The sequence below is a fragment of the Perca fluviatilis genome, chromosome 10 (assembly GCF_010015445.1).
Source record: "Perca fluviatilis chromosome 10, GENO_Pfluv_1.0, whole genome shotgun sequence".
Classification (NCBI taxonomy): Eukaryota; Metazoa; Chordata; class Actinopteri; order Perciformes; family Percidae; genus Perca; species Perca fluviatilis.
In genome coordinates this window covers 18,288,442-18,429,205 of record NC_053121.1, presented here as the reverse complement: position 1 = coordinate 18,429,205, position 140,764 = coordinate 18,288,442, and the positions used below count along the sequence as shown (strand labels likewise).

Below are 140,764 nucleotides of genomic sequence, written 5' to 3'. Positions count from 1 at the left end.
AGCGTGGAAGTCATCAGAAAGAGACATGTCCCCACTTAGATGTAAATCCAGTGATGAAAGGTTCTTTAACAGGAGGTGACAGTCCTTCTGAAGCTTAACCAGAAAAGAAACTTCTCATTCAACAGATGATGATGTTCTCAATTAACAATGTCTCGTGTGTGAGAGTGCATTTGTCAAAATGGGTGTGTTTTACATGTGTGTGACTAAATATCAGTCTGACTCACCGGATGAGGGCAGCAGCTATTGGCCAACTCCACTCTCCCCTCCAGTCTCCCTTTGTTGTCACTTCTTAAGTCTCCATCTGTTATATGAGCTGGGATGACTAGCACATTAAGCTAATAAGCTACATGTTAATGGTGGAAAGGTTTAATTTGAATTTTTGAATTATGCAAAAAGGCCTTCTGTGGATTGTATTAAAAATATTTAAAGCCTGTAATCAGTATTTTTTTATATTGACAATGAATCAGATGGTTACTTGTAAGTGAAAGAAGTCACTCATTGGGATGCACCCACAGACTAATGTCAACCGACTCCTCGGTTCTCCTCAGCTCATCTTTTAGCTCATTGTTGTAGGCTACTGATGAAGATAAACATAGACTAAAGGCAGTCCAAGACTAACTAACGGTTAAAAAATAATGTTTTGCCTTTTCATGGCTATAAAAACATATTTTCTGTTGTATTTCTTGCCGTAATTCTTCTATTTGATTTGGGGTTTTTTTTCATCAGGGTGACCAAGGCGAGGGTGGACCCGCTGGTCCTCCCGGTCCTCCAGGTCCCCCCGGTCCCAGAGGGCCCCCTGGGAACACAGGCAAGGACGGGCCCCGTGGCCCTGCTGGCGAGTCGGTAAGAGCTTTTTCTCATGCATTTGCAAGTGCCAAATGTACACCCACTACACAAAGCTATGCACCCATGCACACCCACACACTCCACTTAGTTGCTGTTTTTCTTGTCCTCCATCATTCTGCCCCTTTTCCTCACCCTTTAACTAAGGGTACACCACAAAGAATGCACTCACGTAAAACACCTTAGTCATCACAGGCTGCTGTGACCCCAATCTTGTTGACCTGGTAGGGTTCAACCACAGGGTGTTACAGTTGCAAAGTGTGCAAATGTATAAAGGGGGAAAGGGTCTATGCAGTAAATTGCAGTGAACCCATATTCTCATTCTTCCGGGTTTGCCAGTGAGCTGTGGCTTACCTAAAAGCTCCCAGAATAGCAACTCTACTCCTAGCCTCATCTGTTTTGTGTAAGACAGCAGCCACAAAGTTCTCCAGCACGCCCCCCATTCTCCAACCCTCCTACCACGGCTGTATCGCTGTGCACCCCTGAAACAGATATGGCACTGTGGCGAGTTCATGGGCAGTTTGCCGGCCTCACCAAACAATAGCTGTGCTCCTCGCCTAAGGCAGTTTATGTTTCTCAAAAATTAACTTTCTGCTTACCAGAGTTTAGTTCATATGCAGCGGTCGCTTAAAGCTGTGGTTGTAGAGTGGAAGAGAGAAAGAGGCTATGAAGGTTATTGTTGTTTAACCAAGGGAAGGAGTCAATGCTCTCTTACCCTCAACTGGCATAGGACAGCAAAAGGATTCAAGTGAAAAATGTTAGTTTTAATGTGGGTCAGTTAAGAGCTTACGCAGAACCGACAAAAGAGAAACCCAGCGTAGTCATGAAAATGACTGAAAGCAGACGGGTCTAAGAGAGGGGCCCCATCCTGTAACCCAGTCAATTTCATGTATTCACCAAGTTGATTAAAGGCGTTGCAAAACCCAAAACAGCAAAACAAAGCAGAGTGGCGCTAGGAGCCGCTCCATGTTGTGGGCAGATGTCTAAGTGGGCTGAGCAGGAGAAAGTGAGCAAGCCTGCCAGTGTGGGTGTCCTTAAACTCTGTGTATCTGCTAAGTGGAAAGTACAGGAATGACAGCTCAAACTAAGTGGCAGCTCTAGTTTTTGTCTGATGTGTGGCTACGTGAAACTCCCGTGGTGGATGTGTCCGTAAATAACATCTGCTTTATTTCAACATATCTAAGTTCAGGAAATAATTCTAAGTAAATTTAGTGTTGATCATAATTTTGAAATGTATCAGACATCTGAACTGGTGTTCACCCATTCTTTTCTGCGCTAAGGATAAAAGAAGTGCTAAAAAACTATTTGCAGCAGCAATTTGTTTCCCACTGCTGTCGAGGAAAGATCAATAGAGGAGGAGGTAAGAAGGGTGATAAAAGAGGTTAAAAAGCTGCTGGAGCAACTTAGGATGAGGACCACAGTAGTAGTCGGGGATCAGGATGACAGTTTGTATGTGCAGGCAGAGAACAAGAGGAAAAAAACCAGCTGGGACGCGTCTAAGTAGCTTTTGCACATTATTGTAAAATATGAGGACAGAGCGGAAGGCTAATAACCTCCAATTAATTTCATGTGTGTGTGTGTGTGTGTGTGTGTGTGTGTGTGTGTGTGTGTGTGTGTGTGTGTGTGTGTGTGTGTGTGTGTGTGTGTGTGTGTGTGGAGAGAGAGATAGAGGGCTCTTGCACAAGATCCTACTTAACTGTCTCTGGTCATGGATGACTTCATAGCAGATGTTGCTCCAAGCATACGTCCACCTGGCCCTCACAAACAACCATGATAGGTCTGCTTACCTAAATAAGACAAATCAATGATGGACATTATGCCAGAAAGTGGACATGGAATACTCTCAGTGTTTGTGTTGTGGCGGAGTCCTGGCCAGGCCTCGAGTCCTCAATAGCAAGAAAGGCTTTTTGAATATAAATGGGTGTCACATTAAAGGAAAAACAAGCTTAACCTAACTTAACATAAGTGGCTATTGTTATTGTTATTGTAGTTGTTGTTGTTGGTATCCTCATTGGGCTTTTGATGATGGTGGTGGAGAGCGCTGTGTAAAATACACCTTAAACCCAAAATCTCCCATAAGTGTTGATTGGGATTGAGATCTGGGGACTGGGACAGCCATAGCATATGAAACCATTTCAGTGGGCGCAAGCATCTCAATCTTGTTTTTCCTTTGTCACCGGTCTGTATGTACTGCGGCTCAGAGTAAGTGCTTGCTAAACTCAAGTCCATGGACGGGTCATGCCTTGTTAAACACTGACATCTAGTGGCTAAAGGGGTTTGACTCTTCGATGAAGATTTACCTGAAGTCAAGACCTGAAATTTCTCCTCTGTCCTCTTCAGGGTTTTCCAGGTCGTGATGGCATTGAGGTGAGTGTAGTTCAAATCCAGTTCAAGCTATCTGTTTGTTGTTCATGAATTACTATTATAAGTCTTGCAGTGACGATTTGTCTTTCTCTGGATAATTATGGTAACCAACTATATTTCTGCCTCAGGGGTCACAAGGATTGCCTGGGAAGCCGGTACGATCATTAATAAGTTACTGACCTTGACTCAACTTAATTGCCTTACTTTTTGTTAGATTCTGCTGTTTGCTACAGAAATATTGTGTAACCAAAATGTGTACTTTTTACATTAATTGACTGTTGCGAACCGACAGGGAGAAGATGGCGAGCCTGGCTATCCAGGACCCCAGGGTCCTCCGGGAGCGAAGGTACAGATAAGCGTTATTCATCAGATAGCTTGTATGCTGAGTATTTTAATGTATCTGCCTTTTCATGCGTTGACCTCGAATGTTTTCTGTGTGTGAAAACAGGGCGAGTCAGGAATGGGAGAAAAAGGAGAGAGAGGCATGGATGGACTCCCAGGTTTAAAGGTAGAAGACCGATATGAAATAGCATTCAAACAATACACACATCAATAACTAATACTTTTCTTAGCTATAACATTATTTCTACACTATAAAAAAAACATGTTATAATATAGCCATTGTCTGACAGAGTTTTACCATAATGTGTTATATGTGTGATGAAACAGGGAGACAAAGGGGAAATAGGAGAGCAAGGACCACAGGGACCCATGGTATGTGTATTAACCTATTAACCTCTGAAATCATTCTGTTTTAATCACGTTGTATTGTGATTATCTTCAGTTGTTTATTTAGGCTATGTCTCATTCACTTGTTTTTGTTTTTACCTCAGGGTAATCCTGGTGAAAAAGGAGCTATGGGCTCTTCAGACATCATCGACTTCAATGGGAAGCTTCTAGATGCTTTCCAGGTGAGTGACATTTAAGTGTCAATGAGACCAAATTTATGGTTGTATCATATTTTTCATCAGACACTTATTACTGCATCTCAAGTTGGGCATCAGACAAAAAACTTAAACAAGACCAGAAATTGTTGTGTGGTAAGAAAATCTTTTCCAAACCCGCAAAACTGAACATGTCGCCATTTCTTCTTGACAGGCCATCAACACCATCAGTGTTTCGGTAATCTGCTGTTGTTTCTGCATGGTTTTGGTGGCGTGATCAGTAACTAACACCTATAATAATCCATATGCATACACAGACTTGAGTAAGCACACTCCCTGTGTGTACCAGCACCTTATCCCACCTGCTTTGGCCAGTGGATCGGTATGTTTTTGTAGTGCCCTCCACCCACAGCTCCATATTTCTGATGTATTGGATGTCCCTCTAGAGGCCACATCTAAAGAATATTACTGAATGTCCCTGGTTTACTAGTCTACCAGGCTCTCTTGTGTATTCAGTTGGAATTAAATGCACAGCCCCAGCAAATATAGTACAGCTGTGCTCTTCTATCACATAACGTGTAGCCTACAAAGAAGTATGCTTAATCATGCAGAAAAATCAACAGCCTTTGTTACATTGTTGTGTTACGAGTGTGTTTTCATGCTATGCTATTCAACGTGCCTCACAAGATACGTAACTTGTAACTTGCTATAGTGCAGCATGGTGTTTTTTTAATCTATGCATTGTGTTCTTCATAACTGAGTGCACAAGGGGAATGCATTAGAAAGGATGGGAGGGGAACCCCTCATAGTCACCACAGTCTAAGTTTCACATCCCTCTCAAACACAAGACCCTTTGATTCTACCATGTACCGTGCTACATGCTAATAACAGATGCATATCTCTGTAGTGGAGTGTGTATTTGATTAAAAACCACTATGAACCAGATCCCCTCGGACCGGATCTGAAATGGGCTCCTGCATGCAACGCTGTAGACAGCAGCGTGAGCTAGTTACAAAGGAGTTGGTGAAAACATGAACCTGAGATCTTATCAGAAGCCTCGTGCCAACGTGGATCATTTGGCACCAAATCACACGCAAGGTCTCAGCTAGAGTTATATCCATTGGGCGGGGAGTGCTCATTGGCCACCCAGCTTGTGTTATGATTTATTCTCTTGTTTGTGTGAAAAGCCAAATTGGTTTCATTGGTGGGATTTTGGTGATGATGAATTTTATTTAAAAGCAATGTTGAAATTGGTGGCTTGTTACTGCCATTTATTTTATAGCTTTTTGTATAATTATTTGCATGATTAGCCTTCACTTTCCAATGATGGAATATCTCAGATCAAACAGTTTTGTAAACATCTATTGGTTTCCATGGCGGAAGACAAATGAAAAGTTAGGAATTGGAAGAGAGAGAATCAGCATGTAGCTACACCTCTGAGAGGCAACAGGGGTTCTTTTTTTTAATGACTTCAAGATGGCCGGAGGACTTCAGAGCGAGAAGTCACAAGTGTAACATTGTGGATGTAGATGTCCGTGATTTTAAGAGGCTACCACTAATCAACCAGCATAGAAGATGGCATGGGATGGATATAGGTTATTCTTCATCTATCATTAGTGTTAATTAAAGTCAAATAAAGTAAAAAGATTAGTTCCCCCTCCTTTTGTGCAACGGTCTCATCCTGCATCAAAACAATCAACAGAATGGAAAATGATGCCAGGTTATTGTGGACCACAAACCACATTCAGCACACTCTTTATGAGATAAAATTGCTTCAAGTTGGTTGTGATCAGTGAACACATTGAACAAAATCAATCATCAGCTTTGTTTACTGTTAGGCTTGTGTTGTGAAATCCATCAGCCTGGTTGTATTATTCTGTGTTGGCCCATGTTCAAGCCTTATGATGGAGTTCTGTGAGTTCCAAGTTTTTTTCACCATTGTAATGAGTAAACAGCCCTGGCCCTCCTATACACACATATATATGTATGTATGTATGTATATATATATATATACACATACATACATACATACATACATACATACATACATACATATATATATATATATATATATATATATATATATATATATATATATATATATATATATATATATATATATATATTATACAAGCAGCTATAATCAGCTATAATCAGTATGTTAATGGTTCATGATGTTAATGGTTCACATGACTACGTTTTTGTGAAAGGGTTTATCCATAGGGACGAACCCACATAGAATCGTCTCTGCAGTTCCCCTCAACTCTCTGGAGTTTTATAGCAAGTTTCAGGTCTTTGTTTTTGCTTTTATCTTTGCTGTTACTGCTCACTCTCACAGCTCTCATCAGCAGCGTTTTTGGACACAACACAGCAACAGCCATTTTCTGCACAAAAAGCTTTGAAAACCCCACTGTATGCTACCAGCCCAGCACAAAAGCTAAGCTAAAGAGACAAATACTTTTCTCTTTTTCTTGAAGAGCAAAAGATAACTAAAAGATTATTGGACAACCATTTCTCAGGACTAGGGCTGGGTATCGCCAATGATTTCCCAAATCGATTAGATTCCGATTCACAAGGTCCCGATTCGATTACATTTTCGATTCAATATCAGTTAGGTTAGGGACATTTCGGTTACAATACCAATTTTGCTTGGATATAAAAGAGATTCTCAGAGAACTCATGCTGTAAATTGTACAAGCAAGAAGCAACCCTCAAATATTTTTTAAATAGTGCACCAGGTTGTGGCCAGGTTGGCTCAGTGGGTAGAGCAGGCGCACATATACTGAGAGGTTTATGCCTCAACACAAAGGGCCAGGGTTTGAGTCTGACCTGTCACGATTTCCTGCATGTCTTCCCCCTCTCTCTCCCCTTTCTCACCTAGCTGTCCTATCAAAATAAAGGCAGAAAAGCCCAAAAATAATCTTTTAATAAAATAAAATAATGCACCAGGTTAATGTTTGCATTAAGAATTGAACCCCAAACATTTTGTTCAAAGTACTTTTTAGTTATACATCCATGGTGAAAAGGCATATATTAAAATCAAATTTCTGGAATCGATATTAAAAAAAAATTATTGGAGAATTGATTATTTTAACCCAGCCCTAATCAGGACACAAACACTACTCCAAACGAATGCTAATGCTGCACCGTATCTGCCGGATGTGCAAATAATTTCACAAACTAGGTTGCCATATCAACTTAAAAGGGCATGATGTTGCATTTACAGCTTGTTTCCACTGCCCCCAAGTGGCCACAACATTATTGCAGGTTCAGGAAGAATACATTGTAATTCAGTGACAAATTAGACCTATCATAAAGTTTATCAGGGCGTATATAACACTCTTTCAATTTCTGTCTTTCTGCAGGGCCCACCTGGACCACCTGGACAACCTGGACCTTCAGGGGAAAAGGTAATGGGCCCTGTCATCCTACCAGTGCACTGCCACCAGCTAGTTATGGGGGTTTAATAAAAGTCAAATTAGATTTTGCGTTAAAACCTGAGCCAGTCATATTCACCGAGTGAATCTTTCCTCTCTTTGTCGTCTCCCAGGGTGAGCTTGGTTTACCTGGGCCAGCAGGAGTCGATGGGGAGAAGGTATGGTTGTGACAATGACACACAGGCTGATTAAATGCCTTATATTGTTTATGCTTTCTTATGGAACTGAACGCGACATCTCTTCGTGATTCTTTGCCTCCAGGGACCTAAGGGTGGCATGGGTGAGACAGGACCACCTGGCGAGAGAGGAGAGAAGGGAGAGATGGGGCTCTCTGGGCCTTCTGTAAGTAGTGACAGTAAACATGTTTCTGGGATTCATAAACAGTGAAAATTACATAAACAGCTGGAAGTTAATCTTGCTCTTTGTGGGTCAGGGTATGGACGGACACAAAGGAGAGAAAGGCAACTGCAGAATGGAAGACAACCTGGTTAGTGGAACGCAAACATTCAACATTCATTCATATTCACTCATATATGTGTATCATAGCAGTAATTGTGCATGCCCATTTATTCCAACACTTCAGATTTTTTAATACATTTGTTATTTCTTACTCTTCTAATTTCAATGGTGCTCAGGTTCAGATGATTTCCCAGCCAGGCCCACCCGGGCCACCCGGGCCCCCTGGATCCATGGTGAGTATCATCACTATCGAAATCCAAAACTATTGAAGTAAGTTTGTTGTTTGCACCTGTACAGTAGCTGTCACACTCACAGTGCACAATTTTTTTTCAGGGGCTGCATGGTATGCCCGGTCCGAAGGTAAGACTGCAAGACCATGCATGTGTTATGTGGTGGAGGCTATGGCATGTTGTTTGGTACTCAGTGTTTCTGTCTTTCGATGCAGGGTGAGCCTGGATTCGGGATGAAGGGAGAGAAGGGGGACTTTGGTGCTCCTGGACCCAGAGTAAGTGACCTGTTATTATTGTAATAAATCTTGATATACCTGGACATAAGTAAGACCGGTGGAGCTGGCCGTTCTGGGAACGCCAGGGATTGCGGGAGAATTACGTGTATAGAGCAACGTCCCATACTAGCGTCCTAAAATCTCGTATTTTATCTGTTTTTATTTTTTTTATTGTTTTCAACTGCTCTTTAATGTTTTATTTAAAGGACTTTGAATTGCCCTGTTGCTGAAATGTGCTATACAAATAAAGCTGCCTTGCCTTGGACATGATACAGTGATGATAATGTACTTTAATTGCAGGGATTAGACGGTATCCAGGGCCCAACTGGGGCTGCAGGGTTAGTGGGTCTTCCAGGTGCAAAGGGAGAAAAGGTAAGCACCCATTCACCTCCATAAATGTGTTTACAATTTTGTATTGTCTTAAATAAAACATACATTATGATAATTATGTGTGTTCGCAGGGCAGAACAGGGGAGCCGGGACTAGATGTGAGTTTTTCACTTGGATCGTGATCTTGACAGTTTCAATTGAATTGAACTTTAATCTTTGTCCAGTGATCATCTGCCTTCTGACCCGTTTGTGCTTTATGTTCAGGGTTTCCCGGGTCTGATGGGAGAGAAAGGTGAACGAGGGGATAGAGGAGACAAGGTTAGTACAGAATACAGAAAGAAATATTTGTCCTCATTCAAATAAAACCCATTCATTTATTCATTCACATTTTTTTCTCAACGCTTTTCTCTGTCCTACTTGTGTCCAGGGTGACAGGGGAGCAGTGGGAAAGAGAGGTCTAAAGGGCCAGAAAGGAGAGCAGGGTCCTCCAGGCCTGGACCAGCCTTGTCCTGTGGTATGTCCCCTACACACACACACACACACACACACTGTAATACTGCAAATTGAACTGATTCATTTACTAGCACTTTCCTCTCACATTATACAGTATTTCTCTGATTTCTTCTCTCAGCACTGTTTCTGTCATTTTCTGTGTTTCTCTGAGTTTCCTTCTCAATGCTGTGAATGTGTAACTGGCTCTTGCTGACAGGGTTGTGATGAGAGTAAAGGTTTGTCTGAGGAGGCAGGGCTTTCTTCCTCTCCACCTCGTCCTCTTCCTCCTTCTGGCCCTGAGGCCCCCTGTCCTGTGGTACAGTATCTCTGCTTCCTTCCTCCTACTCTCGCATCACTATTTATGCTATCTATCGTTGCTATTTTCTATTCAAACACTCTTGTTTTGATCTTTCAAACTCTGTTATACATGTGCTCTTAGTCACTAACCCATACTTCATGTAGTTCTAGTTTAGTATCCACTGTAAAGAGAGACATTCACGGTAAAAGAAAAAAGTGTCAACATTAACTGTCTATGGGAAAAGACTATCTCTATGCCTCTGAGACGGAAGATGCCAGGTTACTATATATTATTCTAACCAGCAAAAAAAACTATAAAATGTAGATGTATTCCCACAAATAGGAGTATACAGAAATAGACACATACATAGAGAACAATCTATCGCCACCTAGAAGGAACAGCTCTTTTTGTTTTTTATGTATACTTATTCACCAACTGGTGTTGAGATTTAAATGAGAGCATCGATACCACTCTCATATCTGTCTGTTAGATATACGTCTGTCCCAAAGTGAAAAAAAATCTGCCTACCAGCACCTCTAATCACTAACTAACACATTATATCAGGTTTGTATCCATTTTTACAGTTTGTTTTTTTATAGGATTAAACATATTAGATATTGTTTATGAATCAGGCCAGCTGTTTTGCCCTGTTTCCAGTCTTTATGCCAAGCTAAGCTAACTAGCTGCTGGTTGTAGTCTAATTTAAACAGACAGATATAAGAATGGTATCAATCTTGTTAATCTAAATCTATCTAAATGTCAGAAAGTAAATAAGAGTATTTCCCCAAATGATCCCCAAAATGTAAACTATTACTTTAAATAAAGAGGACTGAGAATGTACTCATCTGGACTGTGTTAGAGTAATGAGAAGATTTCTCATTTAGAAAACTTTATATAAAATTACAGAAAAATACATCCAACGTTTCTCTTTTGATTTTTTATTTCTTTATAGCTTAGCCTCTACCTTTGCTTCATTTTATAACATCAGTTTGCTGATAGGGAGTGCACACCTTAGACATTATTACAGTCGGACTGTGTGAGGACATTGCTGCTCTCTCTTTGCAGGGACATGATGGGCTGCCCATACCAGGCTGCTGGCACAAGGTGAGTGGAGAGGCCTAACGTTTTTTAAAGCATATTGTTAACTAATGAAATGATTAGCATTTTTTAAATATGAAACAGCAGCTGGCATAGTCAGGGAAAAAGCTAACACCATGTGCAACCAAAGCATACATGTACATTATTACTCTTGGTGATTGTCACCGTTGAATTCATTGCTCGACTCTGATTTGATACAGGGGCATTTTGTAAGTATATTACAGTGTGAGAGCTTGTAAATGTAAAGCATGAGTATATGAGATGAATAATTATTTATGTTAAAATGTAATTGTATATGCTACTAATCAATCCCCACTATTCTTCTTTTGCAGTGATGACTAACCAGCAGCATGGAATCTGTACATATTGATATGGTATATATTGCAATTGTATACTACAACAACCCACTCCCTTTTTTCCTTTCTTTCATAAAACATTTTATATAATATATTGAGATTTTTTTTTTAACAAGGACATCTTTGAGTATGCAGTATTATGAAAACTTTTTTAAAACTCTAGAGATCCAGTGTTGTTGAGAATGCAGCTGTGGTTTTGAAGAGAAGAAACTGAACTGGCAGTTGGACTCCTACTTTAAAGGATAGTCCAGGTGACAGTGTTGGAGTGCCTTGACAGTCTAGCAGCCTTACTAAACAAAGCCTGACTTGCTGCCTGATTGTAATCATGAACGCTGTATGGATATAACAGTGTGCACTCACCCAGTCTCACGGATGCTTGGATGGATGGACAGATCTCTTTGGGAGTGGCAGATGGAGGAATGTGGGTCAGTACTCTCTTCTCCTCTCTCTGTTTTCTAAAAGGAGGAAAAGGTGAGACAGAAGCTCAAACGCAAGCGTCTCTCTCAGCCCTGAAGGGGTGCAGGAGCCTGGTGGAGAAAGGACACATAGACAGGCAGAGAGCACGACGGGCAGATGGGCCTTTATGAAGCAGAGCGAGCCATGTAATGCCTCAGTGTCATACCGAACACTCAGATCCTCTTTTATGGAAACTCTCCAGGAGGGGGCGACAGAGAAACCTGCATTTCCACATTCACCTGAGAAGAAATGATAGACCTGTGGCTGATTATGTTGCGCAATAGCTCGATAACCAGTCAAAGTTTTCTGGGAGTCATTGACGTCACTGACACATAAGGAAGGGTTTTCTGCACAGATACATTGAACAAGTTGTGGTTATCTCTTGTATGGCTCTTTGGTAAAGGTTTTCACTAATTCAATGCATGATCATAATGCACTGTGTTGTTAAGCATCCTGACAGCTTGTATGACTTGTGGTCCCTCATTGAAACCTCAAACAACATTAGATACATTTTCATTTGCCAATAAGCAGTCTGTAATAGTCTTTACATTTGTACAAGCCACTCCGAAAAGTCAGTAAGTCTACCTTTTAATGGCTTACACTTGTGACTTGTGTTGTTTTGTTTTCTTTTGTTATATTCTTACCTATTTTTGTCCAGTTACATGTTCCATTCCTGTGCATTACCATGTTTGTGGAATATATAGATAGCTAAACTTTGCCAGATTTGAAGGAACCCTTTACAGTATTCGTAATAAACCAGTGTTCCAGTTGCCCTGACAAATAATGATTACCTATCAAATTATTTTTCTTAGTATGTTTTCAGTGTAACTGAATCACTGATGAAGACATGTTTAATTACTGTTGCTAGTTTGCTCTGGACAACAGTGAGTTCTTGCTGCTGACTTAAATATGTGTTGTTTGTTTGATATTTTTAAATCAATATTAGGCATTTGGCCTGAAGGACTAACAGACTCAAGTATAAAATTTGAATCAAATGTATACAGAACCATTGTCTTTTCATAATTATTCATTTTTATTCAGCAGTACACCTTAGGATAATGGTTTATAAGTCACTTATTTTGCATTTTGTGTGTGCTTTTTTCAATTATCACACAATGTTTTAATCTTTACTTTAATTTTTATTTTACTATCAGATTACTTTTATTGGTGTGTTTTGGTCTTTGTAATACATTTTTCTCAGATGGAATAATTTCTTGGTGCTTAAATACTTTTATGTTTGAAACCTCTACTCTGCATATCCATATGCAAAACCCCACACATGCCCACAGTTACGCATGGATCATTGTTTAAAGGAATGTTGAACATAGAAAAAAAAAAATTGTACTTGGGTTTATTGATGTACTATGTTTAAATATTGGGCTACATGTATTTGATTACATTACATGGAATCGTCATTTGGTTCTGGATAGAAATACATACACATGAATGAAGTTTCTTAGTGGACATCTGTGTATTCTACATTGATATTAGTTGCACTTTTTGATCCAATATTAATAGCATTCAGTAATATATATTCTGGTTAATCACGAGGCACGACTGACTAGCAATCATTCACAACCTTTTCATTGTTAGAAATGAATATGAACCATCAGAATGTTTTATTGATTGATTATCTTTAGTCACCATCAACATACATTCTGCGAAACATTGCTAATTCCAATTCACTACAACACAAACATTGCAACACTTGCAAATGTACAGCAGGGTCAGTATTAGCGTAGTTTGAAGTACTTTTTAGTAAGTATGATTTTATAACAACTCATCAAATGAATACAAATGGATATGTGAAGGGTAAAAAAGTGAATATGGAATTTGCTTTCCCAATTGGGTAAATTGTTAGAGGGCAGTGAAGTACAAGGATAGGAGACACACAGTACATTGGTCATTCCTCTTTAAAATTAAACCTATCCACCAGCAGGCTGTTCCATAGTCATGATGTAGGCCACATATCCATGCAGTGGTAGTCCCTGTTAATTCTGAAATGACAGCTTTTATTTTTTAGAGTACACCTGCAAAGTGTAAAGTTTAATAACTGACATCACACAAAGGCGTTTCCATATCAGTGGGATTAATATGTTTTAACTTTTAGAAGGGTTCTGTAAGAAAGATCAGTACATTAGATACTGTAGTAAACCTATACTACACCACAATTTATGAAGTAATATTCTAGTAACATTTTCTATAAAACAAAAATCTGTAAATGAGAGTTGTATATCATTAAGCTAAAATAGAATAGCTGACATACAAACTTTATTTAAGAATCATAAAAAAAATGTATGTTGACTGAGAAGTTATATTGAAAGCAGAATGTTTTTAACTGTAGACCACACACTTCTGAGCAGTATTTCACTGGAAGCCGATGGATATCAGTCACTTAACATTATCAAATGTGTTTATTTCTTTTGCAGATTCCATCACTTTCAGTTTCAAGGCTTAATGGAGTCAGAAAATGGCACAGTGTCTGAATACAGATGGTGTTTTAGCAAGTCCTATATCACAGTATTAGCTTGACTTTGTGAGAATGTTTTGGTTGTGTATTTGGTTGTAAAAGAATTAAGCTATTTTTGTAATTGTTTAAAAATGTATAACGTGAAATCTGGTCAACTAAACGTAGACTGAAGTAACCTTTCCAGTTTCATGTTTTTTTTTGTCCATTAAATCATAATCATGTAAAATATTCAGTTTCATGCATTTAACATTATTATAACATCAAGGTGTTCTACCAACCCTACCTCATACTGAATGTATAAAAAAAATGCAATGACATAACGCATAGGCATGTAATTATTCAGAAAAGAAAAACGCATTTTATTATCCAATAAAGGAAATTAATTTGGTCAGAGAGAAGAAAAGAACACAGAAGCTGTACAAAACATGCACAAAGTAACACAATAGAGCCATACCATAAAAAGATCAGAACATATGATCCTGTAAGTTAAAGTAATTTAATACATATTTACACGAAGGTGCAAACAGTACAATCAGAGCCCAACACCATAATGGAAGGCTGCCCCAGGATTGTATGAACTCTAAATCCAGTGGACATGTTAGAGGCAGCAGCTTTCCTCACATCCTCAGACTTTTGAAAGACTGAAAGCAATCAGTGTTTCAATTGACAGTGAAAAATGAAGAGCCTTCCTACATTTCTAAAGTTAAACAATATCTCCAAATATGTGACACTTGCTACTCTAACCTAGCAGATTGAGCCTTTGGTCAAATAGTCTACAGCCGTAGCAGCTCTGTGAGGCACTCAGGGACAGCAGTGCTTTGAGCTAATGCTATAATGCTCACAATGATATCAACAATGATACTATGCTGATGTTTAGCAGGTAATATTTACCAGGCTCACCATTTTAGCATGTTAGCATGGTGACATTTATAATTAGCACTAAACATACTAGGCCTATAGGTAAAGTCATGGGATCACCAAAGTTATTTTATTTCATCCTTAGGGGAACATAGACCTGCTGTGTCCATACCAAATTGCATGGCAATCCATATAGCTGTTGAGCTATTTCATTAAAAAACAATATGTCAGTATCAGTAAATACTGAACTCAGAACTAACCAATGCAATGTTCAAATAAATCCAGAGAAAGTTGCCATGAAGTTTATCTGATGCATTATGCTGAATGTGTTGATGGATCCCAGCCACTTCCAGGTTGCTGTTGACCTCTGACACAACGCGGAAAGCTCCAAATCAAAAGAGCATTTTAACTAACTCTGCACAACACAGCACCAGTGGAAAGTTTCTTCTCATCCAAATGGAGTTGCCGGTGGTCTCAGTGTTTTTTTGGACCATCTGGCTCAAATATGCTTAAAGGACAGATAATGGTGTGTTACCCATTAGGCCAATGAAGTGTGCTCTTAATTTGACAGCTTTTATCAAACAAATACATAAACATTTTCACAAATAATTCTCAAATGTCCTCCATTTTTACAGATGAATGATCTCATTGTTTCTAAACAACACAAGTGGTTGCAGTTAATGGGGAAGGGAAAATTGGAACAAAGGCATACACCATTAACATCTGGCCCTTTTAGTTGCTTACAGCAACACTAAATTTCATGTTTTTAATTGTAAATAATAGCTAGTTTTTACAACATATGGCCTTATGTTTGGGGTGCAATGTTTGTGACTATTAAATTGATGCCACATATCTTAAAGTCATGCTTCATAATATGTTGAAACTGGAAGTTTTCTCCTCCCCAAGACAGTTCAAATAAAATGCTATGATTAATATTATTTACTGGCCAATTAATATTATTTTTGCCACATGAAAATTGTACCTTTGTAATGTAGAAATATATATAAATATTCTATCTATGAATTAATAACAAGACGTTCAGAATTTGGTATAAACGGTTTTATGTAAAAGATAGGCAAATTTGTTTTTAAACTTATTTTTTCAAGCACAACCTAAGTGCATATTGTTCCAAAAAGCCAATGAAAGTCTACAACTATATTTAAAAGTTTCCTAAAGATTCCATATCAGCACTAGCATCAGCAATCCATAACAAAGGAATCCTTAAACTAACTTATTATAAAAATCAAGTTAAAGAATGAATCAAATTTTCCATTTAGCCTACATGAAATGTGACATTTTCCCATAATGATGGTTCCTGATCTAAGTAAGGCAAGGCAAGGCATCTTTATTTATATAGCACATTTCAGCAACAGGGCAACTCAAAGTGCTTTATATAAAACATTAAAGAGCAGTTAATTGAAAACACAGCTAAAATAGAACAAGACAGGTATAAATAGACCTACAAAAATAAAAGTTACAGTGTAAGAAATCAACAATTACTTGATTGAAAAAATAAACCAGAACTTCTAGCCAACATGTGGGATATTGATAATCGTGAGACTCATTATTTGGACTTTTGTGGCTCTCATAAAATCTTGTGATGACCAGTCTAAAGCTGTAAGTGCTATAATGTAGGCCGGCTACATTAACATTTTTAATGAATGAGCATCCAGATTAAATGTGTAAAATGCAGTCATGGTTATCCATCAGATAACTCACTAATATATTTTCTTATATATTATTTTTTCTTTTTATATATTTTTCTTGTACCATACTTGAATAACGTTTTGTTAATATTGTTCGGTAAAAGCAGTATGAAGTCCACATTTCCCAGAATCCTTTGCGGGCTGTTCACCCCTCATAGTTTTTGCATCCGGGTCTATGCTTCCTTTTCCTCTGTGCACAGATGCGATGAGGACCTAGGTTTTTCTGGACCTCAGAAAAATCCGAATCCATCCTTGTAAAAGGCACCACCCAACCTCGCCAAAATGACCGAGCAGATGACAGTGAGGGGGACCCTTAAGGGGCACAGTGGATGGGTCACCCAGATCGCCACGACGCCCCAGTATCCCGACATGATTCTGTCCGCGTCCCGAGGTGAGGCTTCCTCCGCCGGCTTCGCCAACATGGCTAGGTTAGCATTAGCCAGCTAGTTGGTTTGCGGGTGTAACGTACCATAAATGGCAATACTGGTGTGAGTGACTCACAAAATATACAAAAGCAGCCACTAATGCATGTAATGTTTGTATACCGTTTTTTATGTCGACAGAATATGCTCAAACTTACGAGAAAGACGCCGGTTATCCAAGCTAGCTAACACTCAAGCGTAAACTGTAAATCAGCCTCAGAAACCCACAGTGAAAATGCGACACGTTTAATAACGTACGTGTAGTGTAAGTGTAGTTCTACGCTCAAATGTGTGGATCTGGCAACAGTCCGGTCATGAATAGAGTAGATTGAGCCTGCTGTTACTAACGTTAACTGCCTAAATGTTTGACAGCTTTCCTTGGAAATGCACTTGCACAACGAATCCCTGCATGGCCTTGTTAATATCGGCGGTTTACAAAATGAAATATGGACACTTGAATTAAACAATATCCTGGATGTTTGTTTTCCAGACAAGTCTATCATCATGTGGAAGCTGACCCGTGATGAAACCAACTATGGCATTCCCCAGCGCTCCTTGATGGGTCACTCTCACTTTGTTAGTGATGTGGTCATCTCCTCAGATGGACAGTTTGCCCTGTCCGGTGCCTGGGATGGGTGCCTCCGCCTGTGGGACCTCACCACGTAAGTGCAAGGAGTGGAAATCTCTTCAGTACTGGTCAGATCTTTGGGGTTTAAGGTGATAAGCTGTTTCCTCTACGTTTACTGTAGATTTGTTTGTGTCAATATAAAAGTTTGACAGGAAAGTTGGCTGCAAGGAATTCTGGATGCATGAAATTAGATCTGATGTTGGGTCTATAACTGGTGCATGAAACGAAGATCTCCATTTCTAGTACTAGTTTCTAAATTCAATAATTCAATGCCATCACAAACTTTATGTAATCAAGCCAGGTGACAAGTATGTTGTGAAACTTGAAACTCTTGACCTAGGCCTGGTTTAGCTTAGCCACAGGAATCACAAAAAATGATGACGAGTTACATTCAGTCAGCTTGGCTTCAATTAATTGTGAATCTCATAGCTAAGCTACATCAGGTCTTCGTCAAAGCTTTCTCCATACCATCAATGGGTCAAATCACTTTGGTTAACTTTTCAGCAAATTGATGGATCTCATAAGGACAGAGCAACTTAATTACAGTACATGTGACCTGCATGTGGGTTGGGCAATATTGCTAATTTTCTCTATTTAAAGTCAATCTTGCACCTTAACAATTATGCATTTATCCTTAAATGTTTTTACAAAAAGTTTGACACATAGATATCATCTACATGCCAGATTTATGGATTGAGAATGGTGCCAGTGACGCCATCTTTGAATAGTTTTTAACCCAAAAGATAATCATTACACTTGTACATTCTCCAGGATTACATTTTGTAATGTAAACACAGAAAACTGATTTTAAGAAAAGTTGGCTTGATTCTTAAATGTGTGTAGCTTTTGGACAAGTTCTTAATGGGTGTAGCGATATTAGACAAGCTTCCTCCTACTTAGGTGTCTTAAGATGTGCAACCATTTTGAGTTCTGAAGTGTTTGGTGTGGTGTTTCCCTAGTGGCCTCACCACCCGCCAATTTGTTGGACACACCAAGGATGTTCTGAGCGTGGCTTTTTCTGCTGATAATCGCCAGATTGTGTCTGGCTCCCGGGACAAGACCATCAAGCTATGGAACACTCTTGGAGTCTGCAAGTACACCATCCAGGTGAGTTGCCAACTCATGTTGATGTGTTGTGAGTAGCAGTCTCTTTGTGTTATTGGAACTAGAATTTAGTGGATTCAAGTACTGGTTAATGGCCTTGCACTTCTTTAAATTAGATTAAATCAAACACTACTTAAAACATCAGTGTTTTCCCCAAGTTGCTTGGATTTCATCTGGCTATTTAAAAAAACAAACAAACAAATCCCTAATGTTGGTTAACCAGAGACTCTTTGATTGAGAATATATTTATATGTACCTTCTAATTTGCAGGATGAAGGCCATTCTGAGTGGACATCTTGCGTGCGCTTCTCCCCCAACAGCAGCAACCCCATCATTGTCTCCTGCGGCTGGGACAAGATGGTCAAGGTACGTTGCTTTTCTGATACTCCTTAGCTTTTTGCCTTTGAGGTCTCTTGTTCTCTGTGGCTTAAAAATGGCCCTGAATGAAACTTTAGTAGTTTGTTTCCCCAGTGATATGGGAAAAATTTATGAATTTTGACCACCTCAGGCCGAGAGCACAACCCATATAGATTTATATGATCTTTATACTACAATAGTGGTGATATAGTCTTTGTCCTTTGCTCCTAGGTGTGGAACCTGGCCAACTGCAAGCTGAAGACCAACCACATTGGCCACACTGGCTTCCTGAACACAGTGACTGTCTCACCTGATGGCTCCCTGTGTGCATCTGGTGGAAGGGTATACAATACTTTATTATATATATATATATATATATATATATATATATATATATATATATATATATATGACTGCCACAGACTGTTTTTTGATCTTTCTCCACCATTCTGAACTTAATTAAAGTACCGATTTAAGTCAAGCTGCAGGTTTTAGCAGTGATGAAAACTTTCAATGCATCTGTTTAACATTGATGATAAAGAGGCTGTTTCTGAGTGTGACCTGCACTTGAAGGACTGTTTATTTGCCACCAACACAATGTTGGTGCTAAATAATTATAAACATTATGCAACAAACTCCCTAGTTAGCTGTTGAGCATCATGCAATTATCCTAAATTGACTATTTATAAATGTGGTTATTGAAGAGTATTTTCTCTTTCGATCTAGGATGGCCAGGCCATGCTGTGGGACCTGAATGAGGGCAAGCACCTCTACACCCTGGACAGTGGTGACACCATCAATGCCCTCTGCTTCAGCCCCAACCGTTACTGGCTGTGTGCCGCTACTGGCCCCAGTATCAAGATTTGGGTAAACTTCATCCTAAAAATCTCATGACCAGTATATGGTCCATTAAAGCTACAGTGCAAAGGGCAGTGATGAAACTTCAAATGCCAACTGTATTCTTTGATGATAAAGAGGCTGTTTCTGAGCTCTAACCTTGACCAATCTTTACTTTGTGTAATTAATTTTGGATGCATTTTCTTTCATTGATGTGATGCTACTTCTGAGCAGTTACTCAATGCACTGCCTCTGGTCTTTTCTTCTCTTCATGTAGGATCTGGAGGGCAAGATCATTGTGGATGAGCTGAGACAGGAAGTGATCAGCACAAACAGCAAGGCTGAACCCCCACAGTGTACTTCTCTGGCATGGTCTGCTGATGGACAGGTACAGCACACTCAGCTCTGTAGGACCTTTCCAGTACAGATGTCTGGCTTTCCCACTTATTGGTGGTTTAAGTGTTTACCCCCAGTGATTATACCCATTCACTTTTAACTCTGATGTCAAATGATGACAGTCCTGCAAATATGAGGGGAATTAAAAACAATCTATTTTTATATTAATTTGCCAATTATAGGTCTATAAAATTACAGAATGTGAGTAATCAATGTTCCTCTATCCCACTTTGTTTCTTTCCAGACCCTGTTTGCTGGCTACACTGACAACCTGATCAGAGTGTGGCAGGTCACTATTGGAACTCGATAAGAACTTTTCGTCGAAGCTACTTTGAATAAAAGACTGTTTGAAAATAATGTGTTCCGTCTTGGTTTCAACACAGTTTATCAGTGATTATAATACATAAAATAAGATGTTTATTACAGTGTAAAAAAAAATAAGTTTTACTTTATTTCACAAAACTTGTGTAACTGCAACAAGGACAATAATGCATTCCAAACCTCAACGCAATAATGACAAAAGTTTATTGAGGACACAGTACTTTTTTTGTCACTTGCTTTGCTCCAGCAATTAAATATTTAAAAGTTAGTGTAAAGAATGTACCCTCAATTATACACGCAAACTGGTATGTGAATAAATTTTGACTAAATGAACGTGTCATGCAAATAGTGAGAGATTTACCCATCAGTTGACCTGTTTGAATTGCCGTAGATTTGTAATGGTATCCTAGCAACCCAAACAGACATCAGAGTGGGTTAAACGGCAGCAGAGCAGCTCTAGCTACGTTTTTATATTTGTACTAACGTTACTTATTAAATTTACCGGCTAATGCTACACATAACGTTTAGTGTAACCCACTGTTAGTAATGTAACGTTAGAGCTAATTACTGTCGAACGTGAAGTTTAGTTGAAGAGACTCAAAACTATCGTAACATTATTAGCTAGCTAGCTAAATGCTACAAACGCTTGTGTTGCATGCCAGGGAAGATGGACCAAGCTTCTTATCCTCGCATCTATGTGGAAAGAACTCTGGCCCTTATTAAACCAGATGCCATCCACAAAGCTGAGGAGATTGAGGACGTTGTCCTCAAATCGGGCTTCATTATCCTGCAGGTTGGTTCAAATGTCCCAGAAAATAACAGCCGTGACATTTGGCGTATTAACATGAACGATGTGCGATCTTTAGGGTGTGTTGGATCGTGTTAGGAAGAGTTTGATCCAACTAATTATTTTTGAGGCAATAGTTTGTGTAATTATCTATTAGAAGTTGCCGTAAACAAGTAACGTTACGGCGGGTTTTTTCAATTGTGTGTAAATCCTGAATGATGGATGGCTGATTTGTCACGACGCTGAAGTTGGCTTCCGATTCACAGCTTGCGATCCGGCGGTTAAGGGGGAATTTAAGGACAACTTAAAGCTGAACTTAGCTTCCGATTCAGCAGGGCAACATCATTTACATTGCTGAGTGACTGATCCTCCGTTTTATGAACCTCGTACTGTATTGAAAGCGTGTAAGTCATTAAGGTAAATTATTAATTATGTCTAAAACAGACTTTTAGATTTGTGAAAGCTTTATTGTGTTTATGAGAACGCAATAAAGAGAGATTTTACTTTTTTTTTTTTCATATGTAGCTAGACCACATTAGACCAGATCCAAAACCACTAGCTATACCTAGACTTGTCAAATCTGGACCAAAATATCCCAGACAGGCTAAAGATTCTTAACAAAACAGTTTCAGATTTGTGAAAGCTTTATTCTATTTGTGAAATTGCAACGAAGGGAGAATTCACAGGTTGTTTTTTTTCATATGATGACAACTTTTGAACAAGGTTCACATTGAAAACCACTATACCTAGATTTATCAAATCTGGACTAAATGATAAATAGTGGTTTTGGATCTGGACCTGGTCCAATTTGGTCTACATATGAAGAAAAAAAATCGTGTTCTAAAAGTGTGTTTTAGACATAATTAATAATTTACCTTAATGACTTACAATACAGTAAGAGGTTCAAAAAACGGAGAATCAGTCACTCACCAATGTAAATTATGTTTTCAGCTTTAAGTTTACCTTAAATTTCCCCTTAACCGCCGAATCGGAAGCCAACTTCAGCGTCGTTGATTTGTCTCAGATGTCAGCACATACGTTGGCTTACGTGTGACAAGAAATTGCAGTCATTTACAGAAATGCAAAAGCTTTTTGATGCACTCATTATATAGTTTGTCCACCAGAGAGCGCTAACAATGTCCTGCTCAGCACATATGGTCACACTTTCTTAATAACCAAATGTAAGGGATCTTCTTTTTATATATATATATATATATATATATATTTCAAAAATCCAGAATCAGTTCACATTTCACAGAAGTGTCCAATACTTCATTCTTGTGGCAGAGGCGGAAGCTGCAGCTAAGTCCAGAGCAGTGCAGTGACTTCTACGCAGACCAATATGGAAAGCTTTTCTTTCCCAGCTTGACTGCCTTCATGAGCTCTGGCCCCATCATTGCCATGACTCTGGCCCGCGACAACGCCATCGCCCACTGGAAGTCCATCATAGGGCCTGTCAACAGCACCAAGGCCAGAGAAACTCATCCAGGGTGGTCAGTCTGTTAACTTTTAAGGTGTTGATTCAGTCTTTTGTTTTGTTGTCTGTTCCTTCTATGGCATTTTTTTTTTTTTTATATATATATAATGTATGTATTACAATTGTGGGCATTTTGACTAAATCACTGCCAAAAGGGCTAATGGAAAGTGGGGTGTATACACAAACCTGGCCTGTGATCTATCCCATGAAATCATACAACAGTAGATATGTCTTACTTACAAAACAGTCTGGCACTAATAAACAGACCTTCAGTATATAAAAAAAATATATATTATATATTATATATTATATATATATATATATAAATAACTACTATTCCTCTAACACAATTTAAGTTCTGTATGTGTCCCATATTTATTATTGTTTGAGCACATCCACATTAGGGTGTTACAATACTTGAATAGTTCTGTGATATTATGGCACCAATCCTTTGGTCAGACAGAGTCAGACAGGGAGTGCTGTGTGATGGACACATACTAAAGCGCTCATATTATGCTGTTTGGCTTTTTCCCTTTCCTTTATTGTGTTATATATCTTTTTTGTGCACGTTATAGGTTTACAAAGTGAAAAAGCCCAAAGTCCACCCCAAAGGGACTTACCATCTCCAACAGAAAACACTGTTCACAAACTGCTCCAAACAGCTCTATTGTAGTCCAGCCTTTACTTCCATTATAACGTGTGTCACTTTGTAACACACATTATAATGGCCGCCTAGCTGCTAGTGTGGCACGCCCTCATACTCTACTTCTGAATGGCTAGTAGTCCTTACCTAGGTACTGTGCATGTGCGACTCCCAACAGAGATTGAATAGAAGTGTGATGCCCACTCTGTAGTTAAAGTGATGGTTCGGAGTAATTTCACCCTAGGGTCCTTTGCACCATGATCTCGAGCCAAACACCCCCCCAGAAGCTTTTTTCACCTGGGTCGAACATTGGGAGCGTTAGCGTAGCGTAGCGTTAGCGTAGCGTTATCAGCTGAATAGCTTAGCGCAGAGGCTAATGGATCCGAAGTGTCTCTTAACATTACCCCACTAATAATGCCCGAAATGATACCAAACGTCTACAGTAGTACATATAGGTTATGCACTCATAAAACGATGGATTGTAAAATTTGTAAGTACACCAGAAGTTTATGTAAATAACACTTGCCTGCTCTTCAGCTCTATGCTGCTGCTGCTGCTGCTGTTACTACCGGGCAGTAAGAGTGCTTAGGGACATCTACAAATTACAACACCGAAAAGAGATGCAACAAAAATATTTATTAATTGAATGATTAAATAAGGTAATGTCTCCAAACTTACCTCAATTATTACTTGTCTCCTGCTAGTTATACTACAGCACTTACTTTAAAAAATTAGTTAAATTAAAAAATATTTTTGTTGCATCTCTTTTCGGTGTTGTAATTTGTAGATGTCCCTAAGCACTCGTCTTACAGCAGCAACAACAACAGCAGAGAGCAGAAGCCAGCAGGCAAGTGTTATTTACATAAACTTCTGGTGTACTTACAAACTTTACAATCCATCGCGTTTATGAGTGCATAACCTATATATACTAGTGTAGACCTTGTGGAATCATTTCGAGGATCATGTTAAGAATACTTCAGCGGCTAACGTATACTCTAGCTCCTAACTAACTCCCAGTGTTAGACCCAGGTGAAAAGGTAGCTCTGGGGGTGTTTGGCTCGAGAGGTCATGGCGAAAGGACCTAGGGAGGGGAAATAATCTCAATCACTTTAAAACAGAGAGCTCAACACACAGGGTGAAAAGAGGAGCTGCAGCAATGTGCAGTACGACAAAAAGATGGTGTTTTTTTGAAAATGAAACCATGTAAACCTTTTCTGATATAACCTCTAAATACAATCATGAACCTGAAAGTGAGCATAATATGAGCACTTTAAACAAAATAATAATGTTAGGTCAAACATATTCTTGACAGTAGATCCTCTATATGGTTTTGAAAAGGTACTCATAATATTCTCTGCGGTCTTGCTACTATGTATTAATTAAGCTTACAATGCAAAAGTTTGATCAAGCAGTAGTTTAGATATTTGCACATACATGTATAATTGATTGTAATTCTGGGCCCCAGCTTCGGCTTATCAGTACATAGGTCACCATGCCTTGTGAGTGCGATTCATCCTGCTTGGTATCATGATTGATTGTTTTTACCTAATATAGAGGGGTAAAGGTTTGCAGTCATGACAACCCTGGCAGAGATATTTATATGAATGTGTGATATGATGTATTTTCCCCCCAGCCTTAGAGCAAAATATGGCACTTCTGACCTTAAAAACGCACTCCATGGCAGCGAGTCGTTTCATGCGGCTGAAAGGGAGATCAAATTCATGTTCCCAAACTGTAAGTAATACACACAACCACACATACTGTTGTTCGTATAGAAATGTAGTATTGAACACTTATGATTGTGTACCCCACATGGTTTCTCTCTGCAGCTGTAATCGAGCCTTTTCCCTCAAGAGAAGCAACGGCAGAATACCTGAGCAGGTATGTAAACCCAACTTTGCTACGTGGACTCACTGAGCTCTGCAAGTACAAGCCACACAATCCCTGTGTAAGTATTTGATGCTCAATATTTGAAGATATACAGTTATTTATTAGCCAGGTATTTATTGCTGTTACTATATTATCCTGCACTTTTGTCTTCAATAGATTTGGCTTGCTGACTGGCTGATCAACAACAATCCAAACCAGCCTCAAATATGTGATGGAAGCATTCTGGAAGAAGCACAATAACAACAGACACAAAATGGGGCCCAATACATAATTTCAGACGTTATTTTTTAGACAAATGTATGCGTTCCGTACTATGATTAAACAAAATGTCTTTTCAGCACTAATCATCTGTTTTGTTTGCTTTCTGGTAAGTTTGGCCTATTTGTAAACCACTTGTTCTTCCTTTAACGCTTGTTCAAATGGCGGGACTTGATTCATAACCTAAAATGTATGCAATAAATCAAATATCTCAGATTTGTTTATTGTTAACGATGCGATCCCACCAGGTCTAACAAATCAATGTAGTAAATCAGCCATTGGGTTTAAAAGTGTTGATTTAGTGAGTATGATTGCACCAAATTAATTGGATGAGTTGCATGACCTGTGTTAAGTTGATAAAGTTGGACCAAACACTCATATGATAAGATGTTCTGGTGTACCATGCTTCGACCAGCTTCATCTCTTGGTGCTCCTCTGGAACTAGTTCGCAAACACAGAATCAGTTTGTAAAGGAATTACATAGACATGGCTGTCTAACAAATATGTTACTGAATGAACAAAGGGACTTCACTCGGTCAAATGAGCATTAAGGTATTTTATTCAGGGGGCTTTAGAGCAATTTGCATGTTAATTTACAGATTATGTAGGAAAATAATCTCAATGACCATTGCAAGACTAGTATTGTGTATTTTGATAGTTCTCCAGCAATCAAAGATTAAATTATATATATACATATATATATATATATATATATAATATAAATAATTATTTTAATGATTATGTGGCTTTAATCAGTATCTAAATGCATTTTGACTATAGGTTACTTGGTCTGTATGTAGCCTATGATGACTATGACTGTAGCTTTGTGTGTACAGTATGTGGTTCCTAACTCATTGTGTAGACAGAGGGCTTCTGGTAATTGGTTGTATATAAACTTAATAAAATAGTGTCCATTGTGAATGTGAATATAGTCCCAGGCAAAAAAAGCATCTTTATATGTGTACACACATAAAAGGCTTGGTGACAGCTTTCTATGAGTTAATCTATCATTAATGTTCATACAGAGATACTAAGATCTACATTTTGGACATTTTTCACATACCGTCCTTTTCACAAACCTGGACTGGACTTGACTACAGTTGCATTGCCTTCATTTTTTGTCAGATTCAGAGTGAATATCAGTACAAGTCGGTCCAATTCTAAGAGTAACGCTTTGAAACATTATTCAATACTAGCAATTTTTTTTTAAATATGCCGTGAAAAAAATCTTTCTCATTAGACGCAGAAAGGCTAATCGGAGTTCCTTCCTGTGTGTTAAGGGCGTGAACAACTTCTGTAAAAAGAAATGGACGTGTATGTAATTGGTCGGTGCAATGAATGGCAGCAGTGACCATCCAATCAGATGGCTTCTCGGCAGAAATTGCGTTTTTTTCTGCCGGTTCTAGAAAACCAACCACGAGTTGTCGTCGTGTGGGAGAATCCATCTTGAAGAGAGCTCTCCGGTTGTGTGACCAGTAAGCAGGTTTTCCGTACTTCTTTAGCTTTGTTTTTTTCTCCATTATATTGTCACGTAAGTACTGTGGTTGTTGTAGTATTTTTTTGGTTGCTATTTTGGTAGATGTAATAGCTGTAATTGCTAGAAAATATAGGCCTATAGTGCGGCTAGCACGGCCTTTGCATTACGTAACTGCGAATTTTAGTTGTAACGTTAGTCCGGGCTTGGTTTATCAGTGTGATGCAGATGGTTACAGTGTTTCTAATCGTTAGCTCTACCAGAAGTGTACTTTAGATGCTGGGTGGTTATTGTGTTGTTTAAGTAAACGCTACTCAGTTGCCATTTGCTGGCGCTGTGCAACAAAAACGGCTCTAAGAATGTATGGGACACGATCGTGCCGGGCAAAATGGTGGGAAATGCATGCATTGCCACCATGTAAATGGCGAAGCATGTAGGGCATGAGGGATTATAAACCCACCGTGATTTAGTTTAACTCGATGCATATTTTTTTCTTTTTGGGTTTAGGTATAATAGTGCAAAATGTCCGAGACAGAGCAACAGTATATGGAAACATCAGAAAACGGCCACGAAGTCGACGATGATTTTAACGGAGCCGAACACACCGAGGAGGGGAACGAGGAGAGCGCCGTGAATGACTGCGGAGAGGGAGAGGGCGCAGGCCCCGACGCCGACGGGAATTCGCAAAACGGTGGCTCAGAGGGCGGCCAGATCGACGCCAGCAAAGGCGAGGAGGATGCGGGGTGAGTTAAAAATGGTGTAATATCGACTTTTTAAAACAAGCACTCGTGGTTTGACATGTTTCTTTGTTCAACCGGCCTTTGTTGGCGCCATATGCAGAGCGGAGGGGGGGGATGGGCGCTTGTGCAGGGATCAAATCTAACATTTATTTGCTCACCACAGACTACTGATATGTCTGACGTATCGTTGCGATTATTAGTATATTGAATTAATGTTGTAAAATAGCATTTAGCTATAGCAACTGTAGCCTGCCTCCCTACGTCATTGGTACAACAGATGTTCTGGAACAGTGTGTACATTTACACCCCCCACTCCTGACCAACACCACCCCCACTGGGCCATATATGAAGTTGGAGACGCTGGCTGCCTGTAATGCTAAACATGTCCCCTTCCGTCTCTCTGTGCTCAGGAAAATGTTTGTTGGTGGTCTCAGCTGGGAGACGAGCAAGAAGGATCTTAAAGATTACTTCACTAAATTTGGCGAGGTGACGGATTGCACCATAAAGATGGACCAGCAGACAGGCCGGTCAAGAGGCTTCGGCTTCATTCTCTTTAAAGACGCAGCCAGTGTAGAAAAGGTGAGTGGGGAAGCAATTATGTTGAAGCCAAACTAACTGTGTTTTACAAGACTGGCAATTTTCAATGTTTTCCTGTTTTTTTTTGTTGGGTTTTTTTTTAGGTTCTTGAACAGAAGGAGCACAGGCTAGATGGCAGAGTGATTGACCCAAAGAAAGCCATGGCCATGAAGAAGGATCCAGTCAAGAAAATCTTTGTGGGAGGCCTTAACCCGGACACCTCAAAGGAAGTCATTCAAGAGTACTTTGGAACCTTTGGAGAGGTACGGGTATTCAACAGGGATTTCACGTTTATTTAGGAATTAAATGCTTAAGATGTTGGCTACTTCAAATTTTGTTTACCTCTTGTGTAGGTTGAGACCATTGAGCTTCCACAAGATCCAAAGACGGAAAAGAGGAGGGGATTTGTATTTATCACATATAAAGAAGAGACTCCTGTCAAGAAGGTTATGGAGAAGAAATACCACAATGTCGGTGGAAGCAAGGTATTGGCACATTCTGCATGCAGATGAAATTGGGTATGATATACTGTTTCGTAAAAAGTCATGTCACACTGCAATGTAATGTGCTCTTGTGTGGTGTTCCAGTGTGAAATTAAAATAGCCCAGCCCAAAGAGGTCTACCAGCAGCAGCAGTATGGCGCCCGTGGATACGGAGGACGCGGCAGGGGCCGTGGAGGTAAGCACCCTGTGTGTGTGTGTGTGTGTACCAGCAAGATCTTTATTTTAAACTATACTCAACTCTAGACTTTAAATTTGTGCCGAGTAACTGCCTGGGTCCTGTGTGCTGGAGAGTTGTGACAAAGGCCTCACCTGTTGTTTCTAGGCCAGGGCCAGAACTGGAATCAAGGTTACAACAACTACTGGAACCAACCTGGATACAACCAGAACTATGGCTACGGACAGCAAGGCTACGGATATGGCGGCTACGGCAACTATGACTACTCTGCTGGTTATTACGGCTATGGGGGTGGCTACGATTACAGTAAGCGATAAGTGCCCCCAGGGAACGAAAAAAGAATGAGAGAAACTTTATTTTCTTGGTCCTCCTTGTTGTACAGAAGAACTCAGTCCCTTTTTCTCTTGTCCTCCAGACCAGGGCAATACAAGCTATGGGAAAACTCCAAGACGTGGAGGCCACCAGAGTAGCTACAAGCCATACTGATCACACGTAGTGCAGGTATGCATTTTTGCATCATCCGTGGTAGTATGAGAACATAGCTGTAACCATTGGTGCCTTTTTGACCCCAAAGATCTCCATCTACTCTAAATCCATTCAAGCATTGTGGTGGGGTTAGGGTAGGCCGTGTTGTGGGGTCTGTGATCATTAAAGATGGATTCATTCCACCTGTCAGCCATCTTAAGATGCATCTCTACTACTTGATCAATAAGGGTTGAGTTGGTGGTGGTTGAGAACAGGAATAAGGACCGTTTCACCTTTCACCAGGTGCTAGGTGTAATAGTTAGCGGTTGTGCCCCCCCCCCCAAAGTGTGTCTGTCATTCACTGACCTGTCAAACTCATTCATGCACCTGTCTGTCTTTGTGTAATTGCATGCCATATTTGGTTTATTCTCAGTAACGTTAAGCACCGTGTTTTTCTCTTAAGGTCTAAAGTAAATAAGAAAAAGAGATCCATGGTCTGACCACAACCAACATGGGCTCTGGCTTTTCCTTTGGAGTTGGCAGAAATTTGGACTCATGCTCCATTTGTACAGATCAAGTGAGGAACTGGGGAAGCAAATGTCACTTTTCCACTTTTTATTTTATATTGTTTTGTGTCCATTTACATTTCCAGTGATGGAAGTGTTATTTTTACTGTACTTTTTGGTACCTTTTGAATCTAATGTATTGTATGGTTGTATTTTTACATGTCTACTGGATTTACAGATGAGCAGGAGCAAGAGCTTTTAAAGCTCACAAATAAAACAATTTCATTTTTTTCTTTTTCTTTTGGTGTTTGTAGATCTTTAGTTATTATTCTCCCGTGCTGAATGTTGGATGCGAGATGCATGGCTTCAGATGTGGGGTGAGGCAAAATAAGGGATTTAAACTAATCAATGGGTTCATTGTAAGCGTGTCAAGTGAATGTTTGCAGATGGCCTAGTAGACGAAGACAACCAGCATCTTTTTTTTTTTTTGGCTTTTAAGGAGATTCTTCCCCCATCATGTCTGCAATTTTAAGTGGCTTTACTAGTGTTATTCAACTGAACGCAAGCCTGTTAATGTAAGAGGGTACTCCCTCTCTCACTGGAAACTCATTCCTCTAGTGTCTTGGGCAAATTGGTAGAAATAAACTTTTGGATTATATTACACATGGATCCTTTTGTTATTATTTTGTAAAGTTAATGTTAAATGTTTTGTACTGTTAAATGGCTTGCTTGTTTTCGTCTCGAGTAATGTTAACATCCCTACGAATGCCTCTTGCTGCGGGAGAGGGCTTCACTACCTGCAGGATAAGTGGCTGAGTGTTAAGACCCATTCAACTAGATGTGAAACTGCGGTACTTGAGAGTATTTTTTATGAATGTGACCAGGAGTTAAAGATAGTGGTCTGGTAAGTGCTTATCTCAACCATACTGTGTATTGGAAACATGTTGCTGATCAGTGTTACAAGTTGGGACTAATTATTTCAAATATTGCTACTGTGGGTAAAAGAAAGCAAGAGTCATTTAAAAAAAAAAAACCTACTGTTTATTAGTTTCTTGATAAGTTTATTTTTGGGAGTCATTAGTGTCACATTAGCACCTTGTCATCTTTCAGGTGGTTTTGGTAACAATGTGCTGTAGCTGGCATCATTTAAATTTGTTGACCTCCAATAGGCTAGGTTTCATCAGTGAGGCGACTGCACTGAACACCTGGGGAACAAAAAAAAAAGTATGATAGACTTTAAGGTTGCATGGCTCTAGACTGACTGCCATTTAAATTGTACTGCCACTGATTGGATATTTCATGATTTAAGCTTTGATATAAAATGTACTAATGCAGATCAAGGCAGTTATTACGAGGCAGACTGATCAGTCCATTTCAAAAACGAGTCCCCACAGTGGTCAGTGTTGAGTGGAAGACGGCAACATGTTCTAAGTGAAATGAATGAACTTGTTTGATCTTTTGGAACCTCGAGTATAGACATTCCCATCTCTACCTCTGAACTTTATGAATGTGACCATGTCTGATGCAATTAAAAAGTTTTTCTACAGGTTTAACAAACCTTAGATGTCTTCCTTTTCCAGTTTAAATGTCACTGGCTTCCTTCTCGTCTGAGAACAAGACAATTGAATACGTTATTCTACACTTATAAATGTGTGGTATTAAGTCTTTATAGGCATCTGTCACAGTGTTCAGACTCTTATTACATTAAGTGTTTCGTGTTTGATAAGTAGATTCATATCTACAAACAATCCAAACAGCTGTAGACTAAATGTTTGTGTAACAAACCTGTGAGGATGCGGTCAATACATTGTACTGCCAGTTCTGCGTCCTCCATACTGAAACACATAGGAGGTTTAAACTTGACGACGTTTTCCCAGGGGCCATCTGTACTGACGCAGATTTGATCCTCCTCTTTTAACCTAATGTAAAAGGGACATTAGGTTGATTAAATCACAGACCACCCCTCAGGAGAGACGGTGTATACAAACTGTTAAATTATAACCATTAACTGCTATATTGCGCTCTACTCCGGTACCTCTTCACTACCCGTGCTGCTGTTTCTGTGGCTGGAGTCTTCTGATCCCTGTCTGAAACCAGCTCAAGACCCACAAACAGCCCTACACCTCTATAAACAAGAGAAAAACATATATGAACCCATGATTTAAGTTCATAGTGACCCATCTCAACATTGAATCAAGTAGTATGGAAGGTTGAAAAATGTCCCAATATTTTAAATAAATTCATTAGTATACAAGCTCTATCTCCCATGTAATGGCACTTTCTCTCAGAGGCCCTGCATGTCCACATACTTCTTAAGCCTGAGCACCCACTGTGAAAAAGAGTGCAGACCATTCTAATAGCATGAGTTATGAGTTGTTCCATTGCAATATTTGTAAGTCAGAAAGATGTCGGTCAAACACTTTCTCAGCTAAGAAGTGAAAACACCTCTGTGGATGTACCAAGAGGTCGTAAGAGCTTTAATTAGTGTTGACAGTAAAATGGTAGTATTAGGTGAAAACTTAATGTCAGACTCCTTGTCCATTAATGCTTTTCATCCTTTTAAAAATCTGATTTAATGCCATGGACTCTTGAGAATAGGATATAACTTGCCTTTATGAGTACGATAGCCTGAGTGCACTAGTCACTGAATCCTTACCTGACATCGCCAATTATTTGATGTTGTGTCTGTAGCTTTGTGAGCAAATCCTTAAGATGTGCTCCCACCCTTGTGGCGTTTCCTCTTAGGTCCTCTTTCTCTATCACATCAAGTACTGCCAGGCCAATTGCACAGGACACTGGATTCCCTCCAAACTGCATGAAGTTAAGAGACAAAACCAATAAATACATCTTGATATATGCATTAAATTACCCCGTGCTACCTCAAATTCTTGAAGAAAGATGTTTTTTCTCACATGCCTCCACGGTGAACAAAAAAGGCATGCAAGAAAAGAAATCTTTATGAATTCAAGGTATAAAAAGGATTATTTTGAGGGTGAATTCTAATTAATAATGTATGTTTTATCCAGCAGCATAGTGGTAAATTAAGAAGTGGCTTAACAACTTACCAACAGTCATCGAAAACTACTAAGTGATCAACATAACCACCACGAGAATAGGTTAAACACGGGGGAAAAATATTTCTTACCATTTACCTTAAAAGATAATATCTTTATGTAACCGACATCAGTTACTTAGAATTTTATTATTTATGTATTCCTTATTACAAAAAGTCAAAAGCTATAGATACCAACTTGAAGGAACATGCATTCATATTGTGTTGAGGCTACTGTATAGTCACCGTGTTGAAGTACTCCACTCCGTTGGCTGTGAAAGCTCCAGCTATCTCTACGGTGGTTGCCACACATGCCAGGGGATGCCCATTGCCCATCGGTTTACCCATGGTCACTATGTCGGGACAGAAACCCTCCCCCTGCAGCTGAAAAGCCCAGAAATGACTTCCCACACGACCAAAGCCTGTCTGCACCTCGTCTGCCACAAACACTCCACCAGCTGAGCGCACATATCTGTGCAGAATATAAGAGAGATGCCCCATGTCACCACTTCGTGTACATGTGGATGAGCAAAAACAGAACCTGAAAAATGAGTCCCCACTCACTCTGCAACTTTACTTGAGTATCCTTCGGGCAAGATTATTTGTCCTCCAACACTTGGCAATGATTCAGCAAAGAAGGCAGAGATCTAGGGGGAAAAGGTAGTAAGTAAGTTATATAAGTAAGGTTAAGTAAACTTTATTATCCCTGTGGGGGGGCAATTTGTTTTACAGCCAGCAGAGAATAAAAGACAACAGTTCATACACAGGACACACAACATAACATACAGTAAGTATAAATGGCATGCATTGGTCATGTTTATTACAGAATTATACATTCTCTGTATAACAAAACCTGTTATGAGTGTTACGGATTTTATTCAGGCTGCATGAAACTGATGTAGTGTACTGTACCTTACGACCTTTCCTGTGCACCTCCTCTATTAGGTCTTTCACAGTGTCAGCGTATGCTTGGCCAGGGTTGGGGTGATGCTCTCTGTATATGCCTCTGTAGGTGTCTGGTATGGGTGCCTAAGAGGATGAATCACATTCTTTCAGATAGGCAAAGTCCACTGTTGGTCAGCCATTTGTGTGATGATGGTAAATGTACCAACCACATGAACCCATTCTTTCTGTCCTGCCAGTTTCCGGAACTTGTAAGGACTAATGTCGATGAGGGACATTAGATGCCCATGGTACGCACTAGTATAAAAGGAGAGTTCGTTGTAATTCATAACCACGTGTTGTCAGAAGGGAATGTGTTGCAATAGAACAGAATGCTTACTGGTCAAGCACAATGACGTCCTGATGTTGGGTGTACTGCTGTGCCAAGCGTAGGGCAAGATCATTGGCCTCTGAACTATCAGAAGAACAGATGTAAAAATCACTGGAATGTTACTTAAGGAATACATTCTGTGTGTGTGTGTGTGTGTGGGGGTGTATGATTTACCCAGAGTTAACAAAGTAGAAGACACACAGTTTCTCAGGCAGGGTGGCAGCCAGGCGGTCTGCATACATGACTATGTTGTCGTGCAGGAATCGTGCATTTGTGTTCAGGAGGTCCATTTGTTCTGCTGCAGCTTTTGTAATGCTGGGGTGACAGTGGCCCACTACAAAAGAAAGTTTACTGTATGTTACTAACACATAAAACGTTCTGCCATTAGTAGACAACGAGTGTAATATACTGCGTTTTACAAGGTAATAAATGTGGACTATGCACTGGCTGTTTTACCATGATGAACGTTGCTGATGCAGTCCAGATAGCGCTTGCCATTTTCATCGAACAGGTATTGGCCTCTTGCTTTCATTATTTTCACAGGGTCGTCTGAATAAAATAGTCTACATGACTGCCTGTAATCGAAGAAATGACTAGGAGTCAAAAACGTTTTTGCACGCACTCACTGTACATATTACATAACATGTTTACCAACTAGCATCAAGAAAATCACACTGGTTCAGTTACATACCCGATTAATCTCTTCCTCATTGCGAGAGTTTCTTCTTTCCTGAGTTTTTCAAGCGCCATATTGGTTGAGACAATGAACGAAGAGCTACGACAGTCATCAAGAGTAAAATACATCCATATGGTAATTATGGGTTATGGAATTGCTTTGACAAGTCTAATACATATGGGTCTAATCATAGGGTCTAATACGTCCATGCATCCACCACGCATGCGTCCATTGTGGATTTGGGTTCTTCTTGTTTTGGTTTTACGGCGGTTGGCATCTAGCTTATTCGTGCATTACCGCCACCTTCTGCTCCGGAAGGTGGATCAGACAATTTTTTTTTATTGATCCCAAAAAAATGTGAAATAATGGTGTTGCAGCAGCAAAAATATCAGACACACAGCACACATACGGAGTATACATTAAATAATAGGAAACAATATACATTATTTAAAATATATACAATTTGGAAATAAAATGTACAACTGATTCAACAGACATAGATAAAGTTAATGTACAAGTTGGGGGTAAAAATGTACAAATGTTTCCCTAGTAAAGATAGGATGTAGATAAACCTATTGTGCAAGGTTGTGCAAGGTGCATTCAGTGCAGTTGTGATGTATATGAGTCTTATCTCACACTCAGTGATGAAGTGTTAAAAAGTTTAATTGCCTGTGGTAGGAATGATTTCCTGTAGCGGTCGGTGCGACATGGAAGCTGTCGGTGCTCCTCTGTTGGACCAGTGTGAGGTGGAGAGGGTGGTCGGGGTTATCCATGATAGATAACAGTTTGTTCAGTGACCTCCTCTCCACCACAGCTTCAAATGTGTCCTGTTTGCAGCCAATAACGGATTTAACAACCAATAGATTTACAATCTAAACCCCTTCACAAACACACACACACACAATTACATTTTATCCTCCATATTATCCATATCAGCAACATAGCACCCTATTCCTGTCTTTTCATCATATGCTTTTGAAAAATGTATGTCCTTTAGAAAAGCTAACAGTAGTCTTTTTTGGGATCGATTTTTTATTATTTTTTTAGCACCATTTATCATAAAGACATACAAAACAAATTCCACAATACGTGCCAGGTAATGTCAAGTGGTGCATAGAACAGATGAACACAAATTGAACAAGAACAAAAACCCTCTCCCACCCCCTACCCTCTGCGGTCTCGAGAAGAAAAAAAAACAGAAATCACACCTTGCCTAGTCGCGCTCCTCTAGTTCTTGTGGCGCTGAGGCCATTAGGTCTGATATTTGTGCTGCTGCGCTTTCCCATAGGCTGATAGTTGATGGTTTGGCTTTGTTAATCCTTGCTGTAGAGAGCTCAAGCATAACTATGTCTAGGAAATATGCTAACCACTGTTTTATACAAAGCGAGTGGGGGGGGGAGCCAGTTAACCAAATCTTCCTCTGTCTCTCAAGCAGGTGTAATTTAGAGTCATCATTAAGTAACAAAACAATCGGGTCAGTAGGGATTAGATATCCTATCACATCAGATATTATTGATGTTGTTTTATGCCAGATCTCATGCACCTGTTCACACTCCCAGACCATGTGCAGGAAAGTTCCAGTTTGTTTAGGATGACAGAATGTACAATAGGGAGTGGAAATGGCTTTCGAGATGTATCTCTTCTGAGGAGTCCAATATGTCCTATCTATGGCATATGTTGAAGTGGATATACTGGTGATTTGGGTTCTTGGAACAGTGGAAAATGTTGTCCCAAACTTCTCACAATTAATTGTGTTACCCTCAGGCACAGTTCCCATTTCTTTACTATTGGAAGTTCTCCTATGGATAGTTGCATCAGTTTAGCATAAATCTTGGACACTAATCCTCTCACAGGAAAATCAACAAACCATTTTATGACTGGGTGTGCCTCAAGACTGTTGCCCCATGGCACTCCATAACATTTTAGGGCTGATCTTAAGTGCAGATAAAAGTAGAAGGATGTCCTGGGGACCTCAAAACTAGCGCTCAGGTCTTCAAAACTCAACATACTAGAATAACTGGTCTAAAGTCTAAATTCCTCTGTCACTCCACTGCTTACAAGCTAAGGGTTTGTTACCAGACAGTAAGTGTGCATTGTGCTATTGGGGTATTCAAATGCCACCAAGTCTTATTGGTGTAGCATAGTTGCTCCTCCACCTGTTTAAAGTTGGTCAGTGTGTTGGTGATAATATGGGCAGCTAACAGTATTCTGACATGTGCTTTCTCACCCTGCTTAGTCATTCTTTTAATGTGAATTCCTTCACCCCTTATTCCCTCATATTATTACTCATCATCTCTCTCTGTGTCCCATATGCCCTACAACTCAGAACTACATGTTCCACTGTCTCCTCTTCCTGACATCTCTCACACAAACCTGTCTGGTGTTTCCCCACCATCTTCAACATTTTGTTTAGTCCACAGTGCCCTAACCTTAATCTTGTCAACACTGTTTCCTTTCTCCTATGTCCACCTCCTACACTATTTACTTTTATATAGGTGTCTACTTTCTACTCTCTGTCCCACCTTTCTTGCCATACTTGATTTGCTTTTTCCCAGATTAAACATTTAACCTCTGCTTTACTAATACTAATTTGCATTCTTCAAAGCCCTTTTTGCTAACTCATCCATCCTTTCATTTCCCCTCACCCCTACATGCGATGGGACTCACAGAAATTTAACATGACCTGATTCCAATTCCTTTTGCTGGTATTGCCACCCCAAATCCTGTTACTCCTGTCTCAGGTTTCTTAGCACCAACCAGATTAATCTGTATATAATGACTATACTCTTTCATTATGTGATAGTTAAAAGCACTTATCGAATAAAAGCTATATCTTTTTCTTTCCATTTTACCTCTAACAAATACCAATCTATATTAGGCCAAATAATCATCCATGGATTAATCACCAGATAAACTACTGAGGGGCTTATTCTCAGATCAAACACTCCAAATTCTTTTACCATATAATTTCATACTCAACCAAAGTTATCCCTCTGATTCCTCCCATTCTCCCAGCACTCCTGCAACACTCCTTTTGTGGAATGAGAATCATTGTGTCCCTGTAAATTAACCCAGTAGTTTGCCATCAGTTGCATCCTTCTTATTTCCAAGGGTATCTCCCCCATCTCCCTGTAGGGCAGGAACTGGCGATGTTTTAAAAGCCTCACTACACACTTATAACGCCTGTGCCTGAATCACATCCACCTTTCTTAAAGGAGAGCTGGCGGCCCGATCATAATCCAATTCCACCCCTCCTTGCACTCTCCTGATTACATGCTCCGCATTCCTTCCTCTCTTCCACAGGGCCCCTATCATCCGCAAAAAGTGACCTACCTACTGTATATCTACTGGTACCTTTGAAAAGACGTCATTAATCATAATGATGAAAAGTAGTGGGCTTATCACACTACCTTGAGGTGTGCCGTTTCCAACCGTGTACTGACTTGACAAGTCTGATAGAATCCGTACTTTGATTTTTCTTCCAAACAGAAAATCCTTTACGCAGTTAAAAACTCTTCCACCAACCCACATCTTGTGCGTCTTAATTAACAATCCTTCTTTCCACATCATGTCATATGCTTTTTGTATGTCAAAAAACACTGCATTGACTGACCTTTTATTTGCCTGGGCCTTTCTTATTTCATTCTCTAGTCCTATCACTGAATCCATACTATTCCTTCCTTTTCTAAAACCACGTTGATAATTTGCCAGCATTTCTCTCTTCTCAATCTTATACGACAACCTTTCTGTTACCATCCTTTCCATTATCTTGCATAGATTTGATGTTTGCTATAGGCCTATAACTAGAGGGTTTAGATGGATTTGTGCCAGGCTTTGTTATCGGAATCACAACTGCTTCCTTCCATGCACTTGGTAGCCTCCTCCTCCCAGACTTTATTATCAAGCTGCAGCCTGCAACTTCAATAATACTCCTTGCCCTAGATGCTTTAGCATAACATAGCATAGCCTACCTGATCCTCCCCTGGATAAGTTGGTTTTGACTTATTTAGCCTAGGCCTACTGCTCTCACCATCTCTGCCAAAGAAAATGGCTCATCAATTACATCATCTGCTGCTTCCCTCCTGTCTAAAACACCTGAATTCTCACTCATTGTTATTTCCCTTTCTTTACTCCCTTCTTCTGATAAATCTTCCAAACTATGTTTTTATTTTTATTTTTTTAACAAATGACTTGGCTGTGATCTCTGCCTTTTCTAGATTTGGGTTCAACTCATGTATTATTATGAAACACTTCACAGCGCTGTGGAGCCTCCACAGACCTACCTCCACAGTGGAGGTAAGTCTGGCAATACGAAACAAGGGTTCACCTAGTTTATAAAATTCTGCTTCTATCGCAAATATAGGTAGGCTATACATTAGATAGATATTATATTATTCCATATCAGGGAAAAATAAATTTTGATTTCATCCTGTCGCTGTATTTAGAAGGGCCCAACTGTGGGGTTGTTAACGGGATAGAGACTCCCAAAAATAAGTGCATGCATAGGTTAAACATGTAGTTTTAATTGGTAAGACGTGAATAACGGTCATAGTGAGAAAATATGTGCTATGTGAGTACTGCGGAGTTTCCTTAAATTACGATTTTTGAGGCAGTGTATTCAAAATACCTCTGTATTGGTATGGTCCAAAAGCTATAAATACTCAGCTAAAGAGCTCTCTATCCGGTGCACTGCTTCGGTTGCTAAGGAACCACTGAATGCAGGTAATACATCAGGACAGCTGTAGCTAGCATATTAGCTCGCAAACAGACTGCGTAACTAAGCTAGCTAATGCTACAACTAATTCAGTTAAACATTAACGGCCCAGCCGTTACATTTATTAAGACCCTTTTCATATTTTATTTTAACGAATCATAGCCTCAACCGGGTACAATGACAAGTCATTAACCGGTAGCAGACACAACGAATGTAAGCAAACTAACGCTAGCTAGTAACGTGTACGTTAGTAAGGACGCTTGTTATCATATTAGCTAGCTAGCTTACAGCACCGGCTAATATAGCTAGTGTTCCACGGGCTGCATCGTGTTGCTGAGCTAGCTAGCTTACTATACTTGTCTCACCAGAAGTCGGTATCCGATTTAGCAAGTACATCTAGCCCAATGTTAATAAGTCCTAACGTTATATTGTCAGTGACAAACTGTTGTCCTGCAGCTAATGTTGGAGATAACGTTAGGCTTTTTAATTGGCTAACACTAACGTAGTATTTTGTATATAAGGTCAAGCTCAGCGCAGCACGTTAGTAAAGACGAAAAGTCTATATATGCCATAACTACTTTATTAACCTAACTAATATTAAGTGTTTACTGCTAGATGTGTCTTGCTAGTTGTTGGTATTATCAGATTAATTTTTTAGTAAAGTTAACATTAAAGTTTGTAGCAAAGATTGTAAAATGATGATACAGTTTTAAATCATCAGCACTGCTCTTGGCAGTTTGTGAGCAAATGGAGTTTGTGGGGTGCAGAGTTTTTAACACTGGCTGATGCTACGGGATGCGGTTTAGCCTGTACCCCTGTGGTAGCATGTCTTCTGGCATGTGGAACTAGGCTAGCAATGTACCACCTTACCACAAGGAGGAAGGCCCTGGAGGCCACATCGGACTGCCAACAAGCAAGTGTTGAAAAAAAGTATTTTCAATTAGCTAGTAGGACTCATATTATATATAATATATAATCTGATTTATAGTCAGATTAAAGACACATAATTTAAAGTTGATCTAGTTAAATATTGTTTCCCTATGTTTTATCATGTCTGTTTTGGATATCTGCATTCCATTTGCTCTAGATGTTGGGTGCTCAAGAGCAGTGCAGAGGCTAAAAGGCCATGTTTCATTTTAATGCAGTGGATAGCATAGATGGAAAGAGAGATGGAGATAGATAGTCTTTTACTTTCAGTTTGAGGTGTATATTTTTATGATGTGCAAAGGTTTGCAGTGGTGTGCTGGTTAATCTTCAAAGATGTTTGTGGACTGAGTAACCATTAGATATTAAAAGCTAACACAGTGCTATTATTATAGTCGGAGGAATGTGTGTTTATCGGCCATGCCGACTGTCTTGTGGCCCTCTACTCTCTTGGTACGTTACACTGTTTTGGTAATATAATTTCTTCAGACCTGCTCATGGTTCTTTTTGACCCCTTTGTAAAATTACTATGGCATGCTTCCAACCCCTACCCCATTCATGTTTCACATACTTCATCCATCCGCTTAGTCTTTCCCTCCCCCCTTCCATTCACTTCACAACTCACAACTCTTGGCGTTTGTTTATTGGACCAAACTGACTTTGATTGCCATGGTATTGTCCCCAAGGTTTTTACTCTGGACATACTCAGCATTTTCTTTGAAATTGCACCAGTCTGTTAGTAGTTCCAATAAGAAATGTATATGTTCACTATACATGATGGAATGTGAAGTGTTTCTTTGTTCTGAGTTGTGCACAATGAACTTCTGCCTTGAGGCAGCATGTAGCTCCCAGCCTGGGTCTTGTATAGTAGTATGTGGTCAGTACTTGGAACACATTTATTCAAGAATTCTGTTCTTCTTTCTTTGGGCTTTTCCACAATACACAGCATGTTGAAGGAAAGTCCCCCATGAGCTGATTTTACACTCCTATCGAAGGACAGATGGATCTGTCTCGCAATTTATAAGCTACTGTTCAATGTTGTGCTTTCTCTGCAATGTGTGCGTGACCAATTTCAGTTAATCATTGACATGGTTTTATAAGCATCCCTTCTCATTTGTCCCTCCTAGGTGGCATAAAAATGACGGTGGCATAGTGAGAAAGCTGGTCAGTCTGGCTGGTTGAGGTGTGGAGGGGACGCCACAAACCACGCCAGGATTCTGACTAACCCAATTTCCACTACCCTCAGTAAATGTCCTCATCATCTCCATGTCTATCCCTGGATTGTAGCTACAAATATGGTGACACTTATCACAGAGCAGCTCCGCAAGCAGAGTTTGGAAGAGCCCTATTATAAGGCTTTCTCATTCAATGTGAATGTGGTGAGTTGAATACAAAACTAAATGCTACTTTTTAAACTTTTTTTCCTTAATGCACTTAGTTTGATGGGCTCTGGTTTTACATTTAAGTTACATTTGTGTTTCAGTCATTACCTGCAGTGGGCTCCAGTCCTACTGTCTCATGGGGTGCTTGTAGATCAACACAAGGCAAGTTCAATGAATTAAGTGCAGTATTTGAAACCTATTCGCTCGGGAAATTTGTCTCATTTGTCTATCTTTTGGCATTTTCAGAGACTCGCTCAGCTACACAGCCATCATCCAAAGCCAACCTTCTGGATGATTCCTGTGGACTAGACTCTCCATGGCCTCCTTCCCACTCAGAAGAACTTCTCCAGAGACCGGAGGTTTCTTTTACAAACGAGGCTTTCCAAAGCTCCCCTCCACCACCACCTCCAAAACGCCACTGCCGGTCCCTCTCTGTTCCAGAGGACCTATCTCGGTGTCGCTCCACCTGGCATCCTAGTGCATCAAGGGTTTGGACCCCAGTCAAACGTGGAGGAGCATCTAGTTCAAGCTCTGGAGCCAGCTCTTTGCCACTTTGTGGTCCCAGTTCCTCTTTGACCTCTTCCTCCCTCCACTCATCTTCTAGCCCTACCTTCTTTAGCTTAGCTCTGTCCTCTGACTCCCCACTACCATGGAGCTTCTCGTGGGACCCCTGTGACAAATTGAAAGGAGCCTGTTCTGCCTCTTTTGTTACTCCTTCCTCTGGCTCCTCCTCACCAGCCCCCCTGGTGTCTCACTCAGTGCTGCAGCGCCGCTTCTCCCTCTCCCCTGTGCACATTCAGGGTGCCTCCATGGTGCATCTGCCCCCCCAGCCCTCCCCTGCTTCTGCTCTGACATATGGCTGTTCTGGCATGGAACACCCAGCCCTGTCTCCATCTCCCACTTCAGCCTGCAGCACGCCATCCTCCTCTCGGCGCAACCTGCACCCAGCACTGCCGCGATGCCACTCGCAGCCCTGCGACATGCGCAAACCTCGCCTCAAGAGGCGCCATGACCCAGATGTTCTGCCCTGCCCCAGGCCAGGCCTTGACTTCAGCAAGATGACACAGGTGAGCAAGAAAGTCCAATGGGCTGTCAGGGTAGGTAGTTTCTGTCAATCTCCTCATATTGTGCAGCGATTGAGATACATAGTTAATGGTATCTGTAAGTAATTAGCAGGCCTTGGTTCACTTGTGCCCATGTTTTCTGTCCTGAATCTTAGAGGGCAATAATAGGCTTGTGGCAACAACTCAGCACAGCTAAACTTGGCCCCCACCCCATCAGCGCTCTTCATTTCAGACTGATGTTTGTTAGTAGAATTAGTGAGTGCTTCTCCAGATTTTGTTTTCATAAACCTGTCTGTCACATCAGTGCAGTCAGGATTGGGTTCTGGGCAGTGTTTTTGATGCAGGTTATTTCACCTAACTGGCAACAAAAGTTGCTACACGTGTCTTCAGCTGCAATTTTCATATTACCACTTGGCTATAATGCACTCTATTGAACACAGTTCCAGCCAGAGTTCGACCCATTCATAATTTGTCTCCTGTCACATGTTTCGCTGGTGGCAACTGCTTAGTAAAGCAAACCAATCTAACCATCACAACTTAAATTTTGGCCTCGATATGAGAATAAGTTCACAAAGGCTCTCCAGGCAAAATCCTTAAATTCAGAGTATTTCTGACCATGTGGGGACCTTTCATTAACTTCTGACTTATTTTAAGCTAACATTATATCACCAAGATAGTGTAAATTGGCCTGTTAAAGCCTCTGCACACCCACACAGGTGTATTTCAGTTATTCTGGTTGATTACTCTTTTCAGGTTGAAAGTGGGCCCGTGCTTCGTTGGGAACTTATTATAACTTATTATGGCTTTTTTCATTTGGAAAAAAATGTCTTCTGGCTGTGGAAAGACAGCCACATGTCAAGACTCAAACAACACACCTTTGACGTTCTGTGTGTGTGTTGGGTCACGGCCGTTTCCTGCGGCGTTGGGTCACGGCAGTTTCATGAGGCAATGGAGAAAGGAGTACGGGGCACCGCGGCCGAGTAGAGCTGGTACTAGCAGTGGATAAGTGCCATTGGGTCACAAATTCTTTCTATAAATAAGAATGACAAAGGTGTCATTTGTCCCACCGTAACAGGTGCAACAACACAAACAGTGGACTCAGGAAGATGTCAATCTGTTTAACCACACCCACAAAGTCCTGGAAAATGTCCAATCAGCCACATTACCTATAAACACCTGTCTGGGTGTTCAGGGCCTTTAACAATGAAATGTGTTTTGTGGCTCCAGACAGATTTCGTTGGGCCAAAAATGGCTCTTTTGATAGTAACTGTTGCTGACTACTGTTAGGTATTCTGTTTCATATTTACTGGTATTAAATACCATTATGTAAATTACATAATTTAAGTGTCTGTAGTTTCCAGAGTTGATGCTGTTCAGGTTGGTTCTTTGCTTGTGTCGGTCAGGTCGCACATGTCAGCCGAGCCCCTCAACTCTATCAGTTACTCTATACTTAACCAAAGCAACAGGCACTGCCATCCATACAGACTTCCTGGCATTGCCAGTGATGTCATCAGTCCATGCACTGCCTATATTTTATTACCTTTTTTAGGTTTGGAAGAAATTGTGACATGATAATCATGACTCTTCTTTCTCCTGTGTAGATTGGTAATCACGAGAGCCTAATGTGTGGTAAAGGTGGCTCCATAGTTCCAGCGTCTTCCCAGGCAGAGCAGCGCTCTGCCTTTTCCCCTGCAGAGTTCCTGGGACGAGCCAGCATTGGGCCACTAAGTGAAAGTGAAGAAGAAGAAGAAGAGGAGCAAGAAGATAAAAGAAAAAGGACTACAATAGATGAAGGGCAAAAGGTTATTTTTGAAAGAGACTGCACAGAACTGGACTTGAACCTTATAGAAGAAAACTGACCACTCCTTGATGCTCGAAGTGTGATTACTGCATTCATAACTATGTTAAGCACACCTGTAGGCTTTGTGCGCTCTTCTGGCAGAGTCCTTGGGAACCTGCTGCCCTCCTAAGGCACATATCCAGAGTTTATAATCAAGAACCAAGCAATTAGAAGCTAATATCAAATTACAATTTTATGATTGTAACATTTGTGCTAGTTCACTATTCAACATTTCACAAAAATGTTACAGTGCCTGCCTACTCAACACTCCATAGGGAAATGTGCATGAACAAATAAGCTAGTCTTAATGCACACAGAATTTTGGTTATTTCATATTGATAATTCTTAATTTGCGTTAACCATTGGTATGGATCTTGATATCCATATCCTTTTCAAATAACATTGTATACTGGAGTAAGCAGAATGTTTTAATATTTCTTCATAATTGAATTGATTATACATGAAAAGCCAATAGATTTAATGCAATAGAGGTTGTAATAATAGAGGTATTCCTCATTGCCCAATCAGTACTAGTGTAGTCTACTTGTATTTGGGTCCCTGAATTTGGACATGACTGTATGTGAGCTGTTAAAGGTGCACACTGGTCAAAAATAATTGAGCAGCCCAAGTAACATAAGAATACTGATCTATATATAAATACTCTCATGTATGTTTAACTGAACAAATCCCAGGATTTCACTGCTGTTGCTTAAATCCCTCACAGACCCGAAAGACAAGTCTACTTTAACTGCTGTTCTGTCATTGATTCAGCTTGTCCGTTTTTGGAATAATTCTACGTCCTCAAAGGGAAATGTTCTTGTTATGGCAGAAAGGACAGCTCCCCCTTTCTGTTTTCTTTTTTTCTAGTATTCTCAATTGCTTGAACATAAACAAACCTAGTCAACAATAATACTGATGATACTGTAAACTAACCATGCCTTAAGTTTAAAATACAGAGTTCTTGGTGCTCTGGTCTTCTTTTCACAGGCAGACATTTTTGCATTCTCCATTTGCGCTGATTCATATATTTTTGAACAGGTTGCACATGCACTATAATATTCAACTGAATAGCGGAATTGATGCTAAAACTGGACTCCTTATGGCAAAATGTAATGTACCATACTCTAGAGTGGTTAGAGTGAGTACACACTCAAACCAATGCTGAGTGTATGTGACAAAGGCGGTAGTGATGCAGATGATTTGGTGGCCTTTCAGAAATGATTTTTCATGTGTTTTCAGATGGAAATATTCCTGTTGCACAATTTATGTACAAATAAAGTTTAATAGAGAATGATATTTTATTTATTTTTTGTTTCTCCCAGAAAGTGTCTTGTCTTCCGTTCACAAATGTACCCTGCTTGTAGTCAAATAAAAGAGCATACCAGGGGTCAAGAGAACGCTATTGTGACACCTAGTGGCTGATTTCAGTATAATACTGATGTTTCATAGAATCTGACTTTACGAACAGCACTTATAGGCATAGCTTCATTTTCTGTTCTGGGGCAAAGTTTCACAAAACCTGAATATAGCTAGCTATAACAGATAGACAATGACGTATCACTTTGAGACAAATAGCGTTACGTGGTTGGATCTTTTAAAACATTCAACAACTGAAACTACACCAAAAAGTTTTTTTTTTAGTTTTATGATTGTATAAGAAGGCATGTTGCACTAAAGCGTCTAACGTTAGAGCACTAAACAATGTTTTAAATAAAGTTTGCCGTTCCGCCGTGGAAGGTGAGGGCGCTCCTTCCAGTCCACCGATGCTTTTACACAGACTGTCTGACCCCCCCACCAACAATCCACTTCCTCTTTTGTGTAATTTCATGGCGATCGGGAGAGAGGGAACACCACCGACGCACGCACACTGCCTCAGCACTCTTGAAAGAGTTTATCCGGGGTAAATAACTGTCAATTTTTGCAAGATTCAGTTACTTGGTTTCAAAGTAGTCCTGCTTGGATTCAGTCATATGGACGGCTCACATTTCCCTGTAGAAATAATCAATTGTTTAGCTTCTGGGTCAGATATTTCACATTGTAGCGCCTCTCGCTGATAACAATCCGGACGAAATGGGCTCCCCCTGCATCTCCCACACAGAGGCGGCACGCTAGTTAACGGCGCTGGCTAGCTAACGTTAGCAATGCTGCAAACGCCTCATAAACGTAACGTTAGCTATGGATTTTGTTTATTGACACGCTTCACAACTTCATTGCAGCTAAATAACACCACATGTTGTATATATTCGAGAGTTAACAGGAATTTGTAGTTTTCATTTCCATGTTAGCTAACGTTACTTAAAGTCTTTAAATGTTTGTGTTTGGGTTAGCTAGCCAACATCGGCTAGCTAGCTACCGTGCTATGTATTTAGTTAGCTTTAGCCCGGACCGCTATTCAAAAGTTTATGCAAGATCGAGCAAACTGATTGTAATAGACTTGCCACCTAGCAAAGGCTAAACAACATCGTTCTTGCATGGAACATATAGCTACATATTATCCACCATTCACTATCCCGGTTATTCTCGATAGTTGAGAAACGGGTTAGCTAGCACCACAAGCTAGCTAGTTAACGGTAACTTGGCTGCTAACGAGGGGCTCCCGAGACATTGATATTTTCACAAGTTGTCATTAAATTACCCACTCATACTGTATTGACTGTTTCTATGCACTGTGTAAGAGAGTGGTGCTGTTATTGCAAGAGAAAAGAAAGTTAACCACAAAGTTGAAGACTATGATCGATAACCTAAAATGTTAAATAGGGGGAAATAATTAACTGTAAAAGTAAAGGGATTGAATATCAGGCCATATGAGCCAGTCCTGAATGAGTTGGAGCACAAATTACCTTTACATAACACACTTGTCGCCAGGGGATGCACATAATACTACATTTTACTGACTGCTTTGTTAGAATCCTGCAATTATTGGTAACGTTGAGGTATATTACACCTGTAGTGATACTGTATGACAATGTCACAATCTAAGATCAATATGCCTTTTCTTTGTTTACAGTGTAAACTAAGTTGTCAATCTGACTGGCACAACGGACATTGTTCTCCAGGTGAGTGACAGTCTGCAGTCTGTCACTGTAGAAATAATCCACTTAAACCAATTTCTCTGGGTTGAATTTGATGAACTTAATCTTTATTAACTTGGGAGTGGTTGCTGTTCTGCCTCGATTATTTGGTATCATGTCTGTTTTATTAGTTACACATGGATATACTATTATTATTAGTTAGTAGCTGATTTGTAAAACACAATTCTTTTTTTGATAACTTTCTTAAATGTGGCAATATTAAGAAGTGATTTTTTTTCTCTTCTTTTTTCGATTTGTGCAGGTGAAACTAAGTGGACAACATTAAAGGGGCTCCATTGCACTTGGATCTGTTCTTCTCTGTCCCAGGTTCAGACTGCGTGGTCTATGGCTCTGATGGACAAACACAAACAGGTCAAGCGGCAGAGACTTGACCGCATTTGTGAGGGTGAGATTTAATAAATACTCATATACAAAGTAAAAGTAAGAGCTTGCATTAATGAGGTATATTTTGTTATTTTAATACAAAGTATTTAAATAAAACTTTATTGTATTATACACAGGCCATTCTACCCATATAGTCAGACGCTTAAAGGGATTTTTTGCAGAATTTTAAAGCAACTCTGTGTCATCTTAGTGTGGGCAATGTGTGCAGATGGAAAGGGAATCTCCACGGAGCAGAGCAGCGGGGGTCTGCCGAGATCCGCCATACCTCCGCTGCTCCATGGAGAGATCCGTTAGGGAGACCAAACACCGTTCAGCTGCACCCACTGCTCACACTAAGATGACACAGATTTGCTTTAAAATTCTGCAAAGAATCCCTTTAAGCTTTGCTCTACTAATGAAAAATAATAATACTAACATAACTATTGTTTGCTTAGCCACTCTAGCTAGTGAGACTAATCTATGACAGGAATATAGAGCCAACCAAATTATAATTCCTTTCAATATCGTGAATTGTGAATAGCAATTGCAATATCAGTCAAAAATAATCGCGATTAATTATTTTCCTTATATTGTGCAGCCCTAGAGCCAACTAACGTTAACCAAATTAAAGGAATGTAAACGTTTATCTCGTCCGTTCTGTTGCTGGGATATGTGTAGAGCTGCAAAGATTAATCGATTAGTTGTCAACTCTTAAATTAATTGCCAACTATTTTGATAATCAATTAGTCGGTTTGAGTAATTTTTTAAGCCAAAAGTAAAAATTCTTTGATTCCAGCTTGTTAAATGTGAATATTTTTTAGTTTCTTCTCTCCTCTGTGACAGTAAACTGAATATCTTTGAGTTGTGGATAAAACCAGACATTTCAGGATGTCATCTTGGGCTTTTGGGAAACACTGATCCACATTTTTCACCATTTTCTGACATTTTAGAGACCAAACAACTTATCGATTAATTGAGAAAAAAGTCAACAGATTAATCGACTATGAAAATAATGGTTAGTTGCAGCCCTAGATATGTGTGATGCTTTAGAAATGACAGTAACGTAATTTTATATATTGTTGCTGATGTACCCTAAATTAATATTAGAGCTTGCCTTAACTAACAGTCTGACTAATCCATAACAGAGATTTAGCTGCAACAACTTCAGAGCAAACTAAAACAATACTTTAGACTATAATAAAACATATTTTTGCCATGTTTAATAGTAGACGCGATCACACATTACATATAAAACTCCACGTCGCGGAACATTAACCAGGCATATACGTATGGCATAAATAATGGTTATTTATTATACACCGTAAATGGGCTAACGTTACTTTGAATGAGTAAACTGTTTATGGTATAAGCACAGTCTGTGGGCATAAGAGGTGGCTAGGCTAACAATAGCCATGTTTACTAAGACTAGCTCCAATATTAACTTTGGTTACATCTGCAAGGATATATGTAATTAGTTTACTGTTTATCACTGACTGTGGCCTACAACTTCAAATTGTGTGTTTTTTTTTTAAATTCTTTTGTTTTATGGTGATGAAAGGCTATGGGTTAACATACTTGTCTGCGGTGCCCTTTGCCTTGTAGTACTGTGAACTGAGTGGTTGCCCTGATTGTGTTTCTTATTGCATCTCAGTGTGTTTAAAGTGGGATTTATGCTGCTGCGGAGGCTCCACGCAGAGCTTTCGCCATAGCCTACGTAAGTGGCCTGAAGTTTATACTTGTGCGTTGGTGTGTGCGTCAATCTCTTTAAGAGAATAGCCACGGCCAAGCGGACCGATCACAGTTGTTGCGGTCTGCGTCGCCGCAACTTGTAGTTAAAATTTTTTGAGAGGTGCACGTCACGCTACGGCGTAGGGTCCGGTGTACTGTCAGTATCTCCACTTACCTATGTAGGTACAGACGGCGTCGATTTAACGCAGGCATAAATTGGCCTTAAGTGTGGAGGAGGTTGCCGTTTCTTTTTTTGTTAAATTGGTATGCAAGGAATGTACTGAGGGAAGTTTTAAAGATAACAGGAAGTAAGTTAACGTTTTCTGTTGCTACAAGTATATGCAGGAATGGTAAAGGGCAGATTTCTAGAAGAGACAGTATTTTGAGCTGTTGTACAGTGAAGAGTAGACGATGGAGATCAGACATAATGGTGTGCTAAAATGGAGGGAACGGTCTGGGTGAGTCTCTGGAGACGGGTTAGAGGGAGAGGACAAGGTGAAGGGTCGTGGCCGCAGCTACAGGGAAACAGGCCAGCTGTCTCTTTAAAAAAACGACAACAGCCCAAACCGCCCTCGGCCTCAGCCTCGGCTATGCTAATGAGGTTAGTGCTGGTTGGCTGGCCTTCAATGGAGCTGCCTGTGATTGGAGGCTGGCCATGGGGGAGGGGCTGGGCGTGGATGACAGCTGGGATCCAGCCAGCCAAGAGCAGGCTGACAGAGAGAGAGAGAGAGAGGGAGAAAAAAAGAGCGATAGAGGGAGAGCAAGGCGAGAGAGAGAGGAAGACAGGCTCACAGACTTCATAATGCAAGGTTAGGCCTAGTGCTCATGTGTTTTCTATTTTGGAATGTGTTTTTGAAATGTGTGAACTGTGGCGGAAGATATCTGAGGTTTGGGTGTGGAGCAGTTATGTGTGTGCAGTTTCCCTTTTATGTTCAGCGCGTATTGGTGTTGTCGCAGCCGTCAAGAAGGAACTGAATAACCGTGTTTGTGTCTAGCTGCGTCTGGGTGGAGTACCGCTGCTTGCTGCATTATCATCGTTTGCTACCCCTCCCCCTCACCTCTTACTCCTCCAACTGCGGCCAGAGGGAGAGAGAAGAGGAGGGAGTGAGGGGAAAGAAAGGGAGAGGGAGGGAGAATGAATGAATCACTGAATGAATTGTATTGTGTGTGCGACCATGCTTGTGCTTAGTAGGCCTCGGGTATGCCAGTGTCCTATACTCAAATTACTCTTTGTGTAGGCCTACTTGTATATTTCCAGAATCACTTTTTCAGAGGGGGTCTTTGTGATGAATCCCTTTTTGGGTTTTTCTACATAGTAAGCGTCTCTTTGTGCGTTCAGCGTGTAGCAGTAGCCCTGGTAGCATTCTTGAGCATTCTGCAATGAATGTGAATCCCACTGCAGTAGATGGAATGGATTCACATTCATTGCAGTAGACTAGTACATTTTTATAATGGTACCAGGCTGTATATTTCTCTTTCTTTTTTTGCCCGTGTGCGTTTCATGCATGCATTGGGAAATGCTCAGACGTCAGAGGAAGTGTTTACAAATATTTGTTTTCTACCGTCGGCTACCAGCTCCCTTCCCTCCTTTGCAGTCTCACCATAATAATGTCCTGCCCTCTGTCCAAGTAAATGTTCTAGCTAGACACACTCCCCCCACCCTGGGACACAAACACACACACACCTGTCACCCAGCAGGGGCAAGATAGTGTAGCGGTGCATGTGTGGGCTCAGTCCAAGCCAAGAATCGCTAAGAGGACAGAGAGGTGTAAAAACATTTGCAGATATAACCGTTGGTGTCAATTGGCAGAGATGTTTCATTTATTTATTGCGTTGATTTGTTTTAGACATGCAGCATTTCCCTTGTTGGCATAATGGTAAATGGCCATGGTACACGTGGGCCAAATGTGCAGATGTTTGCCAGTAAGGTGTGTGTTTATCTGTATGCGTCTGAAATGGTGGAGAACCAGAAAAATAGGAAGGGACTCTTCCAGACAGGAGAATTTAGGTCATGACTCAGACCCCCCCATGAACCCCCACCGCCTCCTCTCAGAGACCCCGCGGTTTTCTCCACCCCTCCCCCAGCCGCCACACTTCATCACCACTCCCCCTCCCGTCCCTGTTCCCTCCTCTCTGTGTGCGCACCTCGCGACTTCTGCTTCATTAACCAAAATCTAACTTTCCCCTCATGAGGGGTCTAATAGAACAGAGATGGATCAATAAAAACTGGACGTTGTATATCAGTTCCAGGCATTACTAAACAGAGGTTGAGTTCAATACCAAATAGGCCAGGATGCTGGACACTCTCCATGCCCCATCACAGATTTAGTTACACATCACTTTTGTAACCATATAACACTCACACACTTAGACACAACCTCCTTGTAGTTCCTTTAGGATGGTGGATGTGTTGGGGAAGAGTCCTAAAAGTCTGAGTTCTTATTGTCTAAGGAGTCTGGCAGTTAGCCCTTTTAACTTTAGCCATGCGTGCAGTGTTTTGAGTGTATGCTGACTTGCATAACTTTGGGTATTCCAGACATGGGGAATGCAGACCGTCACTTCTCTCTAGTTAAATCTCGCTGGTTCTGAAATGCAAGCGGCTAGTAATTGTGTACATCAAGTGTCATCAGTAAGTTCTCCCTGCAGTCAGATTTAAATGACAACAAAAAGCTCATTCATTCTTGTTCATTTGTCTTTGACGTGATTTAGGAAACTTTTTTTTGTTTTGGACCCGATTTGTACTGGTCATTGAATATTTAACCTCTTGCTCATATGCAACAACCAACATTATTTTCTTCTTGCTGGACTCAGGTATCCGACCCCCCATCCTGAACGGGCCAATGCACCCGCGGCCCCTGGTTGCCCTGCTGGACGGGCGTGACTGCACTGTGGAGATGCCCATCCTCAAAGATGTGGCCACAGTGGCCTTCTGCGATGCCCAGTCCACACAAGAGATTCACGAGAAGGTAGAACAGACACACACATGTCCGTGCTGTAATCCCAATGCATGAGGGCAAAACACTTAAATCCTTATTTCATTCTGACATAATATGAAAGTAATTAACATCTGCGCTATACCCAAAAAAAACATTGCCTTCTTCATTACATCTAACAGAACTTTCTCCACCACACAGCCTGACAATTTAGTACTAACATTTAGCCTAGTTGTGTCCTAATGTCCCTTAGTGAACTGGTTTGATGTGGTTTTAATGTGATTAAAATGATTTATGACGCGTTTGTCTTCTGTAGGTGCTAAATGAGGCAGTTGCTGCCCTGCTCTACCACACCATCACTCTGTCTAGAGATGACTTGGAAAAGTTTAAAGGCCTACGCGTAATTGTGAGGATTGGCTCCGGCTTCGACAATGTTGACATCAAAGCAGCCGCTGAGCTAGGTGAGAGAGTGAAACTTTAAACTGAGACACCGGGTCAACCACGAGCTAACGCACTGAATAACGCACAGAGTGATTCATATTTCTTTCATACTTTGAACTTGTCATCTAGGCATTGCTGTCTGTAACGTGCCAGCAGCGTCTGTGGAGGAGACAGCCGACACTTCGCTATGTCTGATCCTCAACCTGTACAGGCGAGTCACCTGGATGCACCAGACCCTCAGGGAGGGAACCCGTGCCTCTAGTGTGGAGCAGATCAGGGAGGTCGCTGGCGGTGCTGCTCGTATCCGGGGCGAGACGCTGGGCATTATCGGTCTAGGTGAGTAAAGAGTGTGGACGTCGGTGTCTAGACTTGTTAGGGGGCACCATAGCCAGGTATTCAATATTTCCTTGGACAAAGATTATTTTGTGTAGTACTTTTAGGAGATCTGTTTAATCCAAGCTTGACCGTTGATGGTCAGACAAAAAGACCTGTTTGGTATTTTTTGCTTTAATAAAAGGCTGATTGCCATTTTATTTCCAGGGCGGGTTGGCCAAGCGGTGGCTCTGCGGGCTAAGGCCTTTGGTTTTGGCGTGATCTTTTATGACCCCTACCTGCCTGATGGTGTGGAGCGCTCACTGGGACTTCAGCGCATGGCCACTCTGCAGGACCTGCTTATCCACTCTGATTGCGTATCCCTGCACTGCAGCCTCAACGAGCACAACCACCACCTCATTAATGACTTCACCATCAAACAGGTGTGTGGATACACTCTGAATTTGCAAAATACAACTTTTGTCTCATGTTTGCCATTTTTTTTCTGACCTCCTCAAATGTTTGAATTGTTTACAAAAGGCAGCATCTAATCAAGGTCATCTCAGCTGGGTTAATAATTATGAATCCATAAATGAAGTTACGTAATGTTTAATGTCTATGCATCGCTAGCGTGGTTCTGATTTGTTTATTGAAATGAAAGCTGCATTAGAGCTAACATCTGGGCCTTTCCAAAGAGGGCTTCTGTGTGATCCTAGGACTTCCAGAAGCCTGTAATCTGGCCTGGAACTGTCTTGTGTCTTTTCAGAGACTTTGCCCAATAAGTCCAGAACAATATATCCACAACTGAATGGTTATTTATTCATCTTTTCGTATGAAAAGCTATCGTTTTACTGTTAGCCCCGGCCATCTTGACTCCCATAATGCAGTGTGTCGACCAATCAGAGGCTGTCTTTCCGGCTATCTTCATTTTCTTTGGTGTTTAACGGCAGCCGGCATCCACAATGTTGCAGATACTGCCACTTTCCTGACTGTGTTACTTTGCTGCTACATATTCCAAACGTGAAACAAATTAGCCAAAATAAGGATGTAACGGTGTATAGTTGAGGTTATACGAAAACTGTTAGACAAGGGAACCAGGCAACTCAAATGTTTGGAAAAAATGGCTTAGGCCCCAGAGGGATAAGGAATGGAAAAATGTGTTCTGCAGCCTGTCATGTCTAATATGCAGAACCTTGAACCACCATAAAAGCAAAATAAAAGGAGGAAGCTCAAATAATACCGTTAAGACTCAGCATTCTGTTTTTACATGCAGCTAAAAATCTGGAGTCAAACCCTTGGCTGACAATGTTGGAGCACAATTGTGCTTGACAGTCTAGACCACTGATGTTTTGCCTTAAAGGTACACCGTGTAGTGTTTTAGGTATTTTATTAGCTAAAATCAATGTCTTCATTCATAAATACAGTATGTCCTCATTGGTGTAAAATTACCTCTGCCAATTCTTCGGTTATCCTCGTAAGCGAAGAATTTCTTATCTGTATTTACATTGGACGGGCGAGTCCAAGGAGGCTTCCATGTCGTTCCGCCATTTTGAAAAACTATAACCGCTGAGAGGGACATAAAGCACTAGCCTGCCTGTCTAGCTAATCCACAACGCGTTTTCGTTCAGAGCCAGCGCTATGTGACTGAAACCAGCTGAAACGGAGAAGGAGATCAGTGAGAGGCGCTTGTCGCTGCCCCGGCAAATTTGAAAGCCTGCACTTCAGTTCATAACGGAGGATCATACTTATGCCGAGCCACAGGGGAAGGAATCCTCGTCGCCAAAAAAGCGAAAATTGGAAGACATGTTGTCGTAGCTTCTTGGTACATAACGGCTAGCGTAGTTGCAACACGCATTTGAAAAAGCGAGGCGCTAGAGAGCACTGTTCGTTTGAATGCAAAATACAATTTCACCGCTAGATGGGAGAAATTCCTACACAGTGTACTGTACCTTTTAACCAAACATTGCTCCCATATTGTAGGACAGTCTGTATTATAGATTGGAGTCTGTGCTGATGCCGATTTCAAGTTTCAGCCTTCTCTGTCATGGTCCGCTCCCCATAGTTTAACCATACTGCTACTAACTCTGTGATACAGATGCGTCAGGGAGCCTTCCTGGTGAACACGTCAAGAGGAGGTCTGGTTGACGAGAAAGCGTTGGCTCAGGCCCTGAAAGAGGGGCGGATACGAGGGGCTGCCCTGGACGTCCATGAGACAGAACCTTTCAGGTAACCATGATACACATAAGTAGCCGCTAATAGCTGTGCACCACACACAACCTCATTATTCTTTTCTATAACAACCTTTCCCTGTCTTAACAGTTTTTCAACAGGTCCTCTGAAGGATGCCCCTAACCTGATCTGTACCCCGCACACATCCTGGTACAGTGAGCAGGCCTCTGTGGAGGCTCGTGAGGAGGCAGCCAGGGAGGTTCGCCGCGCCATCACGGGTAAGGCACTTTTTTACTAAACATGATCAAGCCTGTTGTTTAATTGAAATTAATTGATTATATAGATACTAGAGATGCACTGATTACAACTTTCTAGGCCGATTTTCATTGAGTTAGGCCAGCCGATACCGATTTTAGCCGATTCCAATTTCATTTTTTTCTAACCACTTTACAGCACACACAAATTTTCTATCTTTTCTTTAATAGAACATTTTGCATAGAACATAGAACATTTTTTGAACAGATAATGGATAACTATAAAATAGAACTATATAAATTACTCCTGGTGTGGGAAATTCACACACATCTAAAGTGCAATGTTGTTTTCACATCCAATATCCAACAAAAAAAATTAGATTTTGGTGTCGTCCCTCCACGCCCTACTTTTTCCTTGCAGGTGTTGCATATTGCAAACTTGTTATCTTCTGCACACAGGCTGAAGAATTTCCAAACAGCTGACATGTTGCAGGTTAATTCACGAGGTTCCTTACATGTGCGAGAATAGCGCGGACACGCGCTTCACACCGCGAGCGGGTACGCGCCACACACGGCGGAAAAGTTGAGAGAAAGGAAAAAGAGACGGTGCTGTCACGTCCATGTGTGCGTGCGTCCTTGAGAACTGTAACTCGTATAACTTATGTTGTCAGTTAATTGTACCATTGACCGGCATGAAATCGGCAAATGTCAGACTGACCTGCCGGTCACCGAGCACGTGAAAACCGGCCAATTCCAGTCACCGGCCGGTCTATCGGTGCATCTCTAATAGATACAGTACAGTCAGGAGCTACACAAGTCCAACTCCACTGCAAGTTGTAATGTTTTCATTTTTTGAACACTGATTCGCTGAAGGCTGTACAACATTTATGGTGACGTGGCTGATGAAGAGTTTGCCTTAGGGTTGGGTTCTGTTCTCATTTGAACCGGTACTTGGAATTCTGTACTTTTTTTTTTTTTTTTTTTGATACCTTCTCTCTCTGTAATAACAAAAAAATAATTTCAGTTGTCCAAACCTATTTATCCTTTTTATTTAGAACATTTTACGCACCACACAAAATAAAAACGCTCCCTCTCCCCTCCCAAACCCTTTCCTACAACGGCCACTCTGCCAGTCTGTCACCAGGGCATAAAGAACGCTGTTGTGCGTGTCTCAGAGAAAAGGTAACCACACCGCGACCACTTTCGGCTCGCCATTATATTATATTGCGGTGAATGTTGTCTGCGTTTTAGTCTAACCACACTTGCAACCACTTTATCAGCATTACCCTGAATCACTGTGACGTGAGCAAGCTGCAGAGGCGACGTACACAGGCTATGAAATTTTATAAACTGAATCTTGTCTCAAAATAAAGGGTAATGGAACAGTGGGCAGAGTCATGCAGCGCAGTGCAACTTGTTTCTTGTTCACTGCTCCGCTCTTAGCTCCAATGCTGAATGTTGGCAAAGTCAGACTACCAGCTACAACTTTTCCAGTGTGATCTGCAGTTTGTCTGATTGTCCCGTCAGGAGCTAAAAAAACAAATGGAAAACCTCTGAGTAATACCTCTTTCACACCAATGACCAGGGTTGGGCCCTGGTTATCTGACCAATGTTAAACTCTTCTTTTGGAAATTCAAACCAAGCCGGTTAACATGGGTATATCCCTGGTCATGATAATTCAGGTACGGCCTGGGCCACAACCCGGGAGCAATGCATAACAATTACCTTAAGTGCTAGAAATGGGTTTCATATGTCATATTCAGTGAACAGCTAACGTCACATACTCCAGTCACCAACAGAACTAATGTTTTGTAGCTACTTGAATTTGTCATTGTACAGTAGAGTGAGAAATAAAGCTTATTTTATGTTTGTTTTGCAGTAAGTACATTCTAAAGCACAAATGAATAACCATCAAACACATATCGATGACGATTCAACGAATGATTTTGTGCAGACTGATTTCTCCTCTGCTTTTCTTTGCAGCAGCTGGACAAGGGAGTAGGCTGCTCTAGTATAGATTTGACCATTTTAAGACCTGGGGAGAACACTTCTCTTTGTTTGACATCATTAAAAGTAAAGTTGGGCTTTGCTGTCGGCTTCACGACTCATTTAGCGGCAGTGCTGAAAGAATTAAACATTTATTTTTTTAGCTCATATCTCTTTACGTAAATATTTTTTTCTACTAGTACGGGCCAACAGTTAACATAGAAACGATTACACATACATGTAAATGCCCTCTGTAAATGGTGCCCTGCTGGTAGGTTTTACAACGTGACCTACTTTCACTTAAGTACGGTGCAGTAAAGTCAATCAGATGTCCGTGATCTGCGTAACGACAGTACAGTGCGACGTTTGCCTTCAACAGAGCGACAGTAATAACCTAATATACCATCATTACTGAGTTTAAACTACATTCTCGGTTATGTTTGCACTGAATGACGCATTCAATAAACAGAAACGTAACTCTTGCAGCGCACATGAACGGATGCGCAATATTAGCTCACACATAAAATAGCACCCTCGTGAATTAGCCTACTGTTGCTAACGTACATTCATAAATCCTGCACAACATCGTCCCGTACCTACAGGACCTCAGACTTACTTATTGATGCGCGCACAGAGTAGTGTCGACAAACTTAGTCCAATGAGGGGAGAAAGGAAAGTGTGATAGCGTTCCACGTTAACGCTTTTTTCTCTCTCACTCGAGACCGCTGTGTCCAACGTTCCTAGAAGGTAGAGCGAGCTACAGCTGACAGGGAGAGAGAGAGAGAGAATGTATCACTACAGCAAATCCAGTTTGCTCAAAGCGATGGTTTTTTTCACAAATAGGTTGCATGTAAAGGGGGAAAAAGTAGCTTCCACTTAAGGAGCCCTATGTCTTGTCTTTGTGTCTTTGCTAGTTTAACACCGACGCACTTGTCAATTTCCCGTCCAGCGCCCGCGACTAGGATTAGTGTGTTTGACAGGGTGGCGGGGCGTGGCATCACGATGGTGGCTCTCCATTGTGATGTCGGCCAGCCATCACGATGGACGATGATATCGTCCATCGGCACAACCCTAGATCCAACCCACCTCCCGACCTGGGTCGCAAAGCCGAGTCGATTGACTATTGTTAACCCATTCTAACACCCAGTCAACCTTGGTACAACCCTGGTTGAGCCCTGAGTGTGAAAGGGAAATCAAAGTAATGGTCTTGTTTTCCCCGCTCTAGGGCGTATCCCTGACAGTCTGAAGAACTGCGTTAATAAGGAGTATCTGATGGCAGCGTCTCAGTGGCCCAGCATTGAGGCAGCTACTGTTCACCCAGAACTTAATGGAGCCGCTTACAGGTGAGAGGAGTGGATGTAGAAGATGAGAATGGAAAGGGGTTACATATAAGGACTTTCAAAAGAGTTTTTATTTTTTTAATTTAAAGGAGCAGCTTTTATAAAGTTGTTTTTTCTTTTTTTTTTTTTCTACATCTGTGTTTCAGATTTCCTCCAGGTCTGATCAATGTTGCAGCAGCAGGGGGTCTCCCAGGAGCTGGCACAGGGGTTGAAAGCCTTGTCTCAGGAACCCTGGCGCATGGCATCACCCCTGTCTCCCACCCCCCTCACGCCCCCTCCCCTAATAAGGCCGAAGCCGACAGAGACATCCCCTCCGACCAATAGCCCCCCCTGCCGTCGCCAGCACATTCCGTCGCCTCTGGAAACCTCCTCCCACCCCCACCTCCCAGCATCAGACACAGCCCGACCCTCCAGTACATCGGCAGCGCCAGTTTGACCTGATGTGGATCTACAGTCTTGTTCCTCAGATCACATAACCAGCCCAGGAGTGACCTATCCACAGCTAGTCCCATCTCCATCCCATCCGCACCCCAAAAACACACACATCCCTCCATCCTCGTCCTCATATCAGCCACTCACCTGCCATCCCCTCCCCCCCTTCACTCCTCAACAACGTCAGCAATAACTGTGTTCTCAAGGATTCAATGATTTGATTGGTTTATATCCTTAGTTGGCTGTTGTTTTTAATGGAAAGGTGACCTGTTGTGGTTATAGGTATTAATGTTTGTTTGTAAAAAAGAAAAAGAAAAAAAAAGTTGCATTTCTGACTTGAGGCTTTACAATCTGCTGCCTCCTGCAGTCCTCCTCTGACTCTAACCATAGAGCACAGAGGCAGAAAGGTTGAAGCCCCCCTTTGTACATTAATGGCTCGTGTTACTGCTCTTTTCTTCTTTTCTTTTTTTCCTCCCCCCGCCCCCCCTCAACATTTCTTGTGATGGGGGAAAATGTGTACTAAAGTAAACCAGACAGAATCACAAACAGTACATCCTGTCCTCCCCGCCAGGCGTCTAGCTGCCCCTCAGCACAGTTTGGCCCTTAGCTCTCCCTGGCAGTGTCGTCCGCTTGCTCAGCAGAAAACAAAACCTAATGCTATCAGTGTGGAGCTCTGTCAGACTATCAAAGTGTATTGTATCTGCTCAGCTCATGCTTAGTGATACCCAACATGCTTTACTGCTGTGGTTCTAGTTTAAGGACAGTCAACCCGTTTTTTTTTTTTTTACTAATGCTTTGCCCCTCATGGATTGTTTTGTCATGAGATAACAGCGTTTTATCAGATAGCACCTAGGCATGAATTGCATCTCGTGCCAGCAGCAGGACTGCTATGTCTGAGCTCTTTACATATGGTGCCCACACGGAATCAAACGCTGCAGCTGTCTCTGGCTGGAGAACCGCAGCATGCCAGAGGCCTCGCCAGCAGAGGGCACTGTCTAACTGCTCAGAGCTGAGAGAGAGAGAGAGAGTTGCACGCAGCTAACTTCAGTCAGACAGATAGTTACACGTTAGCTGTAGTGATGAGAAAGAAGAACATGATCACACACTGCCAACGTTCAGAACACAAGATGGGTGACCAGGGATCGACTACCGCCTTATTGTTTAATAAGATCTCACTGCACCCTACCACCACCCTGCACCCACCCACCCTCCCTCCACTCCCCTCCCACTGTCATGGCCCACCCTACACATCTGCTCATGAACCAGTTTGCATCCACCAATTCCTTTTAAGCGTAAGGGGACAGTAGAGTTAAGTTTCTCTGTAGGAGCAAGGGGACAGTGTTCTTGCATGCTGGCTTTGTTAATGACAGTGGTATGCGTGCGCGCGTGTGTGCGTACATTTGTGTGTACATGGGTGTGTGTGTGGGTTTTGTATGTGCGTTTGTATGTTCCCTCACCCTCTTATAACAAGCTATGGTCTTTCCAAAGGAATAGTCCCTTAGGAGTAACTCTTTAACGCTGTTGCCCTGGTGTCAAGGGAACACCTTTCTAGTACCTCAGTAACAGATATTGAATGTACCGTGCATACCCTTTTATTTTTTGTACAGATTTTCTAGATACTTCTTTACTATTCTTTACCAAAAGGGTTGTGAAATTGTAGCAGTAATGATACAATGGAAGAACAACAAAAAAAAAGCATCGCCCCAGGAAATGAAATTAATTGACAAAATCCGTTTAGGTTCCCTATAGGTCACTGAATACTCAGGCTTCGAAACCAATGCGTATCTCTTTGCCTTTACCTTTTATTTCCTCATTGTGGAGACTTCAGCAACGCTTTCCCATTCTTAGACTTCAGACTGTAGTTGATGTGTTTCAACCTCCATCTTACTGGCTATTGAAAAAGAAGGAAAAAACAAAAGGCGGTCGTCGTGGTCTGCTTTTTTTTTTTTTTTATATATAAACTGAACAGTAGATAGATTTGTTTTGTTTTTACCCTTTCATTGTCAAGCTGCTCTATCTATAGTGCATGTGAGGTAATTTGTTAGGGGAAATACTATTGGCTTAATGAATTTGTGTCATCTTGCTGTTTCCCGCTGCTCCCTGGCCTTTCCCCCTCAGAGTGTTTTCAACCCGAGTTGCCATTTTTGTCGTGGTCAGTTTCCAGTGATGTACAGTTTTCCCTCAGAGTCTATGAGAGACATGGAGCATGTCTGTGTCCTGAGACGTTAGGCTCCTCTGTCATGTGATGAGTATATATTTTTAAAAAATAACCCCCATAGTTCGGATTATGAGCATAATAGTAATCTTAAATTTTGCTGTTGATGATTATATATATATATATATATTTTTCAGTTCAGCAGTGCACTGTTATGAAAACCATTCTGTTTTATTGTAGGATTTAATTTTTATGGATATGCTGTCTGTGTTCTACATGTTGTACTGAAACATTTCGGAGAAAAAAAAAAACAAAAGATCCCTCTCCTGGTGATTTCTTTATAAAAAAAGATATGTATTCGTCTTATCCCAACTGTCTTTTCCAGCTGATATCCTCTGGGCCTTACTTATTCTCTCCCTGTAAAATTAACTGTTATAGAAAGTCGCCATGGAACCACTCACTGCCTTAATACAGTTGACCACAGCAGGTGAAGTCAGGAGACGCATCCAGTTGAAAAGAACGGGCCACGATCGAATACGTTTGGCAAAAAGATCCTCACACCCTGGCAGGCTTAAATCTGCAGCACCTTGCATTTCTTTTTCACTGATGAACCACATTTAGCCATGTTTTGGGCTCAGACACATAAATCAAGTGTGAATTCTTACTGTGCATTAATAAGATGTTATATTTTTCTTTTCTAACTTCGAATAGTTAAGTCAGCCTGGCAGTGTGTGTGTGCGTAGGCTAACAGATAAGCACAGTGTGTATGCTCACAAAGCCACAGCTGATATTTCACTCTTGGGTGTGAGAATGCCCCCACCCACCACCACCGCCACCACCACTCTGGGGCTCCTAAAGCATCTTTCACAGTGCTGCCAGAGCCCCAGTGGGGCTGGGAGGGGGAGGGCATAGTAAACACTGATCAAAAAAATTTTGTCAAAAAAAAAAAAAAAAAAAAAAAGCTTTTTTTTCTTTCCCCCCCCCCCCCCCCCCCCCCTCTTTTTGTTTCTTTTTCCCCCTTTTTTTCCCCAATCCCCCTTTTTTTTTTTTTTTTTTTTTTTTTTTTTTTTTTCTAACCATCTAACAAGGAATGAATGAATGAATGTTTGAAAGTGACTGTGTGTAATGTTAAAATTGGGAAATGTATTTTTACAACATGTGAACATTTTTTTTCCACTCACTCATTGTGAATTGATTTTTTTTTTCTTTCTTTCACCAGACTGCAAAAACAAACAAAACAAACAAAAAAAAAAAATCTCCTGTAACTAGGCTCTTAAGCTTTATTTTTGTTTTGTTTACTTTTTTATTAGAAACAATCATGTTTGTGATGGTAACTTCCGATGGTAAACTCCACACCGTATTTTAATAAAATCTTAAAAAGTAAACATTTGCTCTCGTTATTACCTTCTGTAACAGTAAACCTTTTGTGTACTGAACCTTTAACTCTGCCTTGGGTCATCTCATTTGAAAAAGGTTCTGTGCTTGATTAGAGTGGTCAATAACTTGGTGACTATTAATACAAGCTGCCAGTATGTCATCCCACTGATTACACTCGGCAGCTTCAGGACATAGAGCTGTGTTTACAGCGATTTTTGCCATAAACAAAATGGTTAACTACCACAGTTTGTCAGCTCTTTTATATGGCAACGAGGGGTTATGCAATGCCTAAATGGGCACAGCTTTACGAGGGTGCAGATGAGGTGGGGTGTACGGGAAAGGGTGCTTCTATGTAGAACCATTGGGCAGAAGAGGGCGGGGGATTCTCAGCCACACAATTGCTACCACATGTTCATAACCAGGAGCCTACTCTTAAAATGGGAAGGGACTGAACTGCCTAGAGGCACCTTTAGGAGCCCTCTGGCTATATGCTGGCACCCTCAGATGTTAGATGGAAGGTTAGAGATGGATTATGTTATTGACTGTGATCTTAAACATCCAGTGATTATTTTCAGCCCTAACTGGCACTAATCCTGTTTGCTTTGTTAGTATCTTGGACAAATAAAGTCAGAAATGTTAAAAGAGTACTCTTCCAATTTAGCATTGCACTCCTGTAACATTGTCAGACTCACGACGGGCAATTAAAGAAAATCATCAAAACCGATGCAGCAGAACCAAAGATATCATATTTGTATTCCATGCATTCTTCTTTTTGGCAAAACCAGGCACATACATTACCCACAATGCAACTCCACAACCAGCAGTTTGTTCACAGATTCGGGTCATGATTCGGGCGTGTTATGCTAATAGTGGACAGCTAATGTAGCCAGCTCATTTTCAAACTTGTAGTCTTCATTCTTAACCAATACTGACTCAAGTGACATCACTTGAGGACATTTCTCAGACAGCTGCGCAGCTCCCTCTGGAGACACACAATGTTTGATACAACTTTTTTTCACTTGCAGTAGTACTCCCCAATACCTGTAAACCGACTTTGATATGTAAAATCGTTGGAGTTCCCCTTTAAAGTGCTCATATTATGCTTTTTGGCTTTTTCCCTTTCCTTTATTGTGTTGTATATCTTTTTTGTGCACATTATAGGTTTACAAAGTGTAAAATGCCAAAGTCCACCCCAAAGGGACCATCTCCAACAGAAAACACTGTTCAAAAACTGCTCCAAACAGCTCTATTGTAGTCCAGCCTTTGCTTCTGTGACGAATGTGTCACTTTGTAACACACGTTATAATGGCCGCCTAGCTGCTAGCGTGGCACGCCCTCATACTCTGCTTCTGACTGGCTAGTAGTCCTTACCTAGGTACTGCGCATATGCGACTCCCAACAAAGATGGAACAGAAGTTTGATGCCTCACTCTGTAGCCAAAACAGAGAGTTCAACACACAGGGTGAAAAGAGGAGCTGCAGCAATGTGCAGTATGACAAAAATATGGTGTTTTTTGAAAATTAAACCATGTAAACCTATTCTGGTACAACCTCTAAATACAATTATGAACCTGAAAATGAGCATAATATGAGCACTTGTAAATGTAACGTTAAGTAAATAAATTTGGTTTTTATAAGGACAGTATATTTTATTATGTGGTGTAATCTCCTGAGAATATTGTCAGGTTATTGCTTTTTATACCCTCTGTCCTCCTAAAAAGACTTAGGTCTACAGCCATGCTTACAGGTAAATGCTAAAAAAAATTGCTAGTTTAGCAGGTTTAATGGTAACCATAGTCACCATATTTGTTTAGCATGTTAGCATGCTAAATTTTGCTAAATAGCACTAACACAAAAACCAGCTGAGGCTGATGGGAATGTCAGTTTTGCATGTAGAGCTGCAACGATTAGTTGACTAACCGATTTGTCGATCGACAGAAAAATATTTGCAAACTATTTTGAGAATTGATTAATCGTTAAAGGAATGACATTTTGTTTTATTGGCCAAGACTCTGACCTGATGATGGTGGTGGATGAAAAGTGAATTATTACAATTCATCCTGAGGAGGACATGAGTGACACAACATTTTTAATGACAACGCATTCAATGTTTGTTAAGACATTTACTCAAAACCACAAATGTCAACCTCATGGTGGCGCTATAAGAAAAGTCACGGGATCACCAAAAGTCAGTAGGAATGTTTTTGCAAAAACGGTAATCAATCCAATAATTACCAGGACATTTCAGTCTGGACCAAAGTGGTGGGAAAAGCTGAATTAACTTATTGATTATAGTTAATCATATAAATATGATTCTTTACATCCCCCGGATTCTGGGAACCAGCAGCCAATATAGGCTACATACTATTACACATTGTGTGGGACAGGCATATTACATAACAGCATGTGTATACAAGTGTGTGTAGTTGAAGGAGGCCCAGGATGCAGGCAGTATTTTAACAGACCAGATTCACACAGACTTCAAACACACTCGTTGCTTCCTCAGTCCCGCTCGAGATTGTGTAACAAAGTGCAGCAGAGCAGCATCCACTCTCTCCCAGCACCATACATTACCCCTGTCAGCTTCCATGCTGTGCAGCCCGATCTTTTATTTGTTTGTTTAGCTCAAGAGGAGGAGGAGGGGGGGGGAGGGGGCTTGAAAACTGCTCTGTAATGGGTCATCCTGCTTAGGTAACTTCCATTGGTATTGGTGAGTGGGTCACAAAAAAGAAGAAAACAACGCAACGTGGGCCAAAGATTATGCAAGATAATTTAACTGAGATCCAAATATGAGAACATCAACAAAGCGTGCGTGCGTGTGAGAGAGAAAGTTAGTCTATGTGCATGCTTGTGCATACTTGTCTGTGTGATGAATTAGTCTCCAGACAGATGACCCATTCCACTTGGAGGGATCGTACTACCAACCCCAAAGCAGAGTGGATAAATATTTGCCTTAGGTTGTCTTTGGAATGATTGAATATTTTTCTAGCAACCGAATGACTCGGATGTTGCATTACCGTCAGACTGCAACAGCTTTGTTTTTCTTTTTAAAAGATACTGCAGTGCATCTTTTAATTTGACCAGAACTAACAACTTATTGACTTGGAATATAAGGCTGGTTATATTGTGAATAGCCTTGTAAAAAACAACAATGAATTGATCCTATAAGAAGTATTGAATGCGTATCCAAAGCCTAAAAGCTTATTTCTCTGTACCATAAAGCTACATTGTTGTCCAAAAAGTAAACAAATTAAAACCTTTGTTTTGTCAGTCCAAAACCTAAAGATATTCAGTTTTAACAGGATATAAAACGCAGAAAAGCAGGAAATCTCCATATTTGAGAGGTTAAAAAAAAAAAATTTCTGACCTTTTTGCATGAAAAATTACTGATTACTTTCCGTCAATCAGCAACTATTCGTTGCAGCTCTCCTTTGGTTTATGACCACCGAAACTAATGACATTCCCATCAGCCTCAGCCATACTTTGTGTTAAGTGCTAATAAGCAAATGGTAGCATGTTTACACGCTAAACTTAGATGTTGAACATGGTAAACATTTCAGTGGCACAGACAGGCTAGAGGCATCAGAAGGATAATGAGAGGTGCATAATGAGACAGGGACTAAATCTTTTTTGCTTTTGGTCTTTACATATTTACAATAAATAACATTATTGAATACACCAGCCTTATCCTTTGAAATATAAAGAAGACTAACTAACCAACCACATAACATTAAATTCTCTGTATTCATTTTCCCGAACCCCATAATATTGGAACACAATGAATCAATATTATCCATCTGTCTGAGGGGTCTAGAGGGTTTGCCGACCTAGTATGGCCCCGGCCCCACGCTCTGTGATTATTAGCTCATGGTTTTCCTCTCATCGCTTCACTCACTTGGCTCGTGTGACACATTGACGTGAGCACGTGGTTGACAGGAAGAAAACGTTCAGCTATCATGGAGATTTGCGTCAGCCAGGCAGGCAACCTTTCAGCCATTCTGCTGCTGTAGGTATCTGCTGTCTTAATGCTAGCCGCTGTGTGTGTGTGTGTGTGTGTGTGTGTGTGTGTGTGTGTGTGTGTGTGTGTTCGTGTGTGTGTGTGTGTGTGTGTGTGTGCGCGCTCACATATAACAGTGTGTCAATGATGTTTCACATTAACGTGAGTCAATCTGGATGCTGAGCTCACTGTCATTAATCAGCGGGCAGCAGCAGGGAAGTCTGGGTTTTTCCCTTAACCTACTTTCAACTGCAAAGACAGACATAGATAGATAAATAGATGAGGGGACTAAAGTAACTGTTATGTTGACAAAGAGGGAAGAACAAATTGGCGTAATTGTTTAGAGTAAAAAAGAATCGCCGGTGCAACACAGATGTCTTCTTTTTCACACAAACAAACGTAGCCTACATGTGTCATTAGTATGAGAAAAATGAGATTTTAACTGTGTCGGGCCGGGTCGGGCTCGGACATAAATCTCTTGATGCCTGTCGGGCTCGAGCGGGTTCGGTCACGGTTCTGTCGGACGCGGGCCGGGCTCGGACAGAAAAATTCGGCCCGATCCCACCCCTATAAGGGACCCTTTATTATATCACCTTAAGAGAATTCCCTGGAGGTTATTTAAAGGTTCTACAAAACTAACCTTTACAGAACCTTTAGGGAACGTTCAGAGAAGGTTAGTTGAAGGTAAAAAAATTAACTAAGAGAACCTTTAGGGAACGTTCCCTAAAGGTTTTTTAAAAGTTCTACAAAACCAACCTTTACAGAACCTTTAGGGAACGTTCAGAGAAGGTTAGCAGAAGGTAAAAAAAATTAACCTTAAGAGAACCTTTAGGGAACGTTCCCTAAAGGTTTTTTAAAAGTTCTACAAAACTAACCTTTACAGAACCTTTAGGGAACGTTCAGAGAAGGTTAGCAGAAGGTAAAAAAAATTAACCTTAAGAGAACCTTTAGGGAACGTTCCCTAAAGGTTATTTTAAAGTTCAACAAAAACAACTTTAAGAGAACCTTTAGGGAACGTTCCCTAAAGGTTCTTTAAAAGTTCAACAAAAACAACTTTAAGAGAACGTTCCCTAAAGGTTCCCTGAAGGTTGCAAAATATTTTACCTTTAGGGAACATTCTGGGAACATTCCCTAAAGGTATTACCTTCAGACAACCTTTAGGGAACGTTCCCTAAAGGGTATGTGGTGCTGGGTTCTTACTTTATAGTTTTATTTATTTATTTATTTTTTAAGGTGCATCGAAACGTTAGTCACTGTTACGCACCTTAAAAAATAAAAAAATAAAACTATAAAGTAAGAAGACATCTGTGTTGCACCGGCGATTCTTTTTTACTCTACACTGTTTTGTCCTGCCCTGGTTGCACCGGGTTGTTGTGGGTTGCAGAAGCGCAGAGAACCCTCTCTTTTTCACTTGGCGTAATTGTTTATTTGATTGTTTATGACTGCAGGACACAAAGTCCAAATTGTTACCTGATCCATCTTCTCCTCTTCCTCCGTCTGATCCTCTCCGTCTCCCCTCATTCCTGGAAGGCTCACAGGCGAGCCATACAGTGACGTGGCTGAGTTGATTTAAAGGTCTGCAGTTGTCCAATTGTAGAGTTGTCTTTTGGGTCTGGCTGATGTTAGCCCAGGCGAGTTGATAGTGCAGATATTAGCTGTGCCTAATCAGGCATTCGATCACAACCCTGACCAGGGTATGTGTGCGTGTGTGTATGTGAGGTAGATTGCTCAATGAAATATAGGCTGACTGCTTTGTTGCTTTATAGCCATGGATAATAAAAGGGAAAGTAACTAACAGTTCCTAGAGATTACACACACACACACACACACACACACACACACACACACACACACTAGTCTGAGCCTTGACATATTGATAAGTTAGCGGCGGCTGGTAACAGAAACCTCCCTGGTTGTCCATGTGTGCCAGCTGTGGGAACTGGTGACCAGACGTCTCTGGCACGTACACACACACATACACACACACATAACACACACATACACACACACACACACACACACAGACACACACACACACACACACACACACACACACACACACACACACACACACACACACACACACACACACACACACACACACACACACACACACACACACACACACACACACACACACACACACACAGACACACCACACACACACACACCACACACACACACACACACACACACACACACACACACACACACACACACACACACACACACACACACACACACTGATCCAAGCAAAAGGGGTTCCTCGGCTGAGATCACAGCTGGACCTGCCACAGGCCAGAAGTATTTGAAAGGGGAAAAAAGCGGCAACCATTTAAAACCTTTTGATTCCCTGCAATGTCCAATCAGTAAATGAACTGCAGAAATAAAAGCCTGCTTTGGTCCAGACTCCACTCGTCTGTTATGCAGGTTGCATGTCTGTGCGTAAGCCCTATTGCTCATTTCTCCCTCTATTTTCCTGCCATTATTCAGCAACCCACACCTCTCAAGTCTGACAGTGTGCTCAGTCGTACAGGGATAAAAAAATACACAATGCTGAGTGGTGAATGTTGAGAGAGGCCAATGTGGTGTTGATTACCTTGTCAGCAATGAGGTTGCTGAGTTTACACAGCCACTGAGAGACTAGAGAGAGAAAGATAGAGGGAGAAAAGAGAGGGACAGCGGAGGAGAGGAGTGAGGCAGTTAACTGCCTTTCCATACAAGGAGAGGTAGGGGGAGAAAAGAGGAAGGAGGGGGAGGAGAAAGCGAGAGGCAATGAGAGACAGAGAGGTAATATGAGGAGATACAATGAGAGAGGGAAGAGAAAGGAGATAAAGACAGAGTATAGAGGGATAAAGGCTGATAAGGCAGACAGCCGGTTACGGTGAAGAGAAAGAGAAAGAGGAGAAGTGAGTGAGTGTAGCTGTATCCTCTCTGAGGTCCCAACAGTGTGATTCTGCTGCAGCTTCTCCCCTTGACACTGACTGACTGACCCAACACAGGTAGGACACACGCTGAGCCTCCATTCATTCTCTGTACCAGAGTCTGAGAGTATGCATGCAAGTGGGAAAGCTTTTTTTAGCCATGTGAGATCCCATAAGCTTGTTTCTTTCCCTGGTGAAGATAATGTATTTTTTTAGTAAATGAGCAGTGGTGGAAGAAATCTTCAGATCCCTTACTTAAGTAAAAGTAGCAATACCATAATGCAAAAGTACTCCATCCCAAGAAAATAATTATCCATTCAAAATGTAAAAGTATATCATTATCATAAAAGTGTATTATAAAATAATTGCCAGCAAAATATACATAAAGTATTGAAAGTTAGTTACTATTTCTGCAGAGTGCCAACTTTCAGTGTTATATTATTATTATTATTATTATTATTATTATTATTATTATTATTATTATTATTATTATACTGTTAATACTGTGATTATGTTATTATTAAGACTGATGCATTAACATTTAAGCAGGATTTTATTGTTGCAGCAGTTTAAGGAGGAGACGATTTAAACTCCTTTGAGTGGTTTAATCTGTAACAATGCATCGTGTTTCAGAAATATATCATATGTTTTTAATGTGTAGAATCTTATTCTGCAAAGTAACCAGTAACTACAGCTGTCAGTGTTGTTTGTTAAAAGTACAGTATTTTCCTCTGGCATGTAGTGGAAAAGAAGTATAAAGTAGCATCAAGGGGAAACACTTTAGTAAAGTAAAAGTAGCAAAATTGTACCTCAAAAATGTTTTATGTATATCCCACTACTGAATTTTACGACATTTTGTTTTAGCAAGAATAATGTGCACATTTATATCTTTTTTTTTTTAGAATTGCATTCTTTGCAATGAAAGTTTTTTTTTGCTGATTGTATCCCTGAACACAAAAATATTGCCATGGAATTCACACTTCACTGATTTGTGCATGTGTTTGCACATTTGCATCGGGAGTTGCTTTGCCTTTATTAGTGCAGTTTCTATACAACATACTCTGTCCATCCACACTGGTCTCTCTGCTGAAGTTGTGGCTTCAGGCAAACCAAAATCGGCATGCCCTCCTCACTTGTCTCTGTCTGAACTACTGTCTACAATGTGATGGTTTCCCACCACAAGAAACAGTCATGTTTCTGACCCCTTGTTGTGATGCGTGCCTGGCTGAGTGTGTCTGTGTTTCTGTGTATGCATGAAGGTGAACATGATACAGAGGTGTGTAAAAAGTGTCAGAGTGATGCATCCTTTTTCTCAGCAGAAACTCCTGAATCCACTACTGGCCCCCAAAACAAAAGATTTTTGAGAAAATCTGAGGGAAAACAGCAAATTACCTCCCTGCAATCCCCTCGTTAAAAATGAACATGCCTCCCACTGTGTGCACAAATCTGTTGTGCGTGCATACCTGCATGCTTGTATATATGAGCTGAGATGGATGTGTGTATTATCTCTGCATGAGTCTGCTGTAATTACACGGTGAAGGTGCCCATGGGGCGGCAGCCGCCACATTTGGCTCCGCGCCACATCCCCTCGTTTTATTGTGTCTTGTGCCTGAAAAACTGCTGCATGTGTCTGTTTATGTTGACTGGTGAGAGCAGGTCTGTGCGGTGTGAGTGCAGATCTGCACGGTGTGAGTGCATACCTGTGTGTGTGTGTGTGTGTGTGTGAGAAAGTGTAAACTTTATGTCGACTGAAAATAAGTGTGTGCCTCTGTATGCATCACTAAATACCATCCAGTCTATTATTATTACTGTATGTGTTTTCAGTAGCAGCAGCAGACATCGGCTGGTAGCAGGTCTGTGTGTGTGTTGACTGATAAAGTTCAGTGTGTCAGTGTGGGAATTCAAGAAATGTCTCTTTAGCGTGTTATAGTGCCAGTGTGACAAGTTCAGAGAGGGAAGGTCAAAGTGTTTACTGAAATAAAGTCTCAGTGTAGTATAGGGTCATCTGATTAATGGTTGTTATAGCAACAGAGATCCTCATTGCATCACATTAACGGACTGCCTTTACAGTAAATCAGCACAAATCGTTCAGCGTCTGCATCAAATCACTTTCCAGTTTAAAATGCTGATCTTTCTTGTCTGGAATGTGTGTGTAAAAGAGGTAAACTCTGCAACAGCCAGTGACAGGAATGACCTCCTTTTTATATTTTATACAAAACAATGGGCAGAGCAGACGGGACAGTAGCAGTTAAGATCACATACTGATGTGAAAAACCTCCAGCTCCATGTGGTGAACTTTCATTAACCCAAGCACACAGATCTCAATCACAAGATTAAAAAACAGCTTAAAAAGACCGCAAGAAAGAGAGTTACTTTTTTGGAACAAGTTACATAGTTAAGCATCTCAACCTGGAGCTTTATCCGCCTCCTGTAGAGCAGCAAAGTTGCAGCCAGTGAGAAGATCAGATGACTGAGCAGTGAGATCAAAGCTAGGCTCTGTGTGTCTCCATACACAAGGTATTTTTATGGCTGGCTGTTAAAAGTGTGCAGTGGTTAATATACATTTAATGGAAACAGGGAATTGATAAAACACTCAGTGACATACAAGGCTGCGGTCAGAAAAGTGTCAGAGTTGGAGTATTGCAGCTATATTGGCAGAGTAATACTATCTGACCTCTGGAAATAGACTTCAGGGACAATGTGCAGCTGGACATGTGTGTTATGTGCGTCGAGGGTGTGTGTGTGTGTGTGTGTGTGTGTGTGTTTGCATGTGTGTCTGTGTGCACTGGTCAACTTGCCCAAATTTAACTGTCTGCATTCTGCAGCTGCTTGGAGGTTTAGTTATAGTATAGCAATCCATAGAAACACACAAGGCTGCAGCCATGAAACATCATTCTCCCTTTCTGTGAGACAGAGAAATATATCTGTCATCAAGTCATAAACGGTCTTAAAGTTCAAACATCTGCCAATGAAATAGGAAGAAGGTGAACCAACATCACACATCACATGCATTTGTGCCCAAATTTAAAGAACATTCGTGTGAGTGTCCTCAGAGCTGCAAATTGGATAGACATATCACTCGCAGTCTCGCATATATCGCGTCTTTATTCACGTGAATGTTTTTTTTATAGAAACAATAAAACTGTTGGTGGTTTCCATGAATATTTTACAGCTCACATTTTGAATGCAGCCTTAAAAAACTCAAGTCTGGAGTAAATTAAGATGGAGACATTATTGCAGTGCATTCGCATATTCTCGCCCACAATAGAGTAGTTTTTCAGGCTGTTGGTCTGTAATTCTGCCACCATTAAAAAGGTTGGAGAGCAGACGTGGGACGAGAGTATGGGTGTAGAAGGTGGAGAGGGGGATGAGATGGAAGGATGTGTGTTCAGATGTAAGGGGAGGGTGCAGAGAGGAGACAAGTAGCATGGCTCTGATTTACATTCATCTCCTGGAACGGTGTCATTAAGCAAAAAAACGCAACTCTTCAGCCCTACACTATGAAATGTGAGACTGAAATGTGTTCAGAGAAATTATGATGCACATGCCCTCCTCCCCACTCTGCCTCTCTTAATAGGGTGAGTCTGACTCAGCAGCTGGTGGTCAGTGGATGGGCAGTCGGTGAGGTCAGTAGTGCAGCAGAGCAGACAGTATTTGCATCTATCCTCAGAGATGCTGCTAAAACTGTTGTTTTATTTTAGGCCAGCTTCTGTGGCAGACATTACCGTGACAGCGATGAATGTTAACCGTTTTGCGGTGTAGCCACAGATTGGCTGTGGACCAACACACACTCGTCACAGCCCAGGGGAAATAGGAGCTTTTTCTTTTTATCGAAGCCGCCAGGGTCAACGAGTTCAATCAGCTTTGTTCTTAGATAAAATGGATGTGTTGTGATACGTGAGGGCAGGGAGATGGAATTTCCTAGCTTTCTACTGATTTTCCACTATTGTCTGGGTTTGGTTTCCTAAATGTTCCTGTTAAGATCCCTTCAATTGCTTGCTGATCGGCAAAGGTTGCCAAAGTACTACTGACAGACCTCTTCAACAGCTTTTGATTATAAAATGTGCCACACGTTTAATGGTATTCAAGAAAACCATTTTTCATTTCTCCATTTCTTTCAGATGATGTCATCAGAGCACCTGACTCAGCAGCTACTCGCTGTACTTCTGAACCTTTGCCTCACTTTTGCTGGGCCTTTGCGACCACTCAATGGGACAGAATGCACAGCCAAGGGTCCTGCTTCCTACATCCTGGTCTTTACAGGTCACTGGAGCCCACAGGCCTTCCCTAAGCAGTATCCACTCTTCCGGCCCCCTGCACAGTGGTCCAAACTCATAGGTGAGAAATACTAAGGGACAAAGAAGTTGGTTATTAGAAAATCAGCCTTCTTATGGAAAGTTTTACCTCTAACATGTGGTAATACAATGAATTTTGACAATAATTTCCGACTTGCAACGGCAGTGAGGAGTCAGGGGTTGTTATTTGACCTGCCTTAGTCAAAATGTACCCATGCATAGTTGTGTTAAAGAAGAGGCAAACCAGGGACAGAGATGGTGACCACAGTGAGATGAAGCTTTAGCTTCAGCTTCAACTAAAGGAAGAGTTTTGCTCTCCATCATGTGTGCGTCCTGGGTGCATTCCTACCTGTATGCAACTTAAAGCTCTTCACTTGTGATGGATCACTCAGGACAGATTTTAATACCAGGTGGAAATGGGGTCACTGCCAGCATGCATGCATATATGCATACAGACACATACACAGGGGTGAGGGATGTTAATGCGCAAAGAAGCAGAGAGCAGTGTTGCCAAAGTTACTTTGAAAAAGTAACTTAGTTACTTTACAGATTACTTGATTATAAAAGTAATTTAGTTAGTTTACAGATTACTTGATTTTAAAAGTAACGAAGTTAGATTACAAGTTACTTTATTAGTTACATTCAGCAACTGCCGACAACACCCCCACAGCCTCAACATAAAAATGACAACCAGTTTACTGTGAGGCAGCTCGGCGTTGCCAGTAGTAGGATCTGGTTTATTATGGCACGAAAGAGAGGGAGTCAACCGTGTTTAAGGGCAGCCTTTCCGCTAAAACACAGGCCTACTGCCCGACCAACTTCTTCCACTCTCCCCCACTTACTGGTTTTGCACCGAAGTCCAGCTTTTGTTGTTTGGGTGGTGGGGGACCTCCTGCTCTCTGCTTCGCACCACCTGCTGGGACTTGCTCTGTAAGTTTGACTGCAGTGCTGCGACTCCAAATGTTTCTTCACATTTGACGTAGTGTTTTTGTAGCTAGATAGCACTTTGTCGTCACCAGCACAGAGTGTACAATGGACCTTAATATTGCCGTCTTTAGCTGACACAAACTCAAAATAGTGACTGTATTTCCAGCTAGAAAGCACGCATCTCTCTCCTCCCTCCACTGTTGTTTACGTTTGTGTCGCTGCGTGGTACACGTGATCTGTCCACGTGCTGAAAACGTGACTTGTCGCATACGTGACTTCACTCCCCGAGACGCAAGAAGAAAGCAAAAATATATATTTTTACTAAGGAAAATGACAAAAATAGTAACGCACAGTGACTTGGATAAGTAACTTTAATCTGATTACTGGTTTGGAAATAGTAACGCGTTTTACTGAAAAAAGTGGTCAGATTAGAGTAACGCGTTACAAGTAACGCGTTATGTGGCATCACTGGCAGAGAGTAATAAGAAAGGCAGTCTAAATGCTAACAGATGGCGTTTTCTCTAACTTCTGTCCAACCATATCTTTATATTTCATCAACTCAACCCCTTCCTTTCCACATTTCTGCTGGTTTACCACAGTGTTGGCGGTAAACACTGGAGTAGTGATGTTCGGGGCTGGTGAAGGTGGGTGATGATAGTTGGGGTGTGGTGGGGTCAGACTGCTTACATCAGAGCCAGGAGGAGGAGGAGGAGGATGAGGAGGAGGAAAAGAAGAAGCGATTCAGACTTTTCCATTCTGCTTTTTTTCTCCAAGCCATGGAGCATGGGATGGATGGCAGATGTTTGTACATGCGTTTGTGCATGTATGTGTGGTGGACTTCGCTTGTGCATCACTGTCTCTGGTGGCTGTGGCTTTGTCTGGTTTCCAGCTCTTTCACTGGTGCCCTGATGCCCTGCCAGAGGATAAAGGGCTACTTACTCCATATAGAAACAGGCACTGGCTTCTGACACACCCATAATGGCTTTTAATGTCCCTGGGCTCTGGGGGACAGGGGGGTGGAAGAAAAACACAAGGGCCCTAATGGGCTGACAGTCTGCTGGTAGGGAACAAAAACATTGTTAGAAATGGAGTTTGTCAAAGCACAAAGAAAAGCATAACCTGTCGGGAGCGTTTGGGGGCCTGCAATGGTTTTGTCTGGGGGGCTAGGGGCCAATGACACTGCCAGAGGGAAGAGGGAATGGAGTTTGTCATGGCCACAGAAAAAACACGAGCAATTTAGGAAGGCCGGGAAGTAGGCTTTAACGTCTTGGTGGGGCTTAAACGTGACGTGTTATCGAGTTTCAAGGTCTTGACGCTTGTGGGAAATTTGTTAGAATGGAAATGCAATTAGGTGCGTAAGTAATGGCAGTTTGGGGAGAAACAAGATAGTGTGTGAAGTGTGCTGGGCAGGTTGTGTGTGTGGCTCTATGCAAGTGTGTGCGTTAATACATGTGTCAAGAGTCTTTAGGTATAAATGCATGGGTGTGTATGTGTGCCTGTACGCAGCTCTGAAAAGTGAGGTAAGGCAGAACCATCAGAGCATTTGTCAGTGTGTTTCTGGCTAACCTTACTCTGCCCTTAAAACCACTGGCCCAGGCCAGTGGCTCTGTGGGTTTCAATAGGGAGTTCCAGAACAGTTTAAACTAAATCAGTCTCTTGATTCTCAACACATTTCAGAGATAACCATAACTAAATATGAGAATGTGAAGCAAATGGTTGTGTTGGCCCAAAGGGTATGAAAAGTATCAATAAAGGTTTTCAAAATTGTTGAAAAATCTGACATCCTGACCTGTCTCCTGGCAGCTCTACTCTGTGTTGTGGTTTTATCAGTGATAGATGGAGAAAAGATGTAACTATAACCGTGCAATAATGCCAAAGATATGCATGTGGGCAATTCCTTCAGAATTGTCTGTTTAATTGCAGGATGTAGGAGGCAGTAGAAATACATACAGGCTCCATGGTGGAAATGATCTCACCGTCTGGCTGAGGCTCTGTGGTACTTCATTGACATTGATATGCATTCCAGTGAATAAGCATCTTACTCCTGTCTTCTCCTCTTTCTTGTTTTTCTTTTCTCCCTTTAGCGGTCAGCCATAATCGCCATTTTCGGCTGTGGGAGGAGGGTGCTCCAGCCAGCGCAGGGGTGCAGAACTTCGCTGAAGTCGGGGTGACAGTGGAGCTGATGAAGGCAGCCAAGGAGGCCAGGAAGAGACGGGCAGTCGGTGCCATGCACCGAACAGCCGGAATCCCTAACGGCATTGGGCACAGCTCCACGGAGTTGCTCATGCAGCCCCGGAGCTCACTGGTAGGCACAAATAAAACTTAAGTAGCAGCAATACTCATTCACAAAAGCACACACATGCTCAGACGCAGTAAGTCACACAAACCGACTGTTTGACTAAATGTATTTAGTCATTTGGTGACCCGAGCCTCCCCATAACGTCGTCCATCCGCTCTGACCAAACACTTCACCACATCTTTCCACTATCCAATCTCACTATGTTTAGCCCAAGTGCTAAAGCCCTGCAGCCACAAATGACCACATCCATCCTGCGCTCTGCTGCCTGTCCCACTGAACTCTGTGAGCTCAGGTTGAAGTTTAGTAAAAGGAATAAGTTGACAATTTGGGGAACACATTAGAGGTTCACTTCTTTTTTTTATATTATTTTATTTGGGCATTTTTAGGCCTTTATTTTTCATAGGACGGATAAAGACATGGAAGGGGAGAGAGAGGGGGAATGACATGCAGCAAAGGGCCGCAGGTCGGAGTCGAATCTGCGGCCGCTGTGTCGAGGAGTAAACCTCTATATATGCGCCTACTCTACCCACTAAGCCAACCCGGCCACACGTTTGTTCACTTTCTTACCGAGAGTTGGGTGAGAAGATGGATAGCACTTCATGTCTGTACAGCCAGCAGCTGGTTAACTTAGCTTAGCATAAAGACTGGATACAGGGGAAACAGATAGCCTGGCTCTGTACGATGGTAATCTGCCTACCAACACCTCTAAAATGCAATAATAGTTTGTTTAAACTGTACAAGTAAAATGTAAATGCGGGGGGGGGGGGGGGGGGGGGGGGGGGGGGTGGGGGGGGGGGGGGGGGGGGGGGGGGGGGGGGGGGGAGGAAAAAAAAAAAAAAAAAAAAAAAAAAAAAAAAAAAAAAAAAAAAAAGGGGGGGGGGGGGGGGAGGGGGGAAAAAAAAAAAAGGGAGGGGGGGGGGGGCTTGAAAGAAAAAGGTCATGGTTGGACTTGCTAAATTTGTTCCAAGGGCTTCAACAAAGGCTAAGGATTTGAGGTAGGAATGAGGTATGGCACTGTGGAAAAATGTGTCATAGTATTCACTGAGTTAAAAATAAGGCATTCCTTTATGTGTAAAGCATAATGTAGCTGATGAAAGAGGGGAAAAGAGGTAAAGAGGAAAGGTGGACATTCACTGGAGTTTTTAGAAATAGGTGTGTGTCTGCCTGAAAGTCTGGTGACCTACATTTGTTCATTGGCTATTCCACTGGCTGGACCCGGAGGCCCTTCAAAATCATAAACAACCCTGTCGGAGGGCATCTTTGCTAAGTACTTGTCATGGACAGCAGCTTAACAACTTGTCATCTAGGTACATGATGTCTCTGGCTGCTTTTAAATGGGTTAGTCTGTTTTAGATCAGTGGACAGAGCAGCAAAAATAAGCAGGGTATGACTATTGTGTGATTTTTGAACGTGACAATGACAGACTGAATAATGTGGATCTGTTGACAGCTTCATCTGGTATTCTGCGTTCCTGTCTGCTTCTCTCTTTTGCACACTCATATCTAAATCCCATTCTTTTTCTCTTTCCTACAAACCAAAACATTCATACGCAATGCCCCAAATATCCCAAACACATATGATTCCTTTCTCCATATTGATGAGCCTCCTGCTATTGCTGTTAAATGTGTAATTCAAAATAGGACGATAACGGCAAACAAGTACCATTCAGGATCCAACTGGCATTATTCTTCGAGTATTTATGTATCAGTGGCACCGCATAAAATGGGACAACAACAACTGAGCATAAAGGTGCTCTGCGCTACTGGACCGAGTTTCCTGTTTTCTAAGTCGGATCTCTTTCTAGGTTCTGTCTTCGGCTCTGCAGAAGATTTTCTGTAATGGAGAAAAAGTAAGCGGGATCATGGGAGCTTTGAGTAACTGTCTGTGCTCCAGAGATACTTCCTGGCCTGTATATTGCAAACCACCATGGACTGATCAAGCCAGTGACAAGGGATACCCTTGAGTAGACATCCTTGCTGAGTGGCCCAATGGATATAGCAGGACGGGACTTCTTGGAAAAACCACTGTTTGAGAGGAGCCTGATAACGACAAGAGTAGGGAGGGATGTTAGCAGAGGAGGGAAGAAAGGAAGGAAGGAAGGAAGGAGGGGATCAGTGGAGGATTCTGAAAAGCAACAGAGCTGCTTCTGATTTGGTTACTCTGTTTCTGCGTCACAGGCAAGAAACAGACCACATGTGTCATGCTGACACTACCTGTGTCCTGTCCCAGGAGGTGTGTTCTGTCTGGTGAACTGGTTTGATGTCTGTTCCAGCACTCTTCTATCCAGCACTCTGTTTGACTCTAGGCCTCCCTTTATTAGCCATCCAAAGGTCTCCAAACCCACCTATCCCACGCCGAGCCTTAGCAGCTCGGGCCCAAGTCCCTAAATATCAGGCCGCAAGCAGGGAGGTGTTTTGAAATGTGCTGTTTTCTGGGCGTATGCCACCTCAATGTGTGCTGACCCCCAGGCTACTTCCTGTATGAGGTCACCAGCTCAGGAAACATCCATCACACAGGAGACACAGTCCTGCACAGGAAACTGAGTGGGTGCATGCATGTGCACACATGCAGTCCCTAGTCCCTGCATTTATAAGATCCAAAGTGTGTAAGGCCTGACATCAACAGTGTGTGTGTGTGTGTGTGTGTGTGTGTGTGTGTGTGTGTGCGTGTGCGTGTGTGTTTTTTTAATCTTACTTTTTCCTTTGATTTCCTTTAACTTAATTTATTTTAACTTTATTATAAACGTATATCAACAGACAGGGGGCAGCATAGCACATAATACTGTAGTGAGGTAATGAAATTATCTTAAGACCAATTGATTGTTGTTTATTATTCTGATTTTTTTTTTTCTATCAGAGTGCTGTAGTTAGACTTTTAATTAGAGCTAGACAAATAATCACAGCTGTGCTTAGATTGCTATTCTAGTTCTCTGGGTCCTGTAACCACTGAAGTATTCCACTGCATTTTCTCTGTAGTTTAATTTACAGTTATAATTTGACAAAGTAAACAAAGACAAGAAATCCGCATTAAAACAAATATCTTGGAAAAAAATATCAAAATTTATGTCTGAGTCTTTTGCTCCTGGGTACTACATGAAGAAAGAAAGAAAGAAAGAAATCAGAGTCTACAGCCATAGCAGCTCTGTGAGGCTGTACATTGGTACAGTGGAGCTTTGAGTTAAATGCTAACATGCTGATATTTAGCATTTATAATGTTTACCATTACATACATGATTACGATCTTAGTTTAGCTTTCTTACATTTGAGGATTATCACTGTACACAAAGCTCAAATTCCCAGAGCCATGCCATTAGCTACAAAGACATCCATCGTCTTAATTTTAAAGCACTTAACGGCCTTGCTCCTCAATTTGTTTTCAGTCATGCTTGCAATGTATGAGCCATCAACTTGATTAACAAATACCTGATGTTATCAAGTAATATTTTTCTATGAGAGTACATTATGTGTGTATCTGTTTTTTAAGATTATTTTTGGGGGCTTTTCCACCTTTAATGGACAGGACATCTAGGTGAGAAAGGGGGGGAAGACACGCAGGAAACCGTCACAGGTCGGAGTCAAACCCTGGACCCCTGCGTCGAGGAACAAACCTCCAAGTCTATGTGCGCCCGCTCTACCCACTGAACCAAACTGGCCACCATCTGTGTATCTTTATTGCTACAATTGTCTACAATCTTAACTGTAAACTAAATGTCCCTTTTGGACAGTAAAGTTCGAACTAACTGCGTTCTCTCTCTCTCTCTCTGACTGACAGTTGTCTCTGATGGTAAAGATGGTCCCCAGCCCCGACTGGTTCGTTGGCGTGGACAGCCTAAACCTCTGCGAGGGCAGCCGGTGGAAACAGGAAGTCACCATTGACCTCCAGCCATATGATGCCGGGACAGACAATGGATTCACTTTCTCTTCTCCCAACTTCCCCACCATCCCCCCAGAAAACATCACAAAGGTGAATCACAAGTACAAAAATCATACATTGTTTAATTAATTTAGTCATTCATTCCATGGTGAGGCAAAGCAAGGTTGTTGTCCCTTGTCTTCTTCTTAAAATAGGTCAGAAGCATGAATGGGACGTTGTTCTTAGCTGTCTCCACTGAAATGATTGCTTGGCGGCCCTTATGCCTGACCTAAAGTGATTTGAGTAAAAAGTGCTTCTCTTATACAATAGACCATCTATTTTTTTCCAACATGTGTTTTAAAGTGGACTATTGTGTTGAGAAACTGCTGACTCTCACAATGAAATATGCCTGTTCTTTGCTGACTTGTTCAGATCACATCTCAGATGCCAAACCATCCAGCCAACTCCTTCTACTATCCACGTTTGAAGGAGCTTCCACCTATTGCCAGCATAAAGATAACTCAACAGAGCAGATCATCTGACCGCCAAACCCCAATGTCCAATCATATTCTGCCAAACTCTATTATTCCTAAACGCTTCTCAGGTAAGACCACAGGATTCCCTACATCAGTGGTACCAAAACATTTTACCTGGAAGGGCCAAAAAAATAATTATGATTTGTATTACATGAAAGTTGTAATATGGTTCCACTTAAAGAGTTCTACATAACTTATGGAGGCTACAAGCACATGCTAATAGAAATAGCACTGGTTTCTGAAGAGATTTGTACTTCTGAACTCTTTCTTTCTTTACTCACATATACTGTGTTTTTCTCACATCTCTTTCCCCTCAATTCAGCGACACCATTGGACTGTGAAGTGTCTTTCTGGTCACCCTGGGGTTTGTGTCTTGGTCCCTGCTCTAGAGGTGGTGTCCGCCACCGCACACGTTACATCCTCTTGCGGCCGGCCAATGCTGGCGTCCCCTGCCCTGAGCTTGAGGAACAGACTGAATGTGTACCACACAGCTGTATGAGACTCCAGTAACCCATAGCGTGCACAAGCACAGATACTGCCAGTATTCAACACTGGGACTCTCATGTTATTACTGCTGGACTGAGAAATGTGGCTGCATTTTGAGCATCTCCTTGATAATGCAAAGGATTTTTGTTTTTGTCACAGTCAAATTGTGAAAATTAAAGACTTGCTGCCTTACCTGTGCAGCCTGTTAGTATTAGAGTGTACACTCCTCTGGGTGTATTTTAATGGCAATAAAGGAAAATGTAAGTCTGAGTGTAGCAGAGTGTTGGACAGTTAATACATGTTTGAGATAACACTTTGAATGTGTTCAGATAAAAAGTGATTTTTATAAATTCACGTGGATGCAGAGTAGAGAAAATTAAGAGGCAAATATGGCCCTCTTTAAAGGCCAGTTTGAGACTTATTATAGTTTGTTCATTATCAACAAATATATGCATTTAATCTGTAAGCTTATTGTGGCACACCAGAGTCAGGAATCTTCCACACACTGTTACATGTATGCACACAAAGGTCCTTGCACATACTGCATACTTTTACAGGCATGGAGGTATTAGTTTACAACCTATACATGTTTGGCACATGCATCTTATTCAAAATAACCTCACACCCCAACCCCGATTTATAAATATCACCTTTCACAAGAAACACCTAATAGCTGACTTGGCTTCGAGCTAGTCTGAAGAAGCTGGCCTATTTTATAATAAGATACTTTTTTTTTTAGAAAGGTTTTTATAGAAAGAAAGATAAATATTTGTATTATTATATCTTTTGATATTTCAATGTTGAGATTTTGTATATACTGTATGATGTATCTTATCTTGTAGAACTCATGAATAAATATGGAGGTGTGTTTTTCAAGTGGAAAAAGTCTGTTACTTTGTTCCCCTGTATGGCTTTTCAGTTGGAAAGTGTTAATATGTAAAAACAAATGTATTTATTTATTTAAAACTCTTGTGAGAGCAAAGGACATTCCTGATTTGCACAGTTCCAATAATACATGATGAAGTCAATTTTTTTTGTGTATGCCAGAGCATAATTTGACCAGTATTTATATTTGTGTCCAAAGAACTCACAGCTTAAATGTAAAAATACACAGCCATATATATCACAGTGTGAAAAGCGTATGATGCCTTATATTCACCAAAATAGAAGTCACAGTTCTATATATTTATAGATTAGAATTATATGTATTCCACGGTATATTTATATCCTAAACGTTGATTACTTCAAAGTTGGGCTACTCTCTGTGTGGTATTTTAATGGTTAATAAATTAAAGTAAATAACTTTTTTACTCATGGGATATATAATAATAATAATAATAATAATAATAATAATAATAATAATAATAATAATAATAATAGAATATTATCATATTCTCTGGCAGAACGTCCCTATAAATACTAACTCCGCACTGCATTGAAGAGTTTATAACGGGGTAGCACCTCCTAGTGGTCACAATCAACAACAACAATTGCTACTACTACTAATATACCACACACAATAATGAAGAGAATGTCTGCTGTGTTCAATAGGTCAAAATGCATCACAACTGAGATCACTTTTAATCATAATAGAAATACAAAGACTTGTAGATTGTATCTACTTGTATGGTACTTTAATTGCGTAAATGCCTTTTTTGTTGCACTATATGTTTAACATTGCAATTAATTATTTAAAAAAAATGTAATCACAAAATATGTTGCATAATTCCATGTATATGTTCCTAAAATAATATAGATACGTTTATTCTCTGTGATATGAACAGCAGCTCAAATTGTAATAATGTTTTTGTGTTTCTAAAGCAAAAATGTTTTTTTCTTTTTTTTTTTTAATTTGTAATAAGAGACTGGGTTTCCACCAGGAAATCCTAGAGCAAAGGTGGTAAGCCACCCAAATTGTAAGGCCTCTCATCTTGTGATCAGTTTAGTTAGTAGATGATGGCCTATACAACAGCTCCACAAATTAAATATGGCATTCCTTATGTGAAATAGAAATCAGAGCTAGACAATAAAAATTACGTTTGAAATGGTCGATATATCATCAGATATTTGCTTTTTGTAGATATACCGGTATTAGCGTAGCGTACATGTTGGCGATAAGTAGGCTAACTAGTTGCAGTAGGGAAATGACAAATTAAAATTTTAACATCCAATTCCATAAATTAATTTTCTCAATGTTTGGGTATATGTAAAATAATAAGTAATCATATTCAGATTCCAAGTTTTGTAACTGGTGAATATCAATATCGGTAGGCTACTGGCTTGACTCCAATGCAATTTTTATTTCTTTATTTCATTAAATTGATTTAACTTTTTATTTCAGGCGTGGTGGTCTACCTCCGCTGTAACACTGCGGAACATCCTGAAAAACTAAAAGCATCCTACAGCGCACAACGTAATCACTATCGTGATTCACAGGCCTGTCACTAGAGGTCACTGTTTCCACACACTTGCTCTCTGTCTCCGCAGTGCTGCCTGTCTACGAGGAGTGCGTTTGATTGTTGCAGGGCTCAATGGCGGACAGAGCAGGATAGTTGCGCTAGCACCGAGGACAATAACATCTCGACTGTGTGAATTCCTGGCGTGACTTGGTCCGCCACTGCGTGCCCTCGTTTGCAACGGTTCTAACGGGCTCTCCTTTGCACCAACGTTAAATACAAAGTCGCCGCAGCTATTTTCTGCTTGTCTTCTAGCATTCCTGAGTTTCCATCCTAAGCGGAGAAGTTACACTGTTCATGGTGGCTCACTGAAGGCAGCTAGCTTGCGAGCAAACCATGGGGGACTCTCTTGAATTGATAGGGAAGCGTCTTCTTTTGCTCCTCGACGACGGCAGGTCCGCGAATGGATCCGAGCCGGAGCAGGCTGCCTGGGCCCGGGACTTGCTCCGGGGAACAGTGCGGGCAGTGAGCGTCATCGGCCTGGCCGCTTCGGAGGTTAGCGGAGGAGAGGCGACAACAACAACCACTGCTGCTGCAGCAGGGCTGACGGTCAGTGTTTACATACAAGTGATGCCGTACTGTGTAGCTAAATACCTACCAATGTCTATATAAAATGTATACTAGCTATTAAATATGTATTCAACCGCATTGAACTCGTTTTTAGCCGTCAATGTTGGTGCATTTGTTGGCAGTTAACGTAAGCTCATGCATATATTAGCAAGCTACACGTCTCAGACAGTGAGGCGAAGCTAAACTCGAGGCCGGGGATTTTCTGGCCTTTGCTTTGTTCGCTTTTTAGCTTGTTAACGAATGACATTAAGCTCCACTAATATTGAGCTTAACCCCCTAGCAATCACTTGCAAAGCACAGATGCGGCAGAAATAACCAAACTATCACGATGTGGTGACAAACCGCTTGCAAGCAACAGCAAATAACAGCTTTAGCTAGCTAGCTCGCCAGTTCCCATCGTCAGCTAACGTTAGTCTAGTTAAAGGCCTCACAAGTTCAAACGAGGGTGAACCAGGAATTCTTTCGACTTAACTGTGGGTTCCAGATTGTTAAATGTTTAGACTAAAGCGCAAGTTTATTATCTAAAAAAAAAAAAACTCTTGTATGAATGAAATTAATCTTCTCAAGCTGCTTCCCCGGGCTGCGAAACTGCAGAGACATTTGAGATTTGTAAAAATTTGGGGAGGTGGTGGGTGACCTACATAACGTAACAAGTATACATTTCATAGCTAAAATCAGGTTTTTCATTGGTAAGCAATTATCAAGTTAAATAGTATTTATTTAAATTTACATTCACACTTAATTTTTTACAGAACGTTTAAAGATTTTAATGTCTTAAATATACACATAATACAGTGATTTCTTAGAACATAGGGTTAATTTGGTTAAAAAGCACCTATTTGGAGAATCTCAACTAGAGTGATGATTAAATAAATTAAATTGATCCCATTTGGCTATTGCATGATTATTAAACTAAATAAAATAGGCAATAGGAAAATAATCAATGAGGGTCCTTTGGGTTGTTGCAGGATGCCCTTTTTGTTTGTTAGAAATTAGTTGAATCAAAACAATTAATCTTAGATTCTCTCTCTGTAGAATAAGAAGGTGCACTTTTATCTATTGAAAAACAAGTCTGGCTCTCTTTTCTGATGTGTGCATTCACCAAAATGGATATTTACTGGAGAAATGAGGTCCATCAACGATAAACATTAATAGGGCTGGGGCTTGGATATCTTTTTTTTTCTTTTTCTTTTTTCTTCTCCCTGTCAGAGAAAGTATTTTTCTGCCCTGCCATTATGAACCTTGACAACATAGTCAATGCAATCATATTTAGCCAAGATCTTTGATTTACAGGGATAAAGGGGAGGTTGTCAGAAACTGGTTGGCTAGTCTCCTACTCACAAAACCTTTTCACTATAACAAATAAAACGAAACAAGTACACGTAGGATTATGCACCCGTTCAATGAGTCTGAATTCATTTTATCACTTTTCTGTCTAGAGTATGTCATGGGTCACCAGGTGTCGTTTCAGTTTTTGTGTGAAGAAAAAAAGACAGTTGTCATGGCTCGGTTTACTGATTCCCACCAACCTACTGACATGTGAATTGAGGTCAACCACTTAGGGCAAATGCTAGTTTTTCGATGTTACATGAGCTTGAGGAATAACCAGCCTGACAACTGGGATGTGTAGAAAAAAATACAAAAAGTTTACAAAAGTAAAATTTTTAAAGAGGTTTTGTTCAGAGGCTCGATTGAGTGGTCTCTGTGAAAAGGTGGCAGTGCACATTGCTGGCAGAAAGGTTTTACATTATTAGTATTTTGAGTACAGCTTGCTGATAATCAAGATATACCAGTATAATAATGTTCAGTTGTCATCTGAGGACTTAAGTTTTACCCATAGTACTTTTTGAGTTTTTCTCACAGATGTCAGTAACAAAAAAAAATCATTAAAATTTAACTAGCAGATCCAAATGAACCTAAAACTAAAAGAAGAATGAAAGAAGCCTGCATTATAATTTCATGTAATAATCCCCTTATATCTGAATTTAGTCAGACTAGAAGCAACACTCTGGCTCTGAATTTCTGACTAAAGACAGGGGCTTTTTTAAAAATCTTTTTTTACAAGAGAATAAAACCAAAACAAAGCCTCAACATTTTCTGCTGTGTAGACCTTCGGCAGTTCTAGGGTTGGGTACCGTTTGGATTTTTACGATTCAGATGCCGAACCGGTACTTTAAAAACGATTCCGATTCCTAAACAGATTCTTGAAAAACTGAAAAATGACATCAAAGAGAGGCTCTTTTATGGATTTTTTTTTTATATTGAAAAATATTTTAATTTAACAATATATTAACATTTTAAAGTACTTAAATATATAATAAGTAAACCTAAGTCACCTAACACATAACTACAATAATTTAACAAATAACAGTTACACTATTAACAAGTAACAACAAAATAAATGTTGAGTTGGTATGCCAACCAGCTTCAAACTTTAGCAGTTCTTTTGCAGAAAAATTACCATATTTACCTTCTCTGGCAAGATACTGCACCCAGGGTTCATACGTTTTGAAAAAAACTGGAAAAATTATGGAATTTGAAAAATGCAAATTCCAGGCTTGGAAAGGTTTTGGAAACCTAAAAAGACCCAGAAAGTTTTGGTCATGGAATTGTTTTTAACACAGCATAATAATATGTCATTAATAAATGTATTTTCACGTCGTCTTAACGTCAACATTCTATTCGGGGAGCGATATTATGAATCCCACTATGAACCACATAAATTGTCATTCATTTATGATATTTTTACGTCCGTTTCGGAGCGTGTACAAAAAGCCGGGATTGTGGAGTGCATGTCGGAGAATAACGTGGACACGCGCTTCACACCGCGAGTGGGCATGTGCGCCACTCGGCAGAAAAGGGAGAAAGAAAAAAAGAGTCTGCCGCTGTCTGGAGCGACAGAGAGAAAATATTTCAGTCGGAACCGAAATTTGCGTTCTAATCCGGTCCGAATACTACTGTTTGCGTACCCAACCCTGTGCAGTTCATAATAATAATGCCTGGCATTTATTGTTAGTAAATGAAAACAAGAAGTGGTCTTTTATGGCTGTGTATGTAAATGAAGAGAATTTTTGCTCCCTGCAAAAAGTCCTGTTCCAGATGTTAGGTGAATAGATGCAGATCTGCACGTGGTGGCACATATTAAGGCAAAGACGTGTCCACTCCGTGTAAAAATAATAAAAGGTTGGATTAAAAGAACATTAGCCGTAATCTCAAATTTTATTATTCCTCCTCATTAATGTATGGTCATGTCAGTTGGAGAGCTCTATTTTTGCTGGTTGTTTCCAAAACACATGAAAAATGCTCCAAGCAAGACAAAAAAGGTAATGGAGCATCACCATGGCTCAAAAGAGAACATGACACTGAGATACAATTTTCCAAACAAATCCATTTATGCTCCTGTTCCTTCTCTGCACCACTCGCATTTGCTGTTTGAGAGTTAGTTGTGGCACATTTTTCTGGTTCGCATATCATCGCACTTTGTGCCGTGTTATATATCGTGGAAGAAAATATCACTACACCATTAATTTAATATGGAAGAATGTGGAATTATTTGTTTTGTCATTTGAGTGAACCAACCGTATAAAAAGTGATTCACAAACGAGTCCTATTGTAAAGTATATTATGTGTGAATCTGCTAGTGCCTCTAGAGATTTCCCCCCCTGGCACTTGTCTGCTACAGCATTAATGAAATAGTACCAACTAAACGTAAGTTTCAGCTTCAATTTAATTTTTCTCTGTCGCTCACTCCTTCTTTCCATTCAACCCTAAGCAGGTTGGCTGGTCAGTTGCATAGATGGTGTTAATGAATAACATTCCCACCCTGAGTTCAAACAAATCTGATTTGACTAGAAGCAGTGACTGGGGGAGGCTGGCAAGACTGATAACAGTCCAGTCTGTTTCTCACAGCTTGCTCTGTTGAATTAAACGTTTGTAGTCAAAACCTTAGATGTATCTGTTGTGTTTTCCTTCACTCAAGCCGACAAAATAATAACCCTTTGCTATCAACTTTATAAATGTGACAAATAGGAGGCGTCATGGTGTGATAAGTCACCTACAAATCTTGCACACAGTTCACGAGAAGAGGAAGCCCAGCTGTTGTCAAGTTTACTTTGTGAAGTAGTTTAGATTTTGAAACCTTGGCTAATGGTTGTCATTGTTCAGTTGGATTGTCCATTGTGATTCAATGCATATCAGTTTTATTTTGTTATTTTGACACAGAAAAGAAGATGCATAATTAAAATATCTTTCATTAAGAAACAGGGTTATGTTCTGGATCTATTTCATTGTCTCATTAGATCTGTGGCAGTTTCAGATGCTACAGTATTACTTGCCCCTCTCTCATGGACTTTAGTTGAGGAACCTTTAAGCCAAACCCTTAAGCGGAGATTCAGACCCAAACAGTGCAGGGGGCTGCATTTGTTTGGGTGTGTTGTTTGTTTTAACAAAACAAAAAACAGATCAGTGTCACTTCTGCAATCATCTTGCATCATATCACCCACATTATGCGTGCAGTGTGCATCATATGGATGGGTACACTGCATATGGTTAACTGTGCAAGGGTAAAAGGCTTTCATAAACATCTACAACACAGCCTTGATGATGCATTGCTTTCTGACATATTATAAGATGGATATAATCAGGTCATCAAAAAATGTCCTTTGTCAACACTTTTAAAGTGATGGTTCAGAGTAATTTCACCCTAGGGTCCTTTGCACCATGACCTCGAGCCAAACAATCCCCCAGAAGCTTTTTACACCTGGGTCGAACATTGGGAGAGTTAAAGTTATCAGCTGAATAGCTTAGTGCAGGCCCTAATGGATCCAAGAGTGTATCTTGTAAATTACCCCACTAATAATGCCCGAAATGATACCAAACTTCTACACAAGTACAAATAGGTTATGTACTCATAAAACAAATAATTGGAAAGTTTGTAAGTACACCAGGAGTTTATTTAAATAACACTTGCCTGCTGGCTTCTGCTCTCTGCTGTTACCGGCAGTAAGACGAGTGCTTAGGGACGTCTACAAATTACAACACCGAAAAGAGATACAACAAAAATATTTATTAATTTAACTTATTTTTTTAAAGTGCTGTAGTACAACTAGCAGGAGACGAGTTATAATTGAGGTAAGTTTGGAGACACTACCTTATTTAATCATTAAATTAAAGTGTTATTTAAATAAACTCCTGGTGTACTTACAAACTTTCCAATCCATCGTTTTATGAGTGCATAACCTATCTGTACTAGTGTAGAAGTTTGGTATCATTTTGGGCATTATTAGTGGGGTAATGTACAAGATACACTCTTGGATCCATTAGCGCCCGCACTAAGCTATTCAGCTGATAACGCTAACTCGCCCAATGTTCGACCCAGGTGTAAAAAGCTTCTGGGGGGTTGATTGGCTCAAGGTCATGGTGCAAAGGACCCTAGGGTGAAATTACTCCGAACCATCACTTTAAATAATTTAAGAAAACAATAAACCTGAAAAGTTTTTATTTTTATTCTACGTAAAATAAAAGGAGCATGTCTAAGGCTAATATGCCGCCTAATATGCAAAGACAACACACGAGTAGGTCTAAACGAAAATGTAAAAGAAGCTGCCTGATTTGTCAACCACAGAACATAAATCAGAGGAAAATAACGTGATGTCAGATGCACATTAAGCAACAAATTGTTCAAGTTTGTGTTCTAAACTGCATCAACGTTAAAAGGTATAAATATTCAATCACGTATAAAACATATCTCTCAAAGTTTTAAAAGCTCTCCTTCAAGTGGCGCAGCACTTTCATATATCGCTGTGATGCGTGACATGTGTCCCACTGAGTGAGACACACACACACACACACATATAAAACATATCTCTCATCATTAAAGCTCTTCTTGAGCGGGGGGGGGGACTGCGATGGCAACTCCGCCCAGCTCCGAGTAGGGAGAGAGGGAGAGAGTCTGGTGTGTGAGACACACACACACACCTACACGTGCGATGGCAACTCCGCCCAGCTCCAAGTAGGGAGAGAGTCTCAGCCGTCCAAACCTCCCACAAATATCACGGAACAACGTCGGCATTACTTAATCCTATGACCAGTGTTAGTAACAGTTACCGTATGCATACGGATAGCCTACAACTTAGCTATTTGCAGCTCCCTAAATACAATGGCAAGCAGTTTTATAGATGAGGCATTCGCATTTTCCATTTGGACCCACAAATTTGCTTAGCTATAGTTGCAAGCACATATAGAGCAATGTGTTTCCACTTTCAAAGTGTATGGCAATATTTCAGCTAAGTAAAACAGTTAAAAGATGCTTTTGAAAGTTTAAAACTTACCGTTGTCTTGAAGAGCAGGCTTCTAACACTCTGCTAGTGGGGGAGGGGCAGTGCATGGTCTGCACATGAACTGCAGCGTCTCTAGCAACACAGAGCTGCCTGTGTGGACGCCTGTCTGTAAATAATGCCGGGAAAATCGGCGAATGCAGCAGCCGCTTATCGGTCGATGCCGATACACGTAAAAATAAACAAATATGGGCCCAATATATCGGCCGGCCGATAAATCGGTTTATCGATAATATGCAGGCTTTGCAAAGCGAAAGTTAAGTATTATGGAAACACCACAAACTTGAGAACTAACATGATACGCCATCACCCAGAGATTAACATTAAAGACGTGGACGAACAACAACCTAAAGTACCTAACATGCCAGTCAACCAACGCACTCTCTTTCAATGCTCTAAAATCCCACCGAACTCTGAACGAAAAGCTCTTTTTATTTAATAGTTTTATTTTATACTTGAATTAAATGTATTTGAAAGCTGGCCAAAGCTTTGCACTTTGCAGTTTTTAGTTGCAGAAGTTTTTATTTTTGTATGGATACATATAAAGTAATATCAGACTACATTTAATTTTTTTTCTTTTAAATTGTATGTCTACTGCAATCACATGGGAAAGGTAACTACATTTACATACTGTGACCGCTTTTTTAATCGAGAATCGTTTTTGAATCAAAAATCGATTTTGAATCAAAAATCGATTTTGAATCGAATCTTAAGCCTAAAAATCGATATCTTCTATATTTTCTGAATCGTCGGCACACCCTGATCTTTAGAGAAGCACAAGGGAGTAGCAACACGGAAGCTAAGCAACGTGCTGATGTGGATGGGGGCAGCAGCAAAAACATATTTTAGCCTCCTGAAAAAGGAGGCACCTAAAAACAATATCAAGCAGCGCTTTATTTAGAATATTTTTACTGCTTTACCTTGCCATCAGACAGCCTTTTCCTTTGGCACTACATTTTCTCAACCTTAGAACTGTATTACGCCGCAGTGTAATACAGTGGTTTATGGAAGAGACTGCAAAAACAATAAGATAAAAGTGGTTATGTCAGAAATGACGAAATGTCATGAGCAAGAGTGTACAGAAGAAGAACTTTTAGAGAGAGAGAGAGAGAGAGAGAGAGAGTGCTGTCTGGGCAATAAGGCAGGCCTGCTTGGTTCTTTCTGTGAACGGGCATAGTACAACATTCTGAGCCCTGTAGAAAGGCGGAGGTGGAGTCTGTGATTCTGGAGAAAGATTGTTGTCAATGTGCTACTTCAGAACGTTAGCATGTGCCAGATTTACCATCCCTCTCACTCCCACTGCCTTTCTCTTACACATCCGTGGCCTTTCCCCTACTGTCCTGTGCACAAGCATGACAGGAATAGTGTTGTGTGGCTCGGTCCGATGCACTTTGTTTATTTCCCATTTACAGAGCCAGGTCTGTGTATAAACACCTGATCTATTTTCAGGGCACTCACAAAACGGGGAGCTAGTGGACCGTGAGGCGATATTGGCTGAATTTGACAAAATGTGTATTGCATTAGAAAAATCGCAGACTTTACCTTTTTAAAGCTACAGTGGGTGGAATGCAAATAAACGGCAGAATTTGAAGTAGACCAAGACCTCTCCCTGCAGCTCTCCCTCGCCTCTCTCTGTTGCACGGGCAGTGCATGCGCGGAAAAGCCAATAGGAACGCTCTGTCTCTGAAATGATCTGTGATCGACCAAAGTCGCCCATCAACTAGAGGTCGACCGATTAATTGGCAGATTTTTTGGCTTTTTTTACATAATCGGCATCGGCCAATATCAAGCCGATTAATAGGCAGGCGCATCTGCGGGCAGCCTGGTATTGTTGTTGTTGTGGAACATGTGTTCGACGCACGCTGCCCCTAGAGTCAATTACCAGCAGAGTGAGCAGACCTCATCCAGTGCCTAAGGAAGGAGCTGTTCCTCGGAGAAAACGGTAAGGATTAAATTCTTATAAGTCGTATATATTTAATGAAAAACATATGACATGTTAGTGCCAACTTCGGAAAAAAAACATGAACAGGCGAACGGATCGTTCGGCTACTTTGGATATTGACACAATAATTAAGCTAGAATTTTGCAATCACAGACAGTGGATCTGAGACTTTTATTATTTGTTCTGTTTGTGTGTCTATATTTGAGAGGGTTGTCAACTCAATGCAGAGAAAGAAGTTGTAGTTAAAAGAGACCACCGCACCATAGGCTAGTGAAGGACTGGCTTTGCTTTGCTAGCGTCGTTGCTAGGGTTGGTACAGAGTAGACTCGCTGCTAATATGGCACCTGTGCCTTAACGACCCATATCTACCGGACTGAATAGCAACGCGGATTTCTGTACCTCATTTTGGCGGCACTGATATGCCTGCGTTGCTCTCTGATGTCTGCACGCAATGTTAGAATAACAGAAACATCGGCGGCACGTGACGCTAGTTAACATTACACTTGTCAGCAGCTAACGTTAGCCTACCATTAGCTAGCAGATGGATTAAACACAATTAAAATGCTGACAGCTAAACGGTGTAAAGTGTGATTTATTTCACTGTATAGGATCCAACAGCAGTATGTTAAGCAGCGTCTGCTGCCGTTGTTTAGCTACTTGTCTGCAGAACAACACAGACGATCGTCGTCGCGGTGCATTCAAAGTTGTTGTAAAATACCCTTTTGCCATGGTGGTTGTTTTGTCGTTCAACAGCAATTTACTAGTGAAATACGTTATTGTTATAAGTTATAGTTATTACATTATTATTAAATCATTTAATTTTGACCATATGGCCTAAAGTTGTTTTCCCCCCTTAATTAGGTTTTGTCCATTTGGCTTTGTCTGTCAATAAACAAAACAAACCAAAAATACATGTTTCAGGACAGTTTTTGGGAAGATGATAGAAACTTTTTAGCCTTGTATCACTTACAATGCACTGAATTATTAGCTAATTTATAAAACAAGTGTTAGATTTTATATCTATACCTATCTATAAAATGACTTGAAGAAACTTACAAAAATACTAACTTAACCTTGTATTTTCCCCCTTTTTTAGTCATTAAGTCTGATGGCTGAAAAGAAAACCACCCCCTTATGGCAGCGCTTCACCCAGCCAACACCAAAACAAAGAAATGCTGCTGGTTGCTACTGTGTGTCAGCACTACTATTGTTAAAATGGTCAATTTATTTTAATATTCTCAGCTGTTTGATAAATGCCGCTAAGTGCACTAAACTTTATCTTTTAATTGAAAAGTTTATTCGACAAAGTTAAATTTATTTTCTTTCTTTCTTCTTACCCATTTTGTTTATTTATACAATATATGTTTTTACATTATACATGTTTAATGTAAGTATACAAGTGCAGATTGGTGTTCAAGTGTTCAATAAATGTGAGAAATTTGAGAAATTTTGTGTATCTTAAGTACTTATTAGTGTTACATTTTATCTTTCAAATAGAGGTTAAAAACAAGCAAATATCGGCCAAAAATAATCGGCAGCATATATCGGCCATCGTCCGACCCTGATTTCAAAAGATCGGCATCGGCCTGTGAAAACCCATATCGGTCGACCTCTAACATCAACGGCTAGATTTTCTGAAGCCTGAATACGGAGCCATGAGTAGTAAAGAGAAAGTAGTTTTTCCTCTTAGCAGTCCCTCCAGAAAAACGCGATTATGCGATCGCATAATTCAATGCATAATCGGCCAAAGTCCGCATATTCATGCGGGGGCCGCATTTTTTTTCACTTTCGCCACATAAATTGCCAATTTCCGTGCAAAATATGCGGTGCTTGCATGATTTCATAATCAATGCATTTTCGTTGCAAAAAAGTCCCCCATATCTTAGCAGAAAGTTGAAAAAATGTTGCGTTTACTTCACACAAGAGCAGCCACTTTCCCCTGTTGCCATGGGAACGTTATGAAGTGACGTAATTACGCGACGTGAACATCATCGAAAAGCAGGTGTTGGAGGTTGTATTTGACATGTACTTTGAGTCTCTTAAGTTGGTATCAGAAAGCTGTCTTAATATCTGATGTCTACTCAAATTTCTTTAAGTGCTCCTGCTGTCTATATTATTAACGATTTTTGAAAGTCTGTCTCTTTTTATTTCCCTCTGTTTAGACTATTACTTTTATTTTTACTTTAATATTATATTATTTGTATATATTTTTGTATCTTATTTATTTACTTATTGCAATGACTGAATATCTGTAAACTATTTTTGGAAATTAAGTTTTAAAAAAGCAGGGTGTTGGGGGAATCCCTTTTTCTTCTTCTCTTTTCATCAAACTGCAGTTTTGCAAGTTCCTGCAATTTTTGCAAGTTCCCGTGTTTCATCGCATAAAATTGCATAAATATCGCGCATATTCCATCGCATTTTGTTAAGAAAACGTGCCGCATAATCAAGGATGTTTGCCCGCAACAATCACAAAAAAACTCAGCGTTTTTCTGGAAGGACTGTCTTAGACTACTTGAATTACAAGATGCTGAAAGATGATGGAATTTTTGCCCAGTGATGCCAACAATAAAGTGCCTACCACAGCAAATTAAACAACACTACAACCATAACAACCTATAATACAGGTGCAGAGTGGGTCAGTATTAAGCATAAATGCTGTGCGCAGTATAAATGCTGCATATTTTCATCCACATGTCCAGGCTATAATCATTTTCAAAAATCTGGGTATGGATGCATGTAATATTAAAAGAAACTACAGCAACAACCCTATTGAATAAATATAATTGTATATACTTTAAGTCAGCACAACAGACTAATTAATTATGTTTAATACAATCACCGGGAAAGTTTTTTAAGGCTGTGTCTTCCATTTTAAGCCACTTAATCACTAAAACCTTTTCTTTTAAACTAAAGTAGCTAGATAACTAATGATTGACAGGCACTCCTCCTGTGATCCTGCCAGAGGGTCTGTTCATGTGAGTCAGTGAGTCTTTAGTATCTGAAATCAGAGTCAGAAAATGCCAAGTAGGGCGCCCGGATAGCTCACAGGTTTACTCCTCGACTCAGCCGGCCCGGGTTCGACTCTGACCTGCGGCCCTTTGCTTCATGTCATTCCCCCTCTCTCCCCTTTCATGTCTTCAGCTGTATAAAGGCTAAAAATGCCCCAAAAATCATCTTTAAAAAGACAATGCCAAGTAAGTAATTTGCTTTGGTGCATCCATAAACATATTCAAAGGAAATAAACCATAAATGTAAAAGAAACGATAAATAAACAAATGTACAATATAACCGTTTAACAATAAGAAAAGAAGGCTGTATGGTTTAGTGCAGAATGTGCAAAAGTTCAGTATATAGTTTTCTTCCTAGCTCTTTACTTCCTAGTTCTAGTTTAGAAAGAAAAAGATGACAACACAGACTGGAAATTTTCCTTTTCTAGTATTCTCATTTTAATACTGAGTAGTATTAGTATGAGACTGTATTGTCACAGATATGAAATGCTCTTTCAGAGGAAGTTGCTGGTACACACAGGCATTACTTTGCTAGTTGACAACATTTTCTAATTAGCTCTTGGCCACTGAAGAGGCCCTGTGTGGCTGTCTGCTCTGACATATAGTAGCTTGCCAATCCACTTGCGGTCATTCTGTCTTTAAAAAAAATGGGTTATGTTACTTGCTTGTTACTTTAATTAGATTTGCTATAGTTGCAGTTGCTCAGGTAGCAGTCTTATATCACATATATTAGTCCTTATGTTTATGTCCTGTTTCTTTCTGTTTTTCCCAATGCAGGTATTTGTGGAGTTTGACAATGTTCGGCAGAGGTGTTCTTGGGTGCAGGTGTATGATGAGGGGGTGAAAGCCGTGTTGGTGGAAGACTCCATTGTTTGGGCCAATCCGAGTGATGGTACTGGGACTGCTGGATCCCCAGCATCAGCCACAGCCTGGCCTGCTCTGGTGAGTGCTCAGTTGAACAGTGTGAGTAAGCAGGACCATCTGCATCATGCATACAAGTCTAGCCTTGAAACGATCTGGGCTACCGGTTGAAATGGGGACAAGGCATTAGGACAAGGCCATCCATGGCTGCCAAATAGGCCCAATGCTATTCACCAACCCGGGTTCAATTTGAATTCAATAACTTTAGCTTTTATTTTGAGTATTCTCAAGTTTGGACCCTGACCATTACTAACTACTTTTAACACCTAACACTTTCCAGAATGTTTGAAGATTCACAGAAAATTGCTTAATTTGTTTTAACCCTCTTGACCCTGAAGCCTTTGTTGCTGAGCCCAGTAGAGGGCAACCTTTCACCCCTAAATGCAAAATGAGTTAATTTAGAGAGTAATGTTCTCAAGTGAATATTATGAGCAGAAACGCAAGAAAAAGATATGACTCACTATAAAATGACTAGCATGTTGGCATGGAGACCTTTTAGTGTAAACATAGTCTATATTTCTAACATTTAGGGCTGTCAAAGTTAATGTGTTATCGCATTAACGCAAATTTGTTTTAAGACCACTAATTTTTTGGACGCATGAAGCCCAGTGTAACTGTACAGTTCTCTGGTTTATCAGTGAAGTGTAGGAACTACATTGCAGACTGAAGCCTCTGAACCATGTCCAACTGGGGATCAATGCGCATCGGCAGGTCCGTGTTCTAAATGTCTGGTGTATGAAATGTCTGTATCCTCACTGAGCTGCATTTTTATAAACTATGATGGTCGTGGGTCACATCTCTCGCCCGCACAGAGGATTACATTAGCCTAAAATGATAATTATAGCCATACATATATTTTACAGTAACACTGCAAAATTAAAGACCGACAAACCGGTCCAACTAAAATCACGTTTTATTGAGTCAGCAGTTATATACAAACAATACTTAAGGTTGTTGCAGTAGCGGACCAGCTCACCAATCTGGCTTTCTGCCCCTGGTATGCACACCCACCCTGTAATGTTTGTAAACGGGAAACCCGTCTATGGTCCCCCAGTGGCTAGAAATGGCGATGTAAACTGAGCCCTGAGTATCCTGCTCTGCCTTTTGAGAAAATGAAAGCTCAGATGGACCAATCTGGAATCAAGGTTACCTCCCCTTTCTTTGCTTTCCCCGCCCAGAGAATTTGGCCCACCCATGAGAGAGAGGCATCATGGCTTTCAAATGAGCAAAGTGGCAGTTGGTCAAGGCCACACCCCCACTCTCCACCTTGCCCCTTCCTCTCCTCCTCAATAGCTACAGACACAGAAATGGCACATACTAAGGAAAGCTCATTGTGGGACTGGCTCTAGTGGCTGTAATTCTGCACAAAGGCTGAATTTCAGGAAAGAGACTTCAGATACAGTATTAGGGGACCACCAAGGTCTATATAAAAGCATCCAACTAGCACCATGTCATGGGACCTTTAATTGATTGACAGCCCTACTTAGATTACCTTTTGAAAAAAATCTGGATTCTTTTGCGATGTATATGGTTATCATGTCAAGTATTTTTCTACAGGGTGTAGGATTCATGTTGTTCCTTTTTTACTCAGGTCTTCCGCTCCCTGGTGGACAGAGTGGGTTTAGGATCATTGGTTCCTGTGGAGTATTTTGGAAACAAGAATTTTGAGTTCCTGCCTGATAAGAAAACTGTCCAGAGGTTTGAGGTGTGTATGTTTTTTTCTTTACAGTGTGTGTTAATCCTTTAGTAGTGTTAAGTGCTAGACTGATTAGTTTGTAAACCAGTTCATTGACATAAAACATTTTTTTATAATGGACTAATTATTTAGGATATTTATCAAAAATTACCTAAACACATTTTGTGGTTCAGCTTCTCAGATGTGATTTGAATACCTCTGTGCGTTTTGAGTGTTTAGCAGGCAGAATAAACAATTTCTTGGGACAGGGTATTTCTTATTACTGTTAACATGTTTAAAATGATAACCCAATGAAATAACATAATTTGTAGAAATAACTAAGTTGTAGTGCTGGTGTTTTTTCTTATAATATTGTAGTGTGAAGTTTCATTTTATTGCTACTATTATTACTGTACCACTATTTCAGGACAGTGTGGTTTGTGTCCTTGTGCAGGTTGATAAAGACATAAGACACCCTTTGCTGTTGGAGCAGCCCTCCCTGCAGGCTGCCATCTCCAGCTGGCGTACTGACTTTGAACTGCAGGAGATCTTCAGGAAGGGTGAGACTCAACCTTCAATAGTTTTTATGTTTTCCTTTATTGCCTCCATGTGTTCTCTGGGGTGTTATGTCTTAACAGTGTTTCACATGTTTTATTTTGGGGGACTTGCTCAAATTGGCAGCCTTGGAATTAGTGTTCATTTAAAATGCCTAAACTTGGCATGTGTCATCACATGTAGTTAAGAAGCTGATACGCAGTGAAAGCATGAAACAGATGAACTAACAACAGTGACTGTAAATCATTGTGTTTTCTAACGCTGGAGTAGGAACTTACTATATTGAGAGACTTTAATGCCTTAACATTTTCTAGCCTGGACTCTCGTTGACTGCCAGAATCTAACTCTTACTTTTCGCTGTTTTTCTGCCCATAGGTTCATACACTATTCAAGGACGCAGGGTTCGCGTTTACCAGCCGGAGTTTGAGGAGTGCTGGGCTACAGGACTGGTCTCACAGCACGATCCTATCTCACACATAATGGAGATTACCTTAGATAAGGTAGGTAACGCCTATGCTACAAGTAAAATTAGGATGCAATTTCCGGATCAAAATGCCTAAACCATTAGAAACTCTTTATGACATAGACACATTTAGATGGGAAATCAGTCCTGTCACATTCAGACTGGATAAGTTGGATTCAAATGACTGTATTGCCTCACTTCTTGTTTTATTTAACCACTACCTAATACCATTAGCTCTCCTACATTTAAAAAAATAAATAAAAAATAAAAACAGGATACAATGCTAAAGAAATTCCTCTGTAATGGGCGAAACCAAGAGTTAAAATGAAATGAAAATTGCAAAAAACTATCTTTTTAAAACTTATGTTTTGCCTAAATATATTTTGGCCATGGTGTGAAAGGATGCCACTTAAATACCACCTCTTGCTGCTGTAGGGAGAAGAAAACCAGATGGTAGATCCTCGTGTGATACATGTCATGCTGACAGAGGAGGAGGTAAGGTCGTCATATTATAAATCTATAATTGGTACTGTGCTGTATATTTTGTTAAAGCATAAAGTATTTTCAGCTTAAGATAAACATTTTTTTTAAATGTATTAACAAAATTACTTCCTAACATTCTCCCCCTCTTTAGCTTGGTAAGAATGGGCGGCGAAGGAAGGACAGTGAAACAATGAAGGGTGACAGTGGACGCAGACGTAGGACTGCCTCCGAAGGTGAGGATGACTTGAACTTGAAACGTTTTAAAGGAGCAGGAGATACGGAAGCTGATGGGCAAAACTGTGGCGATTCCAACAAAACTCCAGTGGAAGCGATGGGGATCTGGGGTGGCGAGTTGGGAGAAAGAGTCAGCAGCACAACCAAAAACGGAAGCTCTTCAGAAGGAACCTTTCCTCAGGGCAGAGTGTCGTCCCCCAACACCAATTCCTCACTCCAGATGGACCAGTTGAACGCTGCTCCTCTTCGTTATCCTGCCCACGTCAAAGAAAATGGTCGCTCACTCTCCACACAAGGGGCAGCAGACTCCACCACTGCCATTACTCATACCCCCACCCCTCCTCCCCTCAAACCAGCCCCCTCTCCCTTCTCCCCCACATCTTTCCCCTCACTAGGCCAGATGCCTAGCCTGGTCCCTGGAGCTCCAGCCCCCAAGGCCTCCCCATCCCCCCAGCCAGATCGAGAGGAGGCCTCCCAATCAGCTTATTCCAAAACAGCTGCTCTTGTTTCCCCGGGGCCTGTCACAATTTCCTGGTCGCATGACAGCGGCCCTAGTGTGGCCCTTTCTGCTTCTGTGGGTTTTAGTCCTAAAGCCCCCACCTGGGGAAGCCAAACTGAGGTAAGACGATCAATAGGATCAGTACTGTCAATACCATTATATGATGCCTTTGCAAGTCATCACAGCTTTTTTCTGTTATTAATCTACTTTTACTCTACCACATTGTTTCTCAGGGCTCTAAAACGGCATCAGGTTTTCGTTTGCCCCAGACCGTGCCCACTGCTTCTGTATTTGGAGATGTTACTTCTCAGACCAATGGAGCTCCTACTACTACAACAACCTCCCAGGACACTGCCAGGCCCTTTGGCTTTGGCTTTGGCGGAGCAAAGAATGAGACTCAATACCAGCAAGACCAAAACTTGTTTTTTCAGTGCATGACCCAGAATTCTGGGTCCAGCCCAAGCCTAGCTGCTTGTCATACCCAGTCCAAGGACACCAATTACTTCACCGCAGTGTCTGAGAGCCTGACTAAAGAGCCCCTAAGCCTTTTCAAGCCTGCAACAACCACTGAAGGGCTGAAAAAGCCCGAGCAGCCCAAAGTGCCTGAGACCCATTCAACGGGAAATGGTGTGCTCAACAAATCGTCATCGGCCTTCCAGGGCATGGGTGGCTCTGCAGCAGGAAGAGGCTCTGGTCTAAGTATTGGTGGTCTGGCTGCAGCCTCCGGAGCTCAAAATACTTCTAAGAAGAGCAGTAATAATGGTACTTCTGTGGGGGGCTTAGGGCTGCAATCTGGATTTAATACTTCAGATAGCCACCAGAACCTTTTTCTGCAGGCCTCCAAAGAGCCCGCTAATCCATTTCTGGCATATGGGGACAAAACCTCCCACACCTCCTTTGCTGGCCTCACAGGGGCTGAGCCACAGACCCTTGGTCTTGCCTCGGACTGCAAGCCAAACCTGTTCACTATGGCAGAGCCACCTAAGGGGATTCTGTCTTCCCCTTTCCCAGCCCTCTCAGCAACTGCTTCACCCAGCTCTTCCTCCTCTCCAGCACCGACCTCATCACAGAGGTCACAAAGTGAAGAGACTGTGACAAAGGAGGAGCAAGATGTTGGGGAGATGCCTACATCCACCTCAGGCTGCCCAATGTTTGGAAGCACTGAACCTGGTGGAATGGAGGAGGTCCCTGTGTCCTTTGACCAGACCCAGTCTCAGAAGTTTACCCTGGAGGAAAGAGGCCAATCGTCCAAACGTGACTCTGACTCCAGCAGCAACAGCGACCTGTCAGACCTGAGTGAGAATGAGGAGGGCCCAGAGAAAGGCCAAATCCCAGGAGGAACACCACACCCTGCCAAGGATGGGGCCATGTTGCAGAAAACTAAAGTCCAAGTGGTTGCTAAGGGCCGTCCACGTAACAAGCCTTTCAAAGGTAAGTCTTGTCCACTCTTTCTCATTTGTGGCGACAAGCTAAGCAATAGAATTAACACTAAGTTTTCTCCTCCAGTGGGCCAGTCTGTACTAAAAGACCAGAGCAAAGTGCGTCGTCTAAAGCAGTCTGGTGAGTCTTTTCTCCAGGATGGCTCCTGCATCAACGTGGCCCCTCACTTGCACAAGTGCCGCGAGTGCCGTCTGGAGCGCTACCGTAAATATCGTGCTACAGACGAAGACAGCGATGATGATGACGACCCAAATGTGGCCTGTCGGTTCTTTCACTTCAGAAGGTACACGTTTGTATGCTTGCGCTGTTTAGTGTCTTGCTTTGTGTATTTGAGCATCATAGAGGAAGTCATAGGGAGTAAACCAGAATAGAGGAAGCAATTATCAATCAACCAATGATGTGTTACTGCATTAACCTTTCTTTTTGCACGTGACCAGATTGGCTTTCACTCGCAAAGGTATACTGCGCGTGGAAGGCTTCCTGAGTCCTCAGCAGAGCGATTCCATGGCTATGGGTCTGTGGCTACCTGCACCAGCTGTCCAAGAGGGCCTTGACCTTGATACATCCAAGTACATCCTGGCAAATGTTGGAGACCAGTTCTGTCAGTTGGTCATGTCTGAGAAGGAGGCCATGATGATGGTGGAGCCTCACCGTGAGTATAAAGACATAATTTTAATCATTTAAGTCACATTTGGGGTGTTATCATGTCCTACACTTTTTCTCAACACTCACCCTGTCAGAAGTGTCTATTGTGTATGTAAACCTGTTTTTTTTTTTTTTTTCCTTCTTTTTTTTCTTGTTTTTACCTGTCCTTCAGAGAAAGTAGCATGGAAACGTGCAGTGCGAGGTGTCAGAGAAATGTGTGACGTGTGTGAGACCACGCTGTTCAACATCCACTGGGTGTGTCGCAAGTGTGGCTTTGGAGTGTGTCTGGACTGCTATCGGCTCCGCAGGAACAGGCCAAGGGAGGGTGAGTCATTTAGGAAAAATGTAGAGCTAAGTAAACCAGTTCACTGCAGTGTTCCTGTGTTAACCTAACTTGTTTTATATTATTGTATTTTTTTTTTATTACAATAATAGAAACAAGTGTTCACAGGGTTAATACTTTGTGAGATCTTTGGAGGTTGAGTGCATTGGAAACCCACACGTTGGTCAATATGTTCTTTCCTTCAGATGTAGATGAAGGTCTCGAGGATGAGGTTTTCTCTTGGTTGAAGTGTGCCAAAGGCCAACCTCATGAGCCACAGAACCTTATGCCTACGCAGATTATACCTGGGACAGGTAACATGTACATTATGATTGAATCATGAATCTATCAATCCTCCTCCTCACAAGCATCAAGTAATTAGGTATGTATTATCTTGTACTGGTACTGTAAGAGTTGTAATGATGATTTTATTGCCCTTCTCCTTTAGCTCTTTACAACATAGGTGACATGGTGCACTCAGCGAGAGGCAAGTGGGGTATTAAGGCCAATTGTCCCTGTACCAGTCGACACACCAAGCCTCTAGTACGCCCTAGTGCCCCCAATGGGATTTCACAGGTACTGTTTTGCCACATCATATTTTTCTTAGCTCTCCATTTCTACATTGTGAAAAGTGTCTAACTTGAAGGCTCTAATATTGTTGTGCTTGTCTCATTAGTCTACAACAAGCAGTAGTGGCGTCCTCACAGCTGCAGCTTCTGGTATTGGCACCACCCCAAAATCGGAGGGAGAAACGGCAGCGATCAAAACAGAAACTACACAAACAGCCGCACCATCAGACAGTGGGGGAGGAGAAAGTGTGGGTAGTACCAGTAACTCCACCAGTAGTACATCCTCCCCCTGTAACCTCACCCAGTCCTCTGCCAAAGAGCCACGCTCATCAGGAGAGGGCAACAGCTCTGCTCTGCATTGGTTGGCAGACTTGGCCACACAGAAAGCCAAGGATGACACCAAAGGTAAGTAGGAATAAGGAAATTCTGAATCAGTGTAATCTGAGAACATAAAAAAGTCCAAATTAATATTATATTTGATGTTGCATCACCATCCTCTTGCCATCTTCTTCCAGAATCTGGTTCACTTCGCTCCATGATGAGTCGAGACAGCCGGCCTCCCTTTGGCCTGGACTCACTCAGTGCCCTGTCAAAGCCTTCTGCCTCCAGCCCTAAGCTATTTAACAGTCTGTTACTGGGCTCCAGCATGGCCCAGTCCAAACCTGAAGGGTCCAGTCTCCGGGACCTGCTCAACTCCGGACCGGGCAAACTCCCTCAGGGGCCTGGAGAGAGTGGGGTACCGTTCCCCTCTGTCTTCACCTCAGCAGGCGTACGTAGAAAGCTTTTATCAATCCATGTAGTTTTATCAAGTGTACAAATGTATACTAAAAGATCAGAGCATTTATAGCAAGTTGTAATAAAACTGAATCATTTCAAATCACACTTTACACAGTGTATGCCTATTTATATTTGGAAAATGGTTAATTATGCCTATAATATTTTGGTGTATTTCAACACAAAGATAAATACATTTCTCCTGGAACTCTATAGAAAAATACAACCGAAAATGTTGATAAGGAAAGTACTGTGAATTTTCAGTCTCATTTTTGCCTTTTCATTTTCAATAATGCATGTAAGTGTAGTGTCAATCAGTGTAGCCTAAGCTCAGAATATAGTGAATCAACTGAAAACATTTTCAATAAGATTAATTGAAATTTTAAGAATACTAAGATTAGGAATAACTGAATTGATTATAAAATGTATTTCTGCCATTTACTGCTGTAGTAAAAGTGAAGCAGAACATTCACTTGGCGCAAAATGGCAAGGTGGATACTGGGAGAAAAAAAAAAGACAAGCCTTTACGTTAATCAAGTTTAAGTTAATTACCTGTATGTACAAGTACATAGCTGGGTAATCAATCATTTCTATTTCATCTGTCAGAGTGACAAGCTGAAGAGCAGCCTCCCAAACTTCCTGGATCACATCATCGCCTCGGTTGTAGAGACCAAGAAGGCAGAAGGCCGTCGGACCGGGGCCTCTGAGAGTGGCGAGCTTGGTGTGTTGGGGGGCCGAAAAGACGGCATAATGGGCCTTAGTGTTTTGGAACCACATACCTCACACTCCTGGCTCTGTGACGGACGACTCCTCTGCCTACAGGATCCCAGCAACAGCAACAATTGGAAGATCTTCAGAGAGTGCTGGAAGCAGGGACAAGTAAGAACTACAATATAACCCCTGAGGCAACTGTGGCAGAAACGTGATGGAGCTGAAACAAGAAATATTGCTGTTGAAACTTCCCCACACTGACTTCTGTTGTTCTGTCATCTCTCTAATCTCTTCTCTTTTGTGTCCAGCCCGTGTTGGTGTCTGGGATACATAAACGCCTGAAAGGTGATTTGTGGCGGCCTGATGCTTTCAGTAGGGAGTTTGGAGACCAGGATGTAGACCTTGTCAACTGTAGAAACTGCGCCATCATCTCTGATGTGAAGGTGCGAGACTTCTGGGACGGCTTTGAGGTCATCTCCAGTGAGTGCACAAACTATTTTTCCTAAATTATTCTTTTTTGTTTGGATTGACTGACTGATACGGTGTTATTTTAGCTCCCGTTTCTCTCAGAAATGGTCGTTAATGTGTTTTTCTGTGAATGCAGAGCGACTGCAAGATAATGAGGGCCAGCCCATGGTATTGAAATTAAAGGATTGGCCTCCAGGCGAAGACTTCAGGGACATGATGCCCACACGGTGAGGAACCCAGAAATATGTTGCTTCTTTTGTGTCTTGCGCATTAGCCAACCAAGCTACCCACTATATTCCCAGAGTGGGTTATTCACAAATATGTATTTTACTAATTATATATTATAATGTATATTATTTAAGGTTATAGTATATGAGTTATATCCCCAAATAAGATTCATATCTCACACGCCAAAATGAGATTCCATTTTTTATCACATAATTTATAATATGTGTCACTGGGCACATATGGAATCTGTTGTATTTATCAATAGATTTTTGAGACATTTCTCACATGCCACAATAGATAAATTTATCTTTTATTATATTGTTAATGTTAGCATGTTCTTTGCCATCCTGGTGCTTTGATGATCTATACCTCAATTTTCCTACATATGTTAAAATGTAGAATAACCACCATATTTTGGCCAAGTTACATTGACAAATGTTTGAAGTGCTCTTCTACACATGCCATAAATGCAAAAACATTTTTGTCAACTAGTCATTTCCCTTGTAAGATTAAAAAGAAAGTATGAATCAGATATTTTTTTTTGCCAACCAATTCATTTTTTGTAAGGCACAAAACACATTGGTGAATCTTACTTGTGTTGTTGTTTGATGTTCTATCATACTTTCCCCAGGTTTGACGATCTGATGGATAACCTTCCCTTGCCTGAGTATACAAAGAGAGATGGTCGTTTAAACCTTGCTGCCCGTCTGCCCAACTTTTTTGTGCGTCCTGACCTTGGACCTAAGATGTACAATGCCTATGGTGAGAAGGATAGTCTGACAGAACATTTTCATTCCCCATCAACTCAGATATCTCATCTCTTTCTCCCCCTCCCTCCATAATATATTTGTCTTCACTTTCTCTCTTTCAATGTCTTTCAGGCTTAACCTCATCTGAAGACAGGAAGGTGGGAACCACTAATCTCCATCTGGATGTGTCTGATGCTGTCAATGTCATGGTCTATGTTGGCATTCCTCAAGTAGAGGGAGACCTGGAGGAAGGTCAGTGGACTTAAACACACACTTTGTCCTCTCTCTCTGTCTTGTTTTGTCTCTCTCACTCACACTCACTCACTCTCGCTCGCACGCACACACACACACACACACACACACACACACACACACACACACACACACACTTAATAAACGTTTATTACAAGACACTTGTACAGTACACCATTAATTGAACTGCTAAATGTTTATCAAAAGCACAACTTACTCCTCAAATCACACAATAATTTCATTATGTATTATTTACAATATGACATGCAAATGATCAGATTTCCCCCTGTACCAAATCCAAGACATTGTATAAAATACATGTAGGATATAAAAGAAATAACTAATTTCAAACACTGGACATTATACTCTTGACTTTCATCTGATCTTCAACTGATCCCTCCTGAACAATCTTAAAGAATACTTTCAAAGATGTTTCCCAAACATCATGCTTTTACTGTTTTAGTTGCTTCAGGCTTGATTGGTTTGGTTAGGACCCTGAATGAGACCATTCAGTGGGTCACACTCATTTACATTCAAATCTCTCATTCACAGAGGCAGATATCGATGGACAAAAAGGTTTGTAGACTCTCAGTTGTATCACTTAAGTAGCATGCCCTTCTACTTGACTAACCTTCTTCACTCCTCCCCCCTATCCTCATGTTATTATCTGTGCAGTAGGGACCAGAGCACTGTGACCTATCTGTTAGTTTCTACTGTGGCATGTTTTGTAAATTTCTATGGAAATGCAACCTTAATTAACACCTTGAATTAATATAGGATGGCATTGAAATTTCTGTTGTTGCCCATTGGAGATCCTGACTTTCTTTATCCATGTAGATTTCAGGGTTAAGTGAAAAAATGTGTACTGTTTGGGATTCAGTCAATAAAGCAAGTGAAAATCCACAAATTGACATGAAGTTTACACAAGATTTCATGTAATTACTGGAAGTATATTCGGTCTCTTTTACCTTTTGTTGAGCTGTGCTCTGGTCCTTACACATTGGGAGAAAAGTTTGAATGAAGGGCATCTAGAATTGGCATCCCTATTCCCTTGCAGGCACACCCCACAACATGACCGTAGGCATGCTGTCCTCATACACAGACCCTTCTTCTTCTTCTTTTTTCTTCTTCTTCTTCTTCTTCTTCTTCTTCTTCTTCTTCTTCTTCTTCTTCTTCATAGGACCATGGGATTTTACACGCCCATCAAAATAAACACATTAACCTGGCAACTGAACTTGTCTGTGAAGGAATCATTTCTGACCAGATAATGACTGTGCCACTACACACACTCTCATTGTTATTATAAGACACCACGCTGGCAGCCTAGCTAAATGCATAAACATTGTTAAGTAGCGAAGAGAAACCCTGGAAATAAAGCTGAGCTGGTGACAAAGGGCAAACACAGTCATGAATGTGTTAGTTTTCACTTATCATCTATCGGAATAACTTGTAAATCAGCACTGTAAGCGTGACACAGTATCAGTATATGTTCATGCAGTAGAGTGGTAGAAGTGGAGTGGATGTAAACCTAATGTCAGTAAATGTGGTTGTGTAGTCTGTAACTTGTCCTTTTCTTTGCCCCAGTGGTTCTCAACTGGTCCAGCTACATGATCCATATTTGTCTTAAGTCACAACCCAGACATCATTCAAAAGTTGAACCATTTTCATAGATTTTTCAAAATTAATAGTTTAGTCATTTACAATGCTTTTACACACTAGAAACATTAGTCCTGTTATGGCATTTTCATGCTTTGCCAAAGGCTATTTTAGTAGTTTCTGTTTAGATTCATTTTCTTTTTTACCACAGTTCTTTGAGGAAAAACATGAACCCACAGTGCTGCTGTTTGGGCTGTTTTTGTTATGACAGCCACATGATGCAGCTGCAAACAGTATTTCAAAAGAAGCTCTGGAAAATCAGTGCACTTCAGAATGAAACTGTTATGGCCCACACACTTGCAGTTCACTTTTAATGGACCTGCAACCCAATACTGGGTCATGAGTCAGCAGTTGAGAACTACAGCTCTGTGCCATTTTTGTCAAAGAGTATGATGGATATTGATATACTTGTTTATGCTATGAATTATGCTATAAAGATGAGACATGCAAATGTAGTTTGATAATCTTAGTCACTGAGACATGATACGTCATCAAACTGGAATAAATAAGAGTAATCATATAATTTTGAAATGTCAACAATCATGGCTCAAAAAGTGATTCACGAGACCACTTAAAGAGGAAATAAAACTACTGTAAAATCTTGTCATCATAGAGACGCGTTGGTGCCCTGAATGTGTGTGTGTGTTTTTGTTTGTTCGGTCCTCCAGAGGTCATGACCACCATTGAAGAGGGCGATGTGGATGAAATGACGAAGAGGAGGGTGTACGAGGTAAAGGAGAAACCTGGAGCTCTCTGGCACATCTACGCTGCCAAGGATGCCGAGAAGATCAGAGAACTGCTCCGCAAGGTCAGCAGCCAGTAGATTTCTGTCTAAAATAGGATCCGATCTTTTGAGCTGCAGTATCATTGGCTGTACTAGTAACACATTTGAACCTCAGAGACAAGGTCCTTTACAAAGACAGCGATTAATTTAATGGAAGGTGCATTACCGATGGTCTGATGTCAGCAGATAATTATTGTAATGCACAAACAAAAATCAGATTGTGAAAAGAAAACTCATTATGTAGGCTGATCTGCATTACTTTAAGACTACGTACATTCTATGAATTTATGTTAATCTGAACCCTGATAAGTTTACCCGCTACATCCTTGTTTATTATACTAAAAATCAATATGCCATGGTTTATCTGTGTCAGGTGGGAGAGGAGCAGGGTCAAGAGAACCCTCCAGATCACGACCCCATTCACGACCAGAGCTGGTACCTGGACCAGGTGCTCCGCCGCAGGCTCTATGAAGAATATGGCGTTCAGGGTTGGGCCATTGTACAGTTCTTAGGAGATGCCGTATTTATCCCTGCTGGAGCGCCACACCAGGTCAGACTTGTTGTGTTATATTAAGGATGCTTGCTATATAGATATCCATTTATGTAGATGATTCAAGATCCATATTTATCTTGTTTCATTAACACGTTTGTTCTTTCTCTGCTCTTTCCTTCTCAGGTGCACAACCTGTACAGCTGTATCAAGGTGGCAGAGGACTTTGTGTCTCCTGAGCATGTAAAACACTGTTTCAGACTGACCCAGGAGTTCAGACACCTGTCCACTACACATACAAACCACGAAGACAAGCTACAGGTGGGTGTGCATTTCTCTCATGTAATTTCAGTGTAATGCATTCAACTAACTAGAGAGACTTCTGTGGCGGTAGTGCACAGAGCTCCCCACGGAGCAGAACAGCGGAGATCTGTCGAGATCCGCCACTTTTCACGTCATCTGACATATCTCCGTTCCTCCATGCACTGGTGCCACGGAGAATATCCGAACACTATTCATCTAAACACTCTGCCCACACAAAGATGACACAGAGCTGGATTAAAATCAGCAAAGTATCCCTTTAAGAATCATGGATGTTTCCAAACTTGGCATGCATCATTAAAGGAAAGTGAAAATAGACAAACATTTGGCTTATTGGGTAACTGACAAGAAAACTTTCTCCAGTATAATGCAGCAATATTTTCGGTAAACTGGTTGCTACCATATGGCTTTCCAGTAATATTACTTCATATTGTATACTTGTGTTCTTCTACTTACTGTATTCTTTGAATAGTTTGTGATTTAATTTATAATTCTGCTGTTCTTCGTCTCTGTTATTGACAAAGCTCTTCTACAGCTGCTCATGTTAGACAACGTATAACATTTGTGAGGTTTTGCTTTTTCTGTTAATTTCTTTTTGTAGAAAAACATGTTATTATGTAAGTTAAGTGTTGTAAAAAGCCCTGGTCAGTGTGAAGCCGCCTACACATGATCCGCGGTAAAAACGCAAGGCAGGGCGGTAGGGCAGGCAAAAGCGCAGGTATACGTATTGGAATTGGTTGTGCTGAAAGGTCAGCGGCAACGAGGTCAAAGTTGAAATCATTTGAACTTGTGAGTGCAGTGCTCGGCGGCAATTCCCCATAGGAAAACAATGGAACGGCCAGCGCAGAGAGGTTTTACCGTGGATCATGTGTAGTAGCTTAAGGCGTTTTTGTTTTAACAAACTTTTCCTGTCATTTTTTTTTCTCAGGTGAAGAACATCATCTATCACGCAGTGAAGGACGCTGTTGGAACACTGAAGGCCCATGAACCTAAACTAGCACGCCCTTAGTTCCTCTAACGTAATGCTGTCCGAAAACGGCCTCTGACGACCACTCCACTACGTACACAAACACAGTATACATTACATACTTACATACACAAGTACAGGCTGCAGAGAGCAGAGTACAAAGATAAAGTGTAGGTTCTTTGGGGGGTGGAAAGGTCTGGGTCTGGGTTTGGAGAAAGGGAACATTTGATTTGGGGAGGGATTAGACGGGGAGGGGCTAGTCAGCGCTTCGATGAAGGAAGTCCTTTATCGCTGTTACACAGTACGCTCAAACTTGTCTAGTTGTTTTCCAATTTATTTTGGATTAACTCTGTATTTAAGGTCAGTGTGTTTGTTCTGTTGTTTTCATTGTATATGTAAGATGTGAGAGTAAGGGAGGTAAAAGCTGACGTGCCTTTGGAGCAAAGGTTCAGCTACCATATTAGCGACTGACAAAATGTGAGTACTGGGCTAACTTTCCTATTTTGATGACGTTATTATTTTTCTTCGATAGGAGCGAGGTTAACTTGTTTTTGTAGATTTTTTGTTGTTGGAGTTTTTAAACAGCTCATTGCTTCTGCCGTCTGGCTGAAATGAATTTGCGAGGCAGCCAGTGATGGGAAGCAGACCAAATTTTTTAGTTTTTTTATTTAACTTTTGGAGTAAGAAGTATTTTATTTTTTTTTTTATACACCACAAGGCAATGATCAGGAGGACTTCAGAGATGGCAGGTTTAATTTTTTTTTTTTTTTTGGTCACCTGTCTTTGTCCCATGGGCTTCATGACCTGCAGACTTCCAACAACATTGTTCAAGAATCACAATTGCAGCTGAACAAAACTACTGGCCATTAACATTGTACCAATATATATATTGATCTTAGCAGTCTGTTTGATTTTTCACAATAAAGTTTACAAAAACTACTGTTTGTTTACTGTTTGTTACCCACAAAACCTCTAAGCGTATACAACCAGGGTGTCTATTAGGGGTGGGGGAAAAAAATTGATACAGCGTAGTATCACGATATTCTCCTTGGCAATACTGTATTGATACACGGACGCCAAGTATTGATCTTTTATTATATAAATTGCACATTACAATTACACTTTTTGGTCCTAGAAAGAAGAAACTGAATTGCCTTTTCAGTCCACTAGATGGTGCAGTTGAGGTTTTGTTTCTGGTGGTCAGCAGGATACATTTTTCTTTTTAGATATAACCGATGTTAACAAAGTTTTTGAGACATAATTTGAAGTTCGGAAAAAGCTAAATTGCAATATATCGCAGAATATCACAATATGTTTAAAATCCCAATAATGTATCGTGACAAGTATGGTGATAACATCGTATCGTGAGGCCTCTGGTGATTCCCACCGCTAGTGTCTATAAAACATGGAAATGTATTAAAACATCTGAATTGGAGCTGCAACAATTATTTTAATTATCAATTAATCTTTTTTGATCAAATCGGAAAATACATGATCAGTTTACAATAATAAAACAGAAAAGCAGCTAACATCCAAGCAAACATTTGGAATTATTTCCTGATGTATGACAAACAACTACTCAATTACTTAAAATTGTTGGCAATGTTCTGTTGGTTTATTGATTCATCAAGTAATTGTTAAAGTACTGGCTCTAGAATGAATGTCTGTCTTATTTCAGTTTAAGGTCCTGTGTGATGTTGAATATGGTTAGTGTGTTTTCATCCCAAAATTTTGGTGGAAGTATTACAATGTTGCCATTTCTTAGAGCCAAATTTAAATTCTGACAGATGCTTTCATTCTCAATTTTTCAGTGCTGATTGTTGTCTTATTTTCCACTCTAATTAGCTTAATAAGGCCAACTAAGTAGTATATTGCTTTCCATTAGTTCTTACACTTGTTACACCTATGTTAACACCACACTCTATAGATTGTGTTCCACTGATGCTCACGTTCTTGTATCTGTCATGTGTGGGGCCCAGCTTTTACTGCTCATGTCTAAATTAGTAAGTGGATCACAGAAATGGGGCAGAGAGGCCTGAGAGTACTGTACCTAACCAATGACAAGGATGCAAACATGAATTCAGTTAGTTCAACCCCACAATTATACCTATGTTATATAACAGGGTCACTTCACAACTATGATCCTGTCTTTTAATAATAGTCACTGTAATGTTTCTAATAAAACTCCTCTGTTGTGACTTAGCTAGGCATCTGTCACCGATTAATTGAGCTCATTGGATCATGTTTGTCGCTGTTAGTAGTGCAGATTTATTTATTTTTTTACTTCGAATGACACATTTTACAGCGTGGCCCTGGCCCTTTAAGAGCTCATCTTTCCAGCAGTGTTACAGAGCAGAGCAGCTTGGAGCCAGACTGCAGAAGCACATCCTCAGCTGCTGCGAGCCCACCCAACAGCTCAGCAGGGCGGACAGGCAGCACCGGGCAGCCTCACGGTTCACATCGCATCACACCGCGTCCTAGAGGGGAATGGGGGGCACCCAGCCCGCTAGCTAACTTACTAGATTTCTCTAGAAGCGGTGAAGGCTCACGGCCGGCGCTCCAAAAAGATGGTATCCTGGATGATTTCGAGGATAGTCGTGTGAGTATGGGCTGGGCTGCATCTGTTGTTGTGTTTCAACGTTTAGCCAGATCAGCGGCTCCCTCCATTCATCAGCTGTCTGATGCTGAAAACTGCGCCGCGCCAACTAGCTAGCATCCGTATCCGTTTAAAGTTACATTACTGTAATGTAGAAAACAATGTAGGTAGCTAGCTAGCTAATCTGTTTATTAGTCACCGAGCTAAGCAGTTGTCTATACTAACCGTTGCAACCGTTGCTGTGTTTCTTAGGTTACAATGATGCAGTACAATCTGCATCCAGCGCTTGCTAACCGCTGGTAGCTAACGTATGCTGGCTAGCTAATAACTACCTGACAGATGATGTGTCGGCAGGGAAAGGGGCTGTTAGCTGGCCACATTATTCAAGTGAAACCTGCTTAATATGCCATCGTCGATGCAGACAAGTAAACTGACTGCCTTCCAAAGCTTTTTAAAACCTCACAGCCTGACTGTTGTTCGTCTGTAGACTGAGCATTTCAGCACCTTGTGGTAACATGAGTTAGTAAAATGTCATTGCAAGGCTCAGCCCAGTCATAGATGTGGGTCCATCCATCCATCCATCCATCCTTGATCAGACCTATGTTCAGGAACTGGCCAGAAAAATGTGTTTTTATTTTTCAATATTACAACGTGTTGGAGTGCCTTTTAATCAAATGATCAGTGAAGCAGTATCAGCAGTTCAGGGCTGGATTTTCACCTGTACTGTACACCCTACATTCTGAGAGTGTGGATGACTCAACTAAAGCCAGCAGCTGCCATCATCCTGGTCGACTATGCAGACATTTTTACAATGCTGCATTAGTGTCGTCTTGTATCAAGTGACTGAGTTTTTAATCAGGATGTTGTGTCGTCTGACCACTGGATGTACATACTTTGTCAATGATGCTGTCAATTTCTTTAGTTTACTTAAAGTGGCAATCAATCCCGGTTGATATAGAATTTCTAGTTAAGTGAAAACAATATAATTGTGCTGAGAGTTTTTCATTTTGGAGCATTGAAATGGAATACATCTCATTCAATTTCTGTGGTCTGGAGTCTTGTTGATACATGAGCTTCAAGTCTTCAGAATTGTGTGGATAGTTACATTTTTTGTGTGTGTTTATATACAATGGAGAAAAACTGTAACACAGCATTTTTTCCAGGAGAGGTCACGCTAAACTGCCAGTTCCTAATACTCAAAATGTGCCAGAGGCTCTATCACCATTGTGTTACCTCCTGCGATAGATAGTGACTTAACAAACGTTTATTTTTATTAAATGAAAATCTTTGAAATTTCAGCTTTAAGTTTGATAGCATAATCCCCAATCGTAAACTATGATGGTGTCTTTAAAAGGCCCAGGTGTAGACATGTTATCGGTGTTTGATTGCTATAAATAGTCTGTTTGCCTGGATTACGTAAGTAGTAGAATGACATTGGCAAACAGTTACTTTTAGTGGCTTCCAGCTGGCTCTTCCACTTCATTGGACCTCAGGTAGTCATGTGTCGATGGGAGACAAACCGTGTGACTGGATATGCATCATAATGGTTGCTGCACATTTAACACAAGATTAAAATCATTTGCCGTTTTTATTCTCTGTTTTAAACACGCAGCTGCCTCTTTGTTTTTTTTTAAAGGGTTATCGGACAGTGCTTTGGTTTTTGTACAGAAAAATGATTTGCCCTAACCAGAAAACCGGTTAATAAGCAGCATAAATCACGTTCTGCTCAATATCTCTAATCTTGGAAACTCATTAAGAGGACGTGATTCCCTCAAACTCTGAAGTGAACTCGAGACAGGGACACAGAGAGGCACAGTGCGTCTGCTGAGGGAGTCTACTGGCCTAGAGATCTGCTACGAGTTGCCTCAGCTTACTGTACAAAGCTGAGAGGCACCGTACACATGACTGAGCAGCTCAGACACATACTGGGACAGAGGACCTACTTAAATGCTGAGAAAAACGGTAGATAAACAGCTGGGAGCACAAGCCTCATAAGGAGACTGTGAAAAACATTCAATCCTTCGTTTAGATAAAGTATTATAAGTCACAATCAGAGGTTTACACTGAAGAATACTAACAAACTAGTGACTTTCTGAACTCTATTCTCCCTGCTATCCCCTCACTCAGCATTTAGCATCCTGTCACATCAGCACAAATCACCACAGTGCCTCAGGACGCGACCAAATGCACATCAAAAACACAGCTCTTTGTGCACAGTGTCCCAGTCTGCACGTGGATCAACACATGGTGACCCACCCCTGGCACACTTTATTTTTTTATTTTTTTTCCATTTTGTCTTCATGACTCCATGATGCATTATATATATATTTTTTGTACTGATAATCAGACCAGTGTTGGCAAGCCCCTACCCATCAACTCTCTGCTGTTCATTCAGATCCAAACCATCTGAGAGACTTTGAGGAAGTAGGTCAATTATACAGAAAGGTACATGTGTTTACATAAGCACAGAGCGAACATGGCTACCCTGCTTGCTGGTACACATTTGTTAGGTGTCACAGAGTCAACACCCAGAGGCCATGTTCTCAAGCTGAATCCCCCTCCTCTGACCATGGTTTCTCTGCTCCTCTGCTTTTTGCAGCCTTGCCTTTGGGACGCTCTACCCAGCATACTCCTCATACAAGGCTGTCAAAACGAAGAACGTTAAGGAATATGTAAGTATCACCTTTTGGTTACTAAATCACCGAAAACTGTTTTTGACCCCTGTCTGCTCTGTTTGTCTTTTGGGGTACTTTGCCCCGGGCTGCTGTTTGCTATTTTTACACTAATGTTTTAAGTTTGTAAATGCACATTGTGAGAAGAAGCCCACAGATAGAATTTAGGTCATACATGACGTAGTTTAATAGGAGGACACATATTAATCACCTAGAGTAATCGCTGTTCTGATGTTGGCCACACTGACTATTCTGTCTCTTTGAGTACTATCACTAAAAGACTAATTGCCAAAATATCAAGCATGTTTGATAATGAGCAGTCTCACAGACAAGCATGGCAGCTAACTGGGGCACACCAACCTTCATGAAAATGGGTCCGTGAGGCACCATAATGACTCTAAAAGACAAAGTATAACCTCGATAACGCTCTCCTAAATCATCTTATACATAGGTTTACATGTCACGTCTAGAATAAAAGAAAAATTGGAAACAAGATAGTTGTGGGTGTTTTTTTTTTCATCCTGTTTGAGCAGATCATTTTTATCCAACACTTGCAAAGAATATATGAATATGCATGCACCTCCTAATGATTACATAACAGCCTGGCACGCTGAAGATTGTGAATACCCATCTGCATCATTTAATGCAACCTAGGGGTCACAAAATAAATGTGATGGGTCACAAGAAGATTAAACGGCTAGAAAAGGATAAAACATGTTTTTCTAAAACACAGACTTTTCTCAATCAGAAAAAAATAAACTTTTAAGAGGAAACAAGCCAATAAGATTGGGAATCACTGACCTGGTAGGCGTTTTGCTTGAGACCCATATCCTGTTAAGTGCATGAACTACCCGATCCCTTGATACCAAAATGATTCATAATTCAAATGTACACTCCCTTATATTGTCATGGCTTCCAATAGCGCCTGCAAGTTTCCCCTCAGTTCACCGTTGATATTTTAAAACTCAACAAGTCCATTGAGTATTAAAACATTAACACTGAGCTGTTAGAAAGGTTTTGGATTTAGCAGCATTATAAATAAAACTGACAGAATATCTTTAAAGGTCCCATGGCATGACAATTTCACTTTGAGGTTTTTTAACATTAATATGCATTCCCCTAGTCTGCCTATGGTCCCTCAGTGGCTAGCAATGGCGATGGGTGTAAACTGAGCCCTGGGTATCCTGCTCTGCCTTTTGAGAAAATGAAATTTTCTCCTCCTCAATAGCTACAGACACAGAAATGGCACATAGTAAGGAAAACTCATTGTGGGACTGGCTCTAGTGGCTGCAATTCTGCACCAAGGCTGAATTTTGGGAAAGAGACTTCAGATACAGTATTAGGGGACCACTAAGGCCTATATAAAAGCATCCAAAGAGCACGATGTCATGGGACCTTTTTAAGTAACCCAACGAACAAAGTCGTAATGATGATCAGATAGAATAGCCAGTGTTGCCCGTGGAAACCAGGAATAAAAGCAGTTTTATTTATTTGATTTATATAAACGGGGTCCTCACTGCTTACCTCATCACTGCAAGGGATGAGAGAAAGAGGGTCCAGGAGGAGGAGATACCAGCATCCTGGCCCTCCGCCTAGATTTGCTCTGGAGAACAGTCTCTTCCTGGCAGGTTACTATGGCAACTCCCACACACACACACACACACACACACACACACGCACTACTAAAGCAGACAGCCACAGAATGAGGGAGAAGACAAGGGGGAGAGTGAGAGAGATTGAAGGACGCCATTTTTAGAACTGATGTTTTCATTGCCCTTTCCTCTTGTTTGGCTTATTTCTAATGAGTCAAATCATTCTCCATTATGTGTGTTTATACGGCTGCATGCCTGGGGCCTGTTAATGCCTTTTAACATACTTTTACCATGCAGTGCTTTTCTCTGATTTTGTAACATTTGAAATACCAATATGTTTGATTATTGATGATGTATTTCCACTAAATCTATTTGGTTTGGTATCGTTTCCTAAGCTAGTTTGCCTCCTAAGTGCCTAGTTCATAGCATTTCTTTTAGTTGAGACGATGGCCTACATTTCCCTTTTTGTCTCCGGGACATTGACCATGCATACTGATGTGATCTGACAGGATTGAAACATATGTTGCATTTCTGCATTGGCATGTCCGTTTAACTCCACGTGTCTCAGCACATGTACACTTGACGCTCTTGGATTTAATGTGCTATTTGTGTGATGTTCTCTCCCCTCATCTCATGTCTGTGTGTGTGTGTCTAGGTGAAGTGGATGATGTACTGGATAGTGTTTGCGTTGTTCTCTACAGCAGAGACAGCCACAGACCTGCTCCTATCATGGTGAGTCAGGAGCTGCTCATGATCGCAACCCTCGTGTCCAACTAGCTTGTAATTAATAAACTGCTTATATAATATCAATGGGCACATTCATGTTTGTATCTAGTGCTAAGTGTTTGGGATATTTTTAGTACAATGACTCTTATTAAAATATGTTGTTTTCACTTTAAAAAATGCAACTCACAACTACTTTTGTAAAGGAGATCAGCGTCTTTAACTTACCTTCTCTAATGGTGTCTTCCTCTTTATATCTCCTTTGTCTACAAGCTTTTTTTGGTTTTATTTTCCTCTCTGCTGATAACCCTGTTTCATTACCCAGGTTTCCATTTTACTTTGAGCTGAAGATTGCCTTTGTGATCTGGCTCCTGTCCCCGTACACCAAGGGCTCCAGTGTCCTCTACCGCAAGTTTGTCCACCCAACGCTGTCCAACAAAGAGAAGGTAGGAACATGACCTTTTTAAATCTTTAAGTTTAAATATAAACTGTTTTGCAAGTCCACATTGAAACATTCATATTTTTCTTTTTCCTCTTTGTACCGATTGCTTACATTGTCGTTCTGCGCTATAGGAGATAGATGAGTACATTGCGCAGGCCAAAGACAGGAGTTATGAGACCATGATGAAGTTTGGAAAGAGGGGTCTCAACCTGGCTGCTAATGCTGCTGTCACCGCAGCCGCCAAGGTGAGCTCCATGATTTAATGACTTGGACAAATTAACCCTTGTGTTGCCCTTCGGGTCCCAAGGACAACACAAGGATTATGTACTTCTGTTTACTTTGTTGAGAATTGCTCTCTAAACAAGGGTTAATACATCACCGTAGTTCTTGTTTGTACAGCATTTTGGTCAGCTTAAACTGTGTTTAAATGTGTTCTAGAGATAAACTTTACTTACTTACTTTACAAGAAACAGGGTTTAGAGAGCAATTCTCAACAAAGTAAACGGAAGTACATTCCTTGTGTTGTCCTTCGGGTCACTGGGACCCGAAGGACAACACAAGGGTTAAATGATGCATATTTTCATTGACGTTTGACATCTGTAATATCTTTGTTGTAGATTCTGTTACAAGTGTCTTGGATACAGATCTGTGCAGATTGTGCCTGAATCCATTTGAGATGCAAGGCATAGAGGTGCTACAGTTTGGTCAAAGATGCCTTGTATAAATTCCATAGTACAGACTCAAGTGGTCAGATCCTTAATGTTTGGGATGAATTCGCAGCTGTATTTACATCTGTATACTTGAAATGAAATGTTGTGTGCCTGCAGGCGAGTGAAATGAGAGCAAAAGCCTTGAGGTGAGACCTGGAGTTCTAAAGTGTAAACACAAATAATTTCAATGCAGTTGACAATTATTTATTGAAGATACTGGGGCTACGACAATTTCTCATTATTCATTTTTTATCTTTTTTTATTTTCCTTTTTCATTGAATAACCAGTTTATGCAAGATGTCAACAAAAATGCCCATCTGTATTTCCCAGAACCCAAGTTAATGTCAAATATATATTATGTCTCGCCGACTAACCGCCCAAAACACAAATCTATTAAATATACAATGATATGAAACTGCGAAAACCGGCAAATCCTCACATACAGTGGGGCTCAAAAGTTTGGGCACCCAGGTAAAAATTTGTATTAATGTGCATAAAGAAGCCAAGAAAAGATGGAAAAATGTCCAAAAGGCATCAAATGACAGATTAGACTTTCTTATAATATGTCAAAGAAATTATTATTTCCATCATTTTACACTTTCAAAATAACAGAAAACAAAAAAATGGCATCTGCAAAAGTTTGGGCACCCTGCAGAGTTAATACCTTGTACTGCCCCCTTTGGCAAGTATCACAGCTTGTAAACGCTTTTTGTAGCCAGTCAAAAGTCTTCAATTCTTGTTTGAGGTATCTTCGCCCATTCTTCCTTACAAAAGTCTTCCAGTTCTTTGAGATTTCTGGGCGGTCTGTCACGCACTGCTCTTTTAAGGTCTATCCATAGATTTTCAATTATGTTAAAGGTCAGGAGATTGTGAAGGCCATGGCAAAACCTTCAGTTTACGCCTCTTGATGTAATCCACCGTGGATTTTGAGGTGTCTTTAGGATCATTATCCATTTGTAGAAGCCATCCTCTCTTTAACTTCAGCTTTTTCACAGATTGCATCAAGTTAGCATCCAAAATTTGCAGAAATTTTATTGAATCAATTTTTCCTTCTACTCGTGAAATGTTCCCTGTGCCACTGGCTGCAATACAACCCCAAAGCATGATTGATCCACCCCCATGCTTAACAGTTGGACAGAGGTTCTTTTCATTAAATTCTGTGCCCTTTCTTCTCCAAACGTACCTTTGCTCATTCCAGCCAAAAAGTTCTATTTTAACCTCATCGGTCCACAGAACTTGTTTCCACAATGCATCAGGCTTGTCTATATGTTCATTTGCAAACTTCAAACGATTTTTGTGGTGAGGACGTAGAAGAGGTTTTCTTCTGATGACTCTTCCATGAAGACCATATTTGTAAAAGTATCTCTTTATAGTGGAATGGTGTACCACAACTCCAGTGTCTGCCAGATCTTTCTGGATGGATCGTGCAGTCAAACGTGGGTTTTGACTTGCTTTTCTCACAATCCTGCGAGCTGTTCTGTCTGATATTTTTCTTGGTCTTCCAGATCTTGCTTTAACTTCCACTGTTCCTGATGACTGCCATTTCTTAATTACATTCCGAACAGAGGATATTGGCATCTGAAAACGCTTTGCTATCTTCTTATAGCCTTCTCCTGCTTTGTGAGCGTCAACTATTTTCAGTTTCAGTTTTCTAGACAACTGCTTAGAAGAACCCATGGTGCTGATTGTTGGGGCAAGGTCAGATGAGTCTGGGCATTTAAAACCTTTGAGATTGACATCACCTGGTCTTTCCAGACGATGATTGAGAACAATCCATGACACTGTCAGGTCTCAGCTTGCCAAAGGGGGCGGTGCATGTTATAAACTCTGCAGGGTGCCCAAACTTTTGCAGACGCCATTTTTTTGTTTTCTGTTATTTTTAAAGTGTAAATGATGGAAATAAATTCTAACTTTTTTTACATATTATAAGAATATCTAATCTGTCATATGATGCCTTTTGGAAATTTGCCCATCTTTTCTTGGCTTCTTTATGCACATTAATACAATTTTTACCTGGGGGGCCCAAACTTTCGAGCCCCACTGTAATGGTTGTCAATTAGTTTAGCTAATAACATCAAGTTGTTTTTAATAATAAATAGACCTTTTTATATTCAGAACCCTGGCTGTCCAATTTGCCATACAATTCTGTCCTATTTTGTCATTTTACGTAGATCAACTTAATCACTCGGTGTTTCACCAACGACAAATTTTATTTTTGAATGACCAATTCCTCCAAGACGTGAGATGATGCATAGGTTGGGGATATATGTTCTCATGCTGTCCCATATCTGACATGCCTGTTTGGTTTTGCTGTAATGCCCAGGGGCAGGGCGTGCTGTCGGACAAGCTGCGGAGTTTCAGCATGCAGGACCTGACTCTGATCAACGCTGAGGATGAGCTGGATCTGCACACCTCAGACGCCCGCATGAGACGGGAGCCCAAGGACGATTTGAGCTCAGGATCCAGCACGCTGCCCCGGGCCAAGAGCTCCGCTGCACGGCAGAGTAAGGCCACACCACACGCACAACTCGCAGTGCTTCATACACATCTGCATAAATACATACACCCTGTGTGTCCAGTTTGCTGATTGTTTGGGCCGGAGTGTCACTCAAAATACTTTTTTTTTTTTTTTTTTTTTTTTTTTTTACTTTTATCAGAGCAGGACTGAGGATAGTTGGGCCAAGTGGAGTCATGTGATTTTAAAGCACTGCTGGATGGCAGGGAGGAGGAAGAGATGAAGTGTGTTTTTTTTTGTGTGTGTGTGTGTGTGTGTGTGTGTGTGTGTGTGTGTGTGTGTGTGTGTGTGTGTGTGTGTGTGTGTGTGTGTGTGTGTGTGTGTGTGTGTGTGTGTGTGTGTGTGTGTGTGTGTGTGTGTGTGTGTGTGTGTGTGTGTGTGTGTGTGTGTGTGTGTGTGTGTGTGTGTGTGTGTGTGTGTGTGGTGGTGGGGGTGTGAGTGAAAGCATGTGATTCCAGTGGGAGGAGAAGCTTGGAAGGAGAACTCTTTGTGTCTCACTACACTGCTGGCCGGCTGGCTGGCTATGTGGGCCTGACGAGCTGTGAACTGAATACAGAGGCAGAGAAACAATGAACAAACAGGTCGAAGTGGCCTATTTTATTTTATACTTACAAAGAAACCCAGTCTGGGAGAAAGATGGAAGCAACACACTGAAGTGAAAGAATCAAACCGCTAAAGTTGAAAATAAAAACTTGAGGGTGATTTGTGCATGTGTGTTAATTTTTGATAACCTTTTTATGAACAATACAGTATAGTGAAGAGAATCCAAGCTCAAAGATCCTCTTACTAATGATTCCGAGCTTTTAATCACTTCATTCAATGAATGGAGCAACTGATTATTTTAAAATAACAATTTAACATTCTCACTAATCCTCCATACTATTAACAAGCACACACAAAAGATTCTAAAAACACTTCCAATTTGTAAAAAGAATAAAACTTTCTAAATGGAATGAACTTGATTAATGCTATACTTTCCGGTGTCTGCTCTACATACATTTACAACGCATAATAAATAAATTTGTTTTGAATTAGATTCACTGTCTAAATTAGCATTTTAATACTTAGCAACAAAATAATGGACACAGACCTGAACACATTTTCTGTCTCCCTTAAAAACGCTCTTAAATCAGATGATGTAGTGTCAGAGGGCACACAGGGATGGGCATTTTCTTGCCCTTCTCTTTCAAGTAGTTATTTAATCAATCTTTTTGACTAAAAATTAATCACCAACAATTGTAACAGTTAATTGTTAAACTCATAAAATTTTTGTTCCTTTCAGCTTCTCAAATGTTAGGATTTATGGATTTGTACTGCTTTATAATGTAAACTGATTATCTTTTGGATTTTGGATAGGACAAGCAAGCAGTCAAAAAAACTGATTAATTGATAACAAAAGAATAGGCAGTTGCAGCCTTACCGTGCACTACTCTTGAAGGTGTGTGTTTTGCTCACCAAAAACACATGCTTTTTTTTGCCAGAAAGTAAACCTAGAAGTAATCTTTTTTTCTTTTTGTTTTTGTGCATTGTTACATTTTTTTAGCACATTACCGCCACATGTAGATCAGTGGAATATTGTGGAAATTATTGTGCTTCTCGTCACCCGTGTCCTCACGCACATGCACGAGTACAACAAAAAGAGGACCCACTCATAAAAAAAAAACTAGCGCTGCAAGAAGTCCCAACCTCTCTTTACTAATCAAATGTTTCAGGTCATACTGTAGACCATTTGTTCCACGTCTTTTTGACTTGTGTCCTCTAAAACGCAGCAATGTCTAGTGGTGCCTTGCTATTGAGCTCTAATTCAGAATCTGTTAACCTACGAATGATTTGCCCTTGTCTGATTTGTTTAATTATTTTTAGGCCTTATGGAAAAAAACTGTCAGTATTTTACAAGAACATGATTATAGGAAAGTCTGACCATTCCCCCAACCCTTTAAACATCTCGTGACCCCTGAGATTAATCTTGCAACACATGACAACCCAACCAAAGTTTTGGAACCATGCTGTACATGGTTAAAGTTTATAGTTTAGGAATTTCTCTAATCCCAGTGAAAGGAGATGTTATTGTTTTGTTTTTTCCACATGCTGCAGCCCCAGAGTCCCTTTGGGGTCCAGAGTGTTTACAGCAGCAGGCGGCGACCAAAGCGCTCTCTGCTGCTCATGTAGCATCGATGTGAGTGCACTGAAATGGATGCAACGCTGATGACCCTGTCTGAATTTTTATTAACCCAGCGTTTCTTTATCCAGATACTAATGGTGTTTAGGCAGAAGAGTTTCCTATCTAGTGTGACCTTTTTATTATATCTCTAACATCCAACTTTAAAACTGGTGGAAACAATAACCGTATTTTGAAATGTGGCCACTTGGTGTTGTGAGAGGCTGTGACTGCAGTGTTGTACAGGTCTGCAAATAAATACTTTTGAACAGTTGCTTTAGTCTTGTAAATTTAGCATTTTAATGTTAATATAATTTAAATCCTTCTGGTTCTAAGGGAATGAAATGCATAAGTCTGACTGGCTAATAATACTGCTGAGTAACCCTGAGGTAATTTGGCCCCTATTGATTCAATCTCTCTGGTCTCTCAGCTGTCTGGTGAATCATGTGGGGATTATTTTTTTTAACCTGCTTTTAGTCTGAATAGAGCTACTCTCTTATTGAGTGATTCCCAATTTTTGTTCAATCCTGCAGCCCGCTCTCTAGCGGCCATGTCCCTTGCTGACGACGCGTCATCTCAACACAGCTCTGACCAATCGGACACAAGGACTGAACACTCTGATGAAGATGTAGGAGACAAAGCCCCCAAACGCACTACCAGCGTCAAGGCAACCAAGAAACCTGCTGCTGCTGCTGCTAAGACAGAGGTAGGGCTGACGAACACACACTCACACAAATTGTCTTTTGTTTGTGTTCTCTTTCTACTTTTACCTTTTTTTTTATGTTCTTTTGTTCAGCACGTTGGTCAGCTTAAGCTGTGTTTTTAAATGTGCTCTAGAAATAAACTATACTTTCTTACTGTTTTGATCTCTAGCCGGCTCCGGCGAATTTGCATGTTGTGGAGACTTTCTGACCTCTCCAGCGACGCACTTTAGAACTCAGTAATCAACACAAAACACAGAGATGGTTAAGGTGATATATTGTGTAAGTTTTATGTAATTAATCACAGGGAAGTTACAGAGGACAGAGGAAAAAGGAACAAGTCTCACCGGATCAGTTTTCCCCCAGAGCTCCCACAGAACACAAAGAACATAGTGATTATATACTTGTCACTGAACAAAGAAGCCTATGCTTATTGGAAGTAATATATTAATCTTTCTTCTAAACCTATGAAAAGATTTCTTTGCGATACTGTATTTTACCATTGGGCAGAATTACCATGCTCAATAGCCAATGAATTGCATTTGCTTCTCCATTCAATTGACATAAAGTACAGTACATACAGTCCTTTTTGACCTTAACAAGGGACCCCAGGAACATTCCCGTGTCCGGTCATTAGGAAAGAAACCTGATAACAGTGCCCCCCTAACTGCATCTCAATATCACAGCTCAGAACACAATGTACGTAGAAAAATTGACAAATGATAATTTATAAAACTTAAGGAACCATAATTCCTTATCATGCATGTCAGAGTTCAACTTTGACCGAGCGGATTTGCTCGGTCAGCCAATAGAAACCCTGCAGCACTTTTAGTACATCATTACATTACTAGAATACAAACTGTAGCATCACTCTTTCTCCTTCTGTTGTTTAATCAATTGTGTTAATTACTCCTGTCACTCTCCCCTCTCTGCAAGATTCAAACCAAGACTGTGAAGAAGCCCACCAAGAAAAAGGCCACGACTAACAATGCAGAGACGCCACCATGAGACCTGCTGTCCACATCCACCGGCCTATACTCTCTTGACCCACAGCCTGCGGGCCCTTCGTCCTCTGTTTAGTCTCCACACAAACACACATACACTGTGTATATTAAGCACTGAAATTGTGTCACTCCTGCTGGTTTTTAGAGAAAAGTGCAGGTTTTGGTTTAGGGAACCCTTAGGTAGGGAACAGTTCTTTTACACAGACTGAGTTGCATATTTTGCCTCACTCTTTACTTACTGTGAGCTAATCACAGATTTAACAGTTGGGTTCATTGTTGGATATTTTTTTGTCCGATAATGGTCAGTGATACATCCATAAATGCTCCTTTTTCCTTTAACCCCTAGACATATACGTCCCTATAGTAGGTGAGAACATAACTGTTTTTGGTTAAAGTATCACCAGTAAAATATCACATTCTTCACTCCTAGTTCTCTAGATAAGGATCCCTTATGTGTCCTCTGAACTACTCCTGCATGGTTCCAGTTGAAAGTAAAAATCACAACCTCTCTGTGTGTACAGGCTACAATTCTGGGTCCTCATCTGGACCTGACCCCGATGGTAGAAATCCAGAGAGAGACAGTTGGCTTTAAGTTTATTGTGCCTGAGGTTTTTTTTTTTTTTACTGAGGAATAAGAAGGTAGTTCAAATCAACTTTAAAGCATTGGTTGATAGTTGTAGACATCCATATTACTGTTTCAGACCTAATAGTTCCCACTTTTGACAAATACCACCACTATGTCCTAGCTCATGCAACTGTCTAGTTTTACAGGATGACCTGTGATCAAACCGGTTTTGGTTCTCTATTTTACCTTAGTTTTAACCTCTTTGACTGCATCTTAGGCCTCACAGCTTGTGGAAGAGTTTAGCTTCTCCTCATTTGGTCTATATAGTGAGTCTGGCTCTGCTAAGTCCAGGTCTCACTTTCAGCAACTTACTTCCTCACAGCTTTTAATGTGACTTTCACGTCATGTACAGTACTGGTGATGGAGTGGTTTGCTTAGTGTTGGCTGAGTTATCCTTTACTAAGACTTCACTCTCTTATTTATTATGCTTCTGGTTTAGCCAACTTCTTTTGGTCATATAATGTTAGTAATAGGTATGATCAGTTGTGCAAAGCCAGGCCTCTTAAGGTAATGCTGCAACTCCACAAAACATAAATGCAGTAGTCATTAAAGAGTTTCTGGGGTTTGTGAGGCAACATATCTGCTTTCACCACAGTAGTGATGTCTGTATATTGTTTGTGTTTAACATTAGAAAGTCATGGAGTAGCTCTGCACTTTCTCACTCCTTCTACCCAGCTGTGCGGGGACACTCTGCCTTTTTGGAATGTTTATCTCAGAAGCCAGGATAAAGCATAGCAATATGGAACAAAATTAAACCAACATCAGGAGACTGTGAGGAAGTATTTTCTCAATCCCGTGCTGTTGTTCTAGATGTGGAGGAAGTGTCAGTCCAGACTCGGGTGTTTCTAAACACACTGGACTTTTGTTCTGGGATGGGCTCTTCTGGTTGCCGGCCACTGCATTGGGTGTAGTTTATCCTAGTGCTCTAATGAGAGATTTAAAAGCATGAGACTACATCAACCCTCATTACTGTTGTCTGCAGTGTGACACTATTTTGAACCAGTAGGTGGAGACAAACCCCACCTCAACTGTTGGCATAGTTATTAAACAATATTTAAACAGAATGTAAATAGTAACCTTGACTGAAAATACAGTATGAGCTTGCTTGCCTTATACATTCTGTGGGCTTGAATCCATTGACATTTTTACTCATTTGTGTGCTTTTTTAAAATTCTTAGTTCTGACAAATCCTCTATGTTCTGAAACTGGAAGAACCTCCGACTCCACCAGTGTGGAATTCTGGTGTTAGAAGTGATTTTTGTATTTTACAGACTTTAACTTTTTTTTTCTGTCCTTAGTCATTCATTTTAACTTTTCTTTATCACAAAGTAGGGAATCTTCTGACGGAGTATATTTTTTGTTTGTACATTCACATCCTGCTGTGTACTCTACTCACTGGCGAAAAAATATATTAGGGCCAAAAGTTGAAAATAGACTTTTCTGTCTTTAAATTTAAGAAGACCGCACATAATAGAGACATTTTGTCTTTTACAACCCTGCTATTCTTGTGTTTATGCCATTTTTCTATATTTATTCTTCGTTAAAATCCATATTGTGTACAGGGATGTTCATTTGTTTGTGCCAATTGTCAAAGCTCCATGTCAAAAAGGGTTACAATGTGTGTACTGGGACAATAGTATCTTAAAAAGGTCATATATCAGTAATAAAAACTACCAATAAAGTGTTTATGAGTGTTTCTGCCTTTTTTTTTTTTTTAACAGTTGAAACAAATCCCTCTGTAGGAAGGAGGAACATTTGTGTGACAATTTTTTTTGTATATATGTCAGACAAAATGTCATGATGTAGCATGCCATACAAAAAGTAATATTCTAGTGTAAAATCATAGCTATCATGTTGAAAATGGTATGTCAAAAAAATCCTAAAAAAAAGTCATGGTGTTGTGTGTCAAAAAAAGTCATAGAATAGTATGTCGAAAAAATGTCAAAGTAATAAGTTATAGTATGTCAAGAAAATTTATAAAAATCTCATGGTGTAGTACATTGATTAAAATTATGAAAACGTCATAGTATGTCGAAAAAAAAGTCATAGTATAGTATAAAAAAGTCAGGACATCAGAGCACCCCAGTAGCTCAATGGGTAGGTGTGTACCATTAATTCTCAATCTTAATCACAGCTACCAGAGTTTGATTCCAACCCTGGACACACTGCTGAATATCTCATGCATAACAAAAAACTCAAATAAAATGCCTGAAGAATACCTTTTCAAAAAAAGTCATAGTATGTTGAAAAAAAGTCATAGTATAGTATGTCAAAAACAGATTTAAAAAGTCATAGTATAGTATATCGATATAAACGTCTAGTATAGTATGGCAAAAAAGTCATAGTAAGTCGAAAAAATCATAAAAAGCCAAAGTATAGTATGTCATAAAAAGTTATAAAGAAGTCATAGTATGTTGAAAAAAGTCATAAAAATGTCATAGTATAGTGTGTCGATAAAAACGCCTAGTATAGTATGTCAAAAAAGTCATAGAGAGTCATAGTATTGTGTGTCAGAAAAAAATCATAGTATAGTATTTTGAAAAAAGATTTTAAAAAGTCATAGCATAGTATGTCGAAAAAATCATAAAAAAGTCAGGTGTGTACCATTAAGTCTCAATCTTAATCACAGCTATCAGGGTTCGATTCCAACCCTGGACACACTGCTGAATATCTCGTATATATAACAAAAAACTCAACTAAAATGCCTAAAGAATATCTTTTAAAAAAAAGTCATAGTATAGTATGTCCATAAAAACGTCTATAATATGTCGAAAAAAGTCAGGACGTCAGAGCACCCCCGTAGCTCAATGGGTAGGGTGTGTACCATTTAGTCTCAATCCTAATCACAGCTGCCAGGGTTATATTCCAACCTTGGACACACTGCTGAATCTCTTATATGTAAATAAATAAGTCAAATAAAATGCCTGAAGAATACCTTTTTGAAAAATGTCATTGTATAGTATGTCAAAAACGTCATAGTATAGTATGTTAAAATGTTATAAAAAGTCATAGTATAGTATGTCAAAAAAGTCATAGTATAGTATGTCGATAAAACCGTCTAGTATAGTATGTCAAAAAAGTCATAAAAAGCCATAGTATGGTATGTCGAAAAAAAACCGTCTTGTATGGTATGTCAAAAAAAAGTTTAAAAAAAGTCATAGTATAGTTAGTCGAAAAAATCATAAAAAAGTCATAGTATAGTATGTCGTACAAAGTTATAAAAATGTCATAGTATACTATGTTGATAAAACCGTCTAGTATAGTATGTCGAAAAAACCCATAAAAATGTCCTGGTATAGTATGTTGAAAAAAGTCATAAAAATGTCATAGTATAGTATGTCGATAAAAACGTCTATAATATGTCGAAAAAAGTCAGGACGTCAGAGCACCCCCGTAGCTCAATCGGTAGGGTGTGTACCATTAAGTCTCAATCCTAATCACAGCTGCCAGCGTTCGATTCCAACCTTGGACACACTGCTGAATCTCTTATATGTAAATAAATGAGTCAAATAAAATGCCTGAAGAATACCTTTTTGAAAAATGTCATCGTATAGTATGTCAAAAAAGTCATAGTATAGTATGTTAAAATGTTATAAAAAGTCATAGTATAGTATGTCGAAAAAATCATAAAAAAGTCATAGTATAGTATGTCAAAAAAGTCATAGTATAGTATGTTAAAATGTTATAAAAAGTCATAGTATAGTATTTCGAAAAAATCATAAAAAAGTCATAGTATAGCATGTCGATAAAAACGTCTTGTATGGTATGTGAAAAAATCATAAAAAAGTCATAGTATAGCATGTCGATAAAAACGTCTTGTATGGTATGTCGAAAAAATCATAAAAAAGTCATAGTATAGCATGTCGATAAAAACGTCTTGTATGGTATGTCGAAAAAAGATTTTAAAAAGTCAGAGTATAGTAAGTCGAAAAAATCATAAAAAAGTCAAAGTATAGTATGTTGAAAAAAAGTCATAAAAATGTCATAGTATAGTATGTCGATAAAAACGTCTAGTATAGTATGTCAAAAAAGTCATAAAAAGCCATAGTATAGTATGTCGAAAATATCATAAAAGAATCATAGTATAGTATGTCATACAAAGTTATAAAAAAGTCATAGTATAGTATGTCGAAAAAAGTCATAGTATAGTATGTCCATAAAAATGTCGAAAAAAGTCAGGACATCAGAGCACCCCTGTAGCTCAATGGGTAGGGTGTGTACCATTAAGTCTCAATCCTAATCACAGCTGCCAGGGTTAGATTCCAACCTTGGACACACTGCTGAATCTCTTATATGTAAATAAATGAGTCAAATAAAATGCCTGAAGAATACCTTTTTGAAAAATGTAATTGTATAGTATGTCAAAAAAGTCATAGTATAGTATGTTAAAATGTTATAAAAAGTCATAGTATAGTATGTAGAAAAAAATCATAAAAAAGTCATAGTATGGTATTTCGAAAAAATCATAAAAAAGTCATCGTATAGCATGTCGATAAAAACGTCTTGTATGGTATGTCGAAAAAAACATAAAAAAGTCATAGTATAGCATGTCGATAAAAACGTTGTATGGTATGTCGAAAAAATCATAAAAAAGTCATAGTATAGCATGTCGATAAAAACATCTTGTATGGTATGTCGAAAAAAAGATTTTAAAAAGTCATAGTATAGTAAGTTGAAAAAAATCATTAAAAAGTCATAGTATAGTATGTCATACAAAGTTATAAAAAAGTCATAGTATAGTATGTTGAAAAAAGTCATAAAAATGTCATAGTATACTATGTTGATAAAATCGTCTAGTATAGTATGTCAAAAAAGCCACATAGTATTGTATGTTGAAAAAAAGATTTTATAAATTCATAGTATAGTATGTCAAAAAAAGTCAGTATAGTATGTCATAAAAAGTCATAAAAATGTCATAGTATACTATGTCGATAAAACCGTCTAGTATAGTATGTCAAAAAAGTCATAGTATTGTATTGAAAAACCAAACATTGTATAGTATGTCTAAAAAAATCATGAAAAAGTCATAGTATAATATGTCGATAAAAACTTCTAGTATAGTTTGTTAAAAAAAGTCATGGTATAGTACGTCATAAAAGTTGTAAAAAAGAAATAGTATGTCATACAAAGTTATAAAAAAGTATAGTATGTTGAAAAAAGTCATAAAAATGTCATAGTATACTATGTTGATAAAACCGTCTAGTATAGTATGTCGAAAAAAAACCATAAAAATGTCCTGGTATAGTATGTTGAAAAAAGTCATAAAAATGTCACAGTATAGTATGTCGAAAAAAGTCATAGTATAGTATGTCCATAAAAATGTCGAAAAAAGTCAGGACGTCAGAGCACCCCCGTAGCTCAATGGGTAGGTTGTGTACCATTAAGTCTCAATCCTAATCACAGCTGCCAGGGTTAGACTCCAACCTTGGACACACTGCTGAATCTCTTATATGTAAATAAATGAGTCAAATAAAATGCCTGAAGAATACCTTTTTGAAAAATGTAATTGTATAGTATGTCAAAAAAGTCATAGTATAGTATGTTAAAATGTTATAAAAAGTCATAGTATAGTATGTTAAAATGTTATAAAAAGTCATAGTATAGTATGTAGAAAGAAAATCATAAAAAAGTCATAGTATGGTATTTGAAAAAATCATAAAAAAGTCATAGTATAGCATGTCGATAAAAACGTCTTGTATGGTATGTCGAAAAAAAGATTTTAAAAAGTCATAGTATAGTAAGTTGAAAAAAATCATTAAAAAGTCATAGTATAGTATGTCATACAAAGTTATAAAAAAGTCATAGTATAGTATGTTGAAAAAATCGTCTAGTATAGTATGTCAAAAAAGCCACATAGTATTGTATGTTGAAAAAAAGATTTTATAAATTCATAGTATAGTATGTCAAAAAAAGTCAGTATAGTATGTCATAAAAAGTCATAAAAATGTCATAGTATACTATGTCGATAAAACCGTCTAGTATAGTATGTCAAAAAAGTCATAGTATTGTATCGAAAAACCAAACATTGTATAGTATGTCTAAAAAAATCATGAAAAAGTCATAGTATAATATGTCGATAAAAACGTCTAGTATAGTTTGTTAAAAAAAGTCATGGTATAGTACGTCATAAAAGTTGTAAAAAAGAAATAGTTTGTTCATAAAAAAAAGTCAGAAAATAAGAGCACCTCAGTAGCTCAATGGATAGGGTGTGTACCATTAAGTCTCTCTCCAAATCACAGCTGCCAGGGTTCGATTCCAACCCTAAACACACTGCTGAATCTCTTACATATATATATAAACAATGTCAAATAAAATGCCTGAAGAATACCTTTTTGAAATATTTCATTGTATAGTATGTCAATAAAAGTTATAAAAATGTCATAGTATATACTATGTCGATAAAAACGTCTAGTATAGTATATCAAAAAAGTCATAGTATTGTATGTCAAAAAAACAAACATTGTATAGTATGTTGAAAAAAAAGATTTAAAAAAATCATAGTGTAGTATGTTGAAAAAAAGTCATAAAAAAGTCATGGTATAGTATGTCGATAAAAACGTCTAGTATAGTATGTCATACTATACTATGACTGTCATAGTATAGTATGTCATAAAACTTATGAAAAAGTCATAGTATAGTATGTTCTTAAAAACGTCTAGTATGGTATGTCGAAAAAAGGCATAGTATAGTATGTCAAAAAAAAGATTTAAGAAAGTCATAGTACAGTATGTTGAAAAAATCATAAAAAAGTCATAGTATAGTAAGTCGAAAAAATCATAAAAAAGTCAAAGTATAGTATGTTAAAAAAAAGTCATAAAAATGTCATAGTATAGTATGTCGATAAAAACGTCTAGTATAGTATGTCAAAAAAGTCATAAAAAGCCATAGTATAGTATGTCGAAAAAATCATAAAAAAATCATAGTATAGTATGTCATACAAAGTTATAAAAATGTCATAGTATACTATGTTGATAAAACCATCTAGTATAGTATGTCGAAAAAAAACATAAAAATGTCCTGGTATAGTATGTTGAAAAAAGTCATAAAAATGTCATAGTATAGTATGTCGAAAAAAGTCATAGTATAGTATGTCCATAAAAATGTCCAAAAAAGTCAGGATGTCAGAGCACCTCCGTAACTCAATGGGTAGGGTGTGTACCATTAAGTCTCAATCCTAATCACAGCTGCCAGGGTTAGACTCCAACCTTGGACACACTGCTGAATCTCTTATATGTAAATAAATGAGTCAAATAAAATGCCTGAAGAATACCTTTTTGAAAAATGTCATTGTATAGTATGTAAAAACGTCATAGTATAGTATGTTAAAATGTTATAAAAAGTCATAGTATAGTATGTCGAAAAAATCATAAAAAAGTCATAGTATAGTATGTCGATAAAACCGTCTAGTATAGTATGTCAAAAAAGTCATAAAAAGCCATTGTATGGTATTTCGAAAAAATCATAAAAAAGTCATAGTATAGCATGTCGATAAAAACATCTTGTATGGTATGTCGAAAAAATCATAAAAAAGTCATAGTATAGCATGTCGATAAAAACGTCTTGTATGGTATGTCGAAAAAAAGATTTAAAAAAGTCATAGTATAGTATGTTGAAAAAAGTCATAAAAATGTCATAGTATACTATGTCGATAAAACCGTCTAGTATAGTATGTCAAAAAAGTCATAGTATTGTATCGAAAAACCAAACATTGTATAGTATGTCTAAAAAAATCATGAAAAAGTCACAGTATAATATGTCGATAAAAACGTCTAGTATAGTTTGTTAAAAAAAGTCATGGTATAGTACGTCATAAAAGTTGTAAAAAAGAAATAGTATGTTCATAAAAAAAAGTCAGAAAATAAGAGCACCTCAGTAGCTCAATGGATAGGGTGTGTACCATTAAGTCTCTCTCCAAATCACAGCTGCCAGGGTTCGATTCCAACCCTAAACACACTGCTGAATCTCTTATATATATATATATATATATATATATATATATATATATATATATATATATATATATATATATATATATATAAACAATGTCAAATAAAATGCCTTTAGAATACCTTTTTGAAATATTTCATTGTATAGTATGTCAATAAAAGTTATAAAAATGTCATAGTATACTATGTTGATAAAAACGTCTAGTATAGTATATCAAAAAAGTCATAGTATTGTATGTCAAAAAAACAAACATTGTATAGTATGTTGAAAAAAAAGATTTAAAAAAATCATAGTGCAGTATGTTGAAAAAAAGTCATAAAAATGTCATGGTATAGTATGTCGATAAAAACGTCAAGTATAGTATGTCATAAAAGTTATAAAAAAGTCATAGTATGTTCATAAAAACGTCTAGTATGGTGTATCGAAAAAAGGCATAGTATAGTATGTCAAAAAAAAGAGTTAAGAAAGTCATAGAATGTTGAAAAAATCATAAAAAAGTCATAGTATAGTATGTCGATAAAAAGTTATAAAAAAGTCAAAGTATAGTATGCTGAAAAAAGTTATAAAAATGTCATGGTATAGTATGTCGATAAAAACGTCTAGTATAGTATGTCAAAAAAGTCATAAAAAGTCATAGTACTGTATGTAAAAAAAGTCCTAGTCTAGTATGTCGAAAAAGTCATAGAATAGTATGTCGATAAAAGTTATAAAAACATTATAGTATAGTATGTGGAAAGAAGTCATAGCATAGTATGTCGAAAAAAAAGATTAAAAAAATCATAGTATAGTATGCCATAAACAGTTCTAAAAATGTCATAGTATAGTATGTCGATAAAAACGTCTAGTATAGTATGTCATACTATACTATGACTGTCATAGTATAGTATGTCATAAAACTTATAAAAAAGTCATAGTATAGTATGTTCATAAAAACGTCTAGTATGGTATGTCGAAAAAAGTCATAGTATAGTATGTCGAAAAAAAGATTTAAGAAAGTTATAGTGTAGTATGTCGAAAAAAGTCATAGTATAGTATGTCATAAAAAGTTATAAAAAAGTCAAAGTATAGTAACCTGACTCCGCCAGATGGATTGTTTCGCATTTGCTCGGCATATCCATCTGGGAACTTTCCGTTGGAGAACTTTTGGGAAGGGGCGGAAATACTGGTTAGCTGATTGGATGAACCATCTGTCTATCACCTATGTTGGTGATAGACGGGCCAAATCAACCAATCAGATCCACGAGCGTATGAAAATACAACCACAAGCCCGCCCCTGCTGCTGCAGGCATAGCTCGTTAGCTCAGCATGCAAGCAACATGTCTGTAAAGGATATTTGCCGTTTGTGTAACGAGAATTTAGGAATAAAAAGCACCATTTCAGGTTCCCGGTCCATATTCCAAAAGAAGGATCCAAGAGAAAAAAAGCATTAGCGAGCGGCTGACAGAATTAGGGCTACCGCTGTCTGAAAATACTGGTTAGCTGATTGGATAAACCATCTGTCTATCACCACCTAACCCACCTCAAAACCAACGCTGATTGGCCCGGTCGTTTGGCTAACGGCTCAAAATTTTCTCTATCTCAAGATGCCAGACTGATCTGCGAGTGGAAAACTGGAGCTCGCGAGATCAGGACGGTCTCCGAGGCTAAAAGTATAGTACGTTGAAAAAAAGTCATAAAAATGTTATGGTATAGTATGTTGATAAAAACGTCTAGTATAGTATGTCAAAAAAAGTCATAAAAAGTCATAGTATCGTGTGTCGACCAAAGTCATAGTATAATATATCGAAAAAAAGTCATAATATAGTATGTCGAAAAAATCATAAAAAGTGATATTATAGTATGTCAAAAAAGTCATAAAAAGTCATAGTATTGTATGTCAAAAAAAAGTCATAGAATAGTTATGGTTTTGGTGTTTTGTCTTATTTTGGTAGTCTGTTTTCTGTTTTGTATTTTGCTCAGTTTCCTGTTTTATTTTGATAGTCTGGTTTTACTTCCTGTCTTGTGTTTTCCCGCCTTGTTTGATTACTCTGCCCAGCCCTAATGTGTTTCACCTGTTTCCCAGCCCTTGTGTCACCTGTCTTGTGTTATCTCATTACCCTCTGTATTTAGTCTTGGTGTTCCCCTTGTCCAGTGTCAGATCATTATGTGTCTTGTAGCCAGTTTTGTTTTCCCGTGTGTCTTTTCTCCAGTTTGTATTTCAGTTTTGTTTGTCTTCCCGGTTCGTGTTAGAGTTTCTGTTTTACTTGGACTTTCTTTTTTGGATTCATGTTTTTGCCTGCTTGTTTCCAGGACTCTTTTGGTTTTTGTGCATCTTTTTGAGTTCATTAAAACATCAAAACTATCCTCAGTTTCTGCCTCTGCATTTTGGGTCCGCAATTCTCCAGCCATCCTTAACAATAGTATGTCGATAAAAGTTCTAAAAACATCATAGTATAGTATGTTGAAAAAAAAGATTTTAAAAAGTCATAGTATAGTATGTCATAAACAGTTCTAAAAACATCATAGTATAGTATGTTGAAAAAAGTCATTAAAAGTCAGTATTATATGTCAAAAAAAGTCATAGTATAGTATGTTGTGAAAAGTCATAAAAAGTCATAGTATTGTATGTCAAAAAAAGTCTAAGTATAGTATGTCAAAAAAAGTCATAAAAAGTCATAGTATAATATGTCGAAAAAAGTAAAAAAAAAGTCATAGTATAGTATGTCGAAAAAAGTCATAGTATAGTATGTTGAAAAGTCATAATAATGTCATGGTATAGTATGTCAATGAAAATGTCTAGTATAATATGTCAAAAAAAGTCATAGTGTAGTATGTCGAAAAAGTCATAGTATATGACATTATATGTCATAAAAAGTAATGTTAATTCAAACATGTATTAGCCAGTCATGAAATGCATATCAATAATTACATCATGATCACTAACATTCAATCAAATTTGAAAACCCTATTGAGTTTTAGAGTACTTCAGTCCAAACGTGGATACAATGTGTTTCACAAATGGCAAAGAATAATATTCAAAAAACCAAACACTAAATTTGGTGTTTTATGCCATGAAATTGTTAAATGTCAATACATTGAACAATGACAAATTAACAGTTGTTAGCAGCTTCAATTCAACAGTACGAAATGTATAAAAACAAATAAAAACAAATCCCTAGAATCAACTGCAACCATATACATATATACATATATGTATGTTGAGAAAAGTCATAAAAATGTTATGGTATAGTATATCAATAAAAGTCATAAAAAGGTCATAGTATAGTATGTCAAAAAAAGCACCCCAGTAGCCCAGTGGGTAGGGTGTGTACCATTAAGTTTCAATCCTAATCACAGCTGCCAGCGTTCGATTCCAACCCTGGACACACTGCTGAGTTTCTTATATGTAAATAAAAAAGTCAAATAAAATGCCTGAAGAATAGCATTTTTAAAAATGTCATTGTATAGTATGTCGATAAAAGTTATATAAATGTCATAGTATAGTATGTCGAAAAGTCATAGTATAGTATGTCAAAAAAAAGATTTAAAAAAAGTCATAGTATAGTATGTCGAAAAAAAAAAAAGTTACAGTATAGTTTGATGAAAAAAATCATAATATAGTATGTCATAAAAGTTGTAAAAAAAGTCATAGTATGTCGAAAAAAGTCCTAAAAATGTCATGGTATAGTATATATCGATAAAAGTTATGAAAACGTCATAGTATAGTATGTTGCAAAAAACGTCTGGTATAGTATTTAAAAAAGTCATAAAAAGTCATAGTGTAGTATGTCGAAAAAAAGATTTAAAAACCTTAAAGGTGACTACACACCGAGCCGATAATCGCCCGTCGGACAGTCTGGCAAGGTCAGTGACTTGAGTTTGTTCGGTGCGTTCCGTGCTGTCGTCCGTTCGAGGGGCCGTCGGCCTTCATTTTGGCCGATTTGACATGTATAATCGGCCGGGCGGGCACTGCCAGCAGTCCAAATGATCCATCTGATTGGTAGAGTGCTAACCCGGAAACAGGGGAGCGTAATGAGCATGACTAGAGTCTCTCAAAATCTGACGTAAATCTTTTAAACTGACCTTTATTGATCTGAAATGAAGACAGCTGAATGCATCTGCATGGCCTATTTCGTGCTTAAAATGTTTTCAGAAACACGTTTCAGTGAACTATTTTAGTACAATATGAGATTGTATTCTGAACAAGCTGCCATGACAGTCTGTCTGGAGAAACCAGACCCACGTGACACATTCGTCCAATCAGCTGTCGGTTTTTATTTTTGGGTGACAATACAGATTAGCACCGCCTGCTGTTATGGAAACGTATTACATCTGTTGCTTTGGTGTGTTCCGAGGCACTTTTTTGACCAATTTGGGGAGGCTGATGAGCCCCTTTACAAAATAAAACACTCTACACTAATTTATAAAAAAACATTTTGTTATTATGACTTAATTCAGTTTGAACTAGTTACACACTGCTGTTGCTAACCTAAAACACTTTTAGCAATTTTACTTCTTAGTGATTAGAGTATTGTAAATGAAGTACACAGAGAAAATACAAATATACAATAGGAAAATATAATTTATTTCTCTTACAGTAATATACCTAAATCAGTCAACAGGTCAACATGAAGAATCCCAACAAA

The 140,764-nt window shown here is 40.0% G+C and overlaps 10 protein-coding genes across 32 annotated transcripts in view; 9 read left to right on the top strand and 1 right to left on the bottom strand.

The window, feature by feature from the left end:
* col23a1a (collagen type XXIII alpha 1 chain a) overlaps positions 1-14,171 on the top strand; it is a 123,419-nt gene extending 109,248 nt beyond the window's left edge. For 4 of the 12 annotated variants that reach the window (XM_039814196.1, XM_039814193.1, XM_039814197.1 and 1 more), the window contains 23 exons: positions 727-843; positions 3,184-3,210; positions 3,336-3,362; positions 3,500-3,553; positions 3,656-3,715; positions 3,877-3,921; positions 4,041-4,118; positions 4,306-4,329; positions 7,457-7,501; positions 7,642-7,686; positions 7,790-7,870; positions 7,962-8,015; positions 8,164-8,220; positions 8,321-8,347; positions 8,433-8,492; positions 8,793-8,864; positions 8,954-8,980; positions 9,087-9,140; positions 9,250-9,336; positions 9,532-9,630; positions 10,678-10,716; positions 10,911-10,919; positions 11,529-14,171. In XM_039814196.1, coding sequence (XP_039670130.1) covers positions 727-843; positions 3,184-3,210; positions 3,336-3,362; positions 3,500-3,553; positions 3,656-3,715; positions 3,877-3,921; positions 4,041-4,118; positions 4,306-4,329; positions 7,457-7,501; positions 7,642-7,686; positions 7,790-7,870; positions 7,962-8,015; positions 8,164-8,220; positions 8,321-8,347; positions 8,433-8,492; positions 8,793-8,864; positions 8,954-8,980; positions 9,087-9,140; positions 9,250-9,336; positions 9,532-9,630; positions 10,678-10,716; positions 10,911-10,919; positions 11,529-11,579 — 1,239 coding nt within the window. In that variant the 3' untranslated portion in view covers positions 11,580-14,171. Of the gene's footprint in view, positions 1-726; positions 844-3,183; positions 3,211-3,335; positions 3,363-3,499; positions 3,554-3,655; positions 3,716-3,876; positions 3,922-4,040; positions 4,119-4,305; positions 4,330-7,456; positions 7,502-7,641; positions 7,687-7,789; positions 7,871-7,961; positions 8,016-8,163; positions 8,221-8,320; positions 8,348-8,432; positions 8,493-8,792; positions 8,865-8,953; positions 8,981-9,086; positions 9,141-9,249; positions 9,337-9,531; positions 9,631-10,677; positions 10,717-10,910; positions 10,920-11,042 lie in introns of all 12 variants that reach the window. The other 8 variants (XM_039814199.1, XM_039814200.1, XM_039814194.1 and 5 more) reach the window with 8 other exon arrangements.
* A 2,558-nt stretch (positions 14,172-16,729) lies between these two features.
* On the top strand, positions 16,730-20,657 carry rack1 (receptor for activated C kinase 1). Its single transcript, XM_039814190.1, has 8 exons — positions 16,730-16,947; positions 17,469-17,640; positions 18,566-18,713; positions 18,981-19,076; positions 19,299-19,409; positions 19,794-19,934; positions 20,182-20,292; positions 20,545-20,657. The coding sequence occupies exons 1-8, from the start codon at positions 16,839-16,841 to the stop codon at positions 20,608-20,610; spliced, it is 954 nt and encodes a 317-aa protein (XP_039670124.1). The 5' UTR covers positions 16,730-16,838; the 3' UTR covers positions 20,611-20,657.
* A 333-nt stretch (positions 20,658-20,990) lies between these two features.
* Positions 20,991-25,762, top strand: nme5 (NME/NM23 family member 5). Of its 2 annotated transcripts, none has more exons than XM_039814192.1 (5): positions 20,991-21,414; positions 22,696-22,901; positions 25,162-25,262; positions 25,358-25,409; positions 25,575-25,762. In XM_039814192.1, exons 1-5 carry the CDS (start codon positions 21,277-21,279, stop codon positions 25,594-25,596), a joined length of 519 nt encoding a protein of 172 aa, XP_039670126.1. In that variant the 5' UTR covers positions 20,991-21,276; the 3' UTR covers positions 25,597-25,762. The 2 variants fall into 2 exon arrangements, with proteins under 2 accessions (XP_039670126.1, XP_039670125.1); XM_039814191.1 differs by having other exon boundaries at positions 21,007-21,414; positions 25,358-25,476.
* Positions 25,763-27,025: 1,263 nt separating this feature from the next.
* Positions 27,026-30,778, top strand: LOC120567277 (heterogeneous nuclear ribonucleoprotein A/B-like). 3 transcript variants are annotated; one of them, XM_039814186.1, is made up of 9 exons: positions 27,026-27,151; positions 27,658-27,893; positions 28,301-28,469; positions 28,571-28,729; positions 28,820-28,951; positions 29,054-29,144; positions 29,292-29,450; positions 29,560-29,645; positions 30,073-30,778. In XM_039814186.1, exons 2-8 carry the CDS (start codon positions 27,673-27,675, stop codon positions 29,628-29,630), a joined length of 1,002 nt encoding a protein of 333 aa, XP_039670120.1. In that variant the 5' UTR covers positions 27,026-27,151; positions 27,658-27,672; the 3' UTR covers positions 29,631-29,645; positions 30,073-30,778. The 3 variants fall into 3 exon arrangements, with proteins under 3 accessions (XP_039670120.1, XP_039670122.1, XP_039670121.1); XM_039814187.1 differs by having other exon boundaries at positions 27,087-27,207; XM_039814188.1 differs by lacking the exon at positions 29,560-29,645.
* A 355-nt stretch (positions 30,779-31,133) lies between these two features.
* On the bottom strand, positions 31,134-35,367 carry phykpl (5-phosphohydroxy-L-lysine phospho-lyase). Of its 2 annotated transcripts, XM_039814185.1 has the most exons (13): positions 35,132-35,367; positions 34,897-35,015; positions 34,615-34,774; positions 34,450-34,524; positions 34,280-34,367; positions 34,080-34,196; positions 33,732-33,814; positions 33,414-33,639; positions 32,772-32,926; positions 32,151-32,240; positions 31,901-32,034; positions 31,674-31,722; positions 31,134-31,320 (listed from the first exon to the last, which is right to left on the bottom strand). In XM_039814185.1, exons 1-12 carry the CDS (start codon positions 35,242-35,244, stop codon positions 31,697-31,699), a joined length of 1,386 nt encoding a protein of 461 aa, XP_039670119.1. In that variant the 5' UTR covers positions 35,245-35,367; the 3' UTR covers positions 31,134-31,320; positions 31,674-31,696. The 2 variants fall into 2 exon arrangements, with proteins under 2 accessions (XP_039670119.1, XP_039670118.1); XM_039814184.1 differs by lacking the exon at positions 31,674-31,722.
* A 4,385-nt stretch (positions 35,368-39,752) lies between these two features.
* Positions 39,753-46,336, top strand: LOC120567275 (protein FAM53C-like). Of its 2 annotated transcripts, none has more exons than XM_039814182.1 (5): positions 39,753-39,838; positions 41,882-42,133; positions 42,238-42,298; positions 42,383-43,203; positions 44,802-46,336. In XM_039814182.1, exons 2-5 carry the CDS (start codon positions 42,050-42,052, stop codon positions 45,057-45,059), a joined length of 1,224 nt encoding a protein of 407 aa, XP_039670116.1. In that variant the 5' UTR covers positions 39,753-39,838; positions 41,882-42,049; the 3' UTR covers positions 45,060-46,336. The 2 variants fall into 2 exon arrangements, with proteins under 2 accessions (XP_039670116.1, XP_039670117.1); XM_039814183.1 differs by lacking the exon at positions 39,753-39,838 and adding an exon at positions 39,845-40,043.
* A 489-nt stretch (positions 46,337-46,825) lies between these two features.
* Positions 46,826-62,035, top strand: ctbp1 (C-terminal binding protein 1). Of its 3 annotated transcripts, none has more exons than XM_039814044.1 (11): positions 46,826-46,940; positions 48,048-48,096; positions 48,374-48,517; positions 53,035-53,189; positions 53,473-53,617; positions 53,727-53,933; positions 54,138-54,352; positions 56,005-56,135; positions 56,229-56,356; positions 59,544-59,661; positions 59,805-62,035. In XM_039814044.1, the coding sequence occupies exons 3-11, from the start codon at positions 48,457-48,459 to the stop codon at positions 59,980-59,982; spliced, it is 1,338 nt and encodes a 445-aa protein (XP_039669978.1). In that variant the 5' UTR covers positions 46,826-46,940; positions 48,048-48,096; positions 48,374-48,456; the 3' UTR covers positions 59,983-62,035. The 3 variants fall into 3 exon arrangements, with proteins under 3 accessions (XP_039669978.1, XP_039669979.1, XP_039669980.1); XM_039814045.1 differs by lacking the exon at positions 46,826-46,940 and adding an exon at positions 47,028-47,203; XM_039814046.1 differs by lacking the exons at positions 46,826-46,940; positions 48,048-48,096; positions 48,374-48,517 and adding an exon at positions 50,725-51,032.
* A 5,512-nt stretch (positions 62,036-67,547) lies between these two features.
* spon2a (spondin 2a, extracellular matrix protein) lies at positions 67,548-83,813 on the top strand. 3 transcript variants are annotated; one of them, XM_039812595.1, is made up of 6 exons: positions 67,548-67,627; positions 74,664-74,880; positions 77,849-78,069; positions 81,835-82,026; positions 82,348-82,519; positions 82,774-83,813. In XM_039812595.1, the coding sequence occupies exons 2-6, from the start codon at positions 74,664-74,666 to the stop codon at positions 82,959-82,961; spliced, it is 990 nt and encodes a 329-aa protein (XP_039668529.1). In that variant the 5' UTR covers positions 67,548-67,627; the 3' UTR covers positions 82,962-83,813. The 3 variants fall into 3 exon arrangements, with proteins under 3 accessions (XP_039668529.1, XP_039668528.1, XP_039668530.1); XM_039812594.1 differs by lacking the exon at positions 67,548-67,627 and adding an exon at positions 69,867-70,620; XM_039812596.1 differs by lacking the exon at positions 67,548-67,627 and adding an exon at positions 74,146-74,168.
* Positions 83,814-85,430: 1,617 nt separating this feature from the next.
* On the top strand, positions 85,431-113,393 carry kdm3b (lysine (K)-specific demethylase 3B). Of its 2 annotated transcripts, XM_039813346.1 has the most exons (25): positions 85,432-85,942; positions 98,026-98,190; positions 99,761-99,874; positions 100,299-100,404; positions 100,775-100,899; positions 101,298-101,357; positions 101,497-102,198; positions 102,312-103,509; positions 103,585-103,801; positions 103,956-104,170; positions 104,336-104,488; positions 104,692-104,799; positions 104,934-105,061; positions 105,162-105,459; positions 105,570-105,823; positions 106,435-106,707; positions 106,848-107,019; positions 107,144-107,234; positions 107,867-107,997; positions 108,117-108,236; positions 108,789-108,812; positions 110,561-110,700; positions 111,050-111,226; positions 111,353-111,487; positions 112,416-113,393. In XM_039813346.1, exons 1-25 carry the CDS (start codon positions 85,730-85,732, stop codon positions 112,494-112,496), a joined length of 5,400 nt encoding a protein of 1,799 aa, XP_039669280.1. In that variant the 5' UTR covers positions 85,432-85,729; the 3' UTR covers positions 112,497-113,393. The 2 variants fall into 2 exon arrangements, with proteins under 2 accessions (XP_039669281.1, XP_039669280.1); XM_039813347.1 differs by lacking the exon at positions 108,789-108,812 and having other exon boundaries at positions 85,431-85,942.
* A 1,397-nt stretch (positions 113,394-114,790) lies between these two features.
* reep2 (receptor accessory protein 2) lies at positions 114,791-129,886 on the top strand. Of its 2 annotated transcripts, none has more exons than XM_039813724.1 (8): positions 114,791-115,053; positions 117,650-117,722; positions 119,970-120,046; positions 120,363-120,483; positions 120,611-120,724; positions 123,513-123,693; positions 126,396-126,568; positions 126,736-126,953. In XM_039813724.1, the coding sequence occupies exons 1-8, from the start codon at positions 115,022-115,024 to the stop codon at positions 126,772-126,774; spliced, it is 810 nt and encodes a 269-aa protein (XP_039669658.1). In that variant the 5' UTR covers positions 114,791-115,021; the 3' UTR covers positions 126,775-126,953. The 2 variants fall into 2 exon arrangements, with proteins under 2 accessions (XP_039669658.1, XP_039669657.1); XM_039813723.1 differs by lacking the exon at positions 126,736-126,953 and adding an exon at positions 127,500-129,886 and having other exon boundaries at positions 114,793-115,053.
* Positions 129,887-140,764: the final 10,878 nt, after the last annotated feature.

Coding starts and splice junctions, on each gene's coding strand:
- nme5 (XM_039814191.1), top strand. CDS start 21,277: ATGCCAGGGAAGATGGACCAAGCTTCTTATCCTCGCATCTATGTGGAA. Junction 21,415..22,695: donor CGGGCTTCATTATCCTGCAG/GTTGGTTCAAAT, acceptor TTCTTGTGGCAG/AGGCGGAAGCTGCAGCTAAG. Junction 25,263..25,357: donor CAAATTCATGTTCCCAAACT/GTAAGTAATACA, acceptor TTCTCTCTGCAG/CTGTAATCGAGCCTTTTCCC.
- reep2 (XM_039813723.1), top strand. CDS start 115,022: ATGGTATCCTGGATGATTTCGAGGATAGTCGT. Junction 120,725..123,512: donor CTGTCACCGCAGCCGCCAAG/GTGAGCTCCATG, acceptor TGTAATGCCCAG/GGGCAGGGCGTGCTGTCGGA. Junction 126,569..127,499: donor CTGCTGCTGCTAAGACAGAG/GTAGGGCTGACG, acceptor CCTCTCTGCAAG/ATTCAAACCAAGACTGTGAA.
- LOC120567277 (XM_039814186.1), top strand. CDS start 27,673: ATGTCCGAGACAGAGCAACAGTATATGGAAACATCAGAAAACGGCCAC. Junction 28,952..29,053: donor ACAATGTCGGTGGAAGCAAG/GTATTGGCACAT, acceptor GTGGTGTTCCAG/TGTGAAATTAAAATAGCCCA. Junction 29,145..29,291: donor ACGCGGCAGGGGCCGTGGAG/GTAAGCACCCTG, acceptor TGTTGTTTCTAG/GCCAGGGCCAGAACTGGAAT.
- LOC120567275 (XM_039814182.1), top strand. CDS start 42,050: ATGGTGACACTTATCACAGAGCAGCTCCGCAAGCAGAGTTTGGAAGAG. Junction 42,134..42,237: donor TCTCATTCAATGTGAATGTG/GTGAGTTGAATA, acceptor TTTGTGTTTCAG/TCATTACCTGCAGTGGGCTC. Junction 42,299..42,382: donor TGCTTGTAGATCAACACAAG/GCAAGTTCAATG, acceptor TGGCATTTTCAG/AGACTCGCTCAGCTACACAG.
- kdm3b (XM_039813346.1), top strand. CDS start 85,730: ATGGGGGACTCTCTTGAATTGATAGGGAAGCGTCTTCTTTTGCTCCTC. Junction 104,800..104,933: donor GCAGATTATACCTGGGACAG/GTAACATGTACA, acceptor CTTCTCCTTTAG/CTCTTTACAACATAGGTGAC. Junction 105,824..106,434: donor CTGTCTTCACCTCAGCAGGC/GTACGTAGAAAG, acceptor TTCATCTGTCAG/AGTGACAAGCTGAAGAGCAG.
- ctbp1 (XM_039814046.1), top strand. CDS start 50,879: ATGGGGGAGGGGCTGGGCGTGGATGACAGCTGGGATCCAGCCAGCCAA. Junction 53,190..53,472: donor CACAAGAGATTCACGAGAAG/GTAGAACAGACA, acceptor TGTCTTCTGTAG/GTGCTAAATGAGGCAGTTGC. Junction 53,618..53,726: donor CAAAGCAGCCGCTGAGCTAG/GTGAGAGAGTGA, acceptor CTTGTCATCTAG/GCATTGCTGTCTGTAACGTG.
- phykpl (XM_039814184.1), bottom strand. CDS start 35,244: ATGTATTTTACTCTTGATGACTGTCGTAGCTCTTCGTTCATTGTCTCA. Junction 34,368..34,449: donor GACGTCATTGTGCTTGACCA/GTAAGCATTCTG, acceptor CTTTTATACTAG/TGCGTACCATGGGCATCTAA. Junction 32,927..33,413: donor GAGTGGAGTACTTCAACACG/GTGACTATACAG, acceptor AACTTCATGCAG/TTTGGAGGGAATCCAGTGTC.
- rack1 (XM_039814190.1), top strand. CDS start 16,839: ATGACCGAGCAGATGACAGTGAGGGGGACCCTTAAGGGGCACAGTGGA. Junction 16,948..17,468: donor GATTCTGTCCGCGTCCCGAG/GTGAGGCTTCCT, acceptor TTTGTTTTCCAG/ACAAGTCTATCATCATGTGG. Junction 18,714..18,980: donor TCTGCAAGTACACCATCCAG/GTGAGTTGCCAA, acceptor TCTAATTTGCAG/GATGAAGGCCATTCTGAGTG.
- spon2a (XM_039812595.1), top strand. CDS start 74,664: ATGATGTCATCAGAGCACCTGACTCAGCAGCTACTCGCTGTACTTCTG. Junction 78,070..81,834: donor TGCAGCCCCGGAGCTCACTG/GTAGGCACAAAT, acceptor TCTGACTGACAG/TTGTCTCTGATGGTAAAGAT. Junction 82,027..82,347: donor CCCCAGAAAACATCACAAAG/GTGAATCACAAG, acceptor TGACTTGTTCAG/ATCACATCTCAGATGCCAAA.